The 119,754-nt window shown below is 61.0% G+C and overlaps 12 protein-coding genes across 19 annotated transcripts in view; 5 read left to right on the forward strand and 7 right to left on the reverse strand.

Moving 5' to 3' along the window:
* Positions 1-8,298, reverse strand: part of CHLRE_02g141826v5 (uncharacterized protein) — a 16,184-nt gene extending 7,886 nt beyond the window's left edge. The window contains exons 1-15 of the mRNA XM_043060115.1: positions 7,878-8,298; positions 7,354-7,719; positions 6,885-7,152; positions 6,563-6,623; positions 6,163-6,228; positions 5,750-5,846; positions 5,201-5,464; positions 4,775-4,882; positions 4,079-4,440; positions 3,731-3,843; positions 3,010-3,395; positions 2,277-2,541; positions 1,328-1,893; positions 797-1,090; positions 193-620 (exon numbers count right to left, since the gene is read on the reverse strand). Coding sequence (XP_042927878.1) covers positions 193-620; positions 797-1,090; positions 1,328-1,893; positions 2,277-2,541; positions 3,010-3,395; positions 3,731-3,843; positions 4,079-4,440; positions 4,775-4,882; positions 5,201-5,464; positions 5,750-5,846; positions 6,163-6,228; positions 6,563-6,623; positions 6,885-7,152; positions 7,354-7,719; positions 7,878-7,982 — 3,749 coding nt within the window. The 5' untranslated portion in view covers positions 7,983-8,298. The remainder of the gene's footprint in view (positions 1-192; positions 621-796; positions 1,091-1,327; positions 1,894-2,276; positions 2,542-3,009; positions 3,396-3,730; positions 3,844-4,078; positions 4,441-4,774; positions 4,883-5,200; positions 5,465-5,749; positions 5,847-6,162; positions 6,229-6,562; positions 6,624-6,884; positions 7,153-7,353; positions 7,720-7,877) is intronic.
* A 4,420-nt stretch (positions 8,299-12,718) lies between these two features.
* On the forward strand, positions 12,719-19,750 carry CHLRE_02g141846v5 (uncharacterized protein). Its single transcript, XM_043060116.1, has 15 exons — positions 12,719-13,096; positions 13,347-13,517; positions 13,798-13,862; positions 14,270-14,337; positions 14,817-14,870; positions 15,154-15,240; positions 15,526-15,605; positions 16,179-16,257; positions 16,556-16,636; positions 16,936-16,990; positions 17,358-17,413; positions 17,716-17,820; positions 18,364-18,405; positions 18,955-19,062; positions 19,505-19,750. Exons 2-15 carry the CDS (start codon positions 13,474-13,476, stop codon positions 19,610-19,612), a joined length of 1,032 nt encoding a protein of 343 aa, XP_042927879.1. The 5' UTR covers positions 12,719-13,096; positions 13,347-13,473; the 3' UTR covers positions 19,613-19,750.
* Positions 19,751-19,762: 12 nt separating this feature from the next.
* CHLRE_02g141866v5 (uncharacterized protein) lies at positions 19,763-22,428 on the reverse strand. Of its 2 annotated transcripts, none has more exons than XM_043060118.1 (2): positions 21,620-22,428; positions 19,763-20,795 (listed from the first exon to the last, which is right to left on the reverse strand). In XM_043060118.1, the coding sequence occupies exons 1-2, from the start codon at positions 21,741-21,743 to the stop codon at positions 20,746-20,748; spliced, it is 174 nt and encodes a 57-aa protein (XP_042927881.1). In that variant the 5' UTR covers positions 21,744-22,428; the 3' UTR covers positions 19,763-20,745. The 2 variants fall into 2 exon arrangements, with proteins under 2 accessions (XP_042927881.1, XP_042927880.1); XM_043060119.1 differs by having other exon boundaries at positions 21,620-22,278.
* Positions 22,429-22,538: 110 nt separating this feature from the next.
* On the forward strand, positions 22,539-35,780 carry CHLRE_02g141886v5 (uncharacterized protein). The gene is made up of 23 exons (XM_001700432.2): positions 22,539-23,063; positions 23,436-23,930; positions 24,132-24,214; positions 25,087-25,258; positions 25,444-25,713; positions 25,920-25,997; positions 26,266-26,627; positions 26,816-26,940; positions 27,087-27,349; positions 27,563-27,746; positions 27,918-28,238; positions 28,508-28,842; positions 29,029-29,232; positions 29,400-29,511; positions 29,660-29,691; positions 29,797-30,657; positions 30,837-30,917; positions 31,192-33,174; positions 33,350-33,391; positions 33,566-33,636; positions 33,813-33,857; positions 34,104-34,287; positions 34,522-35,780. Exons 1-23 carry the CDS (start codon positions 22,710-22,712, stop codon positions 34,582-34,584), a joined length of 6,720 nt encoding a protein of 2,239 aa, XP_001700484.2. The 5' UTR covers positions 22,539-22,709; the 3' UTR covers positions 34,585-35,780.
* A 792-nt stretch (positions 35,781-36,572) lies between these two features.
* CHLRE_02g141906v5 (uncharacterized protein) lies at positions 36,573-39,828 on the reverse strand. The gene has a single exon (XM_043060121.1). The coding sequence runs from the start codon at positions 39,738-39,740 to the stop codon at positions 39,546-39,548; it is 195 nt and encodes a 64-aa protein (XP_042927882.1). The 5' UTR covers positions 39,741-39,828; the 3' UTR covers positions 36,573-39,545.
* An 82-nt stretch (positions 39,829-39,910) lies between these two features.
* CHLRE_02g141926v5 (uncharacterized protein) lies at positions 39,911-46,348 on the reverse strand. 2 transcript variants are annotated; one of them, XM_043060123.1, is made up of 13 exons: positions 46,021-46,348; positions 45,492-45,852; positions 45,221-45,435; positions 45,039-45,067; positions 44,835-44,908; positions 44,374-44,534; positions 44,139-44,191; positions 43,778-43,941; positions 43,069-43,320; positions 42,781-42,846; positions 42,124-42,235; positions 41,835-42,068; positions 39,911-41,587 (listed from the first exon to the last, which is right to left on the reverse strand). In XM_043060123.1, the coding sequence occupies exons 2-13, from the start codon at positions 45,510-45,512 to the stop codon at positions 41,577-41,579; spliced, it is 1,392 nt and encodes a 463-aa protein (XP_042927883.1). In that variant the 5' UTR covers positions 45,513-45,852; positions 46,021-46,348; the 3' UTR covers positions 39,911-41,576. The 2 variants fall into 2 exon arrangements, with proteins under 2 accessions (XP_042927883.1, XP_042927884.1); XM_043060122.1 differs by having other exon boundaries at positions 43,760-43,941.
* Positions 46,349-46,458: 110 nt separating this feature from the next.
* On the forward strand, positions 46,459-60,740 carry CHLRE_02g141946v5 (uncharacterized protein). Of its 3 annotated transcripts, XM_043060124.1 has the most exons (11): positions 46,459-47,289; positions 47,429-47,595; positions 48,534-48,558; positions 48,870-48,971; positions 52,686-53,758; positions 53,866-53,914; positions 54,026-54,093; positions 54,273-54,401; positions 55,810-55,879; positions 56,016-56,143; positions 56,271-60,740. In XM_043060124.1, the coding sequence occupies exons 1-11, from the start codon at positions 47,253-47,255 to the stop codon at positions 59,820-59,822; spliced, it is 5,400 nt and encodes a 1,799-aa protein (XP_042927886.1). In that variant the 5' UTR covers positions 46,459-47,252; the 3' UTR covers positions 59,823-60,740. The 3 variants fall into 3 exon arrangements, with proteins under 3 accessions (XP_042927886.1, XP_042927885.1, XP_042927887.1); XM_043060126.1 differs by lacking the exons at positions 46,459-47,289; positions 47,429-47,595 and adding an exon at positions 47,989-48,361; XM_043060125.1 differs by lacking the exons at positions 48,534-48,558; positions 48,870-48,971; positions 52,686-53,758; ... (4 more) ...; positions 56,016-56,143; positions 56,271-60,740 and having other exon boundaries at positions 47,429-47,939.
* A 2,121-nt stretch (positions 60,741-62,861) lies between these two features.
* Positions 62,862-74,615, forward strand: CHLRE_02g141966v5 (uncharacterized protein). Of its 4 annotated transcripts, none has more exons than XM_043060128.1 (26): positions 62,862-63,362; positions 63,444-63,553; positions 63,689-63,791; positions 63,927-64,028; positions 64,199-64,582; positions 64,831-65,387; positions 65,606-65,867; positions 66,019-66,960; positions 67,187-67,463; positions 67,673-67,882; positions 68,020-68,156; positions 68,363-68,427; positions 68,539-68,602; positions 68,742-68,795; positions 69,047-69,181; positions 69,326-69,388; positions 69,551-69,571; positions 70,057-70,232; positions 70,326-70,342; positions 70,521-70,594; positions 70,820-70,868; positions 71,015-71,079; positions 71,259-71,412; positions 71,516-71,557; positions 71,871-72,012; positions 72,276-74,615. In XM_043060128.1, exons 1-26 carry the CDS (start codon positions 63,177-63,179, stop codon positions 72,715-72,717), a joined length of 4,833 nt encoding a protein of 1,610 aa, XP_042927891.1. In that variant the 5' UTR covers positions 62,862-63,176; the 3' UTR covers positions 72,718-74,615. The 4 variants fall into 4 exon arrangements, with proteins under 4 accessions (XP_042927891.1, XP_042927890.1, XP_042927889.1 ...); XM_043060129.1 differs by having other exon boundaries at positions 67,676-67,882; XM_043060130.1 differs by having other exon boundaries at positions 67,676-67,882; positions 68,023-68,156.
* A 4,116-nt stretch (positions 74,616-78,731) lies between these two features.
* On the forward strand, positions 78,732-86,452 carry CHLRE_02g141986v5 (uncharacterized protein). The gene is made up of 7 exons (XM_043060132.1): positions 78,732-79,281; positions 79,393-80,820; positions 81,204-82,474; positions 82,812-82,968; positions 83,313-83,939; positions 84,252-84,401; positions 84,723-86,452. Exons 2-7 carry the CDS (start codon positions 79,407-79,409, stop codon positions 84,740-84,742), a joined length of 3,639 nt encoding a protein of 1,212 aa, XP_042927892.1. The 5' UTR covers positions 78,732-79,281; positions 79,393-79,406; the 3' UTR covers positions 84,743-86,452.
* A 5,523-nt stretch (positions 86,453-91,975) lies between these two features.
* Positions 91,976-95,651, reverse strand: CHLRE_02g142006v5 (uncharacterized protein). Its single transcript, XM_043060133.1, has 5 exons — positions 95,111-95,651; positions 94,212-94,293; positions 93,598-93,780; positions 92,827-92,900; positions 91,976-92,761 (listed from the first exon to the last, which is right to left on the reverse strand). The coding sequence occupies exons 2-5, from the start codon at positions 94,224-94,226 to the stop codon at positions 92,317-92,319; spliced, it is 717 nt and encodes a 238-aa protein (XP_042927893.1). The 5' UTR covers positions 94,227-94,293; positions 95,111-95,651; the 3' UTR covers positions 91,976-92,316.
* A 143-nt stretch (positions 95,652-95,794) lies between these two features.
* Positions 95,795-96,381, reverse strand: CHLRE_02g142026v5 (uncharacterized protein). The gene has a single exon (XM_043060134.1). The coding sequence runs from the start codon at positions 96,246-96,248 to the stop codon at positions 96,063-96,065; it is 186 nt and encodes a 61-aa protein (XP_042927894.1). The 5' UTR covers positions 96,249-96,381; the 3' UTR covers positions 95,795-96,062.
* A 21,212-nt stretch (positions 96,382-117,593) lies between these two features.
* CHLRE_02g142046v5 (uncharacterized protein) overlaps positions 117,594-119,754 on the reverse strand; it is a 3,428-nt gene continuing 1,267 nt past the window's right edge. Inside the window, exons 3-4 of the mRNA XM_043060135.1 lie at positions 118,807-119,314; positions 117,594-118,397 (exon numbers count right to left, since the gene is read on the reverse strand). Coding sequence (XP_042927895.1) covers positions 119,309-119,314 — 6 coding nt within the window. The 3' untranslated portion in view covers positions 117,594-118,397; positions 118,807-119,308. The remainder of the gene's footprint in view (positions 118,398-118,806; positions 119,315-119,754) is intronic.

The following is a 119,754-nucleotide window of genomic DNA, read 5'->3' on the forward strand; positions in this document are numbered from 1 at the left end:
CTCCTCCCTCCTCCCTCCCCCCTCCCTCTCCTTCTCCCTCCTCCCTCCTCCCTCCTCCCTCCTCCCTCCTCCCTCCTCCCTCCTCCCTCCCCCCTCCCTCTCCTTCACCCTCCTCCCTCCTCCCTCCTCCCCCATCCCTCCTCCCTCCTCCCTCCTCCCTCCTCCCTCCTCCCTCCTCCCTCCCCCACTCACGTGAGGCGTAGCAGCTCGTGCAGCCCGCCACTGGGCGAGGCCGCCACCTCCGCCGGCACAAAGTCCAGGTAGTAGTTGTAGGAGGGCACCACGTTGTCATGGCGCAGAGTGATGGTCAGCGCCACCTCCCGAGCCATGCGCTCCCGCCGCCGCGCCATCTCTGCTGCCGCCGCCGCCGCCGCCGCCGCGGCGCCGTCGCCCTCGTGCGTCGCACCGTACGGCAGGGCCGCCGCATCGGCTGCGAAGTTCATGAGCTTGACGGCGCAGGGGCGGCCGCGCCAGTTGCTGACGTACACCACGCCGTGCGCGCCGCGCCCCAGCACGCGGCGGCGGGCCTCCGCCTCCACGTCCACGGCCACGGCGCCCGCGATGTAGGCCACGCTGCTGCTGCTGCAGGTGCGACCCGCGGCGTCGCCAGCCCTGTTCACCTGCGCAGGCGCGGTGAGCGAGGGCGGGTTGGTTGTGCGCGTGTGTCCGAAATGACGACGCGAGTAAAAAGGCATAGGCGATCAGTGGTGAAACGGCAACGGCCTTGCTATGCGCTGGCCACGACCGTCACAGCCACCCGCCCGCCCGCCCGCCAGCCACCCAGTCACCCACCCACCTTGCTTGCTGCCTGCTGTATCATGGATTCAATCTGTTGCGCCATCAGCAGCCGGGGCGTGGCACCGCCGCCACGGCCAGAAGCCGCGGGCGTCCCAGACGACCCCCCTGCCGCCGGCGACGCCGCCGCGCCGCCAGCCCCAGGCGCACCGCCGGAAGCCGCCGCGGCGGCGCCGCTTCCCGGCGCCTGCGGCGGCGGAGGACCTCCAGTGGCCTTCCCAGCGGCGGCAACCGCTACCGCCGCTTGTATGCCCAGGCCCTCGCCCATGTACCAGGAGCGCTGGGCGCTGGAAGACTGTGGGTGCGGCGGCGGTTGGCAGCGGTTGGCAGCGGTTGGAGACACGTTTGGGTGTTGCCTTGGTGGCAGTTGGTGGAATCAGGGCTGGTGCCGCCGATGATTACGAAACCCAAACGTGGACAGGTGCGAGGGATGCGAGGGGTGCGAGGGATGCAATGGGTGCAGTGCGGCGAGGGGCGTGTTCGAAGGGGGTTACGGCGGTCTGGCTCACGACGGAACTACGGCAATACTCACCATGGCAAAGCTGTCTGGGGGCAACGATGCCGGCGGCTCCTGCGGCGGCGGCTGCACCATAGCCGTGTCCATCATGGCACCAGCACCAGCACCAGCAACACCAGCACCACCAGCGGCTGCAGGCGGCTGCGCAGCGGCGCCCGCCCCACCGGCCGGCCCTTTGGGTGCCGCCGCCGCCGCCGTCGCCTCAACGGCCACCGCCGCCTCTGCCCCGGCTGCTGCCGACGACGCACCCAGGGCAAGCGTGTCCACGTCACCGCCGCCGCCACCCCCATCTCGCCGCGCTGTGTCGGGGCCTTCACCCTTCCCCTGCCGACCATCCTGGGCGCCGCCCGACTTCTCTGCGCCACAGGAACCCGCAGCGGCCGCTAAGGACAGGCGCTGGCGGCGCCGGTGCGCCCATACCACCAGCGCCGCCACTGCCGCCACCAGCAACAGCCCGCCCACCACGCCGCCCACCACCGCCCCTGCCACCGCACCCGCGGACAGGCCGCTGGTGCCCTCGGTGTCTGCCGCAGCTGCCGAGTCGTCCCCGGCCTCCAGCGCCTGCCACACCGCCACGGTCACTGCACATACGGCGTGGCACACACGTGTGTACACATGCATTAGCGCGCGAGGAAACAGGGTGGGGCGACGAAATGACAACGCTGTCGCTAAGGGTATACAAAGAGTCCCCGAGCACTGCGCACCCCCGCGGCAGGCCAGGGCCCGCTGCTCTTCGCTCGTTGGCCATGGCGCATCTGCCCAAGGTCTCTGCCCAACCAACCCCGGGCGACCTCGAGTGAACGCGGCGCATGTACGTGGCAAACCCGGAAGCTTCCTTCCTCCCCCCGCAATCCCCTTCCACAACGGAGAGCTGACATGTACGGCGCAACTGGCCCCGCCCCTCGCCCCCAACCCAAGCCGGTGCTTGATTGCCACCCGGTTCAAAACACAGTACGGCACTCACGGGCGGGTATGCCGCAGGTCGTGGCGCCGTCCCACGTGGCAGCGGACGACGCCGCCGCGTCCGCCGCGCCCTCCGCGGTGCCATCCGCGGCCATCGGCGGCGGCAGCAGGTTCGTGTCCCCCAGCAGGACGGAGGCCGACACGACGCGGACGCTGGCACCGTCGCCAGCGGCGGAAGCGCCAGCCGCAGCGCTGGCGCGCAGCATGGCCGAAGCGACCGCCGCCGAGGACAGGTGTGCGGCCGATGGCTGCAGCTGGAAGGATGCCTGCAGAGAGGCAGGGCGGACAAAGGAATCACAGGTTGGTTGAGGGCCCGGCCCCCAGCCCCCGGCCCCCAGCCCCCGGCCCCCAGCCCCCCGCCCTCAGCCCCGGCTCTCAGCCCCCCGCCCTCAGCCCCCGCCCTCAGCCCCCCGCCCCCAGCCCCCGGCCCCCGGCCCCTGGGCCCCTGGGCCCCTGGCCCCCGGCCCCCGGCCCCTGTTCCCCGGCCCCTGTTCCCCGGCCCCTGTTCCCCGGCCCCTGTTCCCCGGCCCCTGTTCCCCGGCCCCTGTTCCCCGGCCCCTGTTCCCCGGCCCCTGTTCCCCGGCCCCCGGGCCCCAGGCCCCGGCCCCTGGGCCCCAGCCCCTGGGCCCCGGCCCCTGGCCCAGTGCCGTTATGCCTGGGTGGCTACATGGTCGACGGCCCCCAGCCCCTGGGCCCAGTGCCGTTATGCCTGGGTGGCTGCCAGGGCGACGCACCTGTCCGTTCAACACCAGCTTGACCCGCAGCACTGACAGGGCGGCAGCAGTAGACGCCGCCACTGCAGGCGACAGCAGGCTGCCGGCGGTGTTGCTGATGCTACTGCCACTGCTACTGCCACTGCTGTTGCTGTTACTGCTGCTACTGCCAGCGCTCGATGCGAGCGCCGCAGCCTGGAGGTACCTGCCGAGGCCGCAGGTGGCAGCAAGGGCGGCCGCGGCATTTCTAGCAGTAGCAGCAGTGGCAGTAGCGTTGCCGCCGCCCGCCACCGACGTGCTGCTGCTAGTGGTGCCGTTGCTGGCCAGCACGCCGGCACACAGAGCCCCGGCTGCCGTGCTGCTGTTGAGCGCCCCGCTGCTGGACGCCCCAAACAGATCCAGCACACCTGCCAGGGTCGGGGCCAAGGACGCTAAGGATAAAAGAACTTAAGAACCCAGCGTACCATGCCCGCCCGCCCGTCCCCGCCCACACGGCCCTGAAACATTGCGCGCCCGTGTGTCAAGCCGCTCGCAATCACCCTCCGACCCAGCCGCGCCTGCCAGCGCGCCCGCCCGAGTCCCACCCCATCCCACCTCGCTTGCACCGCCACACCCAACGGCACCTCGCCTCACACCGGCCGTTCGACACGCCCAGCCGCCACCCAGTCCCATCCCCACCCCCTGTCCCAACCCATCAACCGAATGCCACCGTCGCCTGTCACCGGCACACACGAGTGCGCACCTTGCGGCACCAGCAGGGAGCAGTTGTACAGCTCGTAGGAGACGAAGGCGGTTGAGGTGGCGGTTGTCGTGTCGGTTGTTGAGTTGGCGGAAGCGCCCGCCGCCGCTGCGCACCTGAACCCGCGGTGCGAGAAGGAACAAGGAACACCAGGCACAAGTGTGACTAGGAACGGGGCATGGAAGCACGCACGCCAGGAAACTGCATACGTGCTTGCGTGCGTGAGGGTGCGCTTTAGGTGCACTACTAGCACTCCTAATCCGGAACACGCATGCCGTGTTGGCAACCTATTCGCAATGTGGTGTCGTAGCTCGCAACGCGAGGGCAAGGCCACACGCGCTCGTCACGCACCTGTCTCTCCAAGCATCCACCCCGCCGCCTGTCACAGCAGCTGAAGACTGCGACTGCTGTTGCTGCCGGAGGGCCCGCCGCCCGGCTGCCGGACTGCTACTGCTATTGCCGCTACTGCCGCCCCAGCCCAGGGCCAACAGCTCCTGTGCGCTGGTCGCCAGCGGCGCCGCCACCACCGGGCCGAAGCCCGACACCCACAGCCGGACCAGCTGGCACGTGACTGCACCGCCGCCGCCGCTGCTACTGCCACTGCTGCTGCTACTGCCGCGAACGAGGCTGACGCCACCGGCGAGCTGTAGCAGCACGGGGGCGCCTCGCGCGGGCCCCAGCAGGGTCACGTTGTAGGTCAGCACGGCGCCGGCCTGTGTGCACGTGTGGGCGGATAGGTGGGCGGGTGGGCGGGTGGGCGGGTGGATGGACGGGTGAGTCCAGGTGGGGAGGAGGTCACGGGCAAGTGATTATGGGCACGGCTGGGCGGAAGTGAGCGACGCGCGCGAGTGCGCGCTCCCGTGGGCCATGTCCAAGCCCACACCGCCAGGCCACCGCCCGCAGCAACCGGTTCTTCAGCCGCCTCCATCCATGCACGCATGCACGCACGCGCCTTGTGCCCTCCCTGGGGCCTCGTCCCCCCGCCTGCAACCCGGGCACTACCTCCGCCCCGCCCGACTCGTGCCCTGCCCTCGCGCTGCTGCCTACCGGCGGCCAGTTGGCGGGCCCCAGGCTCATGTTGCGCATCAGCGCAATGACCCGCTCGCCGCCGCCGGCGGGCGCGTCCAGCGCCGGCTGCTCGGGCGCCCAGGTCTCCTGCGTGCCGTGCGTGTGGGATCGGATAAGAAGAGCGAGGTCAGCTAGAGGAAGCGCGAGCGAAGAAGTAAGGGACCGTAAGCAAGCGCGCAGCGCATTGCTGCGTGCGGGGACACAGGTTTGGAGTGCGGTCAAATCACTGCCTGACGCTGACCCATATCAGCAGATCCAGTCGGCGGCGCCCTTGGCCCTAGGTGAACCCCTTGGTGCTCTAGTTGCGTCTGCCATCGCCCGGCCTAACTTCCACTTTCGCCAAGAAAAGATACCACTTTTACTAAGACACAGCCCACAGTGCATCGCCGCTACACAGATTATCACCTGCAACAGCGCCAGCAGCTGCGACTCGTTGAAGGCCAGTGACACGCTGGGCGGCGGCGGCATGCGGCTGCCTGCCGGCGGCAGCGCAAACACGTCGTAGTCAAAGGGCGCGGGCTGCGTGCGCAGCACCCGCGCCGTGCTGGTGCTGTTGTAGCCCACCACGCGCTCCCGGCCGTTGTCGGCGCTGGTCACGCCGGCCGTGACGCCGCCGCCGGGGTCGTTTTGCGAGCCGTACCGCGTCTGGCGCCCGTCAGCGTCCGTGATCTGCACTCATTAGGCAAATACGAGTCGGGATGTGGTGCTGTGATGTGCAGTTGGAAGGGCGCTCGTACGACCCTAAGCGCGCTCCAAGTGCTGTTGCCGTGAGCCTTTGTCATTTGCATCCCGCACCCACCTGCCCGCTCCTTTCTACCAGTCCGTCCCCGCTTGCAGCCAACGTCACTTTCCCATCTGCCCCCACGCACCGTGCCCCCACGCTCCCAGCCGCCGCCTCCCCGTCCGTTCTACGCTTCTACAAGTTCAGTTGCCTACCGTAACAGCCTCACTCACCTGCGTGTTCGTCGAGATGACAGCGCGCAGCCAGGCCGCGGACGCCGACTCCTCCGCCGTCAGCGCGCTCACGCGCAAGAACCAAAACCCCGTGTACCTGCGCAGCAGGACCAGGCCGGTGTTCAACAGAGAGGCATGGGCATCTAACAGTAATGTGGCAGCATGATCACTGCGCCGGCCATTCATTCGCGCCTTCCGTGAACAGCACACAATAATTCAGCAACTATGTATGTTTCGCAAGACAGGTGGTGACGCTGGTAGGGTGAACAGCACACTGCTGCCTGTGGCATTTCCAGCATGCGCAGCAAGGGAGCATGCCCGGCCCAGCTTGCGGGCGTTCATACAGAAGTGATTGGCCCCCGCCAGCCAAGCCCTTTTCCTTACTACGGAATCATAACTTGACATCTGCTCACCTCAGCTCGGCGGCGGTGTACACGGACGCGTGGCGCAGCAGCTGCACCTGCACGCCACCATCGGCCCTGCGCGCATCGATTATAGTTCAATGCGTTGCGTGTGGATTGTTCCAGGTGCTCAGGGCCTTAGTCCGTACCCCTTAGGCCCCGCCCCTAGGTCAGCATACCGGCTACTAGTCTTGTCATGGGCAGCGTCTGCGCGTCTCGCGTTCCTTATTGTGAATGATGAAACCTTGATGTGCCCCCGGTGCCTCCATTCCCTGTCCGCTGCTAGCTGAGCTACTGCCACATATGCTGCTTTCATCCCCCCTGGCATGTGCGCGTGCCACCCTGCGAATTATTAATGTCGCGTATCCACTCAAACCCACCACCGTGCCCGACCACCCACACAACCACCCACCAGCTCTCGTCCGCGGTGACGTAATAGAACCAGCCGCTCATGAGGCCCAGAGGCCAGGTGCCTGAGGGCAGGTGGCGGGCATTGCAACAGTGAGCCCACGGCCGCGTGTGCTTGCAGGATTAGGAAAACGGACGGGTAGGCCACAGCGCAGTCCGCCGACCAACCGTCAATGTCCACAGCACACAGCACGCCACAGGTCCCTCCCGCCGCTCCTCCGGCCCTCCCGCCCCTCCGGCCCTCCGGCCCCTCCCGCCGCTCCCGCCGCTCCTCCGGCCCCTCCGGCCCCTCCCGCCGCTCCGCCGGCCCCGCCAGCCACACCCACCCATAGCGCCCTGTGGCATGTTCACTGTGGTCAGGTCGCACAACGTGAGCACCGCCGGCGGCAGCAGGACACCGCTGCTGTTGCCGGCTCCGCCAACACCAGCAGCCGCGCCCAGGGCCGTTGCGTTAATGGCGTCGGGGCTGCTGTTATTGGCAAGGTCGCTGCGGCGGCTGAGGCGGAAGACGTTGCGGCGCAGGCGCAGGTCCAGCTCGGTGCCGGTGGTGCCGCCGGCGGCCGTCACGCGCGCACCGCCGCCCGCCAGGGTCACCTGTGGGCAGAGGGCACAAGTGAACTGAGTCAGCTGGTCCCGGTCGGCTCTTGACGGCCTGTCTGCTTGAGCCATATGCGCCTAGTCCCCTGCTATCGTGCTTCTTCGAAAGGGCAGGTGTGCGGAGCCGAACAAAATGTAGCTAGCTTGCGGCCAGCAGCTATCCCAGAGTCAGCGCAGGCCCGGGACAAGGCCACTCACATTCCGGTAGATCCATGCCAGGGGCGTCATGTCATCGTGTGCGCTGGCGGCGGCAGTGGCGTTGCCACTGACAGGCAGGAGGCCGCGCTGCGGCGACGGCTCCGCCGGCAGTGAGATGTTTGCATCCAGTGTGAGCAGCACGCGTGCGGAGCGGTGCTGCAGCCGCTGCAGCGCCTCCAGCAGCTGCGGCCCGGAGGTCACGACCTCGGCGGCGCACGGGTCCAGGCCGGCCGCCGGGGGGGTAGCTGCGGCCGCGGCGGCCTGGCGGAGGCTGGCCCATTGGTCGGCGGGGCAGGTCAGGTTGACGCGCTCCGCGGCCGACACGCTGCCAGTGAGCGCGCGGAGGTAAACGAAGCCAGGGCCAGCCTGTGGGCGCGCGCGGCCGCGCGCGGTACGTGGGGGCGGGGGAGGTGTGAGGTTGGAGGGAGGTGCGCGGATAGGCTGCTGGTGAGAAGGTAAGACGCGGGTTGGTGCGCGCATGTATCACGGTCGACGGTCACACACACACACACACACGCACGCACCTGGAGCCCGGGCGAGGGCCACAGCGAGCTCGACCGGAAGGTGCACACGTCGACCGCCAGCTGCCAGAGCCACTCGCAGGAGCTGTAAGCAACAGTTACTCCCATTATCCGGGTAAGGCCAGGAACTTGAAACTCAGGGGGGAGCCATGATGCAGGTTCTCGCATTGTCCCCGAAATGGCTGTCGATGGGCTGCCACTGTAAGCTAGGCTACAGTTATTGCCAGTTGAATTCGCCAGGGCCAGCGCAAGGCCCTCAGTTGACTGCTGCCAAACGCAGCCTGCCGGCAGCTCAGGCTGCTGAGGCATCTGGCATAGTGCTATTTGCTGCAAGAATAATGCGCACAGAGCGTGGGCCACAATAAACTGTCGCATTTCAGCGGCTTGCGATGTTACTAAGCTAGTGCTTGCTTTCCCTCATAATACGTATATAACCACGGCGAAATGCACCCATTGTTGCTGTATGTTTGAGACGGGACTTGCAAGAACGGGGGAGGGGCGTTCTCGCTCGTATCTCTCATAGTTTGAGCGATCGCGGCAGGCTCGGCGGAAACGCTGTAATTATTGTACAGATGCTGCATCGAACACGCATACTCCCCTAAAATGCTACGGTTGAGAGCTCCTCCTGCCATTTGCCCGTGTTTCCTGCCGCCTGCTCCGTCCAGCGGCTGTCGAGAGCACGCGAGCACTGGCAGGCACATGAAGGAAAAACGTACGTTGCATCCCCCGTGCTTCTCGACAATCCCCCGTGCTTCCCGACCAGCAGCAATTAACAGGGCTGAGCAGCAACGAGCTTTGCTTTTGGCTTTACGCTGTCTTTAGCGCAGCTATCTACGGGTCCTCTGGAAAGTGTGACGCATCCTATGCGTCGTCGCGGACAGCACGATTTCGGCCCAACGCATTGACATGACCGAATGATCATAGCTTTCTCTATACGTGATCTTGGTCCCAGGGCGCGAGAGTGAGTGCAGCGTATGAACGAGGCATGTAACTGCGCTTCATTGTCAGGCGCGAGAATGCGCGTGCATAGCGATAACTTGTACGCAAGTTTCTAACAGCACAGATACGGTTGTCAGAAAGCACTAAAGCATGAAAATGGGAAGCCATCTCGGCCGGTCGGAAAGGCGAGATCACGAAGACGACGGGAAGCCGTATCCATGCATATCGTCTATCGCAAAGATACACAGTTGCGAGGTGCGAACTGATGGAACTTTGGCGGGAGTGCCAGCTCGGCGACGCCGATCTCCCGCCCCCCCCCCCCCCCACCCCCCCCACCCCACCCCACCTCAGCGTGACAGCGACGCCGACCCACGCCCCCACGACCACCATAATGAAGCGCAGCGCTAACTACTCCGGCCACGTCCAGAGCTCGGATAGCTGGGCTCAGGGGCTAAGTTCGCTTTGGCGTTGTCCTGCCGCCCGCGACTCCAGGTCCCCCAGCAGCCCAAATCTCCCCGCTGCGCAGCGCAAGGGCTCGACACCAAAAGGGGGGGGGGGGGGGGTAGTCTGCTGGAAGAACCCCCTCGCGCCGCGTGGCGCATCAGCAGGCATCAGCATCAGGGGATGACGAAGACTACAGCTTGACTTGTTACGGTAGTCATGCGGTCCGCTTTAGGCCCCTGAAGTTCAGTGCCACGCACAGTCTTCGCCGCCCCCGCCCCTACTTCTGTACTGACACGCATCTCCGTCCCTGTGCATCCATCTTCAGCCCTGCTACTGCGGCTCGCTTCTTACCTGACTTGCTGCCTCATTATCAATGCGCAGCCTCTGCCGAGTCCTCTGATCAGAATGACGAGGACGCCTTTACCAACGACCAACCGTCTCAACGGTCAACCGATTGTTTGGCTTGCCCCGGCTTGCCCCGTAAGAACCGCAGTGGAACCGGTGATTACGGTTTCATAGGGGGAATGGTAGGGGGTGCCAACCGTGGCCTGAGCGTCAGTAGCACGGCAACAACTCCATGCGTTGAATGAGTGGATGGAACGTGCGTGCGCTGCCTGCCGTGGTTGCGCCTTGCCCCCCACGGAGCCGCCCCCCCCTGCGCGCCAGGAGCCCGCTTAAAACTTGCACCAAATCCCCGGCGAGGACCTCGCACACTCTTGGATAGAGATAGAACCCTGGTGGCAACGCAGAAGCGCCAGCCCACATGGTCTTCCAGGGAACCCGTGCGCACTGGCAACTTGCCGCGCATGTGCACAGAGGAGGTGGAAGGGGAGATCGTGATCAGCAGCGTAACGCAAAATCGCCTGACCGTGAGTAGTGCATTGAATGGAACGAGCAGGTCAGCACGCACCTCATCTCCGGTGGCCCTGAGACCTGGTCGTCGGGTTGGCTAGCTGGAGGCGTTCCAGAAGACGTGGCTGCTGCCTATCCCCTTCCTGCGCGCGCACACGCAAGTGGACCAATGACATGGGGCCCCTTCAACATCACAATCCCTTTTTGCGTGCGTGCGTGCGAGTGTGCGTGCACATCATATATTGCAAATGCAAGGGGGGAGGGGGGGCAGTAATATGTCAACGGTAACGTAGCAGTTGCGGTCGCTGCTCATGCTCACGCTTTTCTTTTTGCTTGTGCTAGCTCACTGGCCTCGGCTCTACAACGTCATGTTCGCTTGTGCGTGTTGCGTTTTTCAAGCACGTCAATGCGCAGGATGAGGGGGGGGGGGTTAGGGTATGCTGCTGGGGCCGCGGCAGGGCAGGCAGCATGGCTCCTATCTTAATGTCTCCAGACATTATTCGGCCATTTTGGCCGTTTCCTAGACATTCCTGCCGTTTGTCCGAATGCCTATGGAGAAGCCCCCAAACCGCCATGTGCCCAGGCAAAATAAAGGCGGCGGCCACCCGGCCGTGTTTGTCTGAGCTAGACATCACCCCACCCCGAAAACAAGGTACGACCCCTGGCAGGCAGGCCACCCAACAGCGATGGGCGTCAGCGCGAACTCTGCAGGTACTCGAGGCACCAGAGTCACACGCCAAGAGTATGCATGGGTCCTGAGTCACATGCCAAGAGTATGAACGGGTCCCCACGACGGGTCCCTTTGCATAAGTGCATTCCAAACTTTGAGTCGGCTCGCTTTTGTGGAATGCTCTGCACACCGCACGCCGCCAAACTTGCTATTCCTTGATGCAAACCATTACCATTGCGGGGTACCGGCACTTGCAACACGGGGGTTTCACGAACATCACCAGTTTAGCTTGATTTGGTTTAGTTTGGGCTGGTATTTACAACCCCCCTGAATCGGGCATCCCAATCCGCTGCTTATTCCCCCCTGCAAGCCCAGGGCAGCGCCCTGGCAGCGGGCGTGGCATGGTCGGGCCGGGAAGTAAGCATGCTGACGCCGTGCGGCGGCACGGCCACGCCCTGCTGCTGTCCCCGCCTCGCCTCGCCAGCAACTCAGCCACTCCACACATGAGTCCGTGATATCCCAGATACACCTCACCCATATCCCTCGCAAGCACCGCTTAGTACGGGTAGCCGGGCCTGGGCGTCGGACCCAGGGCCGCGACACATGCATTTTGGGCGGGCTCGGCACGCAAGGTTCGGCTGTTGCACAAACTTTTCGCATTCTCGACCCGCGACGCGTTGACATAGATGTAAGAGCATCAGGGACACAGCGCTATTCTCGCGGACTGGCGATGTCCGAAGTCGCTTCTCGCTCCGTTTATGTTGGACCCCGACCACAATTGCTTCAAACAGGTATTCTTCAGCGCTATTATGTGGTACTCGCGGTCTGCGCTTGTCCCGTCCGGCAACCTGTCCTGGCCGCTGAGGCACTCCTGCTGCTGCCCTTCCTGGAGCGGCAGCAGCCGAAGCAGCGCCTGCCCCACTGCCGCACGCTGCTGCACTATCCGTGCACTGGCAACTTGTGTGTGTGTGCGTGTGTGTGTGTGGTTACAAGGTGGTGAGCACGACGACGTGCATTCCTGTCCTTGTAGAAACCGAGGCCCGGGCCGGGGGGGCCTTATAACGCCTGCAACACTTTATATATGCAGCTAGGTGGGTCCCCGAATGGTGCTTCTGCTCCTTGCCGCAACTTGCCGCGCATGTGCGCAGAGGAGGGGGATGGGGAGATCGTGGTGAGCGTAGCTGCACACTCGATCGCCTGAGAGACCTTGCGTCAGACGTAGTGCATTGAGTGGACCAAGCAGGTCAGCAAGCACCTCGTCTCCGGTGGCCCTGAGACCTGGTTGGGTTATTGGCTGGAGGCATTCCAGAAGAAGTGCTGTACCCGGGCGACAACCGTCAACCACCCACCGCGCAAGCCCGGCGACAAGCTCTGGGTGCTGCACTCCAAGGCCGGCTGGTGACCGGGTGACCAACATCTGCAGCAAGTCATACGGTGTCGTCTTCGCAATACCGTATATCATGCCCGGCTTCTTCAAGCGCTGGCCCAACACACGCTGGCGCTTCAAGTAATAAGGTTGTGGCGCCGGGAGAGTACGGTACCGTACCGCGGCGCGGCGAACGCGGAGGGCACCTGCTCGCTGGAGCTGCTGTGAATGACCTCTTGCCTTTCTTGTGCCGTTGGGTTGGGGCTTGTGACAGCTCGAGGACGGGAACAGCAGCAGGACCAGCAGGGACTCAGCCAGGCAGCTGTGCACGCACGCACGCACGCACGGACAGGTCATGAGCGCTTGGCTCCGGGGGCTCGGCCCCAAAGTGACATGCGTGCGTGCTTGCGTATCATATATTGCACAGGTATTGGGGGAGGGGGAGGGGCAATAATATGCGTAGGATGGGGGGAGGGTCGGGTCTATCTGCTGGGGCAAGGGCCACGCAAGCCTCGTGCCAGCGATGGGCGCAGGTACTCGAGGACACCAGAGCCAAACTGCACCACAACATTACCTATCGGTGCACAGAATTGACGGCATCGCCAAAGCACAGCTGCACTTTTGAAATACCACGTTTTGACCCACGGGCGAGCCGCAGCAGCCTTCCCGCCAAAACAAACCTCACTCCCGCCTCGGCGGCCTCTTTCGTTCTTTCGCTTTCGTTGCCTCGCTTCACCCTGGCTTTGCACAGAACGCTCCCTGCTCAGCCACCAGACCTATTGAGGCAGTTTGGAAGCAAGCGGAAAGCGCGGAGCAGCGCGGAGCACGAACGCGGACTTTGCCTGCGCGCGGCGGCTGCTGGCGACTACTGCAGCTGCGTGCTGCTACGGCCCTTATTGGCTGTTGAGGTAATCGAGCCGTCAAGGGCACGACAGAGAGGTCCCACAGCAGGTGAGAAGAAGCAAACGCGTGTCGCTCTCCGAGGCGCACGTTTACGCGGTCGTTTCGCTGCCGTGGGTCACGAAAGATATCCGCGTGGAAGGAGGGCAGCTGCACGCGTGGGGAAGAAGAGGGCGCGAAAGGGTGTTGTGTTCGTGTGGAGTGGGGCGTTCCCGCCGCACGCGCGACCCACGCACCAATGCTCCGTAAGCCCCTGTACCAATGCTCATGCCCCCCGCTCCTCCCTCGCTCGCTCACCTAGGCGTCAGCGGCATCGAGCGGCAGTAGCAGTGAGCGGTAGTAGTGGCCGGCGGCAGTAGCAGCACACACCGCGCAGTAGCTGCACTATCTAGCCGCAGCTGTTGCAGTAGCAGAGGTGCGGCGTCGACATGGCGGCGGCGGAGGCGGCGCTGGAGGCCCATGTGCAGGAGGAGTGAGTCATGCGTGGTCTGGCGTGTGCATGTGCATGTGGTGGTGCCCCCGGGGGTAGGTGGGGCGCGGTTGGGAGCGGATGTATGGATTGGGTGGGATGGGGCGGCGGCGGGGTTGGGGTTGGTGCTGGGGTGTGTAGTCGACGCACGTCGGTAATAGTCGTACTGGGCCCGCCTCACGGGCCCGCCTGCAATGGGTTGACACGGTCACCGGGTGCACGCCCTCTGAACAAAACCACTCACTCCCCACACTACTCCGAACACGCATGTGTCCTACGGCAGGGCTGTGGCGGTGGAGGATGACTTCGAGTCCATCGACAAGCTGCAGTCCATGGGCATATCCGCGGGTGGGTGCGTGTCGTGTGGGTGGGTGTGGGTGGGTTGGTGCGTGCATGTTGTTGGCGCGTGCATGTTGTTTGTGGGTGCGTGTTGGGTGGGTGTGTGAGCCCCGAGGTTAGTTACGTTGGACAGACCGAAGTGGCCTGAGCTGCTGTTGGTGTCTTGGTGGGACAGCGGCGCGGCATGGACAGAGGTAGCGTGCGTGGCATGCACCACGGGTGGATACGCGACTACTGGTAGCGTTGGACGGACGGGCGGCGCGGCAGGGCTGCGTGCGTGCACAAATGTGGCCACGTACCTTCGTCCACACATTGCATGATCCCAACACATCCCACCTTGCGCCCCTCTCGTACACTCGTACCACTCATCCACACAATCCCAATGCATGTTCCCCACCTTCCCCCCCGCCCCCCAGCCGACATAAAGAAGGCCAAGGAGGGCGGTGTGCACACGGCCCAGGCGCTGCTCATGGTGCCGAAGCGGGTGGGTCGTCGTAGCGCGAGCTTGGGCGATGTGGGTCGGGTTTGTGTCGTCTATCAGCACGAGAGGCACAGTGCGGCGGGTGCGCGGCACCGGGTTACAATCCCCCGGGTGCAGTTCGGAGTGCTCGTGTGCATGTGAGTAGTGAGCCGCTGCATGCATACGATTGAGCCAGGGGAGGATACCCTGCCCTGGATTGAACCGGCGGTGCGTGTGGCAGCCTGGGAGGTGACCATGGGCGTATCAGTGGAGGGACTTGGCGACTGGGGGGAAGCTGTGTGATGCGGTTGCAATGTGGGTCGGGATGTGGGTCGGACCGTGCATCTTTCTGTGTGGCTGTATGCGACATGCGTCCTGTCGATCGCGGCTGCTTGATGCACACCCGCGCCAACCGCTGCTTTCCTGACTGACTCTTCACGCTCCCAACCGCCGCCAACCGCCCCAACCGCCAACCCATCAACCGCCAACCAACCAACCGACAGCACCTGGCGGAGATCAAGGGTCTGAGTGAGGCCAAGATCGACAAGATGGTGGAGGTGGGTGAGGGCTGCCACCTGGCAACGGACGGAGGGCGGGGGTGCCGAAGCCTGTTGATACCGTACTTGGTGGCGGTGGGCGGGGCCGTGGGATACAGATGGGGCGATATGGAAGGAGGGGACGAGGGAAGACGAAAGCGGGCAGAGAGCAGGTGCCTGCTCCCAACATTTCCGTCTTCACGGTGGTTGCGGGCTTGTCTCATTCACACATGAACCCGCACTGCTGCACCGCAATCCCCCCCCACACACACACACACACGCACATACACACAAACACACGCAGGTGGCGCGGAAGCTGGTGCCGGGGTCGGGCTGGCGCACGGCCACCGAGGCGGCCCAGGCGAGAGAGCGAGAGATCATAAGAATCAAGGTGCGAGCCGATTCGCGACTGGGAGGGACGGGGTGTCTCCATGTTCGATTGTTCGTCTTGGTCCGTGTGTGCCCACGCGTGTGGCGTGTGGCGTGTGGGCGCGTGGTAGCTGACACGTAAGCCGCGGGTTGTGCACCGGCTCTGGCTGTTCCCCTGCCTACCTCCCCGATCTGTCCACCTACCTCCCGCCGCCGCCGTCACCCGCCGCCAGCCTTCCTCACGGTACGGTAACAAACATAACAACCCCAACCGCCCCGCCTAACCGCCGTTGTCAACCGCCGTCAGACGGGCAGCACGGCTTTGGACGAGCTGCTGGGGGGCGGCTTCGAGACCAAGAGCCTGACAGAGATGTTCGGGGAGTGGAGGTGAGGTACCGGCTTGATCGGTGGGGGCTGTGGCGTGTGTGCCGTGTGCTGTGTGCTGGGTTTGAGGGGACGTGCTGTGCAACGGATTCGGTCGTAGCACACGTCTGGTATGTGCAAAAGGGGCTGACCGCCGTGCAGGGGTAGCTGGGTAAAGCGGGGAGGGTCAGGGGGGTTCTGGGAGGAGTGAGCCGGGTCACGATGCGGGGTGTGATTGGGGTTGGAAGGCCACGTACGGGTAGGGGCAGCAGGCAGCGTTGGGCAGGGCGGGGCGGGGCAGGGAGACTACGTACTCAGGAAAGGGTGCCTTGCACGATAGATGACGCAACACGCATGGGGCCACGTTCTGCATTTCGCTTGCGATTTTGCATCCAATTTCAGATACTCCGCGAGTCCATCTGCGTACGTATTACCTACGTGCCTTCTCGCACACCCACGCCTCCTTCGTCGCTGTCTGGGCTGCTGGGCACCGCTCCTCCACCCGCCCCCAACCCTGCCGATCCCCCCCCCTAGTGATTTCATCACCCCGTTCTCCACATACATGAAAGGCTACCCCCCCCCCCCCCCCCGGCACAGGTGCGGCAAGACCATGCTGGCACACACGCTGTGTGTGACCACGCAGCTGCCACAGGAGGAGGGCGGCGGCTCGGGCAAGGTGCGCGCGGGCGGAGGAGGGACTGGAGGGACAATGGGAGCTAGGAAGCAGTAGGGGGTATCCGAGTACCTGCGGTCACTCGTGCCGTGTTCAGATCTAGGCGGCCCATTGTGCTTTCTTTTAGGTTGGGGGCTTGGTGGGGAGACCCTGCCACTCCCCCCACCTGCAACACCTGCACGCCATACCTCTGCCCTCCTTCCTGGCACCCCTTCTCCGCACCATCTCTGCTTCATACTCGAATGGTACCGGTATTTGGGAATGGTGCAAAACATCCAATTCCCTCTCAATTCAATCTCAGGCTGCCTTCATCGACACGGAGGGAACGTTTCGGCCCGAGCTGGTCAAACAGATCGCGGAGCGATTCGGCCTTGACCCCGACGTGAGTACAGCATGTGGGCATGGTGGTGGTAGGTGCTAAGGGTTCCGAGGGCGTGTAAGCGTAGTGTGTCAGTTGGTGGTTGGATGAAGATGTGGGCAGTGGCTGCTGTGGGCGTGCGTGTGTGGGCGTAGTGTGTGTTTGCGCCCCGGCCGACACAGCTCTCGTAACTACCCTAACCCGACACGCGAAGCATTGATGCTTACAAACGCTCTCATCCGCCATCCTAGCACGCTCACGCCATCACATATACCCCCATCTCGGCCCGTCGCATCCACGCACACACCTACCGATTCCCTCAGGCGGTGCTGGGTAACATCGTGGTGGCGCGCGCACACACCTCGGAGCACCAGGCCGGTGAGTCAGGGAAGGCAGGCGGGGAGAGGGGGGTTAGCCATTCGTGTGGTGTTTTAGGGTGATGGTAGGCATCAGCGGTGAAGGTGTGATGTGTATGGAAGAGTGAGGGCGGGTTTAGTTGCGTATTGCCTGGTTGGGGCCGCAGGGGAACATGCATGGCTGGTGATTGCGCACGTCGTGCTTTTGTCACCCGCGATGCTGGGCCTCTGCAATGACGGCTTGAGCGGCACGGCACGGATTGCTGGTGTCCTTGTCTGTGTTGATGTAATAATGTCGTGCCCCCAATCAACTCCCCAAGCCCCCTCCAACCCCTCTGTACTCCCCCATTCCCCCACCCCCACCCCCACCATCACCACCCACCGCCCAGACCTGCTCATCTCGCTGACGGCGCTCATGGCGGAGGAGGCCTGCTTCCGGCTCCTGGTGAGTTTGAGGGTGAGAGAGTGATTGTGTGTGTGTGTGTGGGAGGAATTCACCTCCACCCCCTTGGCTTGGGTTCGTTTGGGCTGCTGGTAGACACAATCCCCGCTCCTCTCAACCCCCGGTGCACTGCACACACACACACACACACACACACACACACACACACACACACACACACACACACACACACACACACACACACACACACACACACACACACACACACACACACACACACACACACACACACACACACACACACACACACACACATGCCGCGCCTGCTGCTGCTGCTGCTCCAGGTGGTGGACTCGCTGACTGCGCCCTTCCGCACCGACTACACCGGCCGCGGCGAGCTGGCGGAGCGGCAGCAGAAGCTGAACAATGTGCTGGCAAAGCTGAAGAAGGTGCGTACGGTTTGGTAGGGTAGGGTTATGGTAGGGTTGGGTTGGTATGCGGGTGCGGGTGCTGGGGGGGGGGGGTGCGGGTGCAGGCAAAGCCGGCAAAGCTGAAGAGGGTGACTACGTATGTACGAGCGGGCGCGGGCGCGGGCGCGGTTGTAGGGGTGCGTGGGTGCAGGGGTGCGTGGGTGCATGTATGCGCCACTGGCGCCGTGAGCAGTACGTATGGGAGCACACGGAGCGGGTGTATCGGCAAGTGGGTGCGGCGTGGCACAGCGTGCCGCGGCGCGGCGCGGGTTGTAACCGCCCATTGCCACACATTTGGCACCAGCTTGTTTGACACCACGACATGGGCACCATCCTCGCACCATCCTCGCGACACGCACGCACCCCACGCACCCATACATTCGCACCCATCGTATCCCACGTTCTCGAAAGCACACCTGTCCTCCCGCCCACTGAAATCCTGCATACCGCCACAAGCAATGCTAAAATAAGCTCCAATCAGCCCCATGCAACAACCCATATCACGCGTAACGCCCATCACAGATCAGCGAGGAGTTCAACGTGGCGGTGGTGGTGACCAACCAGGTGGGTGGGGTTGGTGGGGGTAGGGAGGGCCACGCGGGGGGGAGGGCGCCGCGCGCCTGTTGTGGGATTCCGCGTGCCGCCGGCACGGAAATATATAATGCGTGCATGGAGGGCTTCGTGCTGTATGGGTTACTGCATTTGTCCACCTGTGACCTCGTGCCCGCCCGCCCCGTTCATGTATGCATGCCACCTCCCTTCCTCTCCCCTGCCCTCCCCCCACCTGCCCCTCTCCCCTGCCCTCCCCCCTGCCCTCCCCCCACCTGCCCCTCTCCCCTGCCCTCCCCCCTGCCCTTCCCCCACCTGCCCCTCTCCCTTGCCCTCTCCCCTGCCCTTCCCCCACCTGCCCCTCTCCCCTGCGCTCCCCCCTGCCCTCCCCCCACCTGCCCCTCTCCCTTGCCCTCCCCCCTGCCCTCCCCCCACCTGCCCTCCCCCCACCTGCCCTCCCCCCACCTGCCCTCCCCCCACCTGCCCCCCCCCCCTGCCCCTCCTCCCACCCTTTATTTGCCCCCACCTGCCCCTCCTCCCACCCTTTGCCCCCGCTCCCTCCAGGTGGTGTCGGACCCGGGTGGCGGCGCCATGTTTGTGTCCGACCCCAAGAAGCCGGTGGGCGGCCACGTGATGGCGCACGCCTCCACCACCCGCCTGTCGCTGCGCAAGGTGTGTTTGTGTGTGTGGGAAAGTGGAAACTTTCCTTCTCCCGATGATACACAAACACACACATCCCAACTTGTTCCATTTGTTTTGTGTTCACACACACACACACACACACACACACACACACACACACACACACACACACACACACACACACACACACACACACACACACACACACACACACACACACACACACACACACACACACACACACACACACACACACACACACACACACACACACACACACGCACACGCACACGCACACGCACACGCACACGCACACGCACACGCACACGCACACGCACACGCACACGCACACGCACACGCACACGCACACGCACACGCACACGCACACGCACACGCACACGCACACGCACACGCACACACACACACATGCACACACACACACACACACACACACACACACGCTTCCCAACAGGGCAAGGGCGAGCAGCGGCTGATCAAGGTGGTTGCCAGCCCCTGCCTGGCGGAGGCGGAGGCCAGCTTCTGCTGCAGCGCCACTGGCGTCAACGACTTCAAGGACTGATGAGGAGAAGTTCAGGATAGTGTGGATATGAATCTGTAATTATGTACTGCTTTGGCGGAGTGATGAGGCGTTAACGACTGTTGAAGGAGGACGGGCGGACTGAGCAGGAGGAGTGGCGCAGGATGGTCATTATTAGGGAGGACGGACTGCAAATCGGTAGACGGACGATGGCCCCACGTCTACCCCCGTAGGGCTTGGGGCTAGCATGGCCACGATGTCCACCACGCCTACCTGATGCCCACACGCCATACCTCCACGCGTACCTTAGCTTCCCTGGCCACGCAGTCCCAAGCCTCCCTTCGAACCTCTAGCACAGTTAACAACTCCCCGATGACCCACAACCCTCCGGGACTGGGGCTACCTTCCGCGGCATGCAGGCGCGTCGACATGCATGTATGGCTCGGCGAGTTGCACAAAACTTCAGCTTGCGGGTTGTTTACCATCCGGTTGTCCTAGAGGCAGGTTCAAGGCGAGGGAGGCGGGGAGTCCACATCATCAGGGACATGCAGTCCCCGGTACCCCGCCGCGCGAAGGAACGGGTGCTGAGAGGGCACCGTGTCCCAGCCTTGCGGACGAATGCCAACTAAGACTGTCAAACGATTGCAGCCGACCCCAGAAGTCGGAGATAACCGATACACTAATACGCAGCACCTGGGAGGATGTCAAAGCCCGACCCAGCGCGTACACCAGCCATGACCAACTGCTGCCGACCCAGGTCCAGGACGGGAAACGCAGCCAGGCACACCACATCCCAAACCGGCGGCGCCAGCCCAGCAGGCAGCTGCACCAACCAAAGATCAGCATGCGTGAAACACGCATCCCCCGACTCCGGCTCGGCACCCATGGCCATGGCCCGCGCCACAACGCAGTCCCAGAAACGGCGCCGGCGGTCCCCATCTCCCCATCACACATATCCATTGCACAAGCCTGGCACAGAGGCATCCTCATTCCAGACGCACGGCGATGATCATTCTTCGGAAAAGCCCAACATGCATTGGCTGCCACCCGCCACAGCGCCTCCTTGTGGCGATTCTCCCACTTCAACGGGCCACAGTGCCGGCAATAAAGGCTCCAGCGGCCTGAGCCTCTCCCCCTTTCGGCACACGCCAGCAGCCCGCACACACAGCAAACGTTTAGCCCGCAGCGCGGACAGCTGGGGACCCAGCTGCATCACCGTCCCCGCCTGCACGGAGTGCTTCACCAGGAGAAGGCCTTCTTGCACCCACCCCAAACCCCGGGCCACCTGCTCCAGGGCCCCAGCCACCGCCCGTTGCACGTCTCCGGCCGGGAGCGGCACGAAAGCGGCACACCCACGACGAGCCACCCGGCTTCCCGCGCCGCCGCCTCCCAGCCGGTGGGGAGCAGTGCGACCGCCGCCGCAAAGCGGTCTGCAGCCTGCAGGGCCGAGCCGGGCCGCACCAGCGGGGACGGCAGCACCCTCCGGGGCCCCCACCCAAACACAAGCCGCCACACCTTCTTCAGATACAAATCTAGCACTGCCTCCTCAAACCCGGTGCCCCACCCCGCACGGCAGGCGTAGGCCGCCCGCACCTCCTACCTCCAGCTGGTCAGACGCCGCCACCAGCTGACCCACGTACGGGAGCCCCGGCAAGGCAAATAAGTCTGCAAACGCCTGGTCTAAAGTCCGACGATTCTCACACAGCGCCGGATTCGCCCACAACGGTTCATGGGAAACCCAGGGCCCCGGGGCGGGCGGCGCCACCAACGTCATGGGCGGCAAATAAGCCATAGCACCATAGCAAAAACGCTGCACAGCCCGGGGAAACTGGTTTGTTCAGAACGCGCGAGTCGCCACTTCGCAGCAACAGGCACGCGCAGCGGCATGGCCGCCGGGTGGCACCTACGCAGCCACGCCGCCGCCACCTTCGTCCATAGCGGCACACAAGGCAGTAACCCACACGCCCCCAGCACACACCGAACGGTCAAGCCAGCGTGACGTGCCTGCACATGCTGCCGCAAAGGCAGGAGCCCCACGCCACCACACACCGGAGGCAGCGAGCTGCATGATCTCCAGGGACACACCGACCGGGCGGGCGTGGGTGTGAGCGGCATACTTGGCTGGCGACAGTCGCCGGTCCACCACCGCCGCCACCTGACCCAACAATGCCATAACAGCTGTCTCTTTTTATGGAAATCTGTCTGGCGCCGCGCCTGCCTTCTTAAGATACGAGCACTGACGGCGCCCGAGATGCTCCTGAGCCCCGACGGAGCATAAGCGTGGACAGGCAAAGGAATAGGGCCAGCCAAGCAGGTCAGCTGGCTTGGGCAGGTGCGGATTCGGCTGCGCCAGACTGGGGATTCGGCTGGGGCAGCAGTGGGGACTTCGCGGAGGGAGGTAGGGATTTGGATATGCATGTCGGGGTTATTCGGCCGGGCCAGGTATGGGCTGCGGCCGGGATGTGTGATGCAGCTCAGGACGTGTACCACAACCCCGGAATTTGGCTGTCTTAGGATCTTAGGATTGGGTACTGATGGTTTACTCCGGGCACACGGGCGTCTGATGATAATGATTTCGATCCCATGCATCTTATGAATGTTATGACAGCGCAACTAACAGCGAACAATAGTACAACCAGGGCAGAGTCTGCCCTGAGCGAGTACAACTAAACCGAAAACCAGCCACAAGCAGCCAAACGAACGATGCCAAAATCGAAATCTTAGAACAAAAGGACCAATAATGCTACAGCCAAAGCCAAGCCAAAGCCAAACGCACTTTCGACCAAAATGTCGCTTCTCGCCCTGGATGCCGCGCTTGCTATGCTGGGACTGCGCATGCATGTTATTTCCTGAATAATATCATTAGATACAGCTACGCTTTTTGGGGCGAGCAGTCTTGGGTTTGTGTGTACGCTCCTCAGTATTTTTTTTGCACTATTGCACAGCATGTGGGATAACAACAACCTACGTCTACAACAATCTGCAGTCGCTTTGCCAGCAGTAGAAGATCGCAAGTAGCGGGCTCTCCGCTCACTCGGCATATATTTCGGCATGAAAGTCAGACCATAACGAAGTTGCAACTATCAAACACATAAAGAATCATGGGACATCCATCCGCGCACGCTCGAGCTTCTGAACCATGACAAGCTGCGTCGTTAGTTTCGTAGCCTTGCTGCTAGCGTTCGGCCATGCCACAATATCGCAGTCGATCACTTCAAATGTAGAATGCGTTTGGGGCCCAGGCAGTGCGCTGCAACGCTGCACCGCAAGCGCCTCAGATGCGGATGCGTTCGCACTGTACAGTTCACGAGAGCCGGCAAACTGGCTGCCTAGCTGGATATGGCAGCTGCGAGACGCGCCCGCGGCAAAGGCGCCCGGCGTCACAATTATTAATGTCACCATTTCCCTTCCTGGCTGCGCGGCGCTGTGGAACCTGTCTGCTTCCGAATGCACGCTACACGTTTCTAGGCTATGGCCAGTCGCAGGCCTGCAGGTGAGCTGCTCCTGGCCGCGAATGGGGCAGGCTTCCTAGTATACCGAACAACGGAAGCTGCTGCATTTGAAGCCTTAGAGTTGCGCACCGTATGGCGTTCCAGGGCAAAATAGCTCGCTGCCCTGGGGGGTAGCCTCAAGAGATACGCTCGCTCGAAACGTTTCACAATTGTGGTGTTTTTGGCTTCACAATTGTTGTTGGTGTTTTATACCCTACTGCCACACGGGTATGCAGCCGGTCTTGGAGAGGGGTCAAACGGCATGGCGCTTTTGACAAACTGAGGCCACATGACCTTGTACAGCGCTAGGTGCACGTGGAAATCCTGCATGTGTCAACGGCCGTTGTCAACCCTCTCCCCCTCCCCGACCACAGGCCGGCCCCGCCTACCTGTTTTTCCCGCGTCTCCGGGGTGCCACGTCCTCCGCCGAAAACCTCAACATCACCTGCCCCCCCGACAGCTGGCAGGCGCTTCTGCAGCAGCAGCCCTACCCCACTGCAGGGACCGCTGCAGCTACTGCAGCAGCGACGCAGCTAGCCCCATGCGGAACCGCCACCATCTACACCGGCCGCGACCTGGTTACCGCCCTCGCGGACCTGCAGACGTCCCACACGCGCGTGCTCGTGACGCTTGGCGCCAACATCTCCCTGCCCGCCTCGCCAACACCACAACGGGTCGATGACCACCCCGACGATGCTAGCCCCCTAGTCGAGCTGTACCGCAACGTGACGCTGGCGGGCGGGGTGCGGCCGCTGGCGGCGGGGGCTACGGAGCTGGATGTACGGCAGCGCCGCAACGCGTTCGACCTGGCGTTGGGCGCGGCGCGGCGGGGGCTGCCGCAGCCCGTGCTGGTGATGGTGGACTTGCAGGTAGGTGCACCATGTGTAGCCAGGGTTGCGGGCTGCTGTGAGATGCCGTTTGCGGGGTTGGGGCTGCAGCGCCACACTATCGCACGTCACCAGCCCCGCCCCGCTAGCCCCGCCGTCCACCCACCCACATTGACCAGGAAAGCCCTTGCGTGTGCATTGGGTTCCAAGCAACCAGCCCCACATTTACGCACCCACCCGCAGATCCTGAACGCCCCCTCGGGCCCGCCCTCCACGTGGCCGCTGGGGCTGCTGTCGCTGCAGCACAGCTACCTGGGTGCAGACAGGTGCGGGCGCTGATGGATTGTGTGTGTGGCGTGCGGGTCGGGTTGGAGGGGGGTCGGGGGTGCGGGGTGTGCAAGGCAAAACCCCGTGTCATCGGCGTGATGGGGGCATGATGCACAGCTGCATGCTGCACGCACGCAACCCATCACCTCGGTGGCTTGCGCCATCGCTGTGCGCAACTTGGCGCGGGAGGCCTGCCAGGGCCGGCGTCGTGCGCCCTGCAACGCCTCCAGCTGCCGCAAACCGTCCCCACCATTGCGGCTGCTTGCGCCATCGCGTGGGGGCTGTGCGCACCTTGCGCACCGTGTTTGCCGGCGCGGGAGGCCTGGCCAGGGCCCTGGCAGGGCTTGCACCTTCCAGGGGTAGGCCGCCGCCACTGGCGAGAAGGGCCCGAACCGCGTTCTCACCCATGGCATCCAATTGCCGCAAAAGGCGCCCCCCCTCCCCCGAGCTTCCGAGCCCGGGCGGCGACGGTATTCGCCGGTGCCGCTCGCCCTGCCTTTCCACGACGCCTCGGCCCCCTCCCACAAGTATTATCGTTTGCACCTGTCGCCTCTGCCTGTGCTCCGCGTTAGTTTGGGCTGGTACTCACCCCCCCCTGAACCCCCTAAATCCCCGCCCGGGAAAGGGTAGTTAAAGATATTCGGGGACCGTCTTCAGCCGCACGCGGCGAGAACGCACCCCCGGCAACGCCCAATCCGTCTTGCCTGAGAGGCTGCATTGGGCCCTGTTCCACGCCGCTCCCGAAGATGCCCTGGCGTGCGTGCGTGCGCATCAAGTCCTGGGAGGCCTCGGCTGCTACCTATGCCTCCTATAGTCCTATCTACCAACCCATGCACTGCCGACCCTGCCCAACCTCTTGCCATGCATGCAGAAGCGGCGCCCGGGGCATTCAGCGCATAGGCATGCGGACATGGCTGGGGACCACAGCCGCCGAATCAGCCTTCATACGGCTGTGGTATACCCTCTGGCTGTCTGACACGGCCAGTGGCGGCAGCGGCGGCCAGTCCAGCTGGTTGTCGTCGGCCGTCACGCCAGTGGGCCAGGTAGGCGCCAGGCGTGATTGCATGTACGCAGGGAGCCACACACCCCGATGACACTACCACACCGCCCGTATTCGAACTGCTGCGTGTGACACGTACAGCGCTTAGGGCGCTCTACTAACTTATTAATACCAATGTCACTCCTCACCTTCCCGCCCACTCCGCCCGTCACCCGCCGCCCGCCACAGGTGGACGACGAGGACGGGGGCCGGTCCAGCTTGTCGCGTCTGTCCTTCATGCTGTCGTACAACACCAGCACGAGCGTGTCGTCGCGTACGGCAGCACACGAGTACGACATGTGGACAGACCTGCTGGCGGTCGCGGCGGGGGGTACGGCAGGGGCTACGGCGGCGGGCACGGCGGCGGGCGTCAGCGGCGGCCCGCCGGGCCTGCCGCTGCTGCCTCCATCCAGCTTTGCGGCGGCGGCGACCTCGGCCCAGCTGCTGCAGCTGCTGCGGGTAGGCGCGGAACCTGGCCCCGGTATCCTTCTTGCTTCCAGCCAGACTGCATTGGGATCGCACCCTGCTGCCTTTGTACTGCTGCAGCTAGCTGTTCTCAGGTCCTGACGGACTGCTGATTTTCAGCTCGTTGCAAGACTGTACGCTGTATATGCATGCGACCCTTCCTGCATGCTGTGACCGCGCCTGTCTGCTGCTGAACGCAGGAGCCTTGGACCGACGGACCGCGGGTTGTCTTCCTCCTCGCCAATATTACGCTCTCCGTTTGCGGTGGCTGGCCGGAGGTGAGCGATGTGCACGCACTGCGCAGCAATGAGGCGGTCAGGCGGGGCGTAGGGCTGTGCCTGCATGTAGCAGGAGTGCACCAGGAAAGAAATTCTGCAAGCGCGCAAGGCGTTTACTCGATAATCGGAATAGCAAGTACCCCCCCTGCATATTTGCAGATGTTTGTACCTTGCAGCCCCCCATATCTGCGTATGCTTTAACCTTGCAGCCCCCCATATCTGCGTATGTTTCAACCTTGCAGCCCCCCATGTCCGCACATGAACACAGGGCGGGCTGGTGCTGGACTACCCGGTACTGCTGGTGGGGCCCGCTACCGGCGCCCCCGTGTGGCTGGACGCAGCAAACCTGCCACTGCTGCTCCTGGAGCCGGCCACCGACGGCAGCAGCAACAGCAACAGCAGCAGCACCGGCATCACGCTCATGCGGTTGCGGGCCGCGGGACTTCTAGCAGCGCCGCCGGGCTGGCTGCAGCGGCAGCAGGTCGAACTGAACGCCACTCGCGCCGCGGTACTGGCGGCTGCAGCGGCGGCGCTTGCAACGGATGGTGGCGGCGGCGGGGCTACTGCCGGTGGCGGGAATCTAAGTGGTAGCACAGTACCGTATCCCGCTTTGATGTCCTGGCAAAGCAGGTGCGTGGTGCGTGCGTGCGGTTGCAGGGTCCGCGAATGCGGGGTTGATACGGGAGCATTGGGCGGGCATGTATATGGCGTGTGTTTCGCTCCTGATGAGACTACCATTCGATGTATCGGCACACATGCTTACCGTGGCTGTGTGCGTCTGCTGGTGCCCCCACCCACCCCCTCCACCTTACTTGCAGTTGCAACCCGCAACCTGCCGGCGTTGGCGCGAGCAAAGCCGCCAGCGGCGTTGGCGGCGTCGGCGGCAGTAGCGCACCTACTGGAAGCATCGCCGTCTATAACTGCAGTCTCGAGGTCTCAGCAGGTGCGTCAATGCATGTGGACATGCAGGCCAGCGCTGTGGGTTTGCAGCAGTTTACAGCATTTACAGCACCAGGATTACAGTTCTTGCGTGAACGGTATCCGCATACTATGACCTGAGTTTTGCGTGCTATTCATTCGTGCATGCAGATTTGCTCGGGCTCCTCTTGTCTTTTAACCTGCCAGCGGGCCAGTATGTGTGCACGGCAGCAGGCATTGCGACAGGCGGCGCCAGCAACAGCCATTACGTTTTGAGGCAGATGGCGTGTGATTTGGCGGGAGCCGACAGCATCGGCAACAACAGCGCCGCAGGCGGGGCTGCCTTGCCACCAGCGGCGACTGCGTTCTTCCCACCCCAGCTGACTGCCGCCCTTGCCGTGCTGTTGCGGAGCGAAATGAAGGCGGTCGGCCAGGTGGGTGGGTGGGTGGGCTAGCTGCATGCGTGTATTCCATTCAAGTGGATGGGCGCTGGCATGCATGCGCAGCAACTGTACTCCGTGCCTGCCAGTGCATGGTTGGTATCAGGATACGATAGGGGGTCGTCTCGTGTCAAGTAAGCATAACAAGTAAGCGCGCATTGGCATCACCGCTGTGCTTTGCGTGATCGCGCCATTGGTACAAAACAGGTCACATTGCTGGATTCTGTCATCAATGCGAACGCTACAAGTACCAGTACCAACAACGTCATGAAAATCGCATCTGCAACTTGGAGCGGCATGTCGATCTACAACAGCTACGTATCTGTGGGTGGCAGCGTCGGCAGCACCGGCGGTGATAAGCAAGATGAGCGCCCGTGCTCCCCAGTCACACGTAAGTGGGCATTGCTTTCCTGCATCTATGTAAAACATGTTTTATTGAGTTCCAGCGCACGGCGAGCGCATGTGCCAGAATGCACCATCCTCTATATATGTGTATCATGTTGCATACCCCATCCACTCAACGCCGAACGCAAGACACACCGTGTGTGTACGTTGTGTGCAGTGGTTGCGGCTGTGGTGTCCGACGTGGCATGGATTGTGAACACAACTACTTCCGCTGGCCCGCCCACACCCACACCCCTGCCGTCCTCAACAACGTCACCGTCATCAAGCACGTCCACATCCAGCGTCATTATCGGCAGTGCTGTGGGCGCCGCTGCCGGGCTACTGCTCCTGCTGCTGGCAGGCGGCGCAGCGGTAGCGGCCTGGCGGCGGCGCAGGCGGCGGCTGCAGCAACAGTCCCAGCAGAAGGGCTGTAGCGCAGACAATGGCGACTTGGCCTGCACTCCCACGTTGTCGCCTGGTGGCGGCTCGAGCGGGACAGGTATGTAACTGGGTTTTGGCAGGTCGTCTAGATTTTGGTAGGTCTGCTGGCTCATTCAAGCAAGCCATGAACGGGCCGTACCTCAAACCACGGGCCGTACCTCAAACCACGGGCCGTACCTCAAACAACAGGAGGAGAATAAATGCCATACAATGAAGCAATGATCGCATATGCCGCTCAATAGAGGCGGCCCCACATGCTGGGCGGGCTCGCCGCGTTCGCATACCCTGACGCATACCCCTACCTGGTGGCAACCGCATTGTTCGCAGATGCGGCAGCGGCAGCGGCATCAGCAGGGAACGGTCCAGCGGCTGCTGCCGACCACCGGCAGGTTCGCGCCGACGCGCTTCAAGCCACGGCGGCGCACCCCCATTCCATTACCCTTCCGGACGACGACGATGAGCGCGCACAGCCACCTGCAGCGGTGGCAGCATTGGGCAACATCGCCGCCGCCGCTGCCGCAACCGCTGGCGGCGGCGTTGAGGCAACCGGTGGTGAGGGGGCAACCCCCGGCGGCGGCTTCAGCAGGGCTAATAGCCTTGGCTACGCGTGTCGTTTCACCATGAACAGTGAAGGAGGCAGCAGGTCCGCGGCTAGCCAACAGGTTAGTTATTCAATGGCATGTACATGTGAGGATGCAGGGATTATTCTACCTGACAACCATGTACGTGTGGCTCGATCGAGCGGCTGTCATCTAGGCTAGCAGGTAGCGCCCTTTCTAAGCTTCACGCGCAACGGCACACACGCTCTCTGCCTGCCCCCAACACACGTATATCCAACCTTTTCGCAGACTACTATGTTTGACATCGTGATGGGCGGTCGTGGTGGCGGCGGTGGTGGCGTTTGGATGAATGCAGCCGGAGCTTCAGGAGTCCCCGGCGGCGGCGACACAGGGGCTGCTGCCGCCCTACTGCTGCCGCCGGCGGCGACTGCCACCGCGGACGTGGCTGCACTTGCCTGTACAGTCTTGGAGAACCGCATACAGCAGCTCAAGGTGGGTAGGCGAGGCGGCTGTAGCTGCGTACGCGATCACTGCCATTCTGGGGCCGTTTCGTCACATTGGCCGTCGCTGCTAGCCATGTACGACCACGTGGTTGCTGGCTCGTGAACTGTGTCAGCATGTCCCGCTTGTAACGAGTGTAATTTGTTGCTGCTGCGCAGGTGGCCGTGTCAGCCGCCGCAGCCGCGCCAACGGCATCCAACCCTAGCAGCAAGGGCACCAGGGCTGCATCCCGCGTGCTGGGGAGGGGGGCATATGGCGTGGTGGTGCTAGGTGAGTGGGGGCTATGGTATGGATTTGGCTTTTTGCAACATGATTCCTTGCTATGAATCTTACCGCCCGTAACCAGTATATGTGTGCGATACGTATGCCCCTCCTTGCTGATCGTAGAACGTGTGCGCGTGTGTCCTCCCGCCCGCAGGAGACTGGAAAGGCGCCCCCGCTGCCGTTAAGGTAGGCAAAGCTGCACATCTTGGGGACTGGACTGCTGCGACCTATTTGTTGGGCTCGGGCATACAACCCAACCCAACCGCCCGCCTCGCCCATCCATTTCTGCAGACGGTGTTGCAGCTGGTGTCGGATTCGCGGCGCCTTGAGCGCCTGGCGAGCGAAGTCGCCATCGCCTGCTCGCTGTCGCACCCCTGCCTGGTCACCACCTACGACTACGTCCTGGAGCAACTGCCGAACGGCCTTCAGACCCTGCAGCACCAGCAGTCACAACAGCGGCCTACAGCAGCCTGGCTCACGGCTGGCGGTGGTGGCGGCGGTGGCGGTGGTGGCGCTGCCGGTGTGGCGGCGGCAGCTGCTTGCGATGGCAAGGATGGTTATGATGAGGACGACTCGGCCTTGGCGGTGCGGCTGCGGCTGGTGATGGAGTACTGCGAGGGCGGCACTCTCAAGGATGCGTTGCTGATGGGGCTGTTCGCCTCTGAGCCGCCGCCACATCGCCTGGCGCAACTGGCCGCCGGTAGCAGCAACACCGCAAGGCCCGAAAGCAGCGCCGGCACAGCCGCCGGTGGCACCACCGCAGCCGCAGCAGCAGCGCTACCAACTGCGGGCGGCATCGCCGAGCCTGGTGGTGGTGTTGGTGGTGGTGGAGGTGGCGGCGGCGGCGGCGGCGGTCGCGCCGCCGGCATCATGCAACAGCAGCAGCGGCTGTTGCATCTCTTGCTCCCAGCCTACTTGGATGCCACAGCAGACGAGGGTAACGGGAGCGCCGCCGCCGCCGCCGCCGGCGATGGCAGCAGCGGCGCGGCGACGGATGCGGGCGCCCCCAGCCGTGTCATGCTGCCGCTGATGCCGTCCGCTGCTGCGGCGCCTGCTGCGGCGCCCGCGGCCGCCGGCAGTGGCCGGAACAGCACCGACAGCAGCAGCAGACGCGGCAGTGTGGAGGGTCGGTCGCCCAGGGTGCGGAACCTGGTGAGCGCGCGATTCCTGCTGGCAGCAGCGCTTACTTTACCTGCTGCTGTCTGGGGCTGCTGTACGGGGCTGCTGTACGGGGCTGCTTCTCTTAGGGTCCTCTTCATCACGTCATCAATAGCCCGCCATGTATGTGCGTGGTTTATGCATGTGCGGCTCACGTGTGCACCTGCCCGCAGCCGCTGGCGCTGATGGCTGCGAGGGACGTGCTGTCGGGCCTGGCCTTTCTCCACGCCTGCAGCGTCATACACGGAGACCTGGTGAGTGGCTGTGGCTGGCGGCGCGAGGCGGGGCGGGGCAGGGCCGGGGGGGGGCGGGGGGCGGGGCGGGAGCGGGGCCGGGGCGGGGCGGGGCAGGGGCGGGGGCGGGGGCGGGGACGGGGCAGCCGCAGCTGGCGGCGATGGCTGGGCGGGGAATGCAGAGCAAAGTGTGTATACACATTGTGCGTACGTGTGGCCGGAGAGCGCCCGAGGGCGCAACTGGTGAATGTATGACAATACCTGCATTTACTCAACAAATGTATTGCACACGCAGAACGAGAACAACATCTTGCTAAAGAAGGCGTCACCGGTGCTGCCCGTCGCTGCCGCCGCGGCGATGGTGGCGTCTGCGGCGTCGGAGGCCAGCGCTGAGGCCGCCGCGGCGGCGTTCACTACCGCACATTTGATGGCGTCTATGTCGTTGTCAGCGGGTGCGGCAGCTGCGGCTGCGGCGCCAGACAGCGCTTCGGTTGTCCGGGCGCTGTTGGCAAGCAGCAGCAGCGGCGGTGGTGGCGGGCTGCGAGGAAGGAATAGGGATAGTTTCAGGCCAGTCATGCGAGTGGCTTCACCTGTCCCGCTGTCGCTTCCGTCCCCAAAGGTTTCACCGGCGACATCGGCTGCTGCCATTGCTGCGGGTCTAGACCTGGAGGGCGGTGTGATAGCAGCCGTACAGGCGGCGGCAGCGGTGGCAGTCCGGCTAGACGGCCGTGAAGGGGGGGGAGCTGGATCCGGAGGCGGCGGTGCGCCCGCTCCAATAGGTCAGACGGCAGCACCTGCTCATGGCAAACGGGAGGCATCCACCGCAGCTGCCGGTGGCGGCGGCACTGCCTGCCCCTCCCCCCTGGCTGCAGGGGGGAAGCAGCAGCAGCAGCAGACGCAGCAGGATGCACAGAAGGATGCCGCACGCGCCGCGCAGCTGATGCACGGCCGAATGCACGACCGGCAGCAGCGGCAGCACCAGCACCACCGCCATGACGACACCTGCTACAGCACCAGCGCCAGCCCAGCCACGGCAGCCGCGGCCCCTGCAGAGGCAATGGAGGGAGCCTCTGCTGCTGCACCAGAAGCTGAGGGGGGCGCACAAAGCCAACTGCAGCATTCACGCGGCGGCGGCGGCGCCGGTGGCGGCAGCAACGGCGCCCCGTGTTCAGCCACCATGCGAAACAGTCACGCCACCGCCATCAACACCGTCGCTACCACCACCACCCTGCTGATGAGCACCATGGATCCCACCGCATCCTCGAACCTCATCACCACCACCATGGCTGCCACTCACAGCGGCGCAGCCTCATTTTCGTCCACCTCATCCGTGTCATTCTTCCTGAACGAGCTGCGGAGCAGCCAGCCTAGGCAGCAATCGCCCCCGCGGATAGGGTCTGTGGTGGGGTGGGCCCCCCGCTATGGTGCCACCGCCACCGCCACCGCAGGCTCACAGGGAGGCAGCATGGCGGCCTCACACAACCACCATCAGGGTCAGGATCAGCTGCACCAGCAGCACGAGCCGCAGCTGGACGCATCGTCCACACGCCGCGCATGCTTGTCATCACCTTGCGAGGAGCCAGCTGCACCGGCAGCAGAAGCCGCTGCGGCTGATGGAGAGGCGCCACTGCCGGGTCCCGGGCCTGCAGAGGGGCCCCTTGGCCCGGACCAAGCTTTGAGTTGTGTAGGCGACGGAGCGGGGGGGGACGGCCTCCTACTGACGACGGCTGCGGAGGCGGCCGGGCCCGACGACGATGACGGCGGTGTGACGGCTGCGCTTTGGAGCCCCATCAGCGACAGCATCCGCAGCCGCCGCCGCGACGGCGGATACGGTAACAGCATGGACAGCTCCGGCTACTCCGGCATGGCGCGCGGCGCCGTCGTGGCCGCGCAGGCAGCAGCAGCGCTCCAAGCGCCCCGCCTGCCGGCGCCACCGCAAAAGCAGCGGCACTCCTTGAACTCATTCGGTGGCAGCGCGGCGGCGGCAGTAGCGCCAGCCGCCGCATCGGTGTCACTGTCCATTGCGCCGCCGTTACCGCCTGCAGCAGGCCCCGCGTCGCTGTGCTCGACATCCTCTCTGCAGCAGCTGTTTTGGCAGGCTCGGGCCACGAACGGCAGCAGTGGTATGGCCGGTGGCGTGAACGGCGGCGGTCGGGTGGTGAGCAGTGCCACGGCGGCCCGAACTTCCGTGGAGCAGGCCTCCCCGGCGGCTATGACTGCGGCGGCTGAGCTGATGGGACAAGTGTTCAAGATCAGTGACTTTGGCTTGTCCATGCACGTGAGGAGGGGAGGAGGGCATGGGTGGGAGAAAGGGCTGGACGGGAAGTGGGGAGGAGGGGAGGAGGGACGGGGGGCTGGCGCAGGCGTGCAGCCTACGCGTTCCCTTGTGGTTGTCATTTCACTACCGATGCATAGGGTGTGCTTTACTGCTTCTTTGTGCATCACCTTAACAGATGCAAGCGAATGATCAGACGCACATAAGCAACGTCTACCAGGTGGGCGCGCTTGTTTGATTGTGTGCAAGTGCCTGCTGGTAACAACCGCACCGGTAATTCGCTTCCTTGATTACGGTAGATGAGCCCTCCGACCATACAGACCACGGTGTAACTGACGGCAGCATCTGCACATCGTGTTGAGCCCTTGGCGCCCGCTCACCACTGCACGCACAGGGCACCCCGCTGTTCACGGCGCCGGAGGTCGTGATGCATGGGCGGCTGTCGCCCGCGGCCGACATGTACAGGTGGATGGGCGCGCGGGTGGCATGGGGCGGGGCCGGGTGGGCGAGTGAGTGTAAGCATAATAAGGGAGAAAGGGAAGCATACGCATTACGGTATGTCGCGCGTTTACACCCACGTACGTGCGGCAATCCCAACCCACATGCCCCCATGCTGCCTCCTCGCATACACACTCTCGCAGCTTCGGGGTGGTGCTGTGGCTTCTTCTGCACGGCGTGTCAATGCGGTGCGTGAGTGCGAGGGTATGTTGGGCGGGTACTCGAGAGAGCGTGTTTAATTTGCGTGTTCAGTTTGCGAGCAGCGTTGGCTTCCTCAGCCCTGAGTGTCCCTGTTGAAACACACACACACACACACACACACACACACACACACAGACCACGCCTAGTTATACGCCCTGCTTAATTCACTACATGCGCGCAGTGCCGATACGCGGAACACATGCAATACCTGCCATGCCTGCAATCGCACGCAGGGCTGCGGGCGTGCCCTTCCATGGAGCCTTCCGCATGTCGCCCATCGGTCCCGAGCTGCTGCGCCGCGCCGCGCCCGACCTGCCGCCCGCCGCCGCCCGGCTGCTGGCAGAGTGCCTGGAGACAGACCCTGCGAGGCGTCCCAGTGCGGCGGAGGCGGGCCGACGCGTCACCGCCCTACTGAAGGTGGGTGGCTGGCAGCCGCGCGGTTGGTCGGTCGGTCGTTCGGTGGGCGCTTGCTGAGGGCGCGCTCTCATGCTGATGCATCTCATGCTGATGCATCTCATGCTGATGCATCGAAGTAGATCTGTATGTGTTGACTGTTTTTTATAAGACGCACCATTGTTTCATACGCGTACATCTCCAACCTCGCTTCTTTCACTACTGCTGTGCACACACGCGCGTGTATGCCACATCCAGGAGGCTCTGGGACCGGCACTGGGGGCGGTGGTGCTCTTCATCGAGCGGACGACGCAGGTGTAGCAGCCGCTGCTGTAGGCGTGCAGCTGGCGGGACATGCTACATGGAAGGGCGGCGCGCAGAGACGAGAGGCAATCGGCAGAGCTGGCAGTGCCACAAGCAGTGTAGTAATTGACGATGGGCCGTGCGTTTGTATTGCAGCGAGTGAAAGAACACATGCCGCATGGCTGGCGTACGGCGTCACCATATGTACATGTGGTCCGCAAATAAATGTGTGCGGTGCAAATAACCAATGTCGAACTTTGTGTACTATCATGGCAATACGGATGCACTGTGTATGAACTAGTGGACGCGGACGGGGGTCGGTGGCGCTCTTGTCCATGTGTTGATGAGACGTGATCCCAAGCGGCGCGCCAGGCTGGTTGGCAACAATGAAGGCTGCCCACAGGGTGGCACAGGATGAGTGAAGGTACGGTATGAGGTATGAGGCCAATAAGTGTGTACGGTGCATGCGCCGGATGTGACTTATCATCAATAAACATGTTCCCCAGAGCGGTATGCTCTGAAGGCGGTGTCAGCTTCAGTCAATCCTTGAGATATACTGAGATGCTGAAACAAAATGAGCATTGCTCTCATAGCTTAATCATATACCATTTTGGATACTGTCATGAAGTAGGCTAGTCTTATTAGTAGCTTGAGTGCACATGTTTACGCGGGTTTGTGTATCATGGCTTGCACGGTGCGTGTGTGGCGGTGCTGTTACCAGCAGAGCGTTTTGCGCGCGTGGAGGGCGGACATAAATGACACGGACGGGGCGGGACACTATGGACCCCCCCTATGGCCTTATTACTTGCCCATGGCCCTCAGCAGCCGTTCAGATGTCGGCCCATGTTCAATCTGTTTGTGTAACAGGTTGGGTGTGTGCAACTCGAAACGTGTGAGCGAGATCTCTGGCCTCAGTACGTATCACGTGCCGCAGGCATATAGTAATCACGTTGCTCCTCCTAGCCTACATGCCGGGTTGGCAGTGCTCGTTTTATTCTCTCTCATGACTGAGCCAAGATTGCGGGTGCCACTCCATGTTTTAGTCCTCTGTCTAACGCAATGATGTTATGTACCTACAAAAATGCGGCGTCTTAATACTGCGGTAGGAGTTTGCCCCAGGCGGAGGGGTGGTATGGGGTACCGATCCTACCGATCCTCTGGTCACCCCAGGATAGACCGACTTGCTATCCTTTGTGCCGCGACCTCCAATCCCAATCCCTGAGGTCCGGGTTCCAATCCTCGCCGTTCCTATCCCAATTCCTCAAAGCCAGTGCTCGTATCTTAAGAAGGCAGGCGCGGCGCCAGTGACAGATTTCCGAAATAGGGCATCTTTAATTTTCAGAAACCCGCTGCCACCGCATCTTTCATCCCAAAAATTTTCCGGGGGCTCCGCCCCCGACTTATGCACGGTTCGTTTCAAGCCAGGGGTGTGGCAGGCCGTGTCAGCAATCTCTCAATCTCCCATTCGTGCCGTGCATCCATCTCAAAACAGAAACTCCACACCACACAAACAACAGCGTGCGGGGGAAGGTTGCTGTTGCCCCCAGCCCACGTTCTGGCTCCGGCACAGCAAAATATTCCGCCGCACAACATGTGCCACTGTTGTAGTATGCGGGGTGAGGTTGCTGTTGCCCCCAGCCCACGTTCCGGCTCCGGCACAGCAAAATATTCCGCCACACGGGATGTGCCCCTGTTACAGCATGCGGAGTGAGGTTGCTGTTGCCCCCAGCCTATGTTTCGGCTCCGGCACAGCTAAATATTCCGCCGCACGGGATGTGCCCCTGGTACAGTGTGGGGGGTGAGGTTGCTGTTGCCACGTTGAACACGACGTTGCTGAAAAAGCACCGGCTCTATGGCTCCATGGCAAAACGTGGCCCATCCCCACGCCAAACCCCAGCGCCCTCTCCCACGCTCATCACGCTCACCCACCCACGTAATGACTCGTCCCCTAGTAGAAGGCTGCCCTATCTTGGTGTGCCCCCACGGTGCCAGCAGGACACGGCCGTAGATAGAGTTTCCTGGGGAACCTCAGTCACCCTTGCCTTGGGCCCGGACAAGTGACAGAAACGCCCTAAAATGTCTTCTGCGAATCTCAGAAAGACCCCTCCAAACCTGAAGCGTTTCCACAGATTTTTGGCCACAAGAATCAAAAATTTCTTCCGCCGGAGGCATTTTTGGGCAAATTTCTGTCGAAAAGAAGGAAGATACGAGCACTGCTCAAAGCCTGGTTCCAATCCCTGCCGTCCCAAACCCAATCCCTCAAAGCCTGGTTCCAAACCCTGCAGTCCCAAACCCAATCCCTCAAAGTCAAGTTCCAATCCTTGCCGTCCCAAACCCAATCCTTCCTCCACGTCGTTCTCCCTCGTCGTCAAACCTCCACTCAGCACCGACCTGACACGATAGGTTTCAGGCCGCACCCACGTCCGCGACAGCTCCGCTCCAGTCTCCCCCCCCCCCCCCCCGTCCCCCACGGTCAAGTCCCCGCGGCCCGGGTCCTGGTTGCACGTGTTCTCCAGGTTGGTTTCGGGCGCATCCTTTCTGGTAGTCCCAACGCCAGCCCGGCCGGCGTCGTCCAGCCCAGCCATCCCAATACAGCAGCCACCTTCCGTCAGCCAGCCATGGGCGCGACCGTCCACAGCGTTTACCGTCGGTTACGAGGTAACATGTGAATTCGCAACTTGCGCTACTGACTGCCTGCTCTCGTGCCGCCTGCAAGCCCACTCCGCCTTCCGCTCTGGTCTACGTACGCATTAGTTCCGCAACACTCGTCAATAGCACGGTCTTCCCGGCGTTCAGTCAGCTGGTCAGAAGGTCTGAACGTATTCTGCTCCTTTCGCTCTACATCTGACAATTGTCACTAATACTAACGACACCAATACATACAATATCTGGACATTAATATCGGCGTCTACAGCGTTTGCGTCAGTGTCGGCGTGTAGCTAAGCAGTTTTGTCCCCTGCCTGTTCTCCCTTTCCAGACCTTGATATGGATACAGCGATCTGCATTGCATCTGCTGTGTTCCTCTAGGCATCACGTCTCCCACCCCCGGCCAAAATGGAGAAGTGCGCCAATGGTTCACTTTCTGGGGCGAGCACTAATAGTCCTGTCCTTGGTCTCCAGCGAGCATGGGCGTGCACTGCAGCTTAATGCCGCTTTGAACCACTTCAATTTGGCTCGTTTCCAAGGACTTGCCCAAATTGTTTGTGCGAGAGCCCCGGCAAATGCGCGGGCTTCGCTTGCTTACGTTAGGATATCGTGTGGTTAGTCAGGACTGGGGAGTGGTGTATTCAGCCGGTGCATTACCGTAGTGCCGATTATGAACCCGTCACGAACCGTGTTGAATTGCAGGCGTGGAAGGGCCCCGGTGGGGTTCGGGGAGTTCGGGGGCGGCACGGGTGCTGAGGGGCGGGTACCAGGGGCGCCGAGTGTGCGCTGCACTCCAGGTCCCCCTATCCAAAACCCTAAGGACGAACCCGAATCAGCATTGCAGCGGTGTCAGGACAGTCTGCAAGGACCAATCCCCACCTCTCCTATCCGAATCCGAAAGTGCGCAAAGCAATCCTCACCTGCCCTATCCCAATCCTCAAGTGCCGACACCAATCCCCACCCGACCAAACCCAATACCCAAAAGTGGTGTTCCAATCCCTGGCCGGCCAAACCCAATCCTCAAGTGCTGGGTCCAATCCTACTCTGGCCAATCCAATCCACGGAGGGGTGACCGGCGGCGGGACCCCGCCTATACCCCATACCACCCCTCTGCCCCAGGCGACTCCTGGAGCCCTCCGAGCGTGCGGGTTTGGCTGGGAAGCGCAACCCCCGAACGGCACCCCTCGTGCTGCACCGAAACATTTGTCCCCCCAGTGACTCTGCCAGGCCAGTCGCATAGAGGGGTGCACGACCTAGCCGCAACGCCGAGTGTGGCGTTCCGGTGTGTCTGTGTGGTGTTATTGCCTGGCCGGGCGCCCGGAGCGTGAGGAATGCGCATAAGCAAACTTCCAGCCAGCCAGCAAGTTTTCGGTACAGCAACTCCGGCGTTCGGCCAGCCGCGCTGTTGCAAATTGTTTTCCATCTTCTGGGTTCTGGGAATCAGCTGCACCCTGCGGGACTTCACCAACCTGCCTTAACACTGTCCCATCGCACACCTGGCCGCTAGCCCCTAAGCCAGGCGCGCGATCTACCACCTCCAAGCACCCCATGCATACCGCACTGCTAGCGAGTCCAGCGCCACGCTCTCCTTCGTGCTGCCGCCCCAAAAGCACTTCAGCACCAGCCACTCCGGCGCCGCGGCTGCACAACCTACACGTTGCCATGTCGAAGTTTTGGCCCTCTGGATTTGCGGTCGCGCCAACGATGCGCGAGAGCCAGGGCTCAGAGGCTAGGGGCCCCACACGCTTGTCTTTTGAGGCGAACCCGGGCCTGGCTGAACTCGAGCCTTGCCCGCACCGCAGCCCTCCACCTGGCTGCGGCTGCGGGTCTGCCCGTCAACTTTCAGTTTGCCGCCGAGCAGAAACCTCCCCCCAACCCGGTCCTGACATACGCGCTACCACCTGCTGCCTGATCCTGGATGAACGCCAGCGCCGCTGCTACCTGGTGTCCTCCAGGCACCTAAACCACAGAGAAAAACGATCCAAATAAGGCGGGCGGGACGGAAAGAAATCAGCTAGTAGTCCCTCACATAAGTGACAGAAATTACACGTCTCTGCAAACAACAACCAAGTGTGTCTAGCAGCCAAGGCCCATGCACACACCGCACACATCTAACCAGCATCGCTCATCTACACGCCTCCGAGCAAGACAATTATGTGACAACCACGCTGCCCCCCTTGAGACAAGGCATTTCAAATATTTGCGCAACCGTACGTGCCCTAGAACAGCAATGCTTAGCAGGGGCGAGAGCGGCCCCAGGTCGGTTCGGCAGCGCCCTGCTGGCGGCATACGCAGTACATATGATGACACCCTGCGTGCTTTAACCACTGATCCTAGGGGGACTTGACCAGGTTGAAGGCTCTTGAACGGGTCTTGAGGTATCGAGATGTCGTTGAGTGCAGCAGGCGGAAGGTGACGGGGACCTGAGCTAGATCGAGATGCAGACCAGACGGAAGGTGACGGGGCTTAACTTGATACAGGCTTGCTGCTGCTGGCCAGTAGCTGTGGCTTGGTGCCAATGGCTGCATTTGCATTCACACTAGCTGACATTTCTCTGAAATGGCTGTAGTGCGCTGAATGCGGGCCCGGGAGGGCAGGCAGCTGCAGCCTAAGACCTGGGGAGGGCCAGAGTCCTGGGGGGCGGAGCCAGGTGATACGCTAGCCAGGGACGGCGGAATACCGAGCGACGCCGTCCGTAGCAACTTGTCCGTTACAAGGACTCGGATGGTAGTCTGAGAGTCTTGGACACCAGAGGCCGCCTTCGGGCAGGGGTTCTCCTGGTATGGCACGGAATCGCCTCGCACGGCTCCGCTACAGCCTAAACACTACTGCATGGGGTGCCCGTACGACACAGGCTACGTACGTGGCACCCTTCCTAGCTCAACACACGTCGCAACGCCATACCTAGCTACGTGGCCGCGTTCCTGGGTCCAACTCGCGTCCACTGCGCCTTCACTAAGCAACGTGGCCGCCTTTGGACGGCGGCGCACCACACAACTTGGGGCCCAGCCGGGGCCCGGGCAGGTCCTCTATCACTCCTCCGCCTCTGGCCTGCGCTACGCCTACGTGTCCTGTCGTAGCCGCCTCTTGTTATGCAGTCACCAACTGCAGCAACTACTACCAGACCCGTCGTCCTCGTGGCACTCGCGGGCGCCACCCGGCACGTTGGCCGAAGGGCCGACGGCGCGAAACACACAGGCACTGCAATCCGGACCCACGAAACTGGTCTCCTATCCAAATTATTTCTGTTGAGTTAGCTTACGGGCGCCACAAACACCCTCATGGGGCGCACATCCCCTTGCCTACAGCCGCCACCTCGCTCAAGAGAAATCACCAAATTACACGTTGCCATCCACCTCCTCGTTAACACATTTATCACCAAGCTTGCTTGTCAAAGGACACACGGACTGCCTTGCAGTCACCCACGACGGCAGGCCTGCACCAAATAAGTCGTTCGCCATCAAATGCGCCCCATACATACCAAGACGAGAATGATGTGTCACAAAGCCCGATCAGCCAAATTGGGCATGCCTTCCACACGCACCATGGAACTGACCTTCAGTACGTTACCCAGCTCCTCAAGCTACGGCGACGGTGATGGAAAGCCGTACGCAGAGCACCCATGAAGTACCAGCAGACCTCCAGCATGTAGCTCACAGCCGTCGATGGATTTATTATCACACTTAAGGAGGGGTACAGTATAGACGAAATGCAAACAACCATCGTTTCCATGAGCACTCTACGGGGCCAGTAATTACTCTCCAACTCGCAAGTGCTGGCTATGGCTTCCCTGCCTACGTTGCCTACCCCTTGATACGCGACCACCATACACCATCCAGCTTCAACTCAGCGTAGCAGCTCGGAAGACAGTAATACATGCAGGAGTGCGCATATCAGTTGTCGATGTGCCCTACAAAAATCCGAAGCACACAATATCCCCCAGTCTTGACGCATTCTCAATCAGCAATACGTGCATGGAATTACTTCACTATCATATGTGCCGCCATGCGCCTTATTCAGTGCAGATCTCCCTTGCACCCAGTATGTAGCTCACAACAGTTGATTTAAGGCACGTATAATTAATTTACCCATGTCAATTTTGGCGAATTATTTTCTCAGTACCCGAACACTGTGGCTCCAATACGCAACATACCACTAGTGTCTTGCAGCTGCGGCTTAAGTCACCTGCCCCATGTATACACCGCGTGATTGAGGCTGCATGCAAGTATCTCTTCCTCTCACACCACCAAATAGACGGGCCAGATGACAATCCGTTCTATTATAGCGTTGCGGTCGCTGTCGCCGCCGCCACTAACGCTGCCATGGCTGGCGCGAGCAGGTCGGCGCGTATGATGCGCTCGATCTCAATGATCTCCTGCGCCATTCAAAAAGGCGGTGGTTTGTAGAGTTCATGGTAGCGACAGCTGCGCCAGAATGAACGCAGGTCCCTTATCCGTGCACGCACGATATCATGGCAAGATGCCCCACGTAGAGCGGATTTATTTGCTCCGAGGAGCTCACGCGCTGGGCAAACAGTACGTGACTGGACGGCATGGCGCGAACATGCGTGAACTATACTTTGTAGTAGGTCGCACACACCGCATATCATCCCACGCACCTACCTCTAATACTTCTTTGAGGTCGGGTCGGTCCTCGGGGCGTGGGCTCATGCAGCGCCGGCCCAGCGCTATGATGCCGTCCGTCATCTCCGCGCCGTCCGGCCACACCAGCGCCGGCGCACGGCCCGCCGCCAGCTCGGCGACAACATTGCGCGCGCGCAAGCGAATCACGACGACGTTCCATCAGCAAGCAAGAGGCTGGTGCCATCGAGGACGGGCGCATCCTACATACGGCGCCTACTGACAATGCGTCATGCAACGGACGTTAAGCCGCCGCTGCCCCCGCACCCACCTCCTTGCACGTCGCTGTAGGGTGTGCGGCCGCACAGCAGCTCCCACAGGCACACGCCAAAGGAGTAGCCGTCGGTGGCCTTGCTGGCCCTGCCGGTGAAGGCCTCCGGCGCCTGGGAGTCATGGCCGCGCATGTACGCACACACGGTGTGCGCGCGAAGAAGAAAGTAATGCGACACCGGCAGGTAGGAGGGCACTTGGGCATATGCATGCGCGGGTCGCAAGTGGCGTGCAGAGGCGCACAAAGAGGTTCAAAAAATGCGCGTGCATTCGTGTGTGCAAGCAAGCCGAGGTCATGCCAACTCATATGAGCAAGCGCAGTGTAAACCGCCCCCGCAGGCCGAGGCACAACGTCAGACCATCAGCACTATGTATGCGTGGCCCGACTCTTTCCCAGACACGCCTTGTGGGATTTGTGGGCCAGGATTCTAGCCATCACACTTGGGACTTTGCTTCTCACCACCCTCTGCTCTTGCTTGTGCTACGAATTCAACGACGATCAGCACTGAGACGACGTGATACGACACACGTTTATTTCTTGGACTAACACTAGATGAGACCTGTAGTGCCTTCCTACCAGCCCGGGAAAGCCCTCAACCTCAACACAAGCAATCCAGGAATGCCGTATTGTCACACCGCGCAAATGATCGCCGCTCACCATGTATGCAGGCGAGCCAAAGCTGTCAGTTGAAACGCTGTTAGCGCGCTGGGGCAGCACGTGGGACTGCAAAGAAGTGAGGGTGCAAGGGCGGGCGAGTGTGCCGCATGTAGTAGTATGCACGCATGCTAGAGAGCTTGCGTTGCTTGCAACCGTCCATTTAAATCCAACACCACAGCGGGCACTCTCCATACGCAGCGCGCGTAGCACCGTACCCGCGCTGCGTCCATGCGCGCACACGCGCACTCCCGCTAGCTCCCGCTCTACCCGCTCCCGCATCGCACGCACCAGTCCAAAGTCCGCGACTTTGGCTTTGAAGCCGCGGCGGTCATCGTGGCTCTTGGCCAGCAGCACGTTGTGCGGCTTGAGGTCGCCGTGCACCAGGCCGGTGTCGTGCAGGTGCAGCAGCCCCCGCGCCATCTCCAGCGCCGTGCGCAGCAGCGCGCGCCGCGCCAGACGCAGGTTCCAATGCGGGTTGGTGGGGATGGGGCGGAAGGCTCCCGCGCGGATGGCGGCGTGTAGCGTGCCGTCGCAAAGCTCCTGTTCATGGCGTACCGAAGACAAGCACAGGAAGAAACAAGGTCTGGAATGTCGGTGCAGACATACGGAGGAAACGCACAGCAGGCAAGGAGAGAGGGCCCCTCAGCAAAGCCAAACTGATGTCATTGGTGCACATGAAACATATGCGCGCTCCTGTGTGTTGCGGAGACACGTAATTGGGGTGTGTGTGTGTGTGTTAAAGAGCACAAGGAAAACGTTGCGCAAAGACAGTGTATGCGATGCAGCAAAGCGACGGTTTAGGGATGTTACCTGAAGTTTCCTCGCATACCTGTGTGTGTGTGTGTGTGTGTGTGTGTGTGTGTGTGTGTGTGTGTGTGTGTGTGTGTGTGTGTGTGTGTGTGTGTGTGTGTGTGTGTGTGTGTGTGTGTGTGTGTGTGTGTGTGTGTGTGTGTGTGTGTGTGTGTGTGTGTGTGTGTGCATGTGTGCGTGCGTGTGCATGTGTGTGCTTGTGTGTGAGTGAGGAGCCGTGTGTATGCATCTGCACGATGACGATCATGAATTGATTCGTCTCTGCGATGAAGTCGTGCAGCACCGCGTGAAGCACACGGTAGGGGTCATCCCCCGCCACCACGCCGCAACCTGGGTCACCGAAGCCGTCACCTGCGCCATGCATGTCGTCAGCGTCACCAGAGGAAAGGGTAGGTGGTAGGTGCATCATTCCCTAAAGAATAAAGCGCAAGCGAAAATGTACATTAGTACATAGCGGGCATCGCGCATCTAACTACCGTAAGCGTGATTAATGGTTTGCACACTCGGCCAGCAGCATGTGGCGCTGCAATGGCGATGATCATACGGACCTGACAGCAGCGGGATGGGCTGCAGCGCCCGCCGTGGTCGGCTCCGATGCGGCCTGCTTGGGGGGGGGATTACATTCATGATTACATAGGGTAGTGGTAAGGGGAGAGGAAAGTGCGAAGCAAGCATAAAAGAGAACTACATGCTACGACACGCACTGTATCAAGTGCATCACATGTGCACGCCGCAACGAGCGCTACGGACTCGTCATCGCAGTATCCCAACCAACGAACCTACTTGCTGTTGCTTCGTGCAGCGCTGGCGGTGCCTGTTGTGCCTGCGGCGCCCGGCACGGCTACGTCCTCCAGAAGGTCGAAGAATCCATTTGACAGGCGCGCGCAGCGGCTGGTGAAGGTCTGGACCAGGCTGGCGTGGTTGATGGCGGGGGACAGAAGTAGCTGCGGGCACGCACAAGATGGAAGTGAGACCAAGTGAGATTGGGTGAGATAACGTACAGGGGCACTCAGCGGCGATCTACCATGTTGTCAACTACTATGCGGCATGTTGGCACCCTGGTTTGCCAAACACGGCAAATCCATGGCCGCCCACACATTTCACCACGCCCGGCAATTGGCATATATGACCCATCCCTGCAATCGTCAGCATCCCATGAGCACTTCCGACCGCACTGGCTACGGGAAGAACCTTCTCAGAGTGTACGGCACATCACCATCGTTGCACACCGGCTACGCACGCACCTCGCGCAGCGCCGGTTTGTTCAGCTGGTTTGTCAGCATGATCTTCACGGCGCAGGCAAGGCCGTTGTAGGTGCCTGTGTTTGGAAAAGATAAACAAACCATAAGTAGGATCAGTTGCGCAAAGGCACATCCTTATAACAGGCATGCAGATGTAGGTGAAAGGTGCAGACAGAGACGGGGGGGCAGAAAGCACCCAACACCCACCTGCCACGACAACGCCGAAGCTGCCGCGCCTGCACACAAGCGTGGCAGAGTGGATTGACAGGGGGTCAGCATGGGGAGGAGGCGCCCCGGGTTCAGCAGGCATGCAACCTGAAGGCTATGGAGGCCCGTAAGACTGCTACAGTCTGCCTTGCACCGCATGCACACACGCAATGCGTACGTACCCGAGCTGCTGGAATGATAGACCGATCCCGTTCAGAATCTCATGAGGCGCGCACTCGGACACCTCGCTGGGCGACAGCTCCGTGTAGGGCGCCGCGTGCAGGCCCTGCTGCCAGGCCGGGCGAATGCTGCCGCCGCTGCCAGCAGGTTTCCTAGCGGGTGAGGGGCCCGGGAGGGGGGGTGCACCGACAGCGCCAGCCCCTGGGCCAGGCGTGGGCTGTGGCGGCAAGGGGCCGCCCGCATTCGTGGCATGACTAATGCCTACAATAGTGCCGCCTCCGCTGCCCCTGTCATGGCTGCTACTCGACCTCTGGGTCAGCGACAAGTTTCCTAGTTCCAGAGGCGCCTTCTCAAACACGGCGCCCTGCAGTCCAGCCGCTGGTGTATGCGCAGACACGGGCTGCTGGCTTGGCTGCTGGGCCAGAGCAGCGCCGTGAGTTGGGCCCGCTTGCCGAGGTACAGGCACAGGTCTGCCAAAGCGGCTGCGGGCGCAACTGGACTACTGACTCGTGCTGCAGGTGCGTTCACTTCATGAATGGTAGGCTGCGATTGTAGGCCTGGGGCCACGCGAGCCCCTAACGGCGGTGGCAGTGAGCCTGTCACTTCAATCTCGTCTGTTGTCGGTGTCGGGGCCCTGGAAGCAGAAACAAACAGAGCACATTTGCGTTTGTCGGCAGCGGTAGTTCTCTAGTACTTCGCTCCACCCTCTGCGCTGAACTACAACACCTCTCCCCGGTGACGGAACCTGGTCACGGCGCAATCTCACGTGCACCGGCGCTCGTGCGCGCGCTCGACTCCGCACCTTTGTGAAGCTCCTTGTGCGTCACCTCTGCCAGCGTCACGGACGCCTAGGAAGCAAGCTCGCAGAAGCATTTCCAAGCTAAATCGGCTCTCGGGCTGGTTCTTATACAGAGGGCGGGAAAATGGGGCAGTGGGCGCGTGGGGGACCTATATATATATATATGGGGCTTGTTGCCAAGCAAGATTGGACGCACAAGTCAGGAGGGGGAGCCAAAATCGTGCACGCGTCAGCCCTCTGCTAAGCAAGTAGTGATACATCGATCACTGAGTATTAGCTGTGCCAGCTCCGGGCACACTTTGCTGTTGCTCGGCACTGTGGTTTCTATGTCGGAGTCTTTTGAGTAGTTTTCATGAGTGCGCGGCATGGGTATACATACTGTATCTAAAGGTACTTTGAATAGCTCCCAGGGCCTCCTGCCAGAGTTTAGGACCCCACTATGCCCAATTGGCTTTCATGTCCTTTTCGCCCTCGCGCCCAGAAATACGCGTGTTACACACAAACTAATTGATCAAACAACACGGCGCACTGGTACATCAACAATTTAGCCCTGATACGCGACGTCACACAGAAGTAAGAGTGCCGTTGGTTGCCAAGCAACGCCCAGGGTGTGACCCCTTCTAAACATATTTCTGGACACATCACTGGCGTATTACATACTAGCGGTCTTCCCTAGCGCAGCACCGGAGACTTTCTCTTGGGAGATTCGAGTTCTGTTTGGGCAGCGCTTGGAGTCTTCAATGCAATGCGCCAGGCAGCAGTCACACCTTGAATAGCAGATGTGGAGGTGCGGCCTTAGATGCTTCGGGGTGTCGCCACACACCCAGGACCAGGAGAACGAACCACAGAATGGCGACTCGTCGAATGGAGCGACCGAGCGCCAATGTCCGGTCGCGGCCGTCTCAGATAATAGCCATCGCAAAGAAGACGGAAAGGAAGCGCTGGATGCAGCGGGAAATGAGCCGGATGGGACGCTGTCGGTCGACACTTCTGCTCTGCGTGACGGTGACATGTCCGGTGCCACGCTTATCGATACCACACTGGCAGCGCCTGCCCACCTGTCGCTTATGGGGGTGCACAGCGAGACGTTTCCGATTTCACCAACGGATGCAAGCACAGCCGTTCTGCCCAGCCTGAACAGTGCGCGACCGGAGCTTGCAGCGCTTTCCATGCTCTCGAGCAGCCAGAACTCATTCAACTGCTCGCAACTATGGGGGCCAAGCACGGCCATGGCCATGGACCAACTTTCTACTCTAAACAGCCAGTCAGCAGGTATGATGCGCAATAACAAGACACGCAGTGCGCTGGGCCCATAGAAGCTGGATGTCGCGCCTGTAGAGTTTGCACTTGTCGTGTCACACAGGGAACGTTTTGCGCCAGTTACATTGAGCATCGTCGAATTTGCATGCAGACACCTTCATGCTCATGAGCGGCTCACGGCTCTCCGTATCGGGGGTTGAGCGGCCGCCCATGCACTTGGACAAGAGCTTTCCGCAGCTGCCGCGTACGCTCGCAGTTAAGCTGTCCAGCTTTGAGGCGCTGCTGGCTGCGGTGTCAGACCACGTTTGGGTTGGACAGGTGCGGCACTCGTACCCAGTTACGGGAGGGGATATGGCAGTTTGATTCACGCGGGTACCACTCTGGTCTTTTGCTGTGTCCAAACTTTGACAGCCTGGTAGACCCAACAGGTATCATCTGACCAGGCCGCCAGCATACCTCATCTCGTTGTGTAGTATACGGTTACTATGGTGCGGAGCTGAGCAGATGAAACCTGAAAGGCCGTACTGCTGCAGCCGTGCATGGGGTGTGCAGTGGGACACGCAAATATTTTCGTCGTGAAAACTAAAAGCGTGATAGCGTGATGGATAGCGTACGCACAGTGTATGCAGGATACGCAATCGACACTGTAAAAAGAATAGGCATCAAAAAGTTATGTGCACAATTGTCCGGGGGGGTGCATGCTCCTAGCCAAACCCGCACGCTCGGGGGGCTCTGGGAGTCGCCCGAGGCAAATCCTACCTCAATATTTAGACGCCGCCTTTTTGTAGGTACATAACTTACATCATTAGTGGGCATTAGCGCTCGGCAGAGGACAAAACATGTTGGTCAGGGCTCAAGTCGCGAAATTGACCAGAGCCCATATCTCGCATAGGCGGTATTTTGGGCCTGTATCTAGTGCCATCGACTAAGGTTCACCGATAGATGTCATCCGGACTGCGTAGGGCAAATTCCAGTAAGTCCTGGCGAGCGCGACATTTAGCATTTCGACTTCGGCTCCCGCTCGAGTTTGTGCCCGGAAATCAATCAGGGACCTTATTATATGTCACATGATGACATTTCGGCAGTCTAGGGCATTGGACACACGCAGTCCCTAGGGACTTGCCGGAGTGGTACCCGCGTGGTTTGATTGTGCCTGTGGCGGCCCTGGTTGCAGTGGTTTTGGTGTGCACCCAGACTACTACGCTGCCCCCTGGCGCTTACAGCTGCATCTCTTTCATGTGCAATGCATGCTGCAGGGTGCACAGGGCGCCGTGCTGCGAGGTTGGTGGATTTGGGCTGTGGTGCCATGCATTTGCAACCAAGCTTGCAACAGCCTGCTCTTGATATGCTTGAAAGAACGCAACAAGCACAAGCGAACATGACATTGTAGAGCCGAGGCCAGTGAGCTAGCACAACCAAAAAGGAAAGCGTGAGCATTCTATGTGCCCGTGAGCATTCTATGTGCCCCCTCGGATGGTGTTGCCCCCATGTGATGTGCCCCCGCTTAGCCTTCCTGTTGCATGCACCATGGTGGATAGCAAAGCAGCTGACACGGGCTTGCCTTGTTTTGTGTTTGTGTCACCTCCTCGCAGCAACATGGCGATCAGGCTGCACAGTCGCTGTCAAGTGGCTTGTGACTGATGCGGTGGACGTGCATGCGGCATACATGGAGGCCCTTCTGGCCAAGATGCTCGGTGAGCTTGCGGCCCTACCATCTCCCTGGGCTGCACGAGTTGTGCAGCGGGTTCCTGCATGCCCGGGCACTGGGGCCACATTGTTACTGTTAAGGGATGATTGGGTCAGTCACTCCCCACAGTCACTCCCCCGCTCCATCTCTCCCTGGGTCATCCTGCATGGTCAACCTGGCGATAACGGGAATGTTTGCCGACCCGGCCAATCTGGAGAGGGGAGTTGGTTGCCAATCTGCCAATCGGACCATGACCGGGCCAACTACCGTACTGCGGATTGATTTCTAAATCAAATAATTCTGGGGGCGTGATTCTTAAAAATTAAAAATATCAAATATTATGGGGGCCTCAAGTCTTTAAAAGTAAAAATAATTCTCCTCGCGGGGCTCCTGAAAAGCTGTGGGAATCTGTGGGGTCTCGAGCCAAAAACAGCTTTGCCCGTGTCTGTGTGCTTCAGGAGGCTCCGGGTGGCATGGCACTGAAACATTAAGAATAATTTTGGCGGGGCTGTGCCGCGCTCCTTAAAAATTAACAATCCTCCTAAAAATTCCGGCGTCCTTAAAACTTCAATAAGTATAAATTATAAGCGAAGTACTGTAAACTACCAAATTGTAAGCGAAGTACAGTAAAACTCCTAGTGTTCGGAGAGGGTGTCCCCAAATAGCTACAATTATTCTTTCATATTTCAGGAGCATCGAAGTGTTCAGGCTAAAAACTGTTCTGAAACTTCGGGGGGCCTGTGTGTGGCACCCCAAGCGGCGCACCAGCCGCGCGCACCATGAGCACATCCACATGTCCTCATAGTCCACCATGCAGCACAATGTAGCACGTCACATCCACAGCTCCTACCTTTTCATCAGCAGTACTACAGTATTTGGGTGCCATATGTGGGCTGAGCCTCCCGAGTGAAGCGATCCTTGTGCCTTGGGGCTGCATGAGTCCAGGCCCCTACAGCATCGAAATGGCATCATGTGACATATGTAAAGGTCTCAAAATGATTTCTGGTCATACATTGTAGCAAAAACCGGTCAAAACGCTAATTGTTGCGCTCATTAGGATCCCCGTCAATTCAGCGTGAAGCTATCTTACATCTAAATGTGCAAATAACCTGCATAAAACCCAGGAAGAAGACACCTCCTATGCGATATGGTGTGTGGAGCAGACAGACTGCGAGTTGCCTGATCTGCGCATGTATTATCTGGTGATGTTTGTTATTTGATGATTTGTGCATGCCAAATTGCGTCTGCAGACAACAAGGAAAACATGCATATTAAGCGCATTTAAGGATGCGGATTACAATTGAAGGGGCATTTAAGGCGCGATGTGCACCCAGAACGCTCCCAATCCTGCCCGAATGGTTGCAACAATCCTCATATGGATGCGGATGTTACAGAGGGGACAGTCCCAGCTCCCGAAGACGCCGAGCCATCACATGCTATCAGGGCCCAACCCCGACTTTGCTGCAAACCCTCCCGCGGGCAAAGTCCGTGTGACTCCGCGCACAGTTAGTCCTAGCCAAGCCTCAACCCGCCAGAGCCCCACCGCTGTGCCTCAACGCCACAAGCCTAGGCACAGGAGTGCCGGGAAACGTCTAGGCCGCAGGACACACGCACAGCGCACGCACTAACCAGGGCGCAAGCGTCCAGGTACTAGAACGGTCGCCCACACGTGCATCCTGCCCACACACAGAGCCACCAACCACGCACAACCTCTCACGGCGAGGGGGGCGGGGAATCAGCGTCATACGGCAAGCGCAAAACCATGCCGTCACCAACAGCCCGAGATATGAAGGGATGCGCAAACGGCACAGCGTCCCAACCCTTTGGCCTGATACCCAAAGTCACAAACGTCTGGAGACGACCCCAGAAGTCAGCTACGACGGCAAGTCCAATGTTCAGCACCCGGGCCGACGGCAGCTTCGCTCGCGCCGCCAACCCGGCCATAACCACACGCTGCCGACCAAAGTCCAGGGCAGACATAGCAGCGAGACACACCACATCCCACACAGGTGGCGCAAGCCCCGCAGGCGGGCGCACTAACCACAACTCCTCACGAGAGAAGGCACTTAGAGCCTCCTCCGGCAGGAACCCCACAGCCATCCCCATACTTTCCCGCAGTGACAGCGCAACAGTGCAGTCCCAAAACCAGTGACGCCGGTCCCCATCCTGCATGTCCACCCCACACGCCCAACACGGGTCAACAGTAACGCCTCGCGCCCGCTCGCTAGCATGCCGTGGAAACGCCCAGCAAGCGTTGGCGGCCACACGCCACAGTGCTTCCTCATATGACACCTATAGGGTACCGAAATTAACAAATTGCTGGCAGGGATACCAGGCCATACCAGCTTCTTGAAGACTATAGCTATTCCATTCACACACGGTAATACTACGTACGGGTGCGAGTTTCATTGGAGTTGGCCCAAACCCGTTCAGTACGTGCACCAATGGTGCACTTGCGACGTTTGCTTGCTGTACTTGCTTGTGCAACACAGGAGCATAATAGAAATGTAAGCTAGTGTGAATGCAAATGCAAGACGCCACCGAGTGCTCCAGGCTAGCAAGCAGCAACAAAAAAGTTAGAGTTAGCAGCAAAAGTGGTTACTTCTTACTGGGTGCTGTTGTTACTGGCACGCCCCACACGGCTCCGCAGCAGGCGCGCCAAATGGGTACACTGGCATGAAGCAGACCGCTGGCCTGGGCAGGGCTGACGTGTACCAGCTCGCGCGGCGGCTAGGCTGCCATTCGCAGCACCGCGAACCCCACAAAATAAACCCACATGGAACGCAGTTAGGCATCCGCGGGCGCCCCAGATGTACATGTGAGGGCAAGAGGGAAGAGTCGGCAGGAGAAAGGATGCAGTGTTCCAGATGTCAGGAGCGATGCCAGCCAATGAGGCGACGCAGGTTGGCTGCCTCGGTGGTGCCAGGCTGATTAGAGGGCTGAAGGGTGGCTACACCGGGTGACCTGGTACTGGAAGTATGCAGTGGTGCCGGTCAGGCATGGTGAGTAGTGGGCGCCGCTGCATGGGTCCATGCCACGGGCAATGCTGGGCAACAGCAGAAGGACGGCTTGCCTCGCACAACCAGGACGGACGGGCGTGGACTGCGGTGTGGTTCCCCACAGCCATCCAGGAACCGGCCCACACACGGTGCAGCAGGGCCGGCTGGGTGGGGGAACCATGCTGGCAAGCCGGGGTGGCGAGTGGCGTGTCAATGTATCTGAAGCCGCTGTAGGCCCCAGAAAAGCGCCAGAACCAGTCAAGTTGTATAACGACCTGTGACCTGCGACCTGCGCATGCATTGGGGCCGTGTGATGCAAGTGCGTGCATGTGGACACGTGAATGCTCTGGCTGCACCTGCAAGCAGGAGGCTCGCCCTTGCCAGACGCTCAAGGATGAAACCTGGGCAACAGATTCCGGCATGAACTTGCTGGGGCCCGAAGCCATTATCCCTCGAACGCCAGTTCAGAGAAATGCTTGCTGTGTGAATGCAAATGCAAAACACCGTTGAGTGCTGCGTGCACAAGTGGTTACGTGTTACCTTTTGAGACGAGTCACCTTTGAGAACTAGCTATGGAATATGGTAGTGGGGGAGGAGGTTGGCGGGTCAGGGGTAGTGGGTGGGGGAGTGCACGACAGGCCACGAGCACATGAAACCATTGGCACCTCCCACAACCCTAACCTCCCAAACCTCCACTTTGCCTGCACCTTCTCCACATACAGCGCATCCCTACCTGGTGCAAACCTTCGAGTACGGCATGGCCTCACTCAATGACAACTTTGACCAGCACCGTAAGCCCGTGGACGTGCGCACCCCGGCTTCACCCTCTCCGCTTCTGCATGGCACAGCCGCTGCCTCCACCATCGTGTCGGTGCCCAGCGGCGGTGCGCCCAAGCACAGCCAGCTGCAGCAGCAGACCCACTACCGGGCCGTGCAGCCGCACACGGCCGCGCAGACACACAGCATTTGCAGCAAGGACCGGGACCGCTGCTCCACGCAGCAGCAGCCGCTTTCCATGTCCGCAGCAGCCTTGGCACTGCAGAGCTTTGTCATGGAAGACGCATTCCCGATCGTGGCATCTGGCAGCTTCACGGCCGGCCCCACGCCCATTGCCGCGCAGGCAGCGCTTGCTAAGCATGCTGCAGCACAGCATTCGCCCGATGACTCCTCGGCCACGCATCAGCGACACAAGCAGGAGGCGCAGTCATCTTCACCAGATGCGCCCGCCACGTTGCCGCCACAGGAATGCGGTGGTGCCGGCAGGCACATAGACGGTCGCATACCAGGCGCAGCCGCGCACACCGGTGCCGGTAGTACAGCAGCTACGCCATTGTCTTCGGCCTCGCTCTCACAGCAGCTGGCGGGTTACATGCAACCCCAGCATTCACAGCCGCAGAAACAGCAGCAGCAACTGCGCGGCTGCGGTGGGCAGCAGCAACAGCAGCAGCAGTTGCTGTCGCAGCTGCATCGGCAGTACCGATCACCTGTGAGCGGCCAGCACCAGCACACACAGCGCAACCCGCCTGATGACGTGTCTCGTGTGTGGACCAGCGATGATAGCTTTGATGGCAGCGCGAGCCGCCTCGCACATGGCTCCAATACATCGGTGGACTGCCTTGATGTGCTGAAGCAGCTGGGCGCGGCACCGGGCAAGTACGTGGTGCAGATCGTGAGCGAGTGGTGCGATGAGGGCACGCTGCACGTTGCCATCCGCAAGGGCGTGTTCAGGGCGCAGCCGCAACACGGCCGCTCTCAGACGTGGGCGCTGCGGGCGCTGCTACAAACTGCACGCGAGGTGAGACATTGCGCTGTGTTGAGGCGAGCTGCAGCCATAGGGTTGCAGACTTTTGAACTTCAAAGCTCGTATACTTCTTAACACATGGTTGCCATGTTCCCTGACAGGTCGCTTTGGGTATGTGCCACCTGCACTACTCCCTCAACATCATCCACGGTAAGAGGCCGGGCCCCAATTCTAATCATTGCCTGGCTCTGAGCACCTAACTACACTCTTCTCACTCCCGGCCTGCCATCACTACTCCACCCCCATCCACCCACCCGCTAGGCGACCTTAAGCCCGGCAATGTACTGCTCAAGAGCAGCCGCGTGGACTCACGTGGCTTCGTGGCCAAGGTTGGAACTTTGGTGCACAGCTGTGTGTTACGTCGCAGCAGCTGCTGGCATACGGACGACCTTCTTGCAGCATGCAGTGACACTGCAGTGCATGTACGTCGTGCCTCCTTCCTCATCCGCGTCTGATCTCCAACCGCCATCACAACCACCGCATTTGCCGCTTATCCTGCATGCTACAGGTCGCGGACTTCGGCCTATCACGCCTGCTTTGCAACCAGACCGACGGCTTCGTGTCTACGGCCGACTGGGGCACAGTGCCGTACATGGCGGGCGAGTACCTGGACAACAAGCTGTGCAAGAGCTCAGACGTGAGTTTTGACGGTTTTCGCGTGTAAACATTCAAACATTAAGATGTATGAGTGGCGTGGCAAGTCTCAACTTGCTCAGTCGTCCAAGGCAACTACAGATACATATATATAAAATGCAGGTACCGTACTGCCAATATGTACTCGTGTTCTGAATTGTCGGGGAGGGGGTCTGAAAATAGCTGGAATTAAACTTTAGTTATTAATTTTCGGGGAGGCGCCACACACCTATTGCAATCTTGGCACAAATGTTCGGGGAAGATGGGCGGCTGCGGCGGCAGCCCCCTACGGATACCGGACCAATCCTGGTGCTTGACCTTGCGCCAGTGCATCTGCATCTGTGCGCGTGTAAGCTACAATTTCAACCTAAACTGAATCATGAAAATACCGTACGCACACGCAAGCACACACGCACACACACACACACACACACACACACACACACACACACACACACACACACACACACACACACACACACACACACACACACACACACACACACACACACACACACACACACACACACACACACACACACACACACACACACACACACACACACACACACACACACACACACACACACACACACACACACACACACACACACACACACACACACACACACACACACACACACACACACACACACACACACACACACACACACACACACACACACACACACACACACACACACACACACACACACACACACACACACACACACACACACACACACACACGCACACACGCACGCACGCACGCACGCACGCACGCACGCACGCACGCACGCACGCATGCTCACGGGCGGGGAGCTCCGGACCGGATGGTATTTGCCAGCTCCATGATCGGCCTGTCAAACTCGCTATCACTCTCCTCCTCGCTCTCCTCCTCGCTCTCCGCCTCGCTATCTTGCCCATCACTCTCCTCCCCATCGCTTCCCTCCCCATCGGTCTCCTCCGCATTGCTTTCCTCCCTGCCGCTCCCCTCCCCACTGCTCGCCTCCACAATCTCCACCTCTGCCTCGCGATCGCACTCCTCCTCTTCCAACTCTGCGCGCGCCCTCTTCCTGCCGGTAGCGCGGCCACGCCCTGTGCCCCTGCGAGCACCCCGGCGTCCGCCCTGGCCCGGCTCCTGGCCCCACGCCAGGCCTCTGCCCCTGCCGCGGCCCCTGCCGCGACCCCCAATTTTTTCTGCTTTTCTAGTATGACACGCACAAATTTTCGCGGCTTGGGCTTATAAAATATGAGCTACATTGTTTCGGTTCCATATTCGTGAGCCCACACGAAATTTAGAACACGAATACATATTGGCAGTACGGTAGTCATTAAGACATATACGCACACACACACGATGCATCCATCCGAGGCCTAAAGTAGCTATCCCCTGTTGCTTACATGCGCAGGTGTACTCATTCGGTGTGCTGCTGTGGCAGATGTTCACCGGCAAGGCACCGTTTGCGGGCCACCACGAGGGTCAGTTGGGGTGGCGGCATGGTGGGTGACGGATAATGAGTACTAGTTGGACGGGCACAATTCTGGGAGTGTCATGTTCTGCTCGTTGTTGACTGCTGACGCAAGTTATTTGTCTGCCTTGTGTCGTCTTGTGCAGCACAAGTGGCGGTGGGTGTGATGACTGGGAGCCTGCAACTCGAGTGGCCGACCAACATGCCACCGCCCCTGGCGCGCCTGGGCCAGGCCTGTTGCCGCCACGAGCCCCAGCAGCGACCCACGTTCAAAGTAAGGCGCCTTGCCAATCATCACAAGCTATCACACAACGGTCGGCTGCGCTGCTACATCTTTACCGCCCTTCAAGTGTTTGACTGCCTTTGCTGACTCGTTAAGCCCTACCTGCCACCACCTGCAGGATGTGGCAGTCGCGCTGGCTGGCATCGAGACGCAGATCCGCGAGACACACTCACGTGCCAGGATGCTCCAACGCATTGGCAGCGAGCACCCCGCGCCCGGCGGCCACCCCGCCGCCGCCATCGGCTCTGCCTCCGCCACCTGCACCGCCGTCTCGGCTCATGCTGACTCGTACGGCGGCTACCCGGGCCATGCAAGCCCCGGGGTGCTGCTGCCCCTGCCCGGCTCGGTGCCGCCATCCATGCTGCCGCCGTCACTGGGCCTGGGCCTCGGGCTCAACAGCCACCAGCTGCCCACGCTGCCCGCACACTCGCTTCCCACGCCCGGCAGCTTCAGCAGGGTGCTGAAGCAAGCACACAGCCTGCCGTACCAGCTGCCGCAAACCAGCCACGGCGGCGCGGCCGGCAGCGCGTTTGCTGCCTCCGCTACTGTCTGCGGCATCAACGGCATCGGCGGCGGCACCAATGGCGGCAACACGCCCGTCACCGCATTCGCGGCGCACATGTCCACTGTTGGCGCATCCAGCATCACCACGGCATGCACGGCCGCCGACCACTCGGCAGGTTTCCTGCTCGGCAGCATCCATGAGCTGCCAACCATGTATGCGGCTGGCGCCACGATGGCCGTACTGCCCTCCTCGACGCTGCTCTCCGTTGCCATTCCGTCGGCTGCCGGCGGTGTGGCGGCGCCCACGGCTCCAGAAGGGTGGATGCTGGGCTCGGCAAGCCACATGGAGGCAGCCATGGCCGCAGCCATGGCTGCCTCTGTGGCGGCGCATCCAGGCGTAGCCTCCTCGGGCGCCAGGGGAACGCCCATGGTTGCAGCGGCCGCCGCGGTGGCCGCTGCTGCTGGCGTGGCGAGTGCGGCACCCAGCCACTCTGCAGCTGTCCAAACCATGAGCTTGGATCTGGTGCCGCCTCAGGAGGGCAGCCAGGACGCGGCGTTGGCGCTGCAGGCCGCCGCCTCGTGGGTGGAGACTGGCAGCAGCTCATCGACGCCCCACAATGCTAACGGCACCGCGCGGCTGCCACAGCCAGCCAGCGCCTCGCCGGCGCACCACCTACAGCAGTACACTGCAGTGCCGCCTGGGGCCCTGCCGCTCATGCCATGGCTGCAGCCTCTGCCAGCAACGACGGGCGCTGCTTTCCCGCAACAGCAGCAACAGCACGTGGCTTACGGGCAGCCGTACCGGTATCCACTCATGTACGGTCCGGTGCGCAAACAGTCCAGCCCGCCTCTGCTACGGGGCCCCAGCGGCTCCCGCCTGATACACGCCAGTGTGGAAGTGCCACTGCCTGTGCCGCTGCCCGCGGCAGCTGCTTCCCCCAACACTGGCGGTGCTGGTACCGGTGCCGGTATCGCTGCCGCGGTTGCACCGCTGGCAGGTATGCCCGCGCCGGTGCCACAGCTGGTGTCGCAGCAGCAGATGCCTGGCGCAGGCATCTGCTGCTGCGCGGCGCCAGCTGAGACCGAAGTCGCTAGCGGCAATGGGCCGCAGCATGCGCTGCATGCGCAGCCGGGCACGGCGTTACCACATTACAACTACGTTTACACGTACCCGGCCCCGGCGCCGCTGCCGCTCCCGCTGCCGGGGCCGGGGCCTGTGCCTCCGCAGCTGCCGCAGGCGCCGCGGCCCAATGACCTCCTGCCCGCCGCTGCTCCCTCGGCGCTGAGCACCTCTGTGGGCGCCAGCGCAATCGGCAGTACGGGTGCAAAGATGCTGGCTAGCCCGACAGCCAGAACCGCCGGCGCAACCGCTGCTGCGCCGGCTTCTACTTCAATGGGCGCAATAGCAGTCGTGGCGCCTTCGGGCTTACAGCAGGCCGCCTGGCCGCAGCAGGGTTCTTTGGGTGGCGCAGGCGACGGTGTCGATGCTGGCGCGGGTGCGCGCCCCAGCGGCGGCGGGTATGGTGCCACTGGCGGGTCTGAACTGTCAGCCGTCGCTAGCCTGGGAGGCATGGGCCCGGGCTTGGCTGGCATCGCTGTGCTGTTGGGCGGCGACCGCTGCAACGTGACCGCCGCTGCGTTGCCTGGCCACAATGCCGCCGCCATCGTCGGCCCCGTCAGCTTGGCGGCGGCTGCCAGAGATGCGGCCGTGCCGTGGGCGGGTCCGGACACCAGCAGCATATGCGCCAGCGATGCCGTGACGCTGGGCGGCACGCCAACAATGCACCACGACATGGGCTTTGCAGGGCCCTGGGCTGCGGACGCGCAAAGCTGCTTTCCGGAGCGGCGCCCCTCAACGCAGGAGGTGCAGCTGGATATCACCCTGGGTCGCATGGGCGGTGTGGTTGCGGACGCTCTGAGTCTGAGGTTGCTGGAGTGCAATGCTGCTGCGGCCGAGCCGCCGGCAGCCGAGAGCAACATTGACCGTGAGCAGCAGCCGTCGCTTTCCTTCCCGCTTCCGCCAGTCGTGCACTCCGGAGCCCAGCCATACCAGCCGCTGTTGACACCGCCGCGCACTGGTAGCGGCGGCGGCGTGGTGGGCACGCTGGAGCTGGTGGCAGCAGCTGCTACCAATAGCGGTGGTGGCAGTGGGCCTGTCGCCGGGGTGAGCATGGGCCCCAGCACCCAGTCACACCAACAGCTGCTGCAGCACCATCACCAGCAACAGTGGCAGCAGCAAATCCAATACCAGCAGCAAATCGTGATGCAGCAGCAACAGCAGCTGAAGCAGCAGCTTTTACAGCAGCAACAGCAGCTACAGCACGACCAGCAGCAGCTGCAGCACGACCAGCAGCTGTTGAAACAACAGCAGCAACAGCTGATGCTTCAGCAACAGCAACAACAGCAGCTGGCGCCAGTGCTGCGCCGCTCCTTGACTATCGGCACTCGGCGCCGGTCGCTCACCGCGGCAGGCATGAGCAGTGCCGCCGCCGACGAAGACTTGGCACCGGGGCGGCGGAGCATGGACGAGGCCGCGGCCCTGTGGCGACTGGCGAACCCCGGCCGCGACGGCAGTGATGGAGCGGGTGGGCCACGCATGTCGACCAGTACTACCCTGACCTGGACCTCGTCCGTCGCCAGGTCCGGCAGCAGCGCACAGCCCTTCCACAGGCTGCCCGGCGGGCCTGCAGCAGGCCAGACCTCGGCGCCGTCGTCCGCGGGCCGCCTGCAATGCCTCCAGCTGCACCAGCACCAGCAGGCGGAGCAAACGCCGCACCTCAGCTACGGCCAGCAGCAGCCTCCGGCGTCAGCGGTGCCGTCGGCTTCGGGCTCCGCCGCGGCGCACATGCCGCTGGCGCAGCGCAGCATGGCGGCTGGCGTGATGCAGGCGGCATTTGGGTTTCCAGGCTCGGCACGCAGGGCACACACCGTCCACACCTTACGCGCCAGCAGTGCCGGGGTTGGCCTGCTGTCGGCCTCCCCTAGTGCGAGCCACCGAAGCAGCATCAACCTGCTGTTGGGTAGGGCCGGGCAGGACGCGACCGCAGACAGAAAGGGTCCCGGCGGCAGCAGCCCATTATTATCGTCTATGATGGCGATTCCACTAGCGCCGCTGCATGAGGCTTTTGAGAGCCCCGCGGGGCCGGACAGGATGCTTGGTGAGTGACGACAGGGAGACACATGGCAAGGCGTGCGGATTAGTAAAGGGAGATCGGGCACATTTTCGGTCTGGGCAGTGGGGGGTGGGAAGGGAGAGTGGCAGTCATGGCATGACAAAGAGTGGAGAGTGGTAGTCGTGGAATTCCGCATGTGTCAAGTGGAGTAGGCCAGCTGAAATAAGGCCCAATTTGTACCTGAACGGGTTCGCGTTGGGTGTATTGCGGGTCTTTCCTTGCGCTGGGACTCTACCCCAAGCGTGCTGCTGTTTTTTGCCGTACGGTATTTTTTTGCTGTACGGTATGTTTTTCATTCCGCACATACTTAACTGTTGGTGAGGTTCATTACTGTAGACCATTTGAAATCACCGCTACCTGGAAGAAACGGTGGTACTGTGATAGCACACCGGCATGCCTTGAATGCTGTTGGCGTTGATGCTGCATTCGATGACTGGGCCCACTGCAGATCGCACAGGGCTGCAACCCCAGGTCACAGCGAAGCAGGTGACAGTTGAGCACACGCAGACAGTGCTTTCGTATGGCTGGCCCAACGCACGTGCCGAAGAATGCTGGGCAGGTGAAGAAGGATTGACGTTGGTCCCCAGTGCTATTGCTAGGTCCGTTTCCGGGAGGTGTTGGCTGGCAGCGGGCACACCCACAAAAGATAATAGGCGTAGCAGCCGCTGCTGTAGGCGTGCAGCTGGCGGGACATGCTAGATGGAAGGGTGGCGCACAGAGATGAGAGGCAATCGGCAGAGCTGGCAGTGCACAAGCATGGTAATAATTGACGATGGGCCGTGCCTTCGAACTGCAGCGAGTGAAAGAGCACATGCCGCATGGCTGGCGTACAGCGTCACCACACGTGCATGTGTCTCGCAAATAAACGTGTGCGGTGCAAATAACCAATGTCGAACTTTGTATACTATCATCAACCCGGTCTCACCCGCGTTGTGGGCACCGTCCAAATTTGCACTCGCTTCAACCCCGCAAAACTGGTCGGGGCAAAAGTCCGACTAGGAAACTAACCTGACCTACCCCTACACTCCTGTCGTGTCAGATCCGTAGTCCGACATTTGCCCCAGTGCCGTACGGCCCTTTCCGTGCGGGGGGTCTTGGGGGCAGATAGGGGGGTTCCCCGACGGCAAAAAGGTCACCCCTGACTCCCCCGCGCTCTCAGGCACTTCTCATACATAGCATTGACCTGCTGGTTGAGTGGCAGGGCGGTCTGCGCTCGCCTGCGGTCGAAATGGACGGGTTTTGGCCAGCCAGCCAGCGAGCTCGATGGGTACGTGCAGGCACGGTCGAGCGGAAACGTGCTGGAGGGGGCATAAACTCACTCAACATGCTATTTAGACACATGATACCGCATTGGAATGTATCCCGGAGCAAAATGCAAGAATCAGCCGACCGCCCATTTCGCGACCGAGGTCCCTGAAGCAGCCATTTCCTCAATATCTCAGCGTTGCCGTGCCTATACGTAGCTATAAGTAGATGTTAGAGGGTCTCTACGGGGGCTAAAAGCAGCTCTTCGCGCAAAATGTCGGGGCATGCAGCTGCATTTCGCGAGCTCGGCGAACGGACAGGCCGCGGCAGGGCCCATAACAGCTAATCATAACATACATATGTCATGAATAGGCACTTGGGACGGTTTGGGCCTTGGACGGTGCCGCCGCGTGTATGGGCACGTCCCGGGTGAGACCGGGTTGACTATCATGGGAATATTGATGCACTAGCGGACGCTGACAGTCGTCGGTGGCGTTCTTGTCCGTGCGTTGATGAGACTGATCCCAAGCTGCGCGCCGGATTGGGTTGGACACAATGAAGGATGGCGCACCTTCACTCAGCCTCGCCATTCGCGCCACGTCTGCCTCCCGCCATCCACACACATACACACTAGAGGTGCACCACTGAAAGGCGCCGCGTGCTTCACAACATCACACACGCTTATCACACCGCACCTTGACTTACCTCACCATTCACGCCGCGCCTGCCTCACGCCATCCACACAAGCGAACTAGGGACGCGCGGCCTGCCTCGTAAGGGCGCTGTGGGCGTCACAGCACCACACACGCCCGCCGCACCACACGTTCACTCAACCTTGCCATTCACGCCACGCCTGCCTCCCGCCATCGACACACAAGTTCACTGGGGGCGCGCTGCCCGCCTCGTATGAGCGCGGCGGGCGTCAGAGCACAACCCACGCTCGCCGCACCGCACCCTAACGACAGCCCCACGCGAGTAAGGCGTTCTACCCAGTGCTCGTATCTTCCATCTACACTGTAGAAATCTGCCCAAAATCCGCCGAAGGCGGAGAAAAAATTTTGGGTTTGGGTGCCACGCATCTACGCAGTGTAGACGGTTTTGGTCGGTTTGGGCGCAAAAATGGGGGAAGCGTAGACGTTTTGGGGGGCTTGGGGGCTTAAGTGTAGATGCCGCGGTCAGGGTCATCTACGCATGTGTAGATGCCGGGTGCCTGAGGGCATCTACAAGATACGAGCACTGGTTCTACCTAAGCTGAGCTACGGTCCCCTTCAAGCTTACAAAGCTTGTCCGAGCAGCTAACTCGGCCGCATGAGTGAGGGGAACATATTCAGACCCCTCAACACGGCGTCCCGGCCGTCCCCCTGTGTGGAGTCCAATCGTGGGGTCCAATCCTAGTCTGGCCAATCCAATCCACGGAGGGGTTACTGGCGCCGGGACCAATCCTATACCCCATACCACCCCTCTGACCGTGCCCTCTGACCCTGCATGACCACGCAGTCGCCACGCAGTCGCCACCCTCAACCACATAGCCCTGACCAGACGGCGTCTCGAACGGACGCACGAATTAACATCACGTTTGTCCCAACTCGTTTGTTCATGTTGCCATGGTGTGGGCAAAGTTCCAGACCGCTGCCATATCCGCAGACGGTCCGCGAGACTGTGCGGACCCCAAGGTGCGTTCAGGTGCCGCCCTGGTGACTTACACAATAAGAGGCATGCCCGGACTTGCACGGGTCTGTGGACTTTGCATGTCCCTGTAACTGGGATAAGTATATGCTCCTACATACCTATAAATGGTATTAAAAACTTCGGTTCTTTGGGTCGGGAAACCCTGTCGCGCCGCGTGGGTCACGTCGTCATCGTCGTCACAGGATAGCGGCGACTGACTACTCAAATAACTTTTTATTGAAGGATGTCCCCATGTTATTTTCATGATTTCACAATCATAGCACTCCACGGTCTCAGACTGAGCTGACCTCCGCGTCCTTGCTTGCTTCATTGATTGGAATCTAAAGCCTCCTGCAGGCCAGGCTGTATAGCTGCGAAATTGAGCTCTCTTTGGCCGCCTTTTTTCACAACAAAACTCGCTTCACCCTGGCTCGATGGTCAGGAGCTTCTTTTGCTGTGGGGTACCGGCATCAGGTGGCATTCGCATAGCTGAGGGTACTTCAGCACCCGCCACAGGGCCTGAGGAAAGGAAACGGGCAGTCGATGCTGGTGTCCAAGTCGGGGCCCCCGGTGCAAGCACGGCTTCAAATTATGTCGATTCCCAAGATACACTTGTTGCGGTAAGACATGAGGCTGCTGTGCTGGGGAAAATTGGAAGACGAGCCGAGCCGAGCCTGGTCCTAAATATCTTTTTTGGTCAGGCCGTTTCTGCAGCGATTTCCGAGCTGCTGGACCTTGGACCTAGCGCCTCGTGGCTTGCGCACATCGCCGAGTGCCTTGAGGTTGTCGAGGCGCACGTTGGAGCATCGCGGTAAGCTTGACAGCTCTTCAGCTCTGGCTTATGTTATGGTAACTTACTACAATATGCATTACTGAAATTTACGGACACCTAGTCTTGCACAAAGTCTGGCACAAAACCAATCATACATTCACCTTCCTCCCGCAGGCTGGCCCTGATCGGTCCTGACGGCCTTACATCGTGGGTGATATCAGACGGTGCAGCCAACGGGGGCGGCAGTTGGGGCCGAGCCTGCGCCCTACCCCACACGGTATGGCAGGCTGACGGCCGCTTAAAATGGAGCTCCTAGCCGCCTAGCCGCCGCAACGATCCTTGTTATTCATCATGTGCTGCCTGCTGTATTGGGTGTTAATGTTGGTGGATCCGCTGACCATTCCCGTTCCAGGCGGACACGATCGCCGTCATCCGCGGGTACGGACATCTGGGTGTCAGCTGCTGCGGGGGCCCGCCTGACCCCAGCTCCATCGTGACCCGTCCAACTACCGCGGTAAGCGTGGCCGTCTGCCGACATGACGCCGCCCGAGTTGCTGTGCATGGCTGCATGCCACTCGTCACGCGAAGATACGAGGCCGCTAGCTACTAACAGTGGACATGTACGGTAGAAACAAGTGAGGTGGTTAAGTACGCTGTCCTAACGTGCTTGATAAACTGTTGCAGGCACTTCAGCTCGCGCAGCGGGACGTGCTAGCGCTGCCGGTGCGCATGCGCGGCCAAACGGTGGCAGCGCTGCTGCTCAGCCTGCGGGACGGCGGCGACCGACCGCCGCACCCAACGGCTGCAGAGGTGGCGGCCACGACAGCGGGCTGCACCAACAGCATCACCAGCAGCCGCCGCCATCGCAGCTTGCTGTCGGGGTCCAGCCACAGCAGCAGCGCCGTTTCAAACAGTGGCTTGGCAGCCGCCACTGCTGGTGACGGCGGCGGTGGCAATGCGATGCGGTCGCTGAGCCCGGCGGAGCTGCAGGAGCTGATGCGACTGGCTGGCGTGCTGTGCCGGAGTGTGTTCGGGTCCGACCCCACACACGTGCGCCACCTGTCCCTGGTAAGGCCTTACCTGTGTGTTTGCACCCGAGCCACCAGCCCTACCTACCTGCTCGCCCTGCTGGGCTCTGTACACAATTCATTGTCACACGTGAGAACCACTGGCTTCTAATCAGAATTTGGCAACCAACTGGCGGCACGCCACATATGTGCTATGTGCCTGCTAATGATTGCGGTGAGGAGTCAATCCCCCAATGGCCAACCAACCACACGCGACCATGCATGTTGTCGTCCGCCTCCGGTCCGCAGATGGCGGGCCACCTTGGCGCACTGGCGCTGGCCCCCAGCCTGTCGCTGCTCGTCCGCGGCCTACTGGATGCCATGCAAGACCTCCTGGCCTCACGCACCGCCCTGCGGCTGCAGCCCGTGCTGGCGCTGCTGACGCACCCGCCGGTGGCGCCGACAGCCGCCGGCTGCGCCAGCCGCGCTGCCGCCGCCGCAGTGCCCAACGTGCCTGCAGTGCTGTTCACTCAGCGTGGCGGCGCAGCGGCCGCGGTGCCTGGTGAATGTCTGTTGGAGACGCACACAAGCGTGCAAAGTGTGGCGGCACTGGCGGCGGCGCAGACGGCTGGGCCGCCCGGTGGCGGCGGCGGCGGCGGGCTGAGCCTGTTGCTGACCTCGCAGGTGGATAGCGGGAGCATGGTGGGATTGCTGGGCGGCGGCGCGGAGAGCAACGCCGCCGCTAGCCGTTTGGGTGCGAGCGAAGATCCCGCCCAGATAGCTCCAGAAGGGGTCGCCGGCGAGGCCAGCTGTGTGCGTGCGGTGCGCGTGGCGCTGTCGCACACCCTCCTCGCCGAAGCGCTCAAGTAAGTTACATTGGTTGCAGATCGATATGAGGGAGGGGTAGAGAGGCAAGAGGAACCCCTAGGCTGCTGTGGCGCGGTCAGTAACATGGCTACCGTGCATTGGCTGCGTGCGTGCATGCTGCGGTTCGTTGCTGGCGCAGAACGAGATAAGCCTAGAGGGCACAGACCCCATACATGCTCATGGAACTTGCCGAGTGGCATGGCGTGCGTGTGTGCAGGGTGTTGCTCGAGGACAAGGCAGGACCTGGCGCAACGCTGGCCGGAGCAAGCGCGGCTCACGACGCCGCAGGGCCCGCCACCCCTCACGCCTGCACTGCACCATCTGCTGCCCGCCGCGGCAACCAGCAGGCGCCGCCTACGACGCAGCCCGCTGCGGATAACGGTTCTGGTATCCCCCCGCCGGCAGCTTTCCACGTGCTCGCTGCGGCTGCTGCCAAGGAAGGAGCAGACAGCACCAACAACAGCGTCGACTGGCCCGGGGTGAGGCATGCTTGCACACTAATAGATGATCTTGCCAAGTTGACTTGCTGCTGACGGACGGGACAGGGCGCTTCACAAACAACGCACGCCAGCAGGCATGCCCACATGCGGCACCTACAAGCAACTTCCACCAAATTGGCTTGCCCCGCAGGGCTCCGTCCATGCCCGGGAGGGCAGCGGCGCGCTCATCGTGCCCGATTCGCTGCTGCCGCCGCTGCCGCCCGCACCCGGCGGCGGCCCAGCTGCAGCAGCTGGCGGCCGCACTTTCAGCAGCCCGCACCTGCAACCGGCCAACCGGTTCCACTGCATCGTGCTGCGCCACGCCAGCGCACACCTGCTGGATGAGCGGCAGCCGTGCCGTGACATCCTGAACATCGGCAAGCTCACAGGCGGCGCCGCCGGCTCGTTGGTGCTGTGCGTGGAGCGAGTGGAGGCGGCTGAGGCGGCTGCAGTAACGGCGGTCTCTGGGGCCATGGCCCAAGCCTTCAGCCTCAGCTGCAATAACACCGGTGGCCGCGGCAGCACTGGTCCGGCGGCACTCGGCGGCAGCGGTCACTACTCCCGTCTCAGAGGCGATCCTTCCTTTCGTGCAGCTACCGCTGCAGCAGCCGGCGCCGCAGATGGCAAGGCGGGCAGTGGCCTCGCTTCGGCCCACGTAACCAGCAGCCCTGGCCGCTCTATGCGCGACCTCAAGTCGTCCGTGCTGGGCAGTGGCGGCGCTGGCGGCGCCGCAGGCGCCGCGGGCACCGCCGGAGCGGCTATGGCCGCTGCAGGAGCGGCGGTACCAGCTGCGGCCGCCGGCAGCGGGCATACAGCCGGTGTGTTGCCCCATGGCTCGCGTCTGCTAGGCTTCGGTGGCACCAATGTCGGCAGCGGCACAGCGGAATTATTGCTGGGTCACCCCGCCAGTAGCAATGCGGCCGGCCACGTGCTGATGACGCCGGCAATGGACCAGTTGTTGGATCAGCACCACCCGGCGTCGCTGCTGGGGCTGCACGGCCTGCCCAGCTTCGCGCTGTACCTGGTGACGCCGGACACGCTGCCCAGCAGCGCCCTGCAGGCGGTGGTGGGAGAGGTCCGGCTGCTGTTCGGGGTGAGCTGCTTGGCTGCATGCAACGGCCGGGCTTCCGGCGGCCTACCTTTCTAGATAGGTAACACGCAGATACCAATTTTTCCGCGTGCTCCTTCACACGAAGACGCCATTGTAGTACAGGTCTAGTAACCAGAATGGGGCGTTTGGGTACCCTTGCAGTGAATGTAGTTTTCACAGCTTACTGACGCCTTTGCATGTGCCAATCCCCTGCTCCCTGTACATGCAGCTGCTGCTGGATGCTTTCCGCTCCGCCATCGTTGACGGCGGCCGTGTTGCCGCCGAAATGCGGGGCCTGCAGCAACAGCTGCTTGGCAGTGCCGCCATGCAGCCGCCGCTGCCGATACCACTCAGATATAGCCTGTCACAACTGCAGCAGTCTGCTGGCGGTGCTCTGCACCAGCAGGCGAAACAGTCGCTGCCCGCAGCGGCGGGAGGCACGGAGGGCCTGGGCTCGGCGGCGGCGCGCGCTGCTGTGGCTCTGGGAAGCAAGACACCGTTCCTGGGTGAGGCCTTAGTTCACACCGCCCAGCCAGCACGCAGCATTTCTGCGGCCCGCTTGGTTAGTTGTGATTGCCTTCCCAGCGCTGCTGCAAGCTCGATGTTGCTCCTGACGCATGCTAGCTGCCTGCACGTACCCGCCCGCTCCCCTTTTCCATGTTGCTTCATGAACTATGCATCCTAGTACATACGATGTCCATCCTTGCGTTATCAGCAGGCACGCACTTCGCGGCTTCGGCGGCCCTGCGCAGCCTTTCATGGCGCATCACCGGCAAGCCGGCGGGCTACACCAGCACCCTTGGTCGATTGGCGCCCGGGGGGCAGCAGGCCGGCATGCGCCTGCGGGAGTCGGACACGCCGGCGGCACTGCTGGCCACAGGACTGGACCAGCAGCTGTCGGCTGTGATGAATGCCGCTGCCGAAGGTGAGGCAGGGCTGCGGGTGGAGGCTGGACAGCAGCTTGGGTTACTCACAGTACGCGGCTGTCGGCCCGGCCGAATTTGCCAACCGTACGCAGTATTCATGTGCTCATGCTGATCATGTGTCATGTCGTTATTGCAGCAGAGGATGTGGGCGCCGGATCCATCATGGTTTCGTCGCTGGCGGCTGGGGGCGACCCAGCCCACTGGATGCTGGCGAGCACGCCCGAGTTCTCATTGCAGGAGCGGGCGCCGGGGCCGTCGCCGATGGAACTGATGGTGCGTGTTCCCGCGGCGGGTGAAGCATGCAAGGGCAATAGGCTGGCGCGCATGGAGCGTAAGAAATGTGTTGGTGCGGCACGATTGCGCCACCGCGATGGGTATATGCATGGCTGCAGCTAGTCACTGGCTGTTGTGTTGTTTGTGCGGCACAGCATGTAAAAACATTTGCGAAACGGTTGCGATTTTCGTTGCCGTGGCGACAGGTCGACACAATGCGCACACACCTCAGCGCGGTCGCGTCGGAGGCGCAGGTGGCGTCAGAGGCACGGTGAGCAAGCCCAGCAGTGCATGCTTAGCCGTGGGCGCCCCGCGGGTATGCCTTGGTTGGCTGCCGCGCCGTACACACCTACTTCCACTTGGTACACGTGTGTCCGTGCAGGGCGGTGACGGCGCAGGACATGGCAGCACTGGATTTGGAGGAGGTCATTGGGAGGGGCGGCCAGGTGCGTGTGTGCGTGCTCATCTATTGATAGGTGCTGGGGCGCGGCATCGGGATACGCAAGGCCTTTCCATCACCCGGACATGTGCACATGTTACCTTCACCGTGCGCGTGCCTGGAAACACTACTGCTGCTGGCTGCAGGGTGTGGTGTTCCGTGGATACCTACACGGATTGGAGACCGCCGTCAAAGTCATGGTGCGTTCCTCCGTGTGTGTGTGTGTGACTGTGTGTGTGTGTGTGTGTGTGTGTGTGTGTGTGTTCATGCGTGTGCATACGTGCGCGCTTGTATGCGCGCATGCGGGTAGGGTGGACGGGCGTGGCTTGCTTACCACGTACGAGACCGTTGGCTCTCCTTGATCTAGATTGCGTGCTTTCGTGCTATCACCACCAGTAGTAAACTTAACGGCAGCAAAATGCAACCAAGCTGGACTCTCCAATCCTTGCAGGTGTTCCGCGATGGGGAGCCGCTGGGAGAAGACATTGCAGACGACGTGACGACTGCGGCGGCTGCGGCTGACGGTGCCAAGGCCCAGGCCGACGGCAAGCTGGAAGAAACCCATGCCGACGCGAGAGTCCGTCGGGTGCGTCAGTTCTTGTGACACCTTGACCGTTGTGATGCGTGAGATGGCAACTGCATGCGGCTGCGGGTTCGGAGCCGGAAGGGGCAATTACAATTCTCACGCACATGCAAACCTACTACTGTGCGCGCCCCTTCATGTGTACAGGCCAAGCGGGGAGCTATGGAGCACGCCGTCATGCCCACGCTCTCGCACCCAAACATCCTTCAGGTAAGCGTGTTGGGGGCCATCCAGTAAAGGGCAATCAACGACGCCACCCCGACATGCCTTCCTGCCTGGCGCTGCCGTGCCCCGACCTGCTGCTGACCTAAACTCATATGCCTTCCCACTGAGCACGATCCTACTTGTCTGCTCCGCCATGTGCCCCGCCAGGTGTATGCGGCCTTCTCCAACGTGAGTTACACACAGAGTAACACGCAGAGCATGCAAGCAGCGCGGACGTACCCCGCTTGAACCCGTTGCCTTTTTATTTGCCGTATGTGTTCGTTCCTGCACATTCGCGCAACAAGCCTCAGCCCCCATCGCGCCTACCTCCACGGCTTGCACTCACTCGAAGTGTCTCTCACATACACATACACACACACACACACACACACACACACACACACACACACACACACACACACACACACACACACACACACACACACACACACACACACACACACACACACACACACGCACACGCACACGCACACGCGCACACACACACACACACACACACACACACACACACACACACACACACACACACACACACACACACACACACACACACACACACACACACACACACACACACACACACACACACACACACACACACACACACACCGCTTCGTTCCCCTTTCTCTCTCGCGCATATGATACACACACAGGTGGTGATTGTGCGCTGCACCTACAAGGGCGACGTGCATCAGCTGCGGCTGTGTGCACCCGACGACGGCCTGCTATCTGGGCTGCCCGGCCAGGGGCCGCTCAACCAGGTGCTGTGCTTCGAATACTGTGACGCAGGCACACTGCTCAGCGCGGCATACGGCGGCGCATTCAGGCGGTGCGTACTTGATTGGTGACGCGGGCAAGCATGGGCAATGCACGCAACGCAGCGGTCTTCACGGGCACCATCATGCACTTGCGCACTGCACAGCACGCGCAATGGCCCCCGTCCCCAAGCAATCAATCGAGCATCGAGCACACATGCAATCATTCGAGCACCGTGCGTGCTGCACCGCTTTGCACCTGCCGGCCCGCGCACATACACGGTACACATACACACATAGCTCTTGTTTCCTTTGCGCTCTCTCTCGCATGTGTACGACAAATCACGCTGCCTGCCGCGCAGTCCCGGCACATACATCGGCGCTGGCCGCTGTGGTGCGGCCGCTGCTGGTGCCGTTGTATACGAGCCTACTGGAGGTAAATGGATTGGTGGGCTGCGGAGCGGCTGGGCGTCGGTCGCCTGGGCCTGGAGTTGTGTTTGGAGTGAGCGTGAGAAGTAATAAGGGTGTGTGTGGGCCCGGCAGCATGGTGCAGTCCCGCTGCCAGTCTTCGGTGCCGTATATATCACTTTTGGTCTTTAGCGTGCTCCTGAGGTCATCATGGCTTGGCCTTTGTGTCACTGTTGCCGCTGCCGCCGAGCAGGTGGCCCTGGCCCTGCGCTACATGCACAGCCGGCGCCTGGTCCACTGCGGTGCGTGCACCGGCGGGCGGGCCTTCGCGGCGCATGTGTGCGGACATCCGGCCAGCCCTGCATGCATGCGTGTGTCATGGAATTTATACTTAGGAGTCTGTCCGTACCCATCTCAGGCCCGGTGTTGATCTCCTCCGCGCACACAGACATCAAGCCGGCCAACTTGCTGATAAAGGGAAACAGCCGCGACCCCCGCGGCTGGGCTTGCAAGGTATGTGCGTGCGCGTGTGTGCGTGTGCGTGCGCGTGTGCGTCTGCATACATTTATCTGGTCACGCCCATGGCTGCAAACTACCAAGTATACTGTAGTGTACGAGGTTGAATCTGCCCAAGCTGCGTTTTTAACTGAGCGATCATGCATTGTCTCCGTCGTGCACGCCCTTACTTGCAGCTATCGGATTTTGGCTGCGCCCGCCTGATGACGGAGATGGCGGCGCCCCCGGTGTCCGCGGGACCAGCCATGGCCGCCGCCGGCAGCAGCGCTGCGCGGTCGGTGGGGTTCCGAGTGGCGGTGCCGCTGGGCACACTGCAGTTCATGAGCCCAGGTGCGTGTGTGCGTGTGCGTGTGCGTGTGCGTGTGCGTGTTCCTGCCTCCTATTATCACCTGAAACGTCTCCCATGCTCCCGGCGGCGCCTTTCTTGCCGCAGAGTGTTTCATCAAGGACAAACTGCTCACCGCGGCCGTGGACAGTAAGTGACTTGGTATCTCGTGCACGAACTCAACCGCCACATGACCGTTGCCTATCTAACATGCCATACGTGCGTACGTTTCCCTTTCCTGCAAGCATATGTTGCCCGCGCGTGCCCAACCGCTGCACAGCAGGCTCCGCCCAGGTGTCAACTGTGTGCATACATGCTTTGCCTTACATACAGCACACGCACAAACATACACACACACGCACACACACACACACACACACACACACACACACACACACACACACACACACACACACACACAATTCGTTTCGTTTTTTAACACACACACACACACAATGTGCAGTCTACGCGTTCGGCATCACCATGTGGGAGCTGCTCATGTGCCAGATGCCGTACAAGGGGCTGCAGGAGCAGGACGTCCCGCGACTCGTGCTGCGCTCGGGGCTGCGACCTGAGTTCAACCCGCTGGCACCGCGGGATTACTGGTGCGTGCGTGCGTTGGGGTGGCGTGGGGGGGGGGGCGTGCTTGCATTCAGTCACGCACTGCGTGCATGCATGTTAGCGGTGGTCGCACGTGTTCACGGCAGCAGCAGGATGGGTGGGGTCAGGCGCTGCTGAGCCATGTCCCCGGACGGAGATCGCAACGTACGCAATCTCTTCTTGTACCGGATGCCATCCACTGTACTTGCTCTTCTCGCGTCCCCGCGCGCCCCTAATTGCCACCAAACGTTTCCGACCCTCTCCGCAGCCACCTGGCCTACCGCTGTTGGCATGCGCAGCCCTCCAAGCGCCCCACTGCCGTAGACCTGGTGCATGAGCTGCAGGCACTGCTGGAGGCGGCGCGTGCGGCGGCGGACGCCGATGCAGCCCGGCAAGAGCAGCAGCAGCTGCTGCAGGCGCAGCAGGCGGCGCAGCATCGAGCACAGCTTGTACAGCAACAGCAGCAACAAAAACAGGCGGCCGCGGCATCAGCCGCGGCGGCTGTCGCGGCGCGCCCCAGCAGCAGCGTCCGGCCCCTCAGCTCGCCACATGCTGAAACGGGCGTCGTGGGAGCGGGCGCGAGGCTGCTTGCGTCCATGAACGCTGCGCCGCTGCCGCAGGTCATGCTCTCGCAACTGCCGCACCATGCCGGGTCGCTCCCTGCACTGCGGCAGCAGCAGGCTGCTGGCTGGGCCGCGACGCAGCAATGATGCCGCAGCCCTATAGCCACACTGCTGCCGGCTCGCAGCAAGGAACAGCACGGCGCGGGCCACCACGGCAACCATCTAGCGCCGGCAGCGCTCGTTAAGGCCGTTCACCAGGCGGTCGGGCCTACTGCAGGAGCAGGAGCACTTGCGAGGTCCGTGCGCCCCACGCGGCAGCCAGGCCCGCTTTTTTGGCAAGTAATCACTGGCAGCAGCGCCACACGCCAATGATGGCAACGCCACGTGCAACTGCGCCTGGTGCCGGCGCGCCTTTCGCTTTCGGCGCGCTGCCTTGGCAAGCAGGAGCAGTTGATGGCCGTCACAGTAAATTTGATTTGTACACTAAGATACAATTGGACATGGGGAGGCCATTGAATGTGTCGCTCGAGTACTGTCGAGAAGGGAACTTGAATGCATGATCATGGGGGAGGCATGCGCGGGGATAAATTGAAATAAGTAACAACAGTACGCAATTATTGAGGCTGCGATACACCCAGACATGTAGTGGATGCGGTGCCACGGCGTATATGGGGGCGACAGTCAACAGTCGACAATTTTACGAATGCATGGCCACAGCTAATTGTAGCGTCTGCGTCTCAATCGAGAACCGGGCGGCGGCTGTTGGTATCAACACTAGCCAATAAAGGCCGCGGGTTGTCAACCCCAGAGTTGGTATGGGTGATTGGGTGGCGGAGTTTTGTTTGTACACCGTGTGCATGGGTTACTCCTTGAGATGCCGGTGGCAACCCGCAACAAGATTGAGTCTTGGTGGCAAATAAGATGCCTGGACCCTGGCAGAGGTACACGTGGTTCCTGCCGGGTGTTGGGATCGGCAGAAGCTCAGCAACCGCAGCAGGCCCTGCCTTAGTATAAAAGATCATGTACGGTCTTTGAGATGCTCCTTGTCACTGTGGTCACTGCGGTTTGCATTCGGGTACTTGAGCAGGGATTATTGCACGTATATACTGATTGGACACCACGTAATGCATGCCGGTGGTTACTGAGGATGATTAAATGCGTCTTTAAATGCGGCAAGGGCTGATTGCTTCTGCATTTCAACTAGCTACTGTGTCTAAAGCAATCACCTGGGATTGGATACCATGCCACCCTTTTCCTGTTCGGTGCATGCCACTTTTACGGGGCGCTGAAATGACCTGACACTGCTTTTATGCTATTGATTTTGCGATGTTTCTTACGACGACGCAACTCGGGTTGCGCGCGTGGGTTGCGCGTACGTGCAGGAGCTCCCTTGACGAATACTGTTGATATGTCGGTAAATGCGGTGGTTGTGCTGATTTGATCTACATGTTTAAGAAGATAAAGGGCTAGTGTTACTGGACATGATTGAGTGCACTACTCACTAGGGCCACATCAAAGCTGCTATGAGTGCACTTCTCACCAGGCAAGGCTGCTATATACTGGAGTTCAGTGCTGCTGAGGTGTGGCCCATGGCGCTGTGCACGCAGACATGCAATAGCAATACAATGTGCCCGGTCCAGCCCAGTGCGTGGTGGTTGCGAGCTTGAGGTGGATACAGAGGAATGGAAAGCCTGTGGCCTGAAACTTCTCTGGGTTTTTCGTTCGCGCTCCAGGCTGCCCCGGGTTTTTTAAGGCTTCCGGCTTTTTTACCAGGGAGTTAGCCTAGAGCGCGCGTAGTGTTGCTGGATCCTGGCCTTATTAGTTCAGTGCTGATGAGGTGGCCTTGCAGCAGCTTGTCGTGCTGGTGGCCACGCTGCGTTCACGCGCGCCGGTCCGTGGCCGGTCATGCTCGTATTCTTGTTTTGCGTTGTTAGCGACTCATCTACACACGCTGTTACACAATGTATCTCCTGGCGTGTTTTTGGGGTCTGGCGTGCGCCCCAGCCCGCTTTCAAGGCTGCGATCAAGTGTAACAAGTTATTTGCACCCTGACGCCCAACCCAGCAGCGCGCCGTTAATATTTGCGAGCAGTTGCTGTGAGACAAGGCTGGTCAAAGAAGATGCACTTCTTTCGGCCAGTGCTCATATTTTCCTTCTTTTCGACAGAAATTTGCCCATAAAGGCCTCCGGCGGAAGAAACTTTTGCTTCTTGTCGCTAAAATCCTGTGAAAAGCAGTGCTCGTATATATCTTGTAGATGCCCTCAGGCACCCGGCATCTACACAGGCGTAGATGACCCTGACCGCGGCATCTGCACTTAAGCCCCCAAGCCCCCCAAAACGTCTACGCTTCCCCCATTTTTGCGCCAAAACCGGCCAAAACCGTCTACACTGCGTAGATGCGTGACACCCAAACCCAAAAAGTTTTCTCCGCCTTCGGCGGATTTTGGGCAGATTTCTACAGTGTAGATGGAAGATACGAGCACTGGTGAAAAGCTTGAGATGACGCAGGGGGGGGTAGAAAGCTCAGATTCTTACCCCATGCTCAAAATTACAGAGCTTTAGGAGAGCATTATGCACGTACTTTTAGTTTTTTAAGGGGGTGTCTGGTGAGGAAGTTCTGGGCCGCCAAAGTTGGGGGGTCGGTCCTCGTCCCTGGGGGTCCGTCGGGTTTCGGGAGCCCATCCTGGCGGATTTCGGGAAGCGCCCCACAAGCAGAACTAGGGGCCAAACGCAGCAGTACGAGGTTCATATGTGCACGTTATGAAGTAATAAGCACAAACAAAGCGTGGGAGGGCTAAGTTGCGCGTCCGGGCGTGGACATGTCGGGACATGTCTCCACATTCAACACATGCGCACTGACACAGCTGGGCTCTGAAGCGCTGGTGCGCACGAGTTCACGCCTAACAAGGCTGCCGATGCACATTGTCCATTCGTCACGCGGCAGAGAGTTGAGCGCGGGGTGGTCTTAGTCGAGGGGATTTCAATGGATAGGATCCCGCCGGTGACCGAAGTCTCAGAACAGGACCGCTGATGACACGGAGTGATAGTGCTCATCGAGAGGAGTCGATTGACACCACTTTGGTATTAAATGGAGGATTTTTAACCCCTGAACAACAAGGTTTTGTCCGTCAGGGGGTCGGTCGTCCCCTCAAGGGGGGTCCCGGGGGATTTCGGGGCATGGGGTCTGGCACTTTGTTTCCTACCCCCCCCCCCTGGATGACGAGGGGTCTTTCTGAGAATCGCAGAAGACATTTTGGGGCGTTTCTGTCACCTTGTCTGGGCCCAAGGCAAGGGTGAGGTTCCCGTGGCAACAGCAACCTCACGCACCCCACACGCTATAGCAGGGGCGCATTCCGTGCGGCGGAATACTTTGCTGTGCCGCAGCCGGACCGTGGGCTGGGGCCTGGGGGCAACAGCAACCTTACCCCGCACGCTGTAACAATGGCGCATGCCGTGCGGCGGATTATTCTGCTGTGCCGGAGCCGGAACGTGGGCTGGGAACAACAGCAACCTCACCCCACACGCTGTAAGAGCGGCGCATGCCTTGCAGCGGAATATTATGCTCATTTGCTGTGCTGGAGCCAGAACGCGGGCTGGGGGCAACTGCAGCCGCATTGGGCACGCTGCAACAGGACAGGCTTGTTTGCCATTATTACACCGGTGCTCAGTACCAGCCATGGCGTGCGCGATGGTCAAACTGTCTGTCTGTGTTAAGTTTCTGTTTCGACATGCACGGCACGAATGGGAGATTGAGAGATTGCCGACACGGCCTGACACACCCCTGGCCTGACACGTACCGTGCATAGGTCGATATCAAAGATGCCCTTTTTCGAAAATCTGTCACCTGCCTTCTTCAGCACTGTTCTTTCCCTGTCCCGAATGATGGGCTGATGGAACACAAGTGGTTGTTGTTGTGGTTGGATTGTTGTGTTACAAGAAGGGCTTGTATCGTCCAGGGGTAGGCCGCCGCCGCCGGCAAGAAGGGGCCTAACCACGTTCTCAGCATCCAGGGGCCCGAAAATGCCTTAATGTTTGCGCCAAGGGGGTGTGTGTAGATACCAGCCCAAACTAAACCAAACCAAATGCAACAGAGCGAGGAGGAGAGCGTGGCCAATGCTTGACAACGGAGTGGCAAGCGACAATAGTCCCATCCCCGACATGCACCGAGTTCCCAGTTTCCCAGCAAACCATCCCGCAAACCGTGAAACCGGTAGAAAGAAGGCGATGAGCTCTTCGGCCTTGCACATGTGGGTGGTGCTGACGGTAGCCGCCTAGAAGACATCAAGGGGGGACACGAGGGGGGAGGGTGGTAGAATCTTCCAAACAGACCTTATGCTTCAAATGGATAGAGCTCAACAAGAAAATCATAAATCCGCTTTCAAAATTGAAAGTGGTTTTCTGGGTGCAAAGTTATGGCCCCTCAAAGTCGGTCGGTCGGGGGTCCCACGACTTTTTGCACAGATTCGTGCCAAGTTTTCTTCCTAGCGCTGATGTCCTGCAGCACGCGGCGCAATGGGTGCAGCTCAGCGATGCGTGCGTAGGTATAACCCAAACTCAGCACATGTGCATAGTTTGGAGCAGTTTTGAGAGCGGCATGTTGGCGTTTCGGGAGATGCCTGTGGAACTGCTCAAGGACAGCAGGCCGGTGCCGGCCGGGTTTTGCATGGGTGAACGTACGTGTCACCACAATTCGTACTATCAAGTAACATTGGAATAAGCCGTTGCGCAGCAAGCCAGTCTATCAGGATACTTGTCGGCATACAGGTGGACATGTCCACAAGTCGGTCGGTCAAAGTGTGTTCCCAAGGCGGATCATTTTACAGAGCGTCGAGCTCACCGAGAGCAGTCGATTGGCACCAACCTGACAAAAAATAAGGTGTTCTGAGGGTTGGCTTGCCCCTTCCGGCCTTCCCCCGAAGGGGGAGGGAGGGTCAGAATGTCTCGGCTGTGTTAGTGGGGTCGATGTGGATGTGGTGGTACGGTATGCGACTGGGGGGGGGGGGGTCGTACTGAGGTTGAAGCTGCTCGGAAGTGGTGTAGCAGTGGACAAGTCAGCTGCCAGCCAGAAGCGCGCGGCCAGGTTTTCTCCTGTCGGGCAGGAGGTTGGCCCTCGTTTTACGGTCGCATTGATGTGTCCTGTATGTATGGCAGCATGAATACCTGCACTTGGTATGCTCAGTGGCAGGCGAGTCTAAGATGCACACGTGATAAGTTGCCTGGGCACGGTATGCCCCATACACGTTCTTCGTGTGCGCTGAAAGTGCCCGAAGCAACCGGTGGCATGTGCGGCAGTGCAAGCAAGAATGTACACGTGAGGAGGGGTTTTTGTGTGTTCACAAGGGGGTTCATACCCCTCCATTTAATGCCGCAATGCTATTGACCTGTGCAATCTGCGGCCTGCCTGCATCACGTCCCCCACACCCGGCCGAAATGTAGGATTGAGGGGGTGTACGGTGCTGGGGGAGGGGGGGGGAGGGGGGCGCCAGTTTTCTTGTTGAAATTCGTCCCTCCCCCCCGGCCCCCTGTCCTTGACCATTTTGTATCATACCCAATCCTTCAAGTCTCTCCCGCAACGTCAGCCCCATAGAGCCTGAATGGGAGGCCTAGTCGCGCTGTGACATCCGCGGGCCGGCACTGCGACATCGGCGGCACACGCGGGATTCTATCCGTGGGAATCCCTCGACCAAGCCAAACCCTGGACCCTGACTCAAGGACCCCGGTCCACACCCGGTCATGTGTTTCATGGATAGCGTGCACCCGCACCCCTTGTTCCGCGTGATATGTGCGCATCTGCGCTTGAGGGTGCCCCCGCCATGGCAGTGCGCAAGTGGGGACATGTGCCAACGTTTCCACGCCAGGACGCGCACATGGGCCTCCCACGCTGCGTTTGTGCTTGCGACGACACGTGTGAGCCGCATGGTACTGTGTCTGGCCCCTGGGCTGCCTGTGGGGGCGCGCATACCGAATGGGCTCCCGAAACCCAGCCGATCCCCAGGGGCCCGACCGACCCCCGGCCCGGAACTTCCTCACCAAATCACCCTGAAAAATGTGAAAGGAAGTGCGTAATGCTGTCCTAAAGCTTTACGAAAGTCAATGATGGGGTAAGTTTCGAGACTTCTTACCCCCCCTGGTTTTAGCATTACAAATTAGCTTTTTTTCTCTCCTACACACCCTAGATGTAAATGTCATATTTCATGTTCACTAGTTGTCGGACATATCTGGCTATTAGCGTCGAGGCGTCGCCTTTGAGGACGGTTTCTGCCGAACCGTGCCGAACTTCTCGTTTGAACTATATCAAATGGCTCGTGTAATCTGTCGGTCAATATTTGCGTGCCTCCGCCCGCCTCTGGGGTCCGAGAACGTGGAGGATTGCACGTACCAGTCGTCTCCGTCCTCCAGCAGACAAGCGTCGCCTAGTTGCATCAGCTCTGAATCAAGTACCAATACCTACACTACGGATTTAATCACGGTGGCGGAGCGTGTCCAAGCGGGAACTTCACAGCCATCTGCACAGCCGGCTGCCTCTGCCGGCCTGCATGAAGGGCTGCGTGCCACAAATACATTGCCAGTACGTTTCTCGTTTGAGACAAACAACAATGGCATCGGCAACGGAACGGAGTTCGACTCGCTTCTGGCGTCCATGCTCAGCTCCGCGGCGCACCGCAACCTCGCAACAATTACCTCACTTGAAACCTGCAATGAAATACCAGGTGAGTCCCAGCCGGCCGGTTTTGCGGTCATGTCACATACTGATGTTGGGCGGTCGGCATGCAACGCAACTTGAGGCCCCTGCCAACCTTACCTCGACCGCCTCATTGCAGACCTCGCGCCCGCGATGGCCGGCTGCACGGATGTCCGGGAGCTGGCCGGCCGCGCCCCTGCTGCCGCGTGCATCACTACTGGCACTGGCGACGCCCCCGTGCACACCGCCGCCGCCGCTGCCGCCGCCATCGCGGGAGCCACCGCCAGCAGCAGCAGCACCAGCAGCAGGAGCAGCAACAAGAGCAGGAGCTCTCTCAACGAAGGCGGCACGTGCTGCGGGGGCTGCGGGGTCGTCACTGCCATGGAAGGCTTGACGGCACCAGGGCTGGATTACCTGGCGATGGATTGCCCGCAGCTGCTGCTGCCGCAGGAGCGGCAGCACCGCAGTGCCGATGCCGGTGCCGGTCCGTCACCATTACCCACGATAGCGGGGCGGTCATCAGCAGGACCCGCACCGCCTCGAGTGTCAAAGTTAACGGCACCAGCGTTCGCAGCCACACCAGCCGCGGCATGCGCCACGCCTTACTTCCTGGACGGCGGCCGCCGCAGCATCACACACGGCCGTGGCGGTCGAGACCACGTCGCCGACCTGCCACCCATGCTTGATGACGCCTGCCTGCTAGGCGATCACGGCCCTGAGCTGCCAGCTGCTGGGCACACTGCTGCTGCTACTGCTGGGTTTCCTGCTGGGTGCCAGCAGGCACCAGCAGCAGGCGCACGCAGCAGCACTACTCGCAGCCTCCTCGCCTGCGGGCCCCCGCCACCGCCGCCTCCGCCACCGGCCTCATCATCCCTACCCACGCCTGCGGAGATGGTGGCGGCCGCCATGGCGACGGGCAGCGCCGCCACAGCAGCAGGCCCCAACGGCGGCGACGCTGCCGCGATATGTATAGCCGCACACAGCAGCGCACCTGTGCTGATGCAGGGAGGCGGGTTGCGTGACCCCATCCGCGGCGCCTGCTGCCTTGGCGCGATCAGCGGCGGGGAGCCGTTACAGCGCATGCGTAGCCCGGCCCTGCCGCCGCCGCCCCAAGGAGCTGCTCCGGCGGCGCTGCCACGGGCGGCGATGCCGGGGCCGGCGACCACGCCGCCTGGGAGGACCGCGGCGGTGTCTGCAGCAGCAATGAATGCGGGGTCAAGAGCGCACGCGAGGTTGGAGAGGGAGGGAGAAGTGGCTGGCGTAGTCAGCTGTAGCGGCCTGCGAGAGCTGCTGGAGGGGGTCAAGGAGCTCAGGCCTGCAGTGGTGCCGGCGGCGCCGGCGGTGGCCGGGGGAACTGGAGGAGCGGCCGCAGCAGACAACAGCAGCGGCACCAACGCAGCAGCGGCAGCCACCATCTATGGACGGCTGCTGGCGTCAATGGAGCTCTTGCCGATGGCGCGTGGCAGCAGCCACAGCAGCAGCGCGGCGGCTGGAGGGGGAGGAACGGCGGGTGGCGGGGTGGGAGGCGTTGCCAGCAGCGGCACGACTAGCACGACCACATGGCAGGGTACGTAGTCACCCACGTGCGCATGCAAAGGAGGTGGAAGGAGGGAGATGCACGCACGCACGCACCGCACATGTGTATACGGTACCTTGCGGTGGCATTTTGCATGGGCGCGTGGACATGCATCTTCCAGCTTCCGCCAACTTCTAGATGGCGATTGTGCATGACTACTTCTAGGCCTCTGCAGCATCGACTAAGGAGGAATACTCGAGGGCTGCTTTGCTTGCTAGCTTGAGCCCCTTGCTTGGTTTGTGACTCACAAAGAAACGAGCATTCATGTGCCGTCCCATACTGGATGCTCTGCCCCTTGAGCCCCTTGCTTGGTTTGTGACTCACAAAGAAACGAGCATTCATGTGCCGTCCATACTGGATGCTCTGCCACACAGGCACGTGGCACGATGGGCGCGTTGTGATGGTGAAGCTGCTGGCAGCTGCGCCACCTACTGCTGCTGCTGCTGCTGCTGCTGCTGCTGCTGCGGCCGCTGCCGGCGCCGCTGGCAGTAACACCGGCGGCGCAAACGAGGGGCGTGGTGCATTAGGCAAAGGGTGCGGCAGCAACACCACGGCGAGCGCTGTGGCGGCGGTTCAGCTAGGCCCGCTGAGGCGCGCCGTGGCCGCCGCGGCCCTGGCGGCCGGCGGCGGGGCGCACCCCCACCTGGTGCCTGTGCTGGCGGTGCGGGCTCTCACCCTGGACGCCGCGGCCACACAGGAGCTGCAGGAGCTGCTGCAGCTGCCACGCGGGCAGCCCCAGCGACAGCATCAGCGACAGCAACAGCAGCAGCAGCAGCAACAGCAACAGCAACAGTCTCGGGCCCAGCATCAGCACCAGCAGCTTCATCACGTGGCGTGCGGGGCTAGGGGCGGGCTGGCCGGGATGGGTGAAGAGGGCTGCTGTGATGGCGGCTGCAGTGGCGCAGATGACAGCCGCAGCTGCAGCTCCGGCAGCTACCACCGCGACCTTGGTGGGTTGATGGTGGGCACGGGTGGTGCCGGCGGCGGCACGGCGGAGGCGGGCTGCAGCAGCAGCAGCAGCAGCACCAGCAGTAGCGGTGGCGATTACCGCCTGGCCATGGTGGATGGTGAGCTGCCGCGGCCGACGGCGGGCCCCAGCAGGCTTCAGCGCTTCCTGTGGCACAACCCGCTGTCGCCTGCGCTGCCTGCTGTGGCCCCTGCTGCTGTGGCCCCTGCTACTGCGGCCGCTGCTGCTGCGGCTCCTGCTGCTGCGACCCCTGCTACTGCGGCCGCTGCTGCTGCGGCCCCTGCTGGCGGCGGCTTGGGGGCAGCGTCACCGCCGCCGCCACCGCCGGAAACGCCACCACCGTCGGCGCCGTCGCTGCTTAGGCAGATGCAACTGGCGCCGCTGCCCAATGCTGCCGCCGCTGGCCAGCACCTGCCGCTGATGCCCAATGCTGCTACGCTAGCTCCACGCCAGCAGCAGCAGCAGCAGCAGCGGGACAGTGTTGGTAGCGCCGCAACCGCTGCTGCCGCAACTGCCTCTACTGCGGTTCCAGCTCAGAGGACACGGCCGCAGAAACAAGCAGTAGTCGCTACATCATCTGCGGCGGCGGGGCACCTGCCAGCGCTGAGGGCGCTGGCGCGGCTGCGGCTTCCACCGGGCGGGGTGGTGGTGGCGGTGGTGACCGAGATGTGTGGCATGGTGCGTGCAATGCATGCAATGCGTGCCAATGTGGATTGCAGGCTGTGCGCATCTGCGTGGGCGGGATGCGTGTTTAGCTGTTGCAGTTGACCCGGCTATGATGACTCCTATGTCATACTAGGCGTGGCATCTGACGGCGCCTCCGCAACTGCTGAGGAACTGACGCCGCCTGCTGCCAGCGCATGTAAAGCCAACGCCCCCGCCCCTCCCCACCCCTCCTGCCTGTGCTCCGCTCGTTGGTTTAGTTGGTTTGGTTTAGTTTGGCCTGGTATTTATAACCCTCCTAACCCTCCTCGCTCACAATGTACATCCTCCCGCCCCACCGCCGCCTCTGCAGGGCAACCTCGCCACGCGGGCGGTGTCCTCCGCCGCCGCGTCGCCCTTCGCGCCCTCGCGCACCTGGCCCCTGCACGTGGCGCAGAGGGCCGCCCTGCGCACCGCCAGAGAGCTGGCGGCGGCGCTGGCGGCGCTGCATGCCGCGGGCGTGCCACACGGTGAGCCAGCAATCGATAAACGCGACAAGGCGACGATCCGCTCTATGTATCTATTAACCCGACCGCCGACCGCTGTCTTGCACACACGCCTTGGCTGGCAACAGTCGGCCCCAGCATCCAACATTCTAGCCCCATTCTACCGCACACATGCAGCCTACCTCCTGCCACTCCTGCCCTTACTTCTGTTTAGACCGCCCGCTACTTCCCCAACCCTCCGCGTGCCTTGCCCCCCCCCCCCCCCCACCCCCACCCCTTCCTTAACTCATGGCACTTATTGGGCTCGGGCACATCTATCCCCCCCCCCCCCCCACACACACACACCACCCCCACCACCCGCGCAACAGGCTGCTTGACCCCTTCCAACGTGCTGCTTCAGTCTTCCGCCGCCGACCGCCGCGGCTTCGTGGCGCGGCTCGCCGACGCAGGCAGCCCCCGCCTGGCCGCCGCCGCCGCGGCCGCCAGCGCCACGGCGCCGCTGTCGCGCCGCCTGCTGTTCCTCGCGCCCGAGCTCCTGATGACGAGTCTCGCTGGAGGTGACGGCGTCGCTGTTGGTGGTGGCATCTGCGCCGGTGGGATCCACCGCAGCAGCATTCTTGGGCTGCAGGGAGCCGGCTTCGACAGCAGCAGCTCGGGATTGATGAGAAGCAGTAGCAGCAGCAGCAGCTGTGGCAGCGGCGGCCAAGTAATGCCAGCAGGCTTACTGGAAGCTGTGACGCAACCTATGGGCTCGGCACCTGATGCGACGGGCGCGGCGGCTGGATTGGGCTGGAGTGGTGGTGAGGTGGAGGTGGCGGCGGCGGCAGCAGCGCAGACGAAGGACGGTGCCGCTGGAGGGCGCCCGGAGGCGGTGGGGACTGCAGTGGAGGAGGTGGAGGAGGTGGCGGCTGCGTGTGCAGCTGACGTGTACTCGTACGGCATGCTGCTGTACGTGATGGCGGCGGGACAGCTGCCGTACGCCGACGAGCACCTGGGTGAGAGTGAGCTGTTTGCAGCGGGGGAAGGGAGGCGGGCAGTGAGATGTAAATGGGAGCGGGGGGAGGGGACAACTTGGAGGGGGAGGGGTCGAGTACCAAAGTTGGAGCACGCCAGGAGTCATGTGCATGCACGCCAGATGTGCATCTACCGCAGCAGCCCACACATCTCCCTCGTTCTCATGCCGCTCCTGCGCCCGCCTTACTTGCCTGCCTTCTTCCCCCACCGCTCCTCACCGCTCTACACCAATCTATGCAACCCCCTCCCTTGACATAAACGGCTATCTACTCCCCCAACCTGTTGTCCCCCAGTGTCGGCGCTGCTGGCAGTCGCCATAGAGGGCGGCCGGCCCGAGTGGCCCACCTCGGTCTGCGGCCGGCCCGTGCACCCCGCGCTGCAGGCCCTGTACGCCGACTGCACTGCGGCCGACCCCGCGCGGCGGCCCACCGCGCAGCACGCAGGTGGGTGGCTGGGTGGGTGGGTGGGTGGGTGCGGGTAGGGCAGAGTGCGGCGCGCGCGCGGTGTGGTGCGAGCGCGTGCTGGCGACATAACAAATAGCGCAAGCAGCGCTGACGCACAGTCTGCCTGCCCTAACTTCTCAGATACCTGATGACCCATACGCGTTGACACCCGTCGGCACATGTACCGATATGTGCGCACACACACACACACACACACACACACACACACACACACACACACACACACACACACACACACACACACACACACACACACACACACACACACACACACACACACACACACACACACACACACAGGTATATGCGCGCGTGTGTGAGGCGGAGGCGCAGCTGAAAGCAGCCAAGGCGGCCAGGCTGGCGGCGGCGGCGGGCGGCAGGCGCTAACTAGCTAGAACCACCAATAATGTGGTCTGGCTCGTTTGCTGGCCGTCGTGTGTGGCGCGCGGCGGCCGCCAGTTCCGGGAGCTATGCAGACCCACAGCAGAAGCTTAAAACATGTGCACCCGCCGCTCAATGAGATACACGTTGTGATTACTTGTTCAGCTTGCTGCACAGCAGGACACAACGGATCATTGGCTTGTTGCGTGCAGCAGACAGGTAGACCTGCTGCGTGCGACATTTTCTGGAAGTCTGTTTGTGTGACATGCGGACCGGATAGTGGCCGCACAGCGAATGAAAGCTACGGATGAATCCAATTGCTATTTTATATGATCACCAGATTTATAACAGGTACCTCATTCGGGAATTATGTTGACAATGATGTAGAAAGAGCATCAACGTATTTGCGTATCTAATCTCACGAATGCATCAGACGTCTGATGGCTGCGGCCCCACGGTGGCCATTCTGCTTAGGTGCCATGCCCAAAGTAAGGCAATTGGATGCGCAATCAACAATGGAGAGCGTGGTGGAAGGCAGGGGAGCCCTCCTCTGGTGGAAGGCAAAATGTTCGATCGAAGAAAAGCGTGGAGCGCCAGGCGAGGGGGGAGGCGGACCAGGGGGGGTGACGGCCGGCGGGGAAGCTGACCAAGAATGCTTTGAAGACTAACAATGCGAAGCCAATCATGGATGGCTCTTACTTGCTTAGGTCAGGGCTTAGATAACCTATGATGATATCCTCCACGCACATATACATGGCAAGCGTACCGATGATGCGCAGGGGTGTGAGCTACGGAATATGAGATTACGTAAATTTCATGTTTGCGGCATGGGTATTGACAAGGTCTGTATGGGTAAAACAGGGATCTGCGTGCTGCAGACTCAGGCCAGGGCAGAGTCTGCTCTAGACCTGCTGAGGGGTGCGCGTGCCACCTCGAGGTGCGCTGTTAGTTAGAAGTGTGCGTCAACGTGATGTATGGCCAATGACCAGCGGGCAGATTCCGCAAAGGACTTACGCGTGTCCATACATCCTTGGAAATAGTTACTATGCCTTGGTGGCGGTTGGTAACACGTAAAATGGATGGCCATTCATTGCCGCTGGGCTGTGCATGTGCGGCATTGCACTCACACCTCGCTTGCTTGGCCTGGCACACTCCACACGCGCATGTCCTACGGCGGTGCTGATTTCGGCACGTGCATGAATGATGCGAGCAAGCACGACAACGTATTGAGGAAAAACGTAACAATCAAACATGCATCGTCTTTCATGTTGTATGTGCCTAATGCGAACATGAGGAAGTGATGGCGTATGCTGGGGACAGCGCTGCGCTGGTTACTTCCTGCGTCGTCCCTTCGTTCATTATATGAGATGCGAGTAATGCGAGGACGTCAAGGTGGGGGGGCGGGCTGTGCGCGTTCGGTGGTACATGGAGGACATACAGGATGGGCGGGGTCCGTGCAGATGGGTGGGCGGCGACAGTTCGTGCCAGATACGTGGGGTAGGCGGGAGCCGTTAGAGCCGTATACGACAGATGAGCTGATGCGGACCGTTGCTGCAGGGAGAGATTATTGAGCTTGCTGTCCGGAGCCAAGAAGAGGGAGAGGGGGGTCAACGAACGGCAAACCAGCAAGAATGTAAAGGATGGAGAGATTTGGCTTGCACGGGGGGAGGAGTGCAAGAAGTGCCTGTGGGCCGCTGGGGCGATCGGATGCGCCGGGGACGGCACAAGTTAAATAAGGGGTGGGCGAGCTTTGTACAGCTGGAAAATGGGCTGAGCCCTGCAGCATCAGGGAGGGATGACTGCAAATCGGTAGATGGACGATGGCCCCACGTCTACCCCTGTCGGGATTTTGGGCTAGCATAGCCAGGGTATGCACACACGCCACACGCCACATGCCATCCACGCGTGCCGTCCCTTGCCACTCATTCGCAAGCCTCCCTTCGAACCTCTTGCACACGAAACAACTCCCAGATGCCCTCACAACCCAACGGGACTGGGGCGGCCTCGACGGCGGTCCGCGGCTATCAGGCACGTCGACGACCGGTAGGCATGGCTCGGCGAGTTGCACGAAGTTTTGGCTTTATTACCTCGGATTATTTGCCGTCGAAATAAGTAGCCTCAAATAGTCCATAGCGTTATGGCTCGGTCGCTTTCCTTGCGACCTCGCGACAGTCAATTGCCATGGACGCGCGAGGTCATTTCTCGCTCCGCCCGATTTTTCCCTGCCGCCCATTTTTGGGCTGAGCCCCCCCAGCGCAATGTTCCAGGGGGGGGGAGCCCCCCAGGAACACCCCTGTCCGTGGCGCGTCCAGGTACAATTGACTTTCACGAGGTCGCCAGTATAGCTCTCGGGCCCTAATTCTTACAACCATGTATCAAAAAATGTGTGCAACAGCAGCCAAACCATGCGACTTGCCGAGCCATGCCTGCCGACGTACGCGCTAGGATGCCGAGCGAGAAGCCCCGAGGTCGCCCCCGCCCCGCGCCTAGCCCTTTGAGCGTGGGGCGCCGGAGGGGTGTTGCCTATGGCAGGAGGCTAGAGAAAGGCTTGGGGTGTTTGGTAACGTTCCAAGGCACGCACAAGGATGGCGCGGGAAATCCCGCCCTGGCCCCAACCCGGGTGCCCCTAGCCACGCGCCTGTGCTTCGTAGGGGCATGAGGCGGTGGGGGCTGAGGCTCTGGGGCCGATACAGGCCTACTATCTCCCAAGCGTACGGAGGCTCAGCCCGTTTTCCAGCTGTACAAAGCTGACACCCCTTGTTCATAATAGGGAATAGCAATTACTATTACGTGGAGCGCGCGGTTTATGCCAGTATGAGCTTTTTGCAACTGCATTGCACGCACGCACACCACGGACAGGCCCCCTTGAATTTTCTGGGGCTGTGCAGCCCCCCCCCCGCCCTGAATCGCTGCGCTCGGGGGACTCAGCCCGGAAATCTCCAATCCGTTGTCAGCAACAGAGCGTAGCAGTGCGGTAGCGGCCAACTTTTAATTTTCAGTATGGGCACATCGCGGGTTTGGGGCTTTCCCGGAAGAGACCCGCAGTGCGTTTCCATAAAGCATCTTCGATAACCCGCCTAGGAGCCCTGCTGCCAGCCCTGCGCCCCGCCAATCAATCCGGATGTATTGCGGTGGCGCATGTGGCTACGGTGGGGAACAGGCGTGTGGTGACATGATGACCGATACAATATGAGGTGCTATACCTCAAACGGACGGTAACCGCCGTCCGCTACTGAGGCCGCCGAGAGCCACCATGTACCAAAAGAAACCAGGGAAACTGCTGGGCTGGTGGGTCACTGGCGTTCTGGCGATAGTACGCGGGGTGCGGCACGGGGCGTGCGGGACCAACCTGGAAACACCAGCGCCACCGACGCCCAGCAGCCCTTGTGGGGAAGGGAGGAAACGGGAGGGCGCAAGACCGTGGGGGACGTAGGAGAGAACAACGGCGAGAAGGCAGGCGCAAGAAAGCGAGCGCTGGGGCTGGCGGGCCGGCATGGCTGACGGGCTGGGGGCTGGAGCGAGCTGTGCGAGCGAGAGGGGTGCGATAGGCGTAGCGAAATGACCAGAACAACATGCAAAGTTGGAAACCATGTAGAATTGTAAATGTAAGTACTGAACGCGGGCGGCCACGGAAACGTGGACAGCGCGATGGCTGCACGGCTCATCCCGGTCGTTCTATATGCGGCATGCGCGATGGGGGCGATGGAACCCAAATACCCGGGGTATAACATACATGCATGCACGGGGGCAAGCAAGACAATAGACGACGGATGCGGACCGCATTGCGGGGGTGCAACGGATGACACCCCAGGATCGGCCGGTAGCGCCGGTGTCATCATCTCCAGGGATGGGCAAGAAAGTTGGCTTGCCCCTTCCCCCGAAGGGGGAGGGGCGGAAGCCATTGCGGTCGCATCGAGTCCCCAGGCGGGGCCCCCTCGGTTATTCCAGTTTTATGTGCAGTTACGTCGGGAAACCCGAACGTAACCAGAGTTCTTGTGCAAATAATACGCCTTTCAATGTGTCTGTAGCAACGCATAACTTTGCGAAAACACGAGGAAGACGTAAGACTAGAGGCGAAGGGATCATCTGTCATCATCTCTCTGTCATCATCTCTCTGTCATCATCTCTCTGTCATCATCTCCAGGGGTGGGCAAGAAAGGTTAAAGGACCGCTGACGCGCACCACGGACGCGCACGCTCGTATATACTCTCCTGTGGGTGCGCGGCTTGTGGCGGGCCGGCAGCAGTCCAGGAACAGCGGCCGCGGGATTGGCGGCGGCGATCCAGCAAAAGTGGCCGCGGGGGCGGCGGCGGCTCAGGAACAGCAGTCGCGCGCGGGGGCGGCGGCGACACAGGAACAGCGGCCGCAGGGGCGGCGGCGACACAGGAACAGCGGCCGAGGGGACGGCGGCGGTAAAACAGTAACCATACACACACAAGCTGCCATAAGGAATGCTGAATAGAAGAGCTGCGCCAATCGCTAGTAATGCGCCTGCACCAGTTCCATAGGAAGGGCGGTGCTGTCGAAGGTGCGCTAAAGGTACTGCCGCATCAGCCCGACCAAGTCCGAATACGCCGGCTGCTGTCGCTGTCGCCGTTGGATGTAATAAGCCTGGGGTGTTTGCGCCAGCACCCGCGTGCAGCAGTCCCGAAGCAAGCGGGCGCGTGAGTAGCCCATCTATGTCAGGGCAGCGATGAGGTTGGCGGATTCAAGAACGAAATTTTCCACTGGTCGGTGAAGATGTTGCGTTTGCTGGCCTCGTAGACGTTACTGTCCACCCCAATGAAACGGGACAGGCGAATGCCATCGAAGACGGGTTGCAAACGTTTGTCGTACAGGCGCGTAGTAATCCGCGCGTGGCCGGCGGGTGTCGTACGGAGTATCAGTAGAATATATAGAAGGGCATGGCGGCGGCGTCGGCGGGCAGCTGCGCTTGCAAGTGGGGATGCGACTGGGCTTCTACCTGCAGATGTCGGGATGTTCGCTTGTGCGTGTTGGGATTTTCCAAGCACGTGGGATTTTCCAAGCGCGCAGCCCTTAGCAACCAGACGTGCCTTGCAACGGTCCACGGTTCAGTCAGCATTCAGCTTCACCTGGAACAACCACTTAGTCGGCAGCGCCTCGGCAGCGCCCCACGCGGCAACACTACTAGCTCCCACGTTCCCTTATCTTTCAGGGATTGCAGCTTGTGCGTGTTGCGTTTCTTGGGCTGAACCCCCCCAGCGCAGCGTATCAGGAGGGGGGGGGGGCGAAACCCCCCAGGAACACCCCTGTCCGTGCGTGGCTGCGTGCATCGGCAAAACTGGCATACTGGCGCAAACCGCGACTGCTACGTACTAGTATTTGTTAGTGCCTATTGCATGTAAATATGCGGCAGGGAAAATTCAGGCGGAGCAAGAAGTGCCTTCGCGCGTCCAGGGACCACTCCGCTGCAGAAGTCTGTGCGAGTTTGGCCGAGACCCTCATCGGCGCCCCTGCCCCGCCTCACATTTCGCCCCCAAACTTGATGTCAACCTCTCCAATTTGAGCTCCACATTCCACAGCGCCAAGCTCTAATATCAGGCGAGGCCTGGCGAGGATTTGCTCGACCCCCGTCCGCTTAGGAGTACGGCAGAGGCCGGGAATCTATGTCTACGCGCCTCCTGTCGTGCACGTCTATACCCTGTGAAGCTTAGGTGACCTGGTGACTAGCTGGGCTTGTTTGCACGGCCAAAGCCCCTTGCCTCACGTTGTGCCCCCACATGCAAACACACCTCGGAGTGCCCGAGCGCCTGGGCTCTTGCTGTGGTGAAACCTCTTACTTTACTTTCCTGTGCGTGGATGCGGGCGGCGTGGGCAGGGTGCGTGTGTGGGGGCAACATGCGACAATGGACAAGGCGAAGTTCGGTCAGGCCTTTTGGATGGCCCTGCGCCTTCTGGGCTATGCGCACACATGCATATAGATTGTGGTAAGCGGGGCGGGGCGGGGTCGGAGGTGCATAGAGGGGGTCGGGATGGGGGCTCCGGATGGGGGGGGGGGGGTCGGTCCCAGCTTGCGAGCTTAAGGGCAGCGAGGGGCCGGAGCGAAGCTTTACTGGACCCGCATTTCCTTAAACACAGTGCTGACTATACTTGCCCTTGAATAACCATTAGCGTACGTGGTGAGGAAGCGGTTCCAATTTGTTTCACTTCCTTGCTCGCTGCGTAGTCGCCATCAACGGACTGTGTTGTTGCTCGGGCGCTGCGGGAGAACATGGCTATGGCAATGATGGGGTCCCCTCCTGACACGGCTGATGACTGTTTCTCCCGTGCTGACCTATGGCTGGTGCAGCCGCCTGCTGGACTGGCGCCGCCGGTGTGGGATGTGGTGTGTTTGGCTGCGCTGTCTGCCCTTGACTCGGGCCGGCGGCAGCAGGTGATTATGACTGGCTTGCGTGTGCGTCGGGCTCTGACGTCTGCGGACGTCATGCGCATCAGTGTGTCCGTTATTGCTGACTTCTGGGGCCGGCTACAATCGTATGTCAGCCTCGGCCTCCGCCCGAAAGCCTGGGCCGCGGTGCCTGCGCACCACCCGTTCCTCTCGCGGGGTGCGGGTGACTGTGTATATGTTGCTAATGTTGCCTGATGATGTGGGCTCCCCGCCCCCCTCGCCTTAATTTGCTGGTGGGTGGTGGGAGCGGTGTGGGGCGTCGACGTGGGCGTCGCCGGACTACGTGCCCGGTGTACCTGCGTTGACACCTCGCCGGTTTATTTGATTGCGCTTCGTGCGCTAGTGGGGTTTGCTGTACGTTGGTGGGGCTTTGGCGTGCTTAGGCTTGGCTTCGACTCGCTGTGCAGCTGCCGGGACACGCTTTACGCGAAGACCTGTTGCACGGTTGTGGAAGGTCGGTAGCCAACTGGGGGTAGGGTGGTTTCCCTTCGGGCCGGAGATGGTCCCTCTTGACCTGGGTGCGGGGCACCCTTGCTTGGTCGGAATGTCCCTTCTTTGTAATGTTGCAATCATAAACGGGCTTCGAGTCGAGGGGGCCCGAAATCCCGAACTCGCACAGACTTCTGCAGCGGAGTGAAGGGGGCGCAGCTTCGCGGCTAGGGCTGCGTTTGGCCTCCCCGCGGCCTCAGGACCTGTCGCAGGTCAAAGTCAACGCGACGGAGCAAAGCGGCCGGGCTCAGGAGCGTCCTACGAGGAGTTGGCATCGCGATTCTAGTGATTTCGTGCTCGCACCTGGAGCGTCGTCGTAACGCACTGCTTTGTGCACTGGTTAAAACTGTATCGAAGGCGTATTAGGCTCAAAGAAACACGCGAAAACCGAGACGGTGAGAAGAAGCTTCGATTTCAATATGCACGGCGTGTGGCCCAAACCGCCACGCCCCGCGCCCGACACCTCTCCTGCCCCCTCGCACCCCGCGTCCGGCCCTACCCCGCTTCTGCCTTCCGCCGGCTCCACCTTGCTTTTACCCTGCGTCTAGCAAGTATAACCTCTGCAAACGCCTCACTGACCCCCTCTTCCTCGCCGCTCAACCCCTGGACAGGCCTTCACCGATCCTCCTTGTCTGGGTACGCGCCCTTCGCCTGCACAATCGCCGGCAGCACCGTCTTGTACACGCGCACGGTCAGCTTCCACACGTACGCGTGAGTGATCAGGGTGTTAAACAGCCTCTCCAGCTCGTCCAGGTAGGGCTGCAGCGTGTCAAACTGCACCTGCACGCGGTTGTTGATGAAGGTCTGGAAGTGGAGCATGAGGTGTGCGTGTGTCAGCTCGATCACGCTGTGCATGTCGGGGCTGTAGGGCGGCAGGAGCGTGTGCGTCTCAGGCGTGATGCCGTTGGGCCTCGCCCAGTCTCCGTCCACCACGCTCCGGTGGATGGGCTTGTAGCGGGGGTCGTCGGGCATGGTTTGGTTGGGCTGAGTGGGGGCGTACAGGAGGTGGGTCTGACCCACCTCCTCATCTCCCCCCACTCCCTTAATCCACACCACTTGCCTACGGCAGGGTGTATCTATTTCTATTTCTATGTTTTGGTTGGGCTCCGCTTCATCTGCTCGTACTTGTCCAGCATCGCCTTGATGAACGCCTCAAATTCCTCCTCTGTAGGTCCAGCGGCCAGGGCACCGGCCTTGGTCTGCGGTGGCGGAGGGAGGGGCAGCCATGAGCACCAGCGGCGGTGAGGAGGGGCGCGGCGGTTGGAACATGGAGTGCTTTCCCTCGTGGGTGGGTGGGTTCTTCGCCTGCGAGCTGAATGGGGAGTGCGTTGACGCGCTACCAACCGATGATTCTGAGGCACGTGTGTGGCGATGCAAATGCGAGAGTAGCGAGAGGGGGTGTTTGGTTGTGCTGACTCGGCATTCAGTGCGCCAGCAGTGCATCAAGGACGGGGATAGGGCCAGGTGTTTTACCTGCCCCATGCACGAGCGCACACCCAGCAAGCATGCTCAGGTTGCCTATGGGAAACTATGCAGCCTGGTTGCGGGTACGGGTATGCGGATTGTGTGTGAGGCGGCGGTGGTGAAGGGTTTGGGCTACGCATTTGACTTCTGGGTGCACCCACTGCATGTGCTGGTGGAGGTGGATGGGGAGAGGCACACTCGGGACACCAAGGCTGGCTCAAGGCAAAGAATCAAAGACCGTGCGAAGGATGCTGCGGCACTGGCTGCCGGTTATCATGTGCTACGGCTGCATCATAGCGATAAGCAGGAGTGGAGCTGGTGGATGCAGGCGGTGGTGCAGGCTGGGTTAGACATGAGCGTGTGCGCACGCGTGTGGTTTTCCCCATCTTACTTTGCACGGCCTAACCTGCTTCCTCGTGAGGTGCTGCTTACCGTGTAGACGCGTGGTGCCGTGTAGCCCGGGCCCTTGGTGCCGCTGACGAGCTGGATGTGCAGGCCGCCGTACCGGGGGCTGACGGCGGCGTAGTAGTTGATTGTAGCCCATGGCCGCCCCTTAACGCGCTTGTCGAAGATGACGATGGACTTGGCCACGCCACAGAGGCAGCTTCTTGGCGTCTGTAAGTATAAGCCTCCAGATGTACTCCGTCACCAGGTCGCTCTCCTCCTTGGGGAAGTAGGTGGGCGGTGGCGTGCCAGCTGGGGCCGGGGCGTCTGCAGCACCAGCGTGCGGGAAGGTAGCGGGCGCTGCAGAAGTCTGTGCGAGTTTGGCCGAGACCCTCATCGGCGCCCCTGCCCCGCCTCACATTTCGCCCCCAAACTTGATGTCAACCTCTCCAATTTGAGCTCCACATTCCACAGCGCCAAGCTCTAATATCAGGCGAGGCCTGGCGAGGATTTGCCCGACCCCCGTCCGCTTAGGAGTACGGCAGAGGCCGGGAATCTATGTCTACGCGCCTCCTCTTGTCGTGCACGTCTATACCCTGTGAAGCTTAGGTGACCTGGTGACTAGCTGGGCTTGTTTGCACGGCCAAAGCCCCTTGCCTCACGTTGTGCCCCCACATGCAAACACACCTTGGAGAGTCCTAGCGCCTGGGCTCTTGCTGTGGTGAAAGCTCTTACTTTACTTGCCTGTGGATGCGGGCGGCGTGGGCAGGGTGCGTGTGTGGGGGCAACATGCGACAATGGACAAGGCGAAGTTCGGTCAGGCCTTTTGGATGGCCCTGCGCCTTCTGGGCTATGCGCACGCATGCATATAGATTGTGGTAAGCGGGGCGGGGCGGGGTCGGAGGTGCATAGAGGGGGTCGGGATGGGGGCTCCGGATGGGGGGGTCGGTCCCAGCTTGCGAGCTTATGGGCAGCGAGGGGCCGGAGCGAGGCTTTACTGGACCCGCATTTCCTTAAACACAGTGCTCACTATACTTGCCCTTGAATAACCACTAGCGTACGTAGTGAGGAAGCGGTTCCAATTTGTTTCGCCTCCTTGCTCGCTGCGTAGTCGCCACAAACGGGATTCGGGTCGAGGGGGCCCGAAATCCCGAACTCACACAAACTTCTGCAGCGGCGTGGACCGGAGGGGTGGCATGGGGTACCGATCCTACCGATCCTCTGGTCACCCCAGGATAGACCGACTTGCTATCCTTTGTGCCGCGACCTCCAATCCCAATCCCTGAGGTCCTGGTTCCAATCCTCGCCGTTCCTATCCCAATCCCTGAAAGCCTGGTTCCAATCCCTGCCGTCCCAAACCCAATCCCTCAAAGCCAGGTTTCAATCCCTGCCGACCCAAACCCAATCCCTCAAAGCCAGGTTCCAGTCCCTGCCGTCCCAAACCCAATCCCTGCCGTCCCAAACCCAATCTTTCCTCTACGGCGCCAAGTCGTTCTCCCTCGTTGTCAAACCTCCAGTCAGCATACCCGACCAGACACGATAGGTTTCACGCCGCACCCACCTCCGCAACAGGTCCGCTCCAGTCTCCCCCCCCCTCCCCCACGGCAAAGTCCCCGCGGCCCGGGTCCTGGTCTCACGGACGCGGTCGTCCCGGCGAGCGTCCCCGCGAGCGTCTGAACATCTTCTGCTCCTTTCGCTTTACAGCTGACAATTGTCACTAATACTAACGACACCAGTACATACAATATCTGGACATTATTATCGGCGTCTACAGCGTTTGCGTCAGTGTTGCCTGTTCTCCCTTTCCAGACCTTGATATGGATACAGTGATCTGCATTGCAGCTGCTGTGTTCCTCTAGGCATCACGTCCGCCACCCCCGGCCAAAATGGAGAAGTGCGCCAATGGTTCACTTTCTGGGGCGAGCACTAATAGTCATGTCCTTGGTCTCCAGCGAGCATGGGCGTGCACCGCAGCTTGATGCCGCTTTGGACCACTTCAATTTGGCTCGTTTCCAAGGACTTGCCCAAATTGTTTGTGCGAGAGCCCCGGCAAATGCGCGGGCTTCGCTTGCTTACGTTAGGATAATCATGTGGTTAGTCAGGACTGGGGAGTGGTGCATTCAGCCGGTGCATTAGTGCCAATTATGAACCCGTCACGAACTGTGTTGACTTGCAAGGCGCGGAAGGGCCCCGGTGGGTTCGGGGGCGGCACGGGTGCTGAGGGGCGGGTACCAGGGGCGCCGAGTGTGCGCTGCGCTCCAGGTCTCCCTATTGAAAACCCTAAGGACCGACCCGAATCAGCACTGCAGCGGTGTCAGGACAGCCTGGGACAGTCTGAAAGTACCAATCCCCACCTGTCCTATCCGAATCCGTGAGTGCGCAAGCAATCCTCACCTGCCCTATCCCAATCCTCAAGTGCCGACACCAATCCCCACCCGACCAAACCCAATCCCCAAAAGTGGCGTTCCAATCCCTGGCCGGTCAAACCCAATCCTCAAGTGCTGGGTCCAATCCTACTCTGGCCAATCCAATCCACGGAGGGGTGACCGGCGGCGGGAATACGGTGCTGCTGGGTGCGTGGTTGTGAAGCTGACCAGCAGAAGTACTGTGGGACGTTGGCTGGAGAGCGCCTGCAAGCGCGGGGCTTGTGTTGCAGCTGCCGGGGCCGGAGACGCTGGGTACGATTTGGGGGGTCCCATCACCAATTCTGTGACACGGGTGTAATTCGGCCTGGCTTCTGCCAGAGCCCATCACCAAAATCTGTGTCAGCCTGTTTAATTCCAACGCGATTTCTTCCTGTCACCAATTATAAAATCACCAATTGAGCGTGGCAGTACGGTAGCAAGCACTTTGCCGACGCGCCAGAATGGAAGCGAAGGCACAAGGCACAGCTAGTTGGGGTAGGGGTGGTGGGGTGGTGTGGGTGTGGGGGTGGGGGGGCGTGGGGGTGGGGTGGGGGTTTAGTGGTACCTTACAGCCAGATTTGCAGCCGGCACCTGTCCATACGCATACAATACCTTACAATACATAAATATATATTGTATTAGAACCAAAACAAAAATATGTATTTTGCCAGCTAGCTGTGAAGGTGTTTCCCCCGGGGGGTACGCCCCTTCCCTCCAGCTAGCTGGCAGGGATTTTTCCCTACTTTCCTAGCTCCCAGAATGCCGAGAACGAAGCCCCGAGGTCGCCCCCGCCCCGCGCCTAGCCCTTTGAGCCAGTTTGAGCGTGGGGCGCCGGGGAGATATTGAGTATGGCAGGAGGCGAAAGAAATGCTTGGGGTGTTTGGGAACGTGACAAGGCATGCGTGGCCCCAACCCGAGTGACGAGTGTCCCTAGCCGATGCGCCTGCGCGTCGTAGCGGCATGGAGGCTCTGACGGGGCGTTACACGTCTATTAGCTCCCAAGCGTACGGGGGCTCAACCCATTTTCCAGCTGTACAAAGCTGACACCCCTTTTCAGAGAAATGAAAGCTAGTGTGAATGCAAATGCAAGACGTCATCAAGGGCTCCAGGCTAGCAAGCAGTAAGAAACAAGTTAGAGTTAGCAGCAATTGCGGTTGCTTGTTACCTTTTGAGATGAGACAGCCCCACGCGGCTCCGCAGCAGGCGCACCAAATGGTTACACTGGCGTGAAGCAGACTGCTGGCCCGGGCAGGGCTGACGTGTACCAGCTCGCGCGCGACTAGGCGGCCATGCGCGACAACGCGAAACCCACAAAATAAACCCACCCGGAACGCAGCCAGGCATCCGCGGTGAGCCAGGAGGACATGCGAGGACAGGAGCAAAGATAACGGCAGAAAGAAGGGTGCGGCAAGGCGGTTGTCAAGTTGAGGACGGCCGCCAAAAACAAACCAGGGTGGCTGCCTAGCTGCGGCCGGGCTGACACGAAGGCTGACTGGCTGCTGTAAACACCCCTTGTTCAAGCACGTCAATAACAGCTCACTACTGATCGCCTCGAGCCATAACACACAGTGAGGCGAAGCCATTGCTTCCTCCAGAGTTTGTGGCGTGTTGATGCTCGCCGCTGAGTCCACAGCAGCAGCGCCAGCTGGAATGTAACGGTCAGGTGCTGAGCTGTTGCGCTCGTCAGCTCCGCCATTGTTCGTGCCATCATCCGCAGTTGCGCTAGCACTAGGGCCCCCCGCCGCATCAGCTCCATCCAGCAGCCTCATCGTCGCTACCAATGAAGCTACCCACGCTCTCGTTATCATCCGGAATCGAACTGCCCACACTTCCAGCCGGTTATGCCGATGTCACGTCACAGGCGCCAGGTCTGGGCGATTGCAGAAGGATGCCCTGTAAACAACCAGACGGATGCCCTTCAATCATCACAACTCCTCCTGCATCGGACTGACCATGTATACGCGTAGGTGGCGAGATGCACAGGCACGACCGTGCGACGGAGGCGAGACTTGAGGCGAGATGCACAGGCACGACCGTGCGACCGCACGACTGTGCGACCAGTGAACACAGCGTAATTCAAGGCATATGGCGTGTCCTGCACAATGGCTAAAAGTGAACTGCATATACATAGTAAAGCGCTACATATGATGGCGGTAACGGCATTTTTTGTCATGCTGTTGTTCAGCATCGTCGCTTGCAACAGTGTCTTCAACGCGATGAACAATTACCGAAAATGCAGAGCTTGGGTGCATGACGTGGAATGGCTTGGAGATACTGTAGCCTTCAAGCATGCCGATACATGTGGACATCGCTTTTTCACTTCCGAGGATGCAACGTCTCTTTTAAAGGAGCAGTGCATTTTATTTATTGGGGATTCTTTGAGCCGACGACTAGCAGCGACCCTAGTCCTTGTGCTTCTTGGTCAAACATCTCCTCAGGACCTAGATGCCAGTGATGTGCTTTCTGTAGGAGGCCATGACAAAGCGGATTGGGAGCTTATCCTCCCACGCAGCAATTTGAGCCTGCATCTGAATACAGCTCGCTTTCCCGCCCGTTGCTTACATTTCCGATGGGCACCATATCTTTATCTGGCCGTGAAATATTTGGAAACAGAAAGATTGGATATGTATTCCCATGTCATCCTCAGCACCGGAGCACATGAAGTTAAAATGAATTTAACATACATGGGGGCGAAACACGAGCATCTTTTATTGAGTTTATTTAATTTGACATGCCATGCAAGCTATACGTTTATTCTGCGAACTGCACCTAACCAGGACTCAGTAACATTAAATGTCATGATGGACCAATGGAATGTAGCTACTCGTGCGCATTTTTCACAATACAATACGCGAGATTGTGGTATTCTTTGTCGCCTGCTCTTTTTGATTGACCATGCGAAAATGTTGGAGCCGAGGTCAGTCGGTAGGACGAGGATCAGGGGTGATAGTATCGAACATTTTGGGTCCACCGCACGAATGCTTCAAGTCCAAAGTCTACTCAACTTAATAGAAATAATTAAGTTTGGGCAAGTCGTGTAAGACTAGAAACCAATGTTCACCTAGTGAATCGGTCCCGGCTGCGACCTGTCAGTGTGCCCCGCGCCTCTGCACTCCCACCCCTGCCCCAGCTCCCCACACCACCCTAGCATTCCCGCCCACGCCTGAGCACTCCTGCCCCCGCCCCACCACTGCCGTCCCCAAACGCTCCCGTCCCAGCACGGACTAAAAGCCCACTCACCAGCAAAGATACCGCCCAGAAATATCTTGTGCCCAAAGGTCCGGCCCGAAGAAGCAGCGTCCACCACGGTCATACCCTCGGTGCCAGGCCCGAAGGCCTTGAATGCTGTCAGTGTTGGGCGCAAGTAGACTTCCATTGAGTCAGGCTTCGAAGGTCCGGGCGTGATGATCAGGGGGAAGCAGTGGCGGCGCTTGCTGCGTTGAGTCACTGGCAGGTCCACGCACCTGAAGACAGCAGTTACAGAGGGGAGCAATAAGGTCTGGTGGGTGATGATTACTGAAAGATGCCCATTACATCAAATGCACACACGGAGACACTGTAGGTGCACAGGAAAGCAATTGCCCATACTATGCAACAGGCTGAGGTCCGTCACACGCACCGAATGAACAGCATCCCGCAGCTGTACTTCTTGAATGAGAAGACCTCGCCGAAGTCAAAGCCCAGGTCGTAAGCCGAGCTGTCGGGCTCGAAGAACTCGCCGGAAGTCTTGGCCTTGATGTCTTGCGCGTACCGCGAGCCGTAGCAGTCATCAGGGTTGTTGTCGCGCCCTGTGCCGTGAAACGTGCAGAACCGTGGGTCCATGGACATGCCGCGCATGACATTCTCGACACCGAAGTCGTAGAACCTCTGTGGGAAGACAGCACATGCACGAGGTCATGGCAAGGGGCACTGAAGTCAAGAAGGAATGACGGAACAAGGGCATGCAGGATTGGGAGACCTGGGGACTATGGGGAGACTCCACATGGGCAACACATAAAACATGCAACACACCTTGTTCGGAACTGGTTGGTGTCCTGGCCGGGCAGGCTTAAACCGTCGATGGCCGCAGCCGCACTCATCTTGCAGGTGCTGGTGCCACTCATCTCGAGGGAAATCAGGGAACAAGCACTTGTCGCTCAAACAAACGTGCTTTTTAAGTCACGTGCGTCTGGAATATCCAACATCTTCTTCATTATGTACAGCGACGGGGGCAAGTTATTGCCAGGTGGAAAGTACATGTCACGAAGGAAGCGCAGCTGCCGGTCCGCAACATTATCCCGTCCGCGCCCATCAATCTTCTCCTTCATCCAAGCGTAAGCAAACTGCCCCGGGGCCCACAGTGATAGGTGCAGCTGCGCAGATAGGTGTCGTACCGGAATTAGTGTGCCAGCGGAGAGGGTGAAAGCCACGGAAAGGGAGGTGCATCGCGTCAATCAAGTGCGCCGTGACATACACAGAACTTCCGTGGCGCTGCAGTGGCGGTTCGAATGCCCATTCCATTCCAGTGTTGCCCGCGCCTGCTGCTGCGCCCACCACGCCATACCCAGAGCTCCCTTGTCAAAGCCTGTCGAAATCCCGCTGTTCCAACCCCGCCCGACCCGACCCGACCCACATCCCGACTTACATTGAGTGCCTGTTCTCCACAGCGGCTCTGACATGATGCCCTTGAAGTGCTGCACAGACCGCGCACCATGCTGTAGCTCGAAAATGTTGGTGGGTTGCATGACCATGCCCTGCGCCGCAAGGTCGTTGGCAACCGCACCGGCTTGGCCATCAGCATCACCGTCGCCGTCAACAGGCGCCAGGTGCCCGAATTGCTGCAGAGTAGCATTCAGCAGCTCAATGGTGTTGATGTTGGCAGGGTCGTCCTGGTCGAGAGAAGCCACAACGCGGTGTAGAGCTGCCGCCAGGAAATGACCTGTGGATTGGGGGGGGGGGGGCAGGGTTGGGCGGGACATCAGGGTAAGGCAAAGTTAGATGTCGTTTCTCAACGATCTGAACATAAGCCATGTCCGGAAGCGAGAAGCCCAGGACAGAGGCATGACCCAGCACCCAGACCCGGGTGTCGGTCACAAAGGCGTGCCGACCCCCCAGAGATGACAGGACACTTTTTTCGCCTAACTTTATCGCCGCGTGTCAATAGCTGTCGGGGCAGATCGCGTGCCGTGGAGGGGGCTCTTCGATCCCAGCAGTGCCCAGCGCCGCCGTATGGGGACGTCGGTAGCTGTTTTACTCACGGGAGGGGTTTCGCTGTTTGGTCTAGGCGGGTTGGATAACAGGAGCAGGGGCTCGTACAGAGCCGGATGGGTGGCGTGCGTGCAGGCGCACAGCCGTGGCAAAGGCTGTCTCACTCAACCTTGCCGCCCAGGGTAATCAGAGATTAGAGAGATAAGGTCGGGCGGGTTGCCCAAGTAGAGTCACCGCCGCCGGCGGTAGCTGGGGTCACCCTTCGCGTGCGGGGCGGGTGGTAGAGACAGGAAGGGAGAAGAGAGGGGAGACAGGAAAGCAAGCAGGTCCCGCAAGCCGGCACGGCGTGTCGGGGACTTGGTCACACGCAGGTCAGGTAGACCAGGTGCAGGGATAAGCAAAACTTCTTCAGACCAGAGGTGTCGCAGTCGACCTGCAATCTGGGGCAGGGGAGGCGAACACCCCAAGGAAAAGGGGGGGGGGGGAGAGCCCCCGACGACCCAACCCGCAGACAAGGCGTGCGTGCCCGGTCCAATGCCGTCCGCCCCACTGCCTAGGCCCAGGCCCTGTACTATCTCACGCTATCTCACGCCCGTCTCTGTCTCCCTCACTCCCTGCTACTGCCACTACCCGAACGGGCTCAGGCCCAACTACCGAACCGGACCCTGCTCTGGCTCGCTCCCAGCTCGCCCTGCTATCAGCTGCTGTACCTAATCGCTGCCAGACACTACACGTATGCAACCCGGCGCAGAGGCTCTTCACTGGCGTACGCTATGCGGGTTGGGGTACTCTTGACCCTAGTGTGGGCAGGGGCCTTGGCTATCACTGACGGGCTGCGGGTAACGGCTCAGGACTTACGGGGATAGGTCGGGGGCAACAGGCACAGCGGTGTGGGGTAGGGGAGAGGGGAGAGTCTGGGGCTCGGATGAACCGGAGTAGGTGAGAGATAGTAAGGGGAGGGGGAAGGGGGCTTCGAACGGGTACTTGGTCGTGCCGGGAGGCACCCTGTGGGGGAGGGGAAAGGCTAGCCTAGACTTGCGCGAGCGGGCGACTTCGCGCCGGGCGCAAGGGGCCGCGATACAAGGGATCGTTCTTTGTCCAACTTGTATTACAATACTAGAGACTCGTAATTAAAGAGTCTTGTTGAGAGTGACTCCTATGATTGCTCAGGAGTGACCGCGCCGTAGTGGCGGAGTGACTGAAACAGCACTGCTCGCTCGCTTATATCTTGCCCTCGGCCCCTGCATTGGCCGGATGGGACCCGTACAAGTCGTACGGGCCTAGGCCCCAAACCGCAAGTGCTACGTAACTGCGCCGAGAGGCCTACGTGCTACCAACTTCGCCAAGGGCCCATCGGGCCCCCTACGCGCACACCGCGCCAGCGTTTGCGTCGCTGCGCGCAACCAATACCCTCTCAGCTCCCAAACACAGCCGCGCTTGCCCTGTGGCGTTCTCTTGCGCATCCGCAAAGTTCTCAGCCGTCTAGGCCCAGCGCTAGGCCTACCGCCTAGCGCTCGCTATTCGGCCGCGGGACCCTTGTCAACATAATACTATTATCTACTAAAAGCCGACCGCACCAAGCCTGCGCGTCGCTTGCGCTTCTCGTGGCCTTTTGCATGTCCCGACAGCTTGAGGCAGACAGCCCGCGTCTGGCGCTGTAGACTTGCTCAACTAATCCTCTATTATCTATCAAACAATTCTTTAGCAAGCTTAGGCTCAGAGAGGCGGTCTTGCTTGCTCCGCCATTCTGCTCGATCCAAAGTCGATCCGCTTCCTCGGCGCCCTCGCTATCTCCAGTTCCCCGCCGCGTTCTGCCGCTCCGCCCAGTCGTCATCGCGGCTTATGTGCTTACTGCTCATGCGGCTATGCGGTGTGTGCCAAACACGTCTGTGCAAATTCTGTCCTGTCAACGTGCGGTGGCGCCCCGTGCAAAGCACCCACAGCTGTCGGTCCGCCCCCACTTAAGCCGCGCGCCCCAGTGCGGCCCTAGGGCGCCGCAAACGTTGACTCCGCCTTCACCTGACGTTCCTAGTGCACCGGTGCCATGGTGCTGTGCGGCACCAGTAGCTGTGCAACCTGGGTAGTGAAGCGGGTTGACTGGTCTTCCTCCACCAGCGCCGTGGTGCTGATCTGGTTCCACAACAGCCAGCGGTAGCCAGCTCCCGGGGTTGACTGTAGCTTGCTGCTGCTGGTAAACTAGCGTGTCGGTGGGGAGGTTGGTGAAGCCGCTCGGCGCGGCCGTCACCGTTAGGGCCGCCGCCGTGGCGGTTGGCATGTTGGCTGCGGCCAGAGAGGCCGTAGCCGTCGCCCTTGCGACCGCTTCCTGATGGCCGGGACCTGCTGTTGTGGCGGCGGGTATGGCGGCCACGGGCGGCGTGGTAAGAGCAGGCACGCCCCCGGTTGGGGGCGCCGCTGGGCAGGTTAAGACGCCTGACAACCCGCACAAGTCGGCGGTTAGCTGGGGGTGGGGCCGTGTCTCCCGCGCCCCCACTAATGCCTCCTGCGCCGGTGCCGGCTGTCGCCACGGGGTCGTCCCCGTGTTGCTGCTCTGCGTCCGGGTTGCCCTTCGCAGCGTGCTCCTGCTGACAGCGGGTGCATTTGGGGCTCTCGCCCTCCTCTGATTCGCCCTGCTCGGTGTAGTCCTGAAGGTGCGCTGGCGGCTGCGGTAGCCGCCGCCGGCGCAGAGGCTCCCCGGACGGACTGCGCAGGGACGTGGTCTGCCCTGAGGTTGTGCGCCGCATGAAGATGCACACCTCCCGCTGGCCCCGCGCAGTCGGCAGTGACCACACATGTTCAAATTCCTGGGACAGTGAGCGCCCGGCGAGGAAGGTGGTCATGCTCCCGTTAGGCTGACGGTACGCGTTGGCTACATAGCCCACAAGCGGACCCGGTAGCGCGGAGCTAATTAGCTCGGTATCGAGCGAGCCCCTGCTCGCCAGCAGCCCCTTCCACGTCGGCTGTGTCCTCCCCGAACCCGTCTTCCGCCAGGTGCCCTAGCCGGCTCAGACCGTCCACATTGCCGTGCTTCGTCCCAGGGCGGTGCACAATCTCCATATCATAGCCCTGCAGCCTTAAGGCGTATCGGGCCAGCTTGCCTGTCAGGTCCTTGGCCCGCATGATGTATGTGAGCGCCGTGTTGTCCGTGATAAGCTGAAAGCGTGCTGACGCCAGGTACTCGTGGTACTTCTTCACCGCCCACACGGCGGCGTAGGCCTCGCCGTCTGTGCTGGACCAGCACGTCTCTGCTCCGGTAAGCCGCTTGCTGGCGTAGGAGACTGCATACTCCCGGCCCTCGTCATCCAACTGCGATAGGCACGCGCCCACAGCGTTGCAGCTGAAGTCGGTGGCCAGCCGCAAGGGGCGGGTGACATCGGCGGCACGCAGTCCGGGCTCAGTCGTAAGTGCTCGAATGTCGCTTGCTGCTCAGGTCCCCACTGGTAGCCGAGCTTGCCTAAGCAGTCGTAGAGCGGTCGGCTTATAAGCGCAAAGTTGGGCACCATTGACCGGTAATAGTTCGCGAGACCAAGGAAGGCCTTGACCTGGCGCACGGTCTTTAGCTTTGGGTAATTGCGAATTGCCTCGGCATTGCGTGGGGCCAGGGTGTATTGGCCCGTCGCGCCCGAAATGGCATGGCCCAGGAACTCAATCTCTGGTGTCGCGAAGTGGCACTTCTTGGTAGACATCTTCAGGTTAGCCAGGCGCAGGCAGTCGAACATATTCTGCAGGTCCTCTGCGTGCTGGGCTGGGTCCTTGCTCGCGAGCGCGCAGATATCGTCGATGAACAGCGCGCAGCACTTGCCTGGCGTGCTCTCTCCGGGGCCGTAGAAGAGGATGGGGCGCAGCACTAGGCTCAGAAGGCGCTGGAAGAGCGCCGGGGACTGCCTGACCCCCATCGGAAGCACCGTAAACTCTTAAAGCCCAGAGGGCGCCTGGAAAGCAAGCTTGCAACGGTCTTCTTGGCGGACAGGCACCTGCCAGAAGCCGGCGATGAGTCGACGGTGGACGGTGGAATAAATCCGCTTTTCGTCCATCGGTGGTGCCACCGTGTCTATCATGGTTTGGACATGGGGCATGGGGAAGCGAAGGGGTTTGGTCAGGTCGTTCACAGCGCGGAGGTCGATGCAGGCGCGCCACTGGGGTGGGGCCGGGGGTGCGACTGCGGCGCCTCCGGCGGCCTTGTCGCTGCCCGCCGGTCGCTTCTTCACCATTACCATAGGGGAGCACCACTCCGAGGAGCTGGGTTGGATAACCCCAGCGGCTAGCATCTTCTGCACCTCCGCCTCTAGTGCGTCCCGTTCGCCCTTACTCAGCCGGTACGGGTTGGTGCACACGGGTGCCGCATCCCCGGTGTCGATGCCTGCCTCAAGCCAGCTGGTGACGGACAGGTCTTGGTTGGACGCTGCAAACACGTCGTAGTTGTCTAGCAGCACCTTAGCTAGAGCGGCCGAGTGTTCTGGGGTTAGGTCCGGGCTGAGGGTGGCAAGCAGCATCTGTCTCCGCTCATCGTCAGCTGGAAGCTTTCCCTGCGCGTCCCTAACCCGCTGGCCGTACTCACGGGCAGCCAGCAGGTGCTGCGCTGGGGATAGGCGTAACACCTCTTCCTTGGTGGGCCGTTGCAGCAGTACGTCGGCCAACGTGGGAAGGGGTGTGCCAGAGGTTTGGGGTGTGCCTGACGCAAAATAAATGGGCGGCCATGCGGTCGCCCACGATTGACTGCGGGGACTGCAGCAATCGGTGTCTTCCCACAATACGTCTAGCTCTGCCCCGGAGGGTGTAGGGGAGGCGAAGTGGGTGCAGGTGACCGGGGAGGGCGGCCCGTCCCCTGAGTCTGAATCAGGTAGGGGGGCCTCATGGCCCACGGATATGGTGCTGCCGCTAGCCAGGTCAGACGGGAAGCCGTCTTGCCGGCCCAGGGCCACGTAGACACGGGAGTGGCCCTGCTCGGGTGGGGTTCGCTCCCTGTGGGCCGAATAGCTGACGAGGAAGCGGGGGTAATGTGAGGCCCGGTGGGGTGAAGCTGTCTCTTCGCCTCCGCTCTCCTCATCGCTTGCCGAGTCGCTGGCGTCCACAAGTGACGGAGGCCCGTCAGAGTCGGGGTCGGACTCAAAATCCGCGGGGAAGGTTGGTGCGCCCGTACTGCCGGGTGTTGAATCGCCCGGCATGCTCAGCGGATCTAGGGGCGGGGAAAAGGGATCTTCGCAATCATTCCAAAGCATCCCGCTCTCTTGGCGGGCTAGGAAAGCCCGGGATGGGGGAGCCGCCCCTCCCGCGCCCCCGTCAGGATCATGGCCACAAGCCGGGGGAGGCTTGCAGGGCTCGCCGGGGCGAGTAGCTCCCCGTCCCTCTTCCTCTGCGGCCGCCGCTTCTTCCTGGGTGCTGCTGGCTGAGGGGCCCGGGTCCAGCTCAGTAGTCGCTGTGCTGCCCGCACTCGCAGAGCGTGGCGGGGAGCCCAACGGCACGTCCTCCCACCACGTGTCATCGGTGTGGGAGTCGGGGCTGTTTTCACGCGCCAGCTCACGGGTCCCGGCTAGGAATGCCGCGGCCTGCAATACCTGCAGCTCTCGTGACGCCGTCCAGTGTAGGATGCGAGCCACTCTTGCCACCTTCTCGGGTGAGCCCTGTCCAGCCGCTAGTTCTGTTAGCAGTCGCTGAGCCTCCTCAGGCCCGTCCGGTGAATCCACTGGGTCACCCGGCGGGTACTGCAAAGGGTTGGCTTGCTCGGTCCGGGGCCCAGCATTGGTACCGCCGCTGGGGTTGGGAGCCCGGCGGTCTGGGCTGCGAGGTTGGGACAGGGGCAAGGGAGCCCGGCCATCCTGGATGTCTTGCCACCGTTGCTAGTCGGTGGACGTGTCCTCCATAGGCCGCCCGGCTACCAGGGCGTCCAGTTCAGCCTCCATGTCCAGGGGCCAGTCTTCACGAGGGTGACTGCTGAGGCTGGATGCCCTGGGGGACCCGCCGCTATCAGCAGTGTCCAGTACTCGGTGCATGCAGATTCGTCGCGCCCCACCCGAGTGGGTGGTTTCCGTCGGTAGTGATGCAAGCGACTGCACCTATCCATGGTGCAGGCTGGCTCCAGGGATTCCGCGCCTGTCAGCGGCGGGGGCGCCGTTGGCAGCACCCGGGATGGACCGGGTACCACATACCCCGGCACCTGGCACAGCGCAAACGGGGAGGGACGAGGCCTTGAGGCGCCCTGCGTTGCGGGGCCTGAGTAGGCCGGAGCGGCGGCCTCCCTCTTCTCGACCACCCGCGACCGCCGCCCTACCATGCAGGCCATGGGGGTCGGGGGAAAGTGGTAGCGGATAGGGAGGGCACTGCGTCGCCCTAGATCGTTGGTGTATTCCAGTAGCTTTCTGCGGTAGCTGATGTCCGCCTTGATGGGCGCCAGGAAATCGGACCCCAGCAGGATGACGTAGCTGGTGGCGTCGCTCACGTACGCGTCCACCGTGCTAACCATGTCACCCGTGGCGATCACCAGGTTGCGCACCAGTCCCCCGGACTCAGATCTCACCCCATCTGCGTTGGTGAAGGTCTGCTCGGCGGGCTCGATATCCTCCACTCGGCCCAGGCGCCGTAGCGTCACCCGTGGAATCACGGTGTTGCTAGCACCGGTGTCCACGACTGCTCGTGCACGGATGTACTTGCCATCGGCTTTGCCCAGGAGTACTTCGGCCTCGACCACGTCCCACTCGCCTCCGGAGACCACCGGGGTCAGGGTCGCTGCCGTGGCCCGGTGGGCGTGCGCGGCCGGGGGGCCTGAGGGCCCTGGGGCGGCCGACTTGGGGCTCCGGGCAGCGGCGGGTGCGGGCGCTGTGTTCCGTGCCGGGGGTCGGATTGGCAGCGTGGCGGCCCCGGGTGCCGGCATTTCCCGTGATTGCTGTCGTGCCAGACCGATTAGCCGCCCACCAATTTTGGTGTAGATGTTGGCGGGGTTGACACGCAGCGCCCGCGACAGGGGGATGGGGTATGCGTTTATCTTAGCGCATATTTCGTCGGCTACTCGCCTCTCTTCTTCCCCGGCGTCGCCCCCTGGGATAGGGTCCGTGCGGGGCGGTCGGGCCGCAGCGGTGGCAGGATCCGCCGCGGCGCTGCGAGCCCTGGCTGGGACAGGTGCAGGTGTTGCGCCCTGCGGTCGGCCCCTGTTGGGGGTGGGCCGCCGCTCAGCAGGGCGGGTCTCCGCCGCGGCTGGGGCACGGGGGCCCCTCCCGTCGCCTGCAGCCGGCGCCGCAGCCGAGCTGGCAGGGGCGGCGGCAGCCGGCCGCTGCTCACGCTCCCGGCGTTGGTCAGCGTGGCCCGCGGTGAAGCGGCGAGGGGCTAGGCGATCCACCTCCATGGGCTCGGGCCCGGGGATGGGGACTGGCACCCTTTTGCGAGGCAGCGTGATGGGCTCAAAGTCGCCCACACGCTTGGTATAAGCCTCAGCGTTGGAGTAGTAGGAGGCGGGAGCGCTGGCTGAGTCTTGCGGCGACATGACACTGCCGCTGTCGTCGCTCTCGTAGCCCAGGGCGTAAGCGTCCCTATGTGGGCTGTATAGCGGGCGGGCAGCTTGGAAGAGCAGGGTACGGTTAGGGGTGCGGCGGTGTAGCAATTGCATGCGTGACATGCGGCTGCTGAGGTCCTCCACCCCGCCGCCCCCTCGCCCAGCGCTGCTACTACTAGGCCCCCGGTGGGCCGTTCGTGGCCCTTGGTCGGAGCGGGGCTCCCGGCTATCCCGGCGATCATCCCGGCCGAACGGCCGGCTGTAGCGGGGAGGAGCGGTGCTAGAGCCGTTGCTGTGGCGCGGCTCGTTGCTGGGCGATCGATCAGCAAAGCGCACTCGCCGCTCCTCGCTGTCAGATCGGCCGCGTGTGTCCCGGCCGTCGGCCTTGGACAGCTTGCCCTTCTCGCTGGCGTAGATCGCCTTGCGGATGGCAGCGGGTAGGTTGTGCGGCTCCATGTCGTACACGGAGTCGTAGATGTCGGGATGCAAGCCCCTCATGAAGTTGTGCATGTGGGTAGGGTCACGGTTATAGTCGAGGCGCAGTTGGGTCACGAGGCCCAGGTAGCGGTCGGCGTACTCGCGCACCGTCTCCTTGGGGCCTTGTGTGCAGTTGGCGAGGGCCAGATGCAGCTCGCGGTCTGACACACCCCAGCGCTCGCGTAGGGCGTCACAGAAGCCCTCCCAAGTGGACAATGCCATGGGGTTGGCTAGCTTCCATGACCGGTACCACTCCTTGGCCGTGGGGCCAAGCCGTTTAGAGGCAAGTTGGAGCTTTCGTGACTCAGTCCAACCGAATTCCTCTGCCAACTCATCTACGGACTCCAGCCAATCACGCACAGAATGCCACTGCGGGTCGAAGCGCTCGCAGTGTTGGGTGATACGCTCATAGTCGAGACCTTGCAGATCGGTATGGAAAGCGCTAGGCCGCGCTCGGCGGGGAAAGCCATCTTCGTCTGACATGAGTGGCTACTGGGGGATGGAAGAAGTCCCGGTAGCGAAACCAACAAAGGCGTGCCGACCCCCCAGAGATGACAGGACACTTTTTTCGCCTAACTTTATCGCCGCGTGTCAATAGCTGTCGGGGCAGATCGCGTGCCGTGGAGGGGGCTCTTCGATCCCAGCAGTGCCCAGCGCCGCCGTATGGGGACGTCGGTAGCTGTTTTACTCACGGGAGGGGTTTCGCTGTTTGGTCTAGGCGGGTTGGATAACAGGAGCAGGGGCTCGTACAGAGCCGGATGGGTGGCGTGCGTGCAGGCGCACAGCCGTGGCAAAAGCTGTCTCACTCAACCTTGCCGCCCAGGGTAATCAGAGATTAGAGAGATAAGGTCGGGCGGGTTGCCCAAGTAGAGTCACCGCCGCCGGCGGTAGCTGGGGTCACCCTTCGCGTGCGGGGCGGGTGGTAGAGACAGGAAGGGAGAAGAGAGGGGAGACAGGAAAGCAAGCAGGTCCCGCAAGCCGGCACGGCGTGTCGGGGACTTGGTCACACGCAGGTCAGGTAGACCAGGTGCAGGGATAAGCAAAACTTCTTCAGACCAGAGGTGTCGCAGTCGACCTGCAATCTGGGGCAGGGGAGGCGAACACCCCAAGGAAAAGGGGGGGGGGAGAGCCCCCGACGACCCAACCCGCAGACAAGGCGTGCGTGCCCGGTCCAATGCCGTCCGCCCCACTGCCTAGGCCCAGGCCCTGTACTATCTCACGCTATCTCACGCCCGTCTCTGTCTCCCTCACTCCCTGCTACTGCCACTAACCGAACGGGCTCAGGCCCAACTACCGAACCGGACCCTGCTCTGGCTCGCTCCCAGCTCGCCCTGCTATCAGCTGCTGTACCTAATCGCTGCCAGACACTACACGTATGCAACCCGGCGCAGAGGCTCTTCACTGGCGTACGCTATGCGGGTTGGGGTACTCTTGACCCTAGTGTGGGCAGGGGCCTTGGCTATCACTAACGGGCTGCGGGTAACGGCTCAGGACTTACGGGGATAGGTCGGGGGCAACAGGCACAGCGGTGTGGGGTAGGGGAGAGGGGATCACCGGATCGCTAACTCAGTTAGCTATTTGACTCGTCCTTACGGCAGAAGGGACCCGGGTACGAATCCGGATAAAAGCCCAATTATGCAAAAGGCGAAAGATTGGTGCGAAACCGATTGGTGATCCCACGAACGAAAGGTAATTGCCCATAGTGGCAATTGCGGGCTTATGCCCGCTGCAACCTAGAAAGGTCGTGGTGCAGAAGTCCGATTTAGTGGCGAGGTCCAAGGTTCAAGACAAGGCTCAAGATCCAAGGCTCGAGGCGGAGCGCCATGGCTCCGCGGTTTGCACGAACTGGCAGTGCTCCACTACTATAACGCGGCGTTTCCCTAGCTCGATATGCTAGGTGTGCAGGCTTGGATGTAGTGGACTTTGAAGAGCGGCCTAGGGCATGGAGGTTGTAGTTTCGGAGGTTGTGACTCTTTCGTGGTGAGGCGTCAGCGTGAGGGGGGCGGGCCCTCTCGCCCTAGTCACCTTGCCCCGTTAATCCATGCCAGGCCCTATGGGCCGGCGTTGTAATTATTATTATTATTATTATTATTATTATTATTATTAGGGGAGAGGGGAGAGTCTGGGGCTCGGATGAACCGGAGTAGGTGAGAGATAGTAAGGGGAGGGGGAAGGGGGCTTCGAACGGGTACTTGGTCGTGCCGGGAGGCACCCTGTGGGGGAGGGGAAAGGCTAGCCTAGACTTGCGCGAGCGGGCGACTTCGCGCCGGGCGCAAGGGGCCGCGATACAAGGGATCGTTCTTTGTCCAACTTGTATTACAATACTAGAGACTCGTAATTAAAGAGTCTTGTTGAGAGTGACTCCTATGATTGCTCAGGAGTGACCGCGCCGTAGTGGCGGAGTGACTGAAACAGCACTGCTCGCTCGCTTATATCTTGCCCTCGGCCCCTGCATTGGCCGGATGGGACCCGTACAAGTCGTACGGGCCTAGGCCCCAAACCGCAAGTGCTACGCAACTGCGCCGAGAGGCCTACGTGCTACCAACTTCGCCAAGGGCCCATCGGGCCCCCTACGCGCACACCGCGCCAGCGTTTGCGTCGCTGCGCGGAACCAATACCCTCTCAGCTCCCAAACACAGCCGCGCTTGCCCTGTGGCGTTCTCTTGCGCATCCGCAAAGTTCTCAGCCGTCTAGGCCCAGCGCTAGGCCTACCGCCTAGCGCTCGCTATTCGGCCCCTTGTCAACATAATACTATTATCTACTAAAAGCCGACCGCACCAAGCCTGCGCGTCGCTTGCGCTTCTCGTGGCCTTTTGCATGTCCCGACAGCTTGAGGCAGACAGCCCGCGTCTGGCGCTGTAGACTTGCTCAACTAATCCTCTATTATCTATCAAACAATTCTTTAGCAAGCTTAGGCTCAGAGAGGCGGTCTTGCTTGCTCCGCCATTCTGCTCGATCCAAAGTCGATCCGCTTCCTCGGCGCCCTCGCTATCTCCAGTTCCCCGCCGCGTTCTGCCGCTCCGCCCAGTCGTCACCGCGGCTTATGTGCTTACTGCTCATGCGGCTATGCGGTGTGTGCCAAACACGTCTGTGCAAATTCTGTCCTGTCAACGTGCGGTGGCGCCCCGTGCAAAGCACCCACACGGGCTTGCGGCACGCAAAGGAGGACCGCAACCTGTCGACTCCACTCAGTTGCGAGTTTAGTTCCTTGTCATGCCTCTCTTTAGGCCGAGCTATTACATTAATAAACATGTCCTTGCTAACGTGAGTAGCCATAGGTTCGGTCGGCTCGCTGAATGGCGAGCGAAACCGCTGGGCATCCACTCGCTCCTTCACTTTCCTGCGGCCACAGGCTTCCGGGAGCGCACAAACGCTTATCTTGCGATTGCGCGACCAATTGAGGTCTACCACAAAACCGGTAAGCACGGCTTCCCCGACGGGTACGGGTTACTCGCTGACGCGCTCTGTCAACTCCCGCAGGTACCCCCGGGCCTCGCGGTTCCGAGCTTCCTGGTCTTCTCTGGAGCTAGCAGCGCGGCTCCTTCCCTGGCCAATGTGCGGCCTCCGGGCAGCCCCTTTTCTGCACCTAGCAGCTCGAATGCGGGCGTTGGCGTAACTGGGGTAAGACGCACATTCGCGCCCGTACCCTTCCTGTTCTAAGTCACCGATCTGGTCGCAGGCGTTCCCGGGTATGGACCCGTCACCTCTCGGCAGCTTCGGCTCTCTCTCTGGTGGCGGGGCTGCTGTCCCTATGGGGCAGCCGGGCATTTCACAGCTGCTTCCCGGTGGCTCACTGGTGAGTTGACGCGTCTCCGGACTTACCTCCCTTCTTTCTATCCACTTACTGTATTCCTTACTGCTGTTCGCAGGGTTACCTGGGCCGGCTTCGCCTGGCACAGGTTGCACCTTACAAGTCCTCTTCTGGGCCCCTCCTTAGTCCGGATGAGCAGATTTCGGGTTATAAGGAGGGGCTGGATGCCGCCCAGTCTGCCCTGGCGTCTTCGACCATCACGCGTCAGAACAAGGTCACGGCCGAGCTTTGGGGCTGGCTCAACCGTTGCCGGCCCGGCGTTACACGGCCACCTGTACCGATGAGGGCCTGGCTGCCTACGTCATGAAGGGGTGGCTGCCTTCGCATCACTCGCGGTCCTCACCCAACGTGGCGGCTGGTCCCAGCGCCCTCAAGGCACACCTGTCTGCACTCAGTGTTTTCCTGAGTCGTGTCGGTCGTCGCGGCCCCTACGACCCTGTGACAGGGTCAGGCAACCCATGTGAGTCAGCCGTCATTGAGGACTTGCGGACAGCTTGTCAGCGCGAGCAGGTCCAGGCCGGCTACACGGAGGTGTCGCCGGTGCCGATGACAGAGGCCAAGTACCGCGCACTTGCCTTCTACCTGTGGAGCCAGGTAGACGCCACGGCTCCCGGCAGCCTGGACTGCCTGGTGCTGCTGCGCGACTTGCTGTGCGTGCTGCTGCTGTGGCAGACGGCGGTGCGCGGGCACGACCTCGGGAAGCTGGGGCTGGGCGATTTCGTGGACCCCAACAACCCGGCGCTGCTTCAAGGCGGACCACCGCGGCTTCAAGGATGTGCCGCTGAGCAGCTCTAGCATGGGTGCACGGCTACGGCTGCACCTGAACGCTGCGGGCCTGTACGGCGGGGAGACAGTGCACAGCTTTCGGCGTGGAGCTCTGCAGCACGCGCAGGCGGCAGGGCGGTCAGAGTCTTCACTGCTGGAGATGGGCCAGCTGCGCACTACTGCCGTGCTGGAGCGCTACTTGGACCGCAACCGTCACTTGGAGCGGCGTGACGTGCGATCCCGGCTGTAGTTCTTGGTGGTGATGAGAGTTGTGGGGCGGAAGTCTGGTGGTAGGCAGTCTTGTTCCCTCACCCTCAGAGCGGGTGGGTGGGTGGCAGCGTTGAGTTGCTAGGTTCGAGAGATGATGATAAAGCGCGTATGCGAAATGGACAGGTAGTTCTTAAGGAGTAGTGGGAAACGCCCTCTCTGGGTCTGTACTTCATGTCACCCATGCCCCCCCATGGCCGAGCACTTCAGTCTCTGCTAGTGCTGGAATGCAAATGCTCGTCTCTCCGTACTTGGGCTAAAGTAGAGTGGCGTGTGCTTCGCCAATATGCCCCGATAAGACAAATGTTGCCTTACTTCCCATCCACACCGCATCAGCGGCCTTCTCCCTTCGTCTCTTCCTTCAGCAGCTTCACAACTCTCCATCTACTGCGGCCCAACTTCCCCTGCAGCCTAATCCCAGCCACTACTGGCCTTCTCACTTGGCTCGCCAGCCACTACTGAACCACACCCCCTTACCACAGAATGTAAATCGCCTCTACCGCGTAGTGGGGAGCTTTGGGCCGCCGTGCAGCGGCACCGGGCACTTGCGGCCCCGGCGTGAACAGCGTTGCCTTATGGGGTGGCCTGCGCCGCGCCCGGACCGGCAGGCAGTCCAGCAGCACCCGCCACCAGCGCGGCCACAGCGATGCTATCAGCACGCAGTCCACCCTCTCATCCGCGATCTTCCGCACTACTCGCCCCATTTCCCCAAACGGCGGGTTGATGTACAGCAGTCGGTGCCGCTACCGCTGCCGGTTCCGCTACCGCTGCCGGTGCCGCTACCGCTAGTGTCCATGCTGTCGCTCTCACTAACAGAACCAGGCGAAATGCTGTCAGGGTGCACCTCGGCAGGGGTCGTATCTTGTTTTTGGGGTAATGTCTAGCCGGTGGCCGCCGTCTTTTGTCTGGGCACATGGCGGTTTGGGGGCTTCTCCATAGGAATTGGGACAAAACCCGCCCCAAACCCGGGCCAACAAAGTCTCGCCCCAGACATTAGCCCCCGGGAGGAATGTCTAGGAAACGGCCAAAATGGCCAATTAATGTCTGGAGACATTAAGATAGGAGCCCTGCACCTCGGCCCTCAGGAACGTCAGCGTCTCCTAGGCCGCCTTCGCCACCAGTACCGGCAGGGAGAGGGAGGTCCCGAGGTGCACCCTCACAGCACTTTTCGTGGCGAGAGCAAGCCGCTCTATCTTTCAACTCCGTTGGCGAACGGCATCCAGGGTTGGTGCACGTGTAGACGAATTCTCCGAAGTAGTTTTGGAAGCGGGTGATGCGGTGGAGGCTGAGCCAGTTGTCTGCGTGCACGCGGTGTGGTTGTAAGTCCTTTGCCATGCCAAGCCTCTTGACTCCCAACAACTATACCTGAAGGTGCTGATGGCCTTCTTTTTGGAGTGCCACCCCCGTGCGAGCACTTGCAGCTTGAAACCGGACGCCAGGCCACGACGTGCCAGCACAGTCGAACGCTTCAGCAGCGTGTCGCCGCCGCGCGCGACCAAGCGCCATATTCGGCTGTTATCTAGAATAAGAGGGTCGTGGAAGCAATAAAGTCGAAGACAGAGCCCACAGTGGCATCGACAGGTCCCACGAACGTGACGAGTTGCCCTGAAGGATGTAGCAGGTAAGCGCGGACTTCGTGTAAACGCGTCTGCCATGTTTCCTAGCTATGCTCATAAATTGTACGAGGTTCGTGTTTGGAGCTTTCAAGGTTATTCACCAAGCAGCGACTACTGATCAAGATTTGCTGGACAAGAGCGTGTGCGTGTGTAGGGTGAGTGCTTGTGCGGCGCGGCAATCGGCACTTCCCAGTGTTTCCGATGCGCATGCAAGCCGGCGTTTCTAGAAGCCCAGTACGTGCTGGTGTTATTCTTATTCTTTAAGCGTGTTTATTTAGGTAAGCAAACAGACCCACGCCTGCGCGGCGTTGGAGGTGGACTTCACGTTGAAGAAGGTCTGTTTACGAATGTGCACTGCGCGCAGGTGTGAAGTACGGCAGTTGGGCCCCGGTGGTCCCCATATTGAGGGTTGGACCCACCATCGAAGAAGGTGGTTGGCAGTTGCCCAAAAGTACTTAAGGGCTGACCGCGCCGAGCTGTGACAAGCTATTGCCACAAGAGCCTAGCCAAGTACAAGAGTAAGCCCCCCAACCGACTGCCAAGTCACACATGCTCAAGTGAGCCGTCTGTCTGTGTTCCAATCTTTGAATAGGTAGTGCCGGCCGTAGGCCAGGCACGGCGCACGGTCGCGCCCTTTAGGTTTCTGTGTTTGATTGCTCTGCGGGACCCAACCCCAGTGCCTTCTTTGTAAGCGTCAAGTAATACTACCGGTACACGGTCTTTGCCTGTCCCGCCTTCCTCTCTAACTCCCACTCAGCGTCTCAGACCTGAGACGCTGAGCAAGTCAGCCTTAGCTATTGGAATAGTCAGCAACAAGTCAGCGAGTGTTCTGCTTGCGTGTATATCCGTTTCCCTTCCCGGCACACAGGTTCTCCCTGCCAGGGGTATCAAGTCAAGTCCCGACCAAGACTCCTTTCCCTACCGCCTCCTCACCACCTACTCTCACCCTCAATCCCTCGTCTAGTCTTCTTCTTCTCTTCGAGTGTCCATCGCCTACTTCTGTATACTATCGTGTCTGTCTCGCTCGTGTGTGAGCGCAAGCCACGTGTTAGGTGTGTCGCGTGTCAGTCAGGTCTTCCCATACCTGTGAACGCTAGTGTACCGGTATACTGAACCAAGGGAAGGTCAAATCGTAGTGGGTCTGTCTTCATACAGCTGCTGCGTGGCTCTAGAGACTCGGTGACGCCTGCGCCAGTACGTGAAAAAATCTGGGTTCCTGTATATAGGGCTCGCGCGTCTTTTGATGCTACAAGGAAGCCTAATGAAGATTTGTAGCTCTTCCGTTTGTGAACTTTGGCTGATAGCGCGAGGAGCAACAGGTGAACCGTTGCCAGAGCCACCAGCACTAACACTAATGTTAACATTGACAGCACTACGTGCGCAGTAAGCGCTGAGGTGGGTTGGTCGGCCGGGAGCCATACAAGCCCGCTGTGAAGCGCGCTCTGAAGGCCCCAGGCCGCCACCAACGGAACAAGGCCCGTTGGCAGACGTATCATGAGTGATTCATGAGTTCGTCAGTCATGTTTATGTTTACAAGAGAATAGAGGTCAAACGAGGCAAGGGGCAAACACTTGGTGGTGGGCGACCGATTGCACCGGTGTCACCGATGCTCGCCTGTGCCAATGCCTTTGCTTACTGTATCTAGGCTTATAGGCTTATTGTAAGCAGTATCGTCACATATCGGCTGGCTGGCGCAGGCTGGCTGAACTGCGTCTCAAGGTTGGTTGGGGCGACGGGGTAGGGGCGGGGCTGGCCAGCCCGCCCGGGTGCAGGGCCAGGGGTGCAGGGGCTGGCGGCAGCAGGCGCAGGTGCAGGGGCCAATCTGCCCATGACAGCCCACATACTGCCGGGCAAGGCTACATTTGTCACAATAGCAGTATAGGCTAGTGTAAAACACCGTGCGCACCACGGTATGGGTCCCCTTCAAAGTAGTTCGCGCCACTGTTCACGTCTCAGCACTCGTGTCACGATACGCGGCCAGACGCCCCCTGACGCATCCTGACGCGCTCAGACGCGCTGAGACGCGCCGAGACACGAGTTTCCCGTCGTTACAGTGCTCTTGGGTAGCTGCAGTGAGCGCGAGTACCAATGGCATGTGTGGCTGTGTGTGCATGGGCTGGGAGGGATGGTTCACGCTGTAGGTAATAAATGTGGCAAGCAGCCATCTGTGTATGTGCAGGGCCCACCCGGCGTGCTGAATTGCTTGTGTGTCGTGCCAAGTGGAGGGACTTCCCCAAGTTGTGCATCATGATAAGCCCCACGGTACGTGGGCTTCACTGCTACCCCGTGCAGCGTGCGTGCCAACCCATAGCCAACCAGGCAGCGGGATGGGAACACGCTGGCAATTCCCTCCAAACGTGACGTCCGCGGCTCCCCCTGTGCCTATCCCGACACCCACACGCATACTGGTTCGAGAAAGTGCGTCAACGATGTCCACGTACGTAAGGTGTTAACCAAATCCCACTGCACTGCCCTGCAGCGCTCCGTGCCATTTGCATACCGCTTCACCAGTTCCTTGCCACACATACTGAACTGTGTCCTCAGCAACTACCTCCACCTCTGCAACAGTGCTTTGATGCTAGCTGCTAACAGCCAGCCTCCGCCACTGCTGCCGCTTTGGTTGAGTACTGCATTTAGTGTATCCCATGTGCTGAATGCATATTTGCTAACGTGTTGTATGTCCCTATGCATGGCGGCAACCTATGATTAGCTACCGGCATGCGTACACACGCGCTATGCGACACAGGCTGCTGCATCCCATCGCTAATGACGCGCCATGGCCGAGGGAGACACCACGATGGATGATTTGCGGCGACACACGCATCGCGGTGATGATGAGCCTGAGGGTGGGGGGGGGGGGGGGTAAACGGGACAGGGGAGAGCCCCGAGTTGGAGGGGGCGGGGCAAGTAGGAACATGGGCCCTGCGGCTGCTTCTTCCCTCTCCGCCACCAGCCCCCCAGCCCGCACCGCACGGCTGCTGCACACCTCCCTTGTCCGCAACACCACCATCTAGCCACACGAATGACAATCGCCAGGGCCAGCCACCACCCACACCCACACCCACACCCACACCCACACCCACACCCACACCCACACCCACACCCACACCCACACCCACACCCACACCCACACCCACACCCACACCCACACCCACACCCGAAACCGCTACCCACTCACATGCGCGCACACGCGCACGGACGAGTCCCACGATGTGGGCGGCCCGGTCACACGGCCCGCTCCCAACCCACCTGCTTGTGTGCAGCCCGTGGTTTATAGGGGTAGGTCTCATACACGCACACAGAGGAGTAGCGGCAGCACCGCCACCGCCGCCACCGTCGACACCATCACGTATCGGCGCCACGGCCGCCACCGCTGCCGAGGAGCTAGCTGTGGAGCTGTGGCGCACGGCCTGAAGCCACCGCTGCCTGGACAAAGCCGCGGCCTGGACAAAGCCGCGGCCTGCAGGCTCAGCTGAACAGAGCCACGGCCTGCTGCTGAATGAAGCTGCGGCCTGGACAAAACCTCCGCCCTTGCCGCCGGCAGCACCACCGCGCAGCCGCGCACACACGTGTGTTTACGCCCCGCCGGCAGTACCACCACGCACGCTGCCGCACACGCGCGAAGTGGCGGCAGGCGTGTATGCCTGTGGCATGCTTGCTCTGCTGGCCACGAGCCCCCGTGGCCCCATAACCTGCTGCTAGCTGCCGCCGGCTGTTGCTGCTGCTGCCACTGCTGGTGTGGTAAGGGTCGCTAGGCCTGTATGTGGGCAGACGTGCGGCATGGGCAGAGGGGGATGGAGGGCGGTGAGGTAGGCTTGGGGTGAAGTGTGCGTGTGCGTGTGCGTGTGCGTGTGCGTGTGCGCGTGCGCGTGCGCGTGCGCGTGCGCGTGCGCGTGCGTGTGCGTGTGCGTGTGCGTGTGCGTGTGCGTGTGCGCGTGCGTGTGCGCGTGCGTGTGCGTGTGCGCGCGCGTGCGCGTGCTTGCACTCTCCAGCTTACTAGGAAAAGCCCATGGTGCCATTCCGCCACCCAGCAAATCCCTGATAGCAATCCATCCAGCCCCTTACTTCCGCCCTTCCGTAGCCACAACCATAACCGCGCCTCCCACCCACCCACCCACCCCGCCCAGCCACCCACCCACCCACCCCGCGCACACGCACACACACACACACACACACACACACACGCACACGCACACG

Source organism: Chlamydomonas reinhardtii, chromosome 2 (assembly GCF_000002595.2).
Source record: "Chlamydomonas reinhardtii strain CC-503 cw92 mt+ chromosome 2, whole genome shotgun sequence".
NCBI classification, from domain to species: Eukaryota; Viridiplantae; Chlorophyta; class Chlorophyceae; order Chlamydomonadales; family Chlamydomonadaceae; genus Chlamydomonas; species Chlamydomonas reinhardtii.

What these genes read in the sequence shown, in the direction of transcription:
- CHLRE_02g142006v5 (XM_043060133.1), bottom strand. An exon ending in CGGCACCACGCGTCTACACG is followed by an intron (nt 92,901 to 93,597) that starts GTAAGCAGCACC and finishes CCGCCACCGCAG; the next exon opens with ACCAAGGCCGGTGCCCTGGC. An exon ending in ATCAAGGCGATGCTGGACAA is followed by an intron (nt 92,762 to 92,826) that starts GTACGAGCAGAT and finishes ACCCTGCCGTAG; the next exon opens with GCAAGTGGTGTGGATTAAGG.
- CHLRE_02g141986v5 (XM_043060132.1), top strand. Translation starts at nt 79,407, where the DNA reads ATGGCCGGCTGCACGGATGTCCGGGAGCTGGCCGGCCGCGCCCCTGCT. An exon ending in TAGCACGACCACATGGCAGG is followed by an intron (nt 80,821 to 81,203) that starts GTACGTAGTCAC and finishes TCTGCCACACAG; the next exon opens with GCACGTGGCACGATGGGCGC. An exon ending in TGCCGCGGGCGTGCCACACG is followed by an intron (nt 82,969 to 83,312) that starts GTGAGCCAGCAA and finishes CCCGCGCAACAG; the next exon opens with GCTGCTTGACCCCTTCCAAC.
- CHLRE_02g141946v5 (XM_043060124.1), top strand. Translation starts at nt 47,253, where the DNA reads ATGGACCAACTTTCTACTCTAAACAGCCAGTCAGCAG. An exon ending in CTCCCTCAACATCATCCACG is followed by an intron (nt 53,915 to 54,025) that starts GTAAGAGGCCGG and finishes CCCACCCGCTAG; the next exon opens with GCGACCTTAAGCCCGGCAAT. An exon ending in AGCTGTGCAAGAGCTCAGAC is followed by an intron (nt 54,402 to 55,809) that starts GTGAGTTTTGAC and finishes TTACATGCGCAG; the next exon opens with GTGTACTCATTCGGTGTGCT.
- CHLRE_02g141846v5 (XM_043060116.1), top strand. Translation starts at nt 13,474, where the DNA reads ATGGCGGCGGCGGAGGCGGCGCTGGAGGCCCATGTGCAGGAGGA. An exon ending in GATTCGGCCTTGACCCCGAC is followed by an intron (nt 16,637 to 16,935) that starts GTGAGTACAGCA and finishes CGATTCCCTCAG; the next exon opens with GCGGTGCTGGGTAACATCGT. An exon ending in TGCTGGCAAAGCTGAAGAAG is followed by an intron (nt 17,821 to 18,363) that starts GTGCGTACGGTT and finishes CGCCCATCACAG; the next exon opens with ATCAGCGAGGAGTTCAACGT.
- CHLRE_02g142026v5 (XM_043060134.1), bottom strand. Translation starts at nt 96,248, where the DNA reads ATGGGACCCCCCAAATCGTACCCAGCGTCTCCGGCCCCGGCAGCTGCA.
- CHLRE_02g141966v5 (XM_043060128.1), top strand. Translation starts at nt 63,177, where the DNA reads ATGGTCAGGAGCTTCTTTTGCTGTGGGGTACCGGCATCAGGTGGCATT. An exon ending in ACTGCAGTTCATGAGCCCAG is followed by an intron (nt 71,413 to 71,515) that starts GTGCGTGTGTGC and finishes TTCTTGCCGCAG; the next exon opens with AGTGTTTCATCAAGGACAAA. An exon ending in GCTCACCGCGGCCGTGGACA is followed by an intron (nt 71,558 to 71,870) that starts GTAAGTGACTTG and finishes CACAATGTGCAG; the next exon opens with TCTACGCGTTCGGCATCACC.
- CHLRE_02g141906v5 (XM_043060121.1), bottom strand. Translation starts at nt 39,740, where the DNA reads ATGCAGCCATTGGCACCAAGCCACAGCTACTGGCCAGCAGCAGCAAGC.
- CHLRE_02g141926v5 (XM_043060122.1), bottom strand. Translation starts at nt 45,512, where the DNA reads ATGACAGGGGCAGCGGAGGCG. An exon ending in CTTCGGCGTTGTCGTGGCAG is followed by an intron (nt 44,909 to 45,038) that starts GTGGGTGTTGGG and finishes TTCCAAACACAG; the next exon opens with GCACCTACAACGGCCTTGCC. An exon ending in GCCCATCCCGCTGCTGTCAG is followed by an intron (nt 43,942 to 44,138) that starts GTCCGTATGATC and finishes TGCATGGCGCAG; the next exon opens with GTGACGGCTTCGGTGACCCA.
- CHLRE_02g141886v5 (XM_001700432.2), top strand. Translation starts at nt 22,710, where the DNA reads ATGACAAGCTGCGTCGTTAGTTTCGTAGCCTTGCTGCTAGCGTTCGGC. An exon ending in AGCTGCTGCAGCTGCTGCGG is followed by an intron (nt 25,714 to 25,919) that starts GTAGGCGCGGAA and finishes TGCTGAACGCAG; the next exon opens with GAGCCTTGGACCGACGGACC. An exon ending in CCCGTGCTCCCCAGTCACAC is followed by an intron (nt 27,747 to 27,917) that starts GTAAGTGGGCAT and finishes CGTTGTGTGCAG; the next exon opens with TGGTTGCGGCTGTGGTGTCC.
- CHLRE_02g141866v5 (XM_043060118.1), bottom strand. Translation starts at nt 21,743, where the DNA reads ATGGCATTGTTGGGTCAGGTGGCGGCGGTGGTGGACCGGCGACTGTCG. An exon ending in CATGCAGCTCGCTGCCTCCG is followed by an intron (nt 20,796 to 21,619) that starts GTGTGTGGTGGC and finishes CACTCCGTGCAG; the next exon opens with GCGGGGACGGTGATGCAGCT.